A 144,179-nucleotide genomic window follows, 5' to 3' on the forward strand; every position below is an offset into this window, starting at 1 on the left:
TCTCTAAGATCGTAGCACCTTTAATCCAATTAACTCATAAAAATCAACCTTCTATTTGGACTTATCGGTGCGAGATAAGCTTTGAAGAGTTAAAAAGAATTTGAATATTGCACCAATGTTAATTGTTTCCAACACAAATAATCATTTTGAGTTCTTTTTCTGATCCATCTCACCAAGGATTAGATTGTATGTTGATGCAAGAGAAAATACTGGTAGCATATGTTTCAAGGCAACTAGAGGTACACAAGAAGAATTACCCCACTTACGACCTTTAGTTGGTCGGTATGGTATTTGCATTAAAAATATGGAGGCACTAAATTTATAGAGCTCAGATTAAAGCATTCAATGATCATAAGAGTTTGAAGTATTTGTTTGACCAAAAGGAATTGAATTTGAGGTAAAGGAGATGGATGAAGTTATTAAAAGACTACGATTTTAATTTGATGTATCATCCATGAAAGGCCAATGTGGTAGCATATGCACTAAGTAGAAAGAAGGTTCAAATATCTTAAACGATGATTGAGAGTTGGAGTTAGTTGAGAAATTCAGGAACTTAAGTCTAGAAGTTGAGTTAAATGCAAATCATATGAGTTGGGGTCAATTGACTATAACTAAGAGGAAGGACATAAGATTCGTCTCAATATGCGTTCTAACATGACTAAGATGTGCAAAGATTTAAAACAATTATTTTGGCGGATCGGCTCAATTCGTTGTTTCATGTTTCACATGTCAAAAAGCCAAGGTAGAGCATCAAAGACTAAGAGGTATGCTATAATAATTGGATATTCCATAATGGAAGTGGTGGGATAGCATTTCAATGGATTTTATTAATCGCTTGTCAAGGACGGTGCAAGGTCATGATACAATATGGGTTATAGTAGACAGTTTGACTAAGAGTGCTCATTTTCTGCCACTAAATTAGAAGATGTATATATCCAAGTTGGTGCAACTGTATATCAAAGAGGTGGTAATATTGCATAGAGTGCTAAAGAATATTATGTTAGATCAAGATCCAAGGTTTACTTCGAGATTTTTGCAAACATTGCAATAGACTTTGGGAAATAGATTAGGGATGAGTTATGCCTATCATCCTCAAATTAGTGGTCAAAGTGAGTGAGCAAGTCTTTGGAATATTTGTTGAGAACATGTGTGTTTGACCACTTGGCAACGTGGGACGAGGTGTTGCCTCTAGTCGAGTTCACCTATAATAATAAATTTCATGCTAGTATTGGGACGACTCCGTATAAAGCTTTTATATGGTAGTAGATGTAAAACTTCGTTATGTTGGTATCAAGATGGATAGGCAGTGATAGTATAACCGAAATTGCTACAACAAAATAATGATAAAGTCAAGCTAATACAATAAAGGATGAACGCATCATGGAGTATACACAAATCTTATGTAGAATTAGAAAAAAGGACCACTCGAGTTTGAGGTTAGGGGACCATGTTTTTTTATGAGTAACACCTATTACTAGAGTGGGGAGAGTTGTAAGATCAAAGAAGTTATCTTCTAAGTTTATTAGACCTTATCAAATACTACAAAAGATTGGTCCAATGGCTTATCAGGTTGCATTACCACTCAACTAGCTAGCCGCCATAATGTGTTTCATGTATCACAACTAAGGAAGTATATGGTTGATCTAAGCCATGTATAGGAGCTAGACGAGGTGCAAATTCAATAGGATTTTTCAATGGAAGTCAAACTAGTACGAGTGTTGGGCCATCATACCAAATAACTAAGAGGGATGAGTATTCATATGGAGAAGGTGCTTCGGGACGACCGAACAAAGGAGGTTACGTGAGAATTGGAAGAAGACACAAGAAGGACCTATCCTCATCTTTTCACTAGTATGTACATTTTTTTAGAGCGAAAATTTTATTTGTTAAGGGATGTGAGATCCTATAAAATTGTATCAAATTAGTATAGTGGCGCAATTGGTTAAGGTAACTGAAAATGTGATTTTTACAAGATTACGAAAAACAAGATAAAAACCTTTGTGAATGTTTATTCAATTGAAGTGGTTAAAAATCAAATTCCTTAACATTTAGTGAATAAAAATGAGTAGGTAAGTTGGTTTTGGCTCATGAAAATCAAAGTTGTTATGACTTGTGATTTTTGTTGTTAATCTCTCTCAAGCTTCGATATAGAAAAAAGGGTACTCTATAAATAGGATAAGAGGAAATTCGCATTTTACCCTCTAAAAGATGTGTTAGAAGCACAAGAAAGAGTGGCAAAAATGTATAGTGAGACAAAAACTAGGGAAGAAAATGAAGCATTTAAGACGTAAGGGAAGCTAACTGACTTTTTATTTTACATGATTAGTGTAGAAACATGATTTTGGACAAACTTGATGATAGAAATCTAACTTCTTTTTAGGTGATGAAGGTGTGGGATGTAGGTTATGGTTCTAGGACATTAATGGTTGAAAGGTGTTCACTTTATTATCTCATTATGCTTAAAAGAGTTTTATATGAACTAGGTTAAGATTTTTAGGTTTTGATGGTTGAGTTGGAGTATAAGGGTAAACCAAGTATTGCTTTCAAATTTATAAGGATGATGATTTTAAGTGGACATGGATCTTTTAGGGAATTTCATCTTGTTCATTTAAAATTGTGATTAGAAATTGAATATTTTGGGTGATTAGGTTAAAAAGATCAGTTTGTAAAGACATCTATTTTGGAAAAGTTTCTATGTGTTTTCTGAATTTGTTCCATCATTGCTAGAAAGGTTTCTCGGAAGAGCGATTTGTTCCACCATAGCTGGAAGGCTGCTAGAAAGAGCGATATGTTCTATTAGTCGTGGAGGCTACTCAGAAGAGCAATGTATTCCATTCGATTGGGGTGACTACTCAGAAGAGTGATGATTGTGTGAAGTATTTGTTCTATATATTTAATTTACTATCTTTGGTTTTCTATTTTAAAAGTTTAGATTTTGTTAAAAACTGTAATTTTTTCGTATGAGATTCATTCTCTTACTTAGAAATAAGATGTGTGAAAGTGATACGGGGAAACATAAGACAAGGTTTTTAAGTCTACCTATTTTGACTGGCATCTTTTTCCTGCGAGTCTACTTGGTGAACTCTCATATGTTTTACTTTTAATCAGGTGAATTATTCTTGGAAAAGGATATATTTTCAAATGCTTTTGGATTTTAAACAATTTGTGAATTTATTTTAAATATGTTTTGGATTATGTTATTTGAAATATACTTCTAAATTCGGAAACATATTATGGATTACATAATATGAAATACATGTTTAAGTTTAGGAATGTGTAATCTAGAATGTACTTTCAAATCCAAAAACACATTCTGAATTGCATGATCCAGAAAACAAATATGTTTTTTGAATTCTATATTTTGGAATATACTTCTAAAATAGTCATTTCATGAAGTATTTCTAAATTCAGAAATACTTTCTCAAATAATTGTTATGAAATACATTTTTTAAACACATTCTGACATGACTTTTTCAAAAATTCAAAAACACCTTCCAAAATTATCATTCTAGAATGTGTTTAAAAACCGCATTCCACCTTTCCCACACTAAAGCATTCCTTCACGTGCCATAACTTTGGATTTGTGCTATTGTTATTGTTTAGGGGTGGAGGAAAAGAAAAAGGAGTAGATTTAATTTCATTATCCATTTCAATCTTTTAATATTGAGCAAGCATAAAGAATAAAAATGACAACAATAAGAGTTACAATACAAACACAGTTAAAATTAGAGAAACCTATGTTAGGGGGGTTTCACTACAAAACCCATGGGATTAAAATGGGTAAGTCGAAGAAGTAACAAAAGCTCATAGTTTAAGAAGATGAAAAAGTCGTTGAGACAAGATGGATGGAGGGAGGTGTAGAGCAACATTAAGGAAGAAGAAACGAAGAGAAAGTGAGCAAAGCTCTCCATATATGGTTTTTAATATAGGTAAAATGGAAATATTAAAATTTTGTGGGTGCAAGATGGAAAAAAGGATGTGCATGACATATGAAGCCTTTATCAAATTTCAATAATAAAGCCCAAAATTACTTCCTACATCTAAAATTTTCTACTTGCACTCCCTTGCCTCCAAGTAAAATACCTTACTTCCCTGTTATCACTATCAGATTACTTCTTCAACTCTTTGTTTTTAAACTAAACTCAAACCCCAAATCACCAATTCCACAAGTAGTATTTTCTATGTTAGTTTTTGTATATGCATTATGAAATGTCTAGAGTTTTTATTTTTCAATGATTTTTAGAACTAACAACATATAAATATATCAATGAGTGACTTAATGTATTTCATGTGATATATTCAAAAATTATTTTGTTTTACTCATTATTACAATTAGTACAAATATAAAACTCTCTCTTAAGACTTTAAGGGTGTATTTGTAAAACCTGGGAAAATTAAGTAAATAAATATTTATTTAATAAATATGAGGGAAGGAATCTATAAAGTAATTAATGCAGAGAGTTGTGACAAAGAAGCAATGGTAGCTCAAGTGGTTAAACATGCTTGGTGCGGTGTGAGTTTGAACCTTGGCTAGTGTGAAATAGTCATTTTCATGCTTGGATTATTTTTGGCTACTTTGGTAAGTGATCAAGAAACCTTAGTCGTCTTCAGAGAAACTAGAGAGGTAAGAATATAAGTTGAAAGCACCAGCTAATTGCACTTGAATGACACTTTAATCTTTAAATCATTGTTTTGGTTTTTAGAAATTAATGTAGTAATTACTAGGGTGAAAGCTTAATGAGAGAGTAAAGGTTGTGTGTGCGAGAAGGTAATTTCGTGTGGTTGCCTAATAGGGTTTTCCAGAACACCAAAACGGAACCAAAGAGAAGAGTTGGAAGGAAGAAAGTGTACTTAAGTATAGGAGAAAAAAGCTAAGGCAATTTTGGGCTAAGAAGGGATGTTGGGAGCACAAATGGGGTTGCATCTCGTATTTTAATTTTTGGTATATGATTTTGGGATGTATGAAATGCATGTGGACTTTTGGACTCTACTAAATATCTGGATTGTTCGTGTTTCTGGAAATTTTTCAAAAATTGCCTGACAGTCTTGAAGACCCATCAGGTGACGCATGCAACTTAAACGTAGTTTCTGGGTTTTTCCCAGAAACCGATTGGCGGGCCTCCCTTACCGCCAAGCGACACGAGCGTGGTTCAACTTTTTTAGTTTTATGGATTCTGGGGCAATGGTGATGTCTTGGAATTATTATGCGCGGTGATATGGTATAATTGTCATGATCAATTATTGATATTTTGCTAAAGTTGATGCTAATGTGGTGATTGAACAGTTGCACATTCATAAGGGATCCATGAGGGCTTTTGGCAAATGAATTTGGATATGATTAATGTGCAAACAATGATGATTTTATGTTTGCATGCGATTATTGAATAATATATGAATTGTGGAAGCATGATTGAATGCGAATGTGGGGAAATTGCATGATTGGTTTAGGTTTAGAGTTTTTGGGGTCGCGTAGGAGAGGAATTAATGAGTTCTGCACTTGAAACCTAATGCATCGCCTGATGGCAGGTATGCACTGTCAGGAGACGCCTAGTGGGCAATAGAAAATATATGTTTGATTGCATGATTGGTGGGAATTGAATTGCTATGTGAGTCCATCTTTTAGAATGCATGTTATATTGACATAAAATGGACCTAAGGAATTTGTGGTGAGTCTAATGTGCAAGAATATAGGACTATGTAATGATGTTAAACTTGAATTGGCATAAAAAGGTACTATTGCATGGGGCTGGTGAGGTAAGTTATGACTTCCATGAGTCGTATGCAGTATTTGGTAACTAGTTTAGGAGTGATTTATGAGCATGTTTGATTCCTTGTTAAAGTCAAGTGTTGGCATGGTCCTAATTGGTGAATGCATGTGTGTGTGTGTATATATATATATATATATATATGTATATATATATATATACATATATATATATATATATATATATATGTGTGTGTGTGTGTGTGTGTGTGTGTATGATTAATGCACATGAGATGTGGTAGTGAAATTTTCAGTCATGTTGAAATGTATGAACATGTATTCATTATTCTGGATTGTATGGTTTGGGAATTGGGTTCATTGGAACCTAATTTGATGGAGGAAAAATCAGTAGTTGTCATGCTACTAGGGTAGTGCCTGGCGGTGCAGGTTGAACCTCTGGGTGATAGGCAACAAAGAGCACTCTAGGGCAAAACTTGAGAGTTGGCGCTTAGCGACATAAGGGGTTCTGCCAAGCGGTATGTTGAAAAATTGGACATGGTTCAAAATCCAGTGGGTTGGTGCCGCTAGGCGGTCTGGAGCGGTCATGCAATTTTGTGTGTAGAGTGAGGTTGCGTTAGAGGATTTTACACAGCTTTAGATGCATGCCTTAAGGAGATGGCTTGTTGGGGGCCATTTACGAGTTGTAGCTTGTAATTGAGAGTTAAACATGCGACCATTCTAGGTTGGAGCATGTAAGACCAGGGAAAATTAAATAATTATTTAATAAATGCGGGTAATGGAAGCCTTTAAGGCATTTAATGCAGAGGGATATGGCGTGGAAAAGTGCTAGCTCAAATGGTTGAGAGTACTTTATTTGTGTGAGAGGACTTGGGTTCGAATCCTATGTATGCCATATGTGTGTTATTTGATTGATTATTAATTTTAATAATAAATTGCATGGTTATGTTGGGTACTAACATAATTATATAATTAAAGGTTTTAACACAAACATGCCTTGGTTGAATTGGTTGTGTCCTAACTTTGGAAATTCAAGGGTGTGTGTTCAAATCTCATTCATAACAAAATTGCTCTCTTTATTTTTGCTAATGAAATAGTGGTCTGAATGTGAAAGAGTGGGAAAACTCTAGCGGGCAGCCAAGGGAGTTGGGAAAACAACGAAGAACCATCATTTGAATAATTGTATCTTTGCTATAAAAATTTGCGTGCTTTATGTGTTGTTATGGAGTTGTGATTGTGGTATTTGAGTAAACCCCTAAATTTGTATATGAATATGTTAATGGTTTCTGCAATGCGCGAATTGGTAAGGTGTAATCTCATGTTTTGGGGGTTTATTTGTGTACATGACTTGTGCTCGTGAATGGTTGTTAAAATTAGACTCTTGGTATGTTGTAATGAAGATTTAGGGACTTGAAATTGTGGTCTATGTGCGTGAACAGAGGGGAGGTTCTGCTATTCTCGCTCAGGCGAAAATAGCAGTAACACAAAACCTGATAATGTCGAGCAACTCGCTCAGGCGATTAGCCCATGAATTGGGTGGCAAAACACCTCGCTCAGGCGAGAGGTACTCGCCTAAGCGAGAAAGCATGATGGATTGCTTGTGGTTGCAGGACTCGCCGCCTAGGCGAGAGAATTTTGGGGTTTAGGTGAAGTGTGCTCTCGCCTAAGTGAGTAAGGTCTCGCCTAAGCGAGTTCTCGTATCTTGTTTTTGTCACAGGCTCGCCCAGGCGAGAGAGCCTAGCTTAAGCGCGTCAGGCCTGATCGCTTGAGTTAGAGCTTCTTGCCTAAGCGAGATTTGTGGTTTGTGTGTGTGTTGTTTGGATGCAATTGAGGCGAAACTTGGATCAGGGGATGATGTGCCATGAGCGGGTAGGTTCATGGATGGAGGTAACACGTGATGATATGAGCGAGGAGGTTCATATTCAGTTACTCTCGTGTGAGGATACTAGCGAGGTAGGTTCGTATGGTTCGACTCACACTTGAGAGATGCTGCATGCAGAGAGGTACGTAGCTGGTGGATCACGTGTGTTGGACTACGGACGGGCAGGTCCATAGAGTAGGACTACGAGCGGAGAGGCTCGTAGAAGCAGGACCACGAACGGGCAGGTTCGTGCGAGCATCATACACCCTGAGTCCAAGGCTAACAATGTTAAGTGAATTGAAGGTTGTAAAACCTTGAGAAGTTAGGGACTTGGCCAAGAATTAATTGGAATACAATAAATGGGTGTGCTATTGTTATTTCTGTGTTATTATATGTTATTTAATCTTTTATAAGCTCACCCTTTCTGTTTGTGCATGGCGATGATCGTGTAATTTGTTACACAGGAGCTGATGGTGTTTCAGGTGATGCCGAGAACGCTCAGGCGACGGAGTGAGGGCTAGTTGGGATTAAGCTAGGATTTTGTTTATGTTATAACTTAGGTTTTGATTTGTTTTGGAAATTGTAAGGTTTTAAATGCTACGAGCAGGTATCGGATAGTCCCAAGTTTGACCTATAAATATCTTAGTCCAGCCCGTTATTCTGAACTATCTAGATATTCACCTACTTGGTAAAACTTCCTTAGACTCCACCATGGTCCCTGCCTTTCATCTCGTAGTGTACCAAATTATGACTTCCCAAATACAAGCACTCTAACACTGGTTTAGTATCAACTTATTGAAACCAGACTTAACTCTTACTTAACTGACATACTCTTGGATATTTTCAAAGGTCATAAATGTGATGACTATCAAATCATGTCATTGTATAAACTATTCACAAAGAATATAAAACAACGATAAAATGTACATTTAATTTTCTTTAATCCAAGCTTACTGAATAAAATAATATTTACTTTTACTATTTAAATTTTATTTTATAATTATAAAATAATGATAAAATAAGAATCAAAGTAAGAACTTTAAATAAATAACTAGATAAGGATTAGAATGTTATAAATAAATACAATAACAAAAATATAAATTAAACAAGACTCGTGAGTGACTGGAGATATATTAAATGAAATAAATAAACAAGATCAGTGCGTAACTAGAGATAAATTGAATGAAATAAATAAAAATGACCAGTTCATAACTGAAGATAAATTAAATAAAATAAATAAACATGACCAATGTATAAAGGGAGATAAATTAAATAAAATAAATAAACAAGATCAGTGCATAATTGGATATAAATAAAATAAAATAAATAAATAAGACCAGTGCACAACTGGAGATAAGTTAAATAAAATAAATAAGCAGGAACAGTACCTGACTGGAGATTAAATAAAACAGGATTAATGCATAACTAGAGGTAAATTAAATAAATAGAACCAATACGTAACTGGAGATTAAATAAATTAAATAAACAGGAAATAAAATAAAATAAAGTAACATGACCAATACATAATTGAAGATAAATTAAATAAAATTAATAAACAATATCAGTGCGTAACTGAATATCGACTAAATAATATAAATATAAGAGGATAATAAATGAAAATAAGTTAAATGGAAGTAAATAGAATAATATATGATTCAAAATAAACAAAAGATTAATATAGTACCCAAGAGTTTATCAAGATTAATATAAAAATAGTTTAACCTCATTTTCCCTTACCTTATTAGTTCGAGGGACAGACTAGTAATACTTCTAGAAGACCAAGATCTCTTTCAAATCTTTTACTCTAACTTTTTCTCTCTATTTCTTTCTCTCTTTCTCTCTCTTCCCTTCTTTCTTTCTCACCTAACTAACATTTTCTTTCATTTTTTCTACATTTTTCTCTTTCATTCCATCATTTTATAAGCAAACCATGTGCACATTTAATTAATAAAAGATCCTCTTCATTAATGAAGAGATAAACTTCATGCCTTCTCTTTTTTTTTTCTTACATAATCACCCTTCTCTCATTTATTTTGCTTTTTTTTCTATCACATTCACACATACTTAGGTTCAAAGTGATAATTGCATTAAATGCAATCTTATCACTTCTTATTCTTATGTTTCCATATTCTTATCTTCTTCTTTTACTTATTTATTTATTTTATTTATCCTTTTTTTTATCTCTTAGATTTAAGATTAAAAGATTCCTTTATTTTTTTTAACCTATATATCTATATATTAGTAACTTATCTTTTTGATAATACACACACACACACACACACACACACATATATATATATATATATATATTATTGTTGTCATTTATTATTATTTTTATTTATTTATTCTAAATGTTTCTTAAAAACTACTTAATTTCTTTCTCAATGTTCAAACTATATCTAGATAAAATATGAAACATTAAAAATAGAAGATTTTCTAAATCTTATTTTTAAAGACGAGGATAAAATAAATAATATAGTTATTTAAAGGTATGGATGTAACATTATCTACATGTGGTGGCTAGTAGATGGTGGAACCATGAGTTGGAGCTTGTGACAGCAAGAGTCATCTTAAGGATATCATCAACATGTGTAGAATTGGGATGTGCATGGTGGGGGTTGTGATTTCTAGTGCATGAGGATGGAGGTCCTCAAAAGGGGTTTGAGTTAATTTTAAATGCTTTGAATGATGACTTTGGGGGTGGAGACTTGCTGAGGCCATTCCTTGAGTTGTGGCTCGAAATGGAGGGTAAATACGTGGCGATCCCGAGTTGTGGCCTGATGATATTAGAAAAACTAGTGTGAGTATGCGAGTTGTGGCTCGTATAGGTTGGCTCCACTTGATTAGGCAATCATGGGTAGTGACCAGTGATGTTGCGAATCTTATGTTGAGAATACAAATTATGGTTCGTATTGGAAACTCCACCTAGCGTTATGGATGGTGGTTCGTAACATGATAGTCCTGCATGTGTAATATGCGAGTTGTGGCTTGTAGAGATGGAACCACGAGTTGTGGCTTGTGGCGGCAAGGGTAATCTTAAGGTCATCATCTGAGGATGTAGATTGTGGATGGACATGGTGGTGGCCATGTTTTCTAGAGTTAGAGGATGAATGTTCTCCGACAATTGTCTGTGTTCACAATTGTTTAATAATTGTTTATTCTATAAGCTCACCTTATCTACTTATGTTTGGCAATGATCATGTAACTCGTTACACGGAAGCAAATAATGTTTCAGGTGGAGCTGGTGACGCTTAGTGCTGGAGAGGGGCAGCAAGGGAAAATCTTTTTGGATTATATTTACTATTCTTGTAAGCAATATTTATACTCAGATTTTGGACATGTAAACATTGAGTTGAACTTATGTATTTGAATTATGGCGTTTTAATAAAGTTTAAAATTTTCCCACATTTTGGGAAAGAGGTTTGTTACTAAAGGCGATTTTATTATTAATATTACTTTATTTATTTAAACTAATAATATTCGTCAAGATGTTACAATATTTATGTTACATATTCAATTTAAATCATGTAATAATAAATAGTAGATGTTTATATTTAAATTAGGTTTTTAATTTTTATGTCGTTCATTCTCTCAAAGTGTATGAAACTTATGGAGTAGTGGGAGACCATGAGAAATGGTTTCTTGAATACAATTATTGAAAAATACGTGAAATTGAACTAAATTGATATTGAATTGAATTATTGATGTGAATGATGCAAATAAATTTTTAGTGGTGATCTTTGTTAAGATGAAGAGAAAGAAGAAAAGATGTTATACAACATAAAAGAGATTAGATTCAAATTCACTTGATAGCATTGTTGATGAAAAAATTAAATGGCAAGCATATTTGTTTTCTATCTTCAATTTTAATAAAAATTTTATAAAATTTTCAAAAATATGTGTTTTTTGTTTTTAGTTATAAAAATAAAATTGTTAAAATTAAAAAATTGTAAAAGTTGACTTGTACTTAATAAAATTAAAGAAAAATAAATTTGGACATATGATCATAAGCCAAAAGTCACACAAAATTTTCTATCTCATCCCCTAAATAAGTCCTTCAAGGGCAGTTTTTAAAATAAGTGTGAGGAAAAAAAAAATCGTAGTTAGAATTTTTGCTTTCTCTTTTTACTTTTTGTTTTTTTTTTCAATTTTTTTTTCATTAAAAAAAATCACGATTGTTTTGAAAAATTGTGAAAGTATTAATCTTTTATTTAGCGAAACTTGTAAACAATTTGTCTCATAAAAAATCCACTGAAATTATTTCTTTGTTTTCAATAACACATATTGATAATGGATTTTTAGGATTTGACTTGGTAACTAGGATGATCATGGTTCTGGAAAAATAAAAGTTGATTCAACGCATCATCCATTGTGATGGTCATCTTGTCAATAAACAAATCAAATGAATTTGTATTAGTGTACTAGAGATGTCAAAATGAGGTAGAACCTGTGAGCCAACTCGACTCACCATGGGTTCGAGCCAGACCGGATTGAAAAAATAATTTTTTTTTGTAGTTATGGATCAAAACGGATTGTTATTACAATAAAACTATAATTACAAAATATTAAAATATAAAAAAATATAATTAAACAAAACCATCAGTAAGTTCGAAATATAATTAAACCTAAAATATAATTAAAAAATATAAAATTGACAAAATATAAAACTAAATATATAAAAAAATATAAAACAAAAATTTTAAAAATGAAATATAAATAGGTTGCGGAAATTCTTGAATAATATAAAACGAATTTCAAAATCTGTTGGATTTTTAATCTGATTTTGGAAATTCAGTAATTTTCAAAATCAGATTTCGAAAGTCGGTGGAATTCTTGAATTTCTAAAGTTTTTCTAATTCGGATTTCGAAATTCGATGTATTTGTAAAATGAGAGCTGGTATCCGGTGTGTTTAGGAAATGAGATGAAATGAGTACGAGCGTTGCAGGAGATAAATGATGTGAGGGTGTGAAAATGTGTAAATAAATTAGACCGAGAGTGTTGTTACTAATTTTTACCTATGAATTCGAAAGATTGTTGGAAGTGCAGGGAAAAAACTACTCCTCCTCTTCCTCCTATTTGTGAATAAATGTCTCTATCCAAAACTCAAACCATTATACTTTTGATTTTAAATAAAAGCAATTGTTAATTTTACAAAGTTCTTCACTGAAATTACAGATTTGTTGTAGAATTGGCGATTACTAAATTTAAATTTTGCATTAACGAATATAAAATTTTAAAAAAGAAAACTAATAATTTCCTTCAACCTAAGATAATATCGATAGTTAACCAAGCACTTTTTATATTTTATTTTGAACATTGTGTGGCAAGACACAGTTGAATGAATATTGAATAAATATTTATATGATTGATTATTAATACCATATTTAATCAATAGACATTATACATAATGTAAATTTATTATAATTTGACAGTAATACAGTACTCTAAAATTACATTTTAATTGTAATATTTACATTTATTATTTAAATAATTGTAAGTTTTTTTATATTTTAATTTTATTTTACAAAAATTAGAAAAAAAAATTACATCGACATGCCGTTAATATCATTAGTATATTTTTTTTGAAAATGTCCTAATTACACTTATTGAAAAGTTAGAATAAAAGCCAAAACTAAGCTATTACACTTCCACCAAAGTGAATGAGACACTTCTACCGAAATGAAAACCATCCGACTAATAAAAGCTAGAATTAATACATTGCTAGTTTTGAACTTACTCATTCACCAAGAAACGAGTATTCTAATATATCTATTAAAAAAATATTTTTTATATTCTATAACTAAATTGAACAATTTTGATTTCCTATAATGTTAATAAGAGATATACCTTTAAAACAGTACACAATAACCCTTTTCTCTCTTCCCTTCACAAGCATAAAAAAAATTTAAGACTTCTCTATGATATTTTTGTTCCACTTTTCAAAAGAGTTGATATCACAAATTAATCTCGGTATAGATACGCATAAAATCTCCACAAAGTTGAAAACAAAATTAAAGTTTCAAGAAGTTATATCCAGGTACAAAATGCAAGTGTTACAAACATTCCTCTTTTCGGTTCACCCCTTCACTTTGACTAAGGATGGAATTTACAAATGTATAATGTAGCAACTCTGGCTCAGTACGACACTCACTGATGTTTATCACCAAACCATAGGTTTTACTAAAACAAGAATGCCCCAACAGAGGTGATCTAATAAAATTCTAAGTTTTACATATTTCAAAATTTAACTTCGAAGTACTTGATTTAGAAGTATAGATCAACAACAAACGTACATTAAGACACATATTTTGTATGGAAATCCAAAGTTTATTTCTAAATTCTAATACGTCTATACCTTTAGAGGGTCACCCAAATTGACATGGCTACATTTATTGTATGTCCTGGTTTTTCTTTTTTTGGTTGGTACTATACTCATACGTTCATCATAAAAGGAAGCTAATTGCAGTTCACGCCAATTCCTATTCATAACTAGCACTAAATGCAATATGAACCAAAATGCTATCTAGGACAAAATAGTTACCATTTCAAACCTACGGCTAAATCTAGCAGAGCTTCAACTTGGCGTATTGTTTGTTGCTTCTCCTGTTGTTTCAGTCTATTTGCAACAGATTCAAGATCAAACCCTGATTCATTTTGTACTTCACTCTTTTCAGAACGAACCTCTCGCAGCAATTCATCCACCTCCCTTACGAAGTCCACCCTCAAAAGGATTTCATCATCTTCAAGGGATGGTCTCAATGGCCCTTGATGCTAATTCCACATGATTTCAAACAAAAATTTGTCAGGGGATTCAAACAGGTGGTTTTCAACTTATTTTTAGGGATAATCTGGACCTTCTCACTTCTAGTCTTAACCAAACTTATGCATAAAGAAATAAACTTGAATCAATTTAAAACTATCAATGTTTAAACAGATAAGCTTGAATTTAATCAATATATAACAATGGCTAATTTCAATTGTTATTTAGAGTTATTTGTGTTAATAATTTATCAATCAAATAAACTACCTAGTTTAATATGGTGAAGTGGACTAACATTTGGTTGTTCCATTAAAGGTTCAGTAAAGCGCTGAGTGGTATTGATACTTCCAACTACATCTTACAACCCACTCAACCTTATAGTTATATAATTATATTGGAATTGCAGCTTCAGTTATTTTCCCGAGAGGGGGGAGAAAACTTAAACTTCAAGGAGCAACAACGTGACTAAGGTCTAAGGCATGTAATCTAAAGGTAAATCTTACCTTATCTATGTCGAATGACTCCAATCCTGGTGGAACAAGAATACTAAATGGATCCTCCTGAGGAAATGCATCAACCATGACCTTCTTACATTTCTTTAGCCACTGTTCAAAATCATGGCCGTCATACATAATCAAAAGATCATTCAGCAATCTCATCGCAGGGGTAGCCTCTCGTTTCAAGATCTCAGTCTACAATTAAGAACAAAAAATTACAAAAAAGAGAGTAAAAAGTCCGAAACAACTATGAAGTTAAACCGTTGCAGACCCAATATGCTGAAATTGTTCTAATGAAAATGCCAGGAACACAGTATCTAACACTTTCTTTTGGGTTGAAAATTATTAAAAATCACAAAATTCCATGGGTTCTACATCTTAATTAACTTCTAATAATTCTTTAGTTTTCTATAGTTTTCTATAAGTTTTAACAAATTGAAGAGAGTTTTAGAAAGGTGTTCCCAACGCTCCACTTGTCTATAAAAGCGAAAAGAAAAGTTTAGTTGAATCTACTATGGGGAAGGAAAAGGTCTAAAATATCCAAGGTATTTTAAAAAAAGGAATACAAAACCGTAAATATATATACTTTAGCAATAAATTAAAAAAAAGATTCAAATGCTGTGGATGGAAAAAATGTGGTTGGGAAGGTAGACCCTCCTACTAAAGGTTAGCTATGTTCCACAATGGAAATTTGTTTTCGGCATAGGTGGTGAATATTCTGCACCAATAATTAGAAGTATCAAAATAGATTCAAACCTGTGGTCAATCGAACTCACCATGAGTTGGATTGGGTTGGAAAAGATAAGTTTTTAATATAAGCCAAAATGAATATAGCACACTTAACTCACGGGTTAAATAGATTCACATTAAGTTGAAGGTGAGTTGACTTGTAACCCATTTTTATATGAATTATGAATCTTCTAGCTCAACTCAACAATATTTTTGAACTACAATAATAGTAGGGCAACCCAAGCCATGGCAAATTACTTTTGATTGTATTGCAATAAATAGGTGATCAAGCCAATCCACTTTAATTGAACTACAATAAATATATGAAACAAGTTGGGGAACAAGACACGATGTTCAAGCCAGGTTGTAAAACTTTTGGCTTACTACAAAGTAGGTAGGGTTGAGTTAATCCATTTTTAACTCAACCTATACTCGAGTTAACTCAATTTGACATCCTAAGCATACTCATAATTGAACAAAAAATGTACAAGTATGGAGTATTGATATAGCATTAAATTCAACAATGATTGTCCAAGCCTGAATTACCAATACTTTAATTTGTCTCACATATCTATATATTATCTATATTCAATACATATCCAATATTAATAGCCACTTGTATTTGTAAAGCATCTTAGACTTTAAGACAATTTATGAAAAAGAAAAAAGAGAATAAAAGTATGTATGGTATAAAAATGCATTGTTCCTTGATAAACCAAAAGTCAAAATTTGTCTTCTATATGGATGATTTGAGGAATGTGATGAGCGTCATATGGTTCCTATTTGTAGACAAATAAAAAGTGATGTATGATAGCAATGATTTACAATTTTTATTTTATTTTAAGTAAGCCTAATAAGTATGTTCTTAATTTGGATTTACAAAATTACAACTATATATTTATTACGTTCTATGAATTTTGATAAATATCTAGATATGAATCTTATAGGTATAGTATCCCATATTCCTTTAGAAAAATTGCATCAGTGTATTGCGTATGTATTGTATTGGATACTCGGATCATATTTCTGCATCATAGAGAACTACATTAGTTATTAAAATAACTTACACCCTAGGTCTGAAAAAGCTACGAAAACTTTCTACGTGGAGGTGCACATGACAGCAGAATGACTGGAGCGCAATAATTAAGGAAAGAAAATTTGGGAAATCATCCAGTTCTACCACCTATCATGACCACAGGGAAATGGAACCACGAAGGGGGGCTTTGTACTAAAGTAACCATTTGCCCTTACTGTGAATTACTATTATAATTTATTAATTGATCCCTAAAAAACTGAAATGATTCAAACAAGAGCTGGTGCATCTAATTAAAAATGTATCTATACAAGGGCAATTATTAATTGTTTACCTCAGCCCTTCTGTATAACAGATCCAGACTTCTAATGGCATCCTTTTCTTCCTGCAAAAAGTGATAAAATAAGGTATAATAAAACCAGATCATGATAGCCTTAGGATGAAAAATATTATACCACGTTCTTGCAGAAGTGGACACAGAACTAAATCTAACATTCACTTGTGATAATCTCTTTCAAATTATCATGATAATATCCAACACAGAACTAAATCTAATGTTTACTTATGATAATTATCATATGATAATATCCAATACAGAACTATACAGCTTAAGTCTTTGCTTAATATGTGTTAGAATAGGTATTTAATATAGATAGTTAACAATTGTATTAGAAAACTGTTGCATGTTGTACCTATGGGTTGTTTATTTATTAGCATTAATTACTTATATATTCCTGATGTAATTTTCTTCTATAAATAACAAAGATCAGCTGATACATAATCAATCTCTTAAGATCTCATCGCCCACCATTACCCTTTTTCGCTGCCAACCACCGTTTTGTCATTGGAACAACTTCACGTCTTCTCCACAAGGCTCCCGGGCCTCCCTGTCTTTGGTTGAGAAGCTCCTCTCTCCTCTATCATAGTCTTCCTCCACTATTGTTTGCCAATTTTTTATAGTTGGCACTGCTGTGGAGTGTAGATTGTTGTTGTAATTCTAATTGTTGATGAATTCTTCGTTCAATATGTCTTCTTTTTCTTATGGATAGAAGCGTCCTCAATGTTCTTCTATAAGAGATTGGCCACACTCAAAATAGTTTCTTCTCACATGGTTTTCCTAGTAAGACAGCAAACATCTAATAAGGTTGAACTACATGAAGAATATCAAGATTTGGTAATGCTTCCTTATTTTCTTCCATTTCATATCCTAAATTTCCTCATGTTATTACTTTAGCCAATGGATCTGCACTTACTTCTCAAAGAGTTGGTCAAGTCTCCCTTTCTCCATCTTAGAACCTAAAGCATATTCTTTTTGTCCCTAATTGTCCTTTTAACCTAATTTCCTCAAGTCAAATAACTAGATATTTAAATTGGTCTATAACTTATGATGCAAATCTTTAGTTATACAAGTGTGCAATATAGGTCGACCGATTGATGAAGGACATGAATATAGGAGACTCTACTATCTAGGTAGTAGACCATTAATGTCTTGTTTAGCATCCCTATCTCTTACACTTTTACATGATCACTTGGGTCATCCACATTTATAAAAATTAAAAAGGATGATTCCAAACTTAGCAAAAGCCAAGTCTTAAAATGCGAGTCCAGTCAATTAGGAAAACATATTTGGTCTTCTTTTCCAAAAAGAATTGAATCAACATGCAAATCTTTCTTCTTTATAATTCATTATGATATATGGGGTCCAACTCGAGTTTCATCCTTTCAGTTTCCTTATTGTGCTACTCTTATTGATGAATATTCTTGTTGTATTTGGGTTTACTTAATGAAAGATCAATCTAAACTTTTGAATATCTTTGTGTCATTAATCTAATTAAAAACCAATTTGGCCAAGAGATTAAGATCTTAAGGAGTGATAATGCATGCCAAAGAATAGTTTTCTTCTGATTTTTCTACTCTTTTAAAACCACATGGCATTTTACACCGGTTCACGTACACCTAAGCAAAATGGTTTATTAGAGACAAAGAATAGACACTTAATTGAAACTACTCATACTTGTTGCTTGGTGCGAATGTACTTGTCCATCACTAGAGTGATGTCATGTTTACAGTATGTTATCTTACTAATAGAATGCCCTTTTCTTTGGACAGTAAAGTTCCATATTCCCTTGCTGTTTTCAATGAACCTGTGTTTCACATTTCTCTTCAAGTGTTTGTTTGTGTGCTTTGTGCATGATGTATCTTCAAGTTTGAATTAACTTTTACCCCGAGCTATCAAATATGTCTTTTTAGGATATTCTTGTCTTCAAAAAGGGTATTGATATTATTCACCTGACACTAAAAGATATTACATATATCCTACTTCTATCACTATTCCAACATCTTCGAATAATTCAAATTCTTCTCAGCAGATATTACATATATCCTACTTCTATCACTATTCCAACATCTTCGAATAATTCAAATTCTTCTCATCATTCAATTCACCTAGACCATCTCCTCCTCTTATCACCTCCCAACAATTTACTTGAATGACCTGTCCAATGCCGCATGGTGAGTTCTCTTCATCAAGTCCTTCATCACCATCATTCCATATTATGTATCCTGATAATGAAGATTCTAGTTGTCCTCTTGCTATTCGAAAAAATACTTGCTCCACACGCAATCCTCATCCTACTAACAATTTTTTAAACTGTCATCATTTGTCCCCTTCCTATTTTTCTTTTACTTGATCCAATTAGATATAGCATAATTGTAGGAAAACTTATTTATCTCACTATTATTAGACCTGATCTATCTTTTGCAGTGGGTGTTGTTAGTCAGTTCAATGTACAATCCTTGTACTAATCATGGGAATGCTATCATCTGCATCTTAAAATACCTTAAAAAGGCTTCAAGGCAAGGTTTATTGTATGAAGTTAAAGGGAATACCCAAATTTCTGGGTATTGTGATGTTGATTGGGCAAGATCTTTTATGGATACATGTTCTACTACAAGGTAGTGTGTTTTCATTGGAGGAAACATTATTTCTTAGAAAAACAAGAAAAAAATTGTGATAGCTCGCTCAATCTAGTGTTGAAGCTTCATATAGGGCAATGGCATCTCTCACTTGTGAACTTGTATGAGTGAAACAATTTCTTGAAGAATTTATTCGTTCCAAGCTTGGTAATTACAATATATATGCCGCAGCTTGAGGGGAGTGTTATATTAAATATAGATAGTTGTTAGAATAAGTAATTCAAATAGGTAGTTGGCAGTTGTATTGGAAAATTACTATATCTTGTACCTATGAGCTGTTTAATTATAACCATTAATTACATAGATAGTCCTGATGTAATTTTTTTCTATAAATAATAATGATCAACGAAGAGATAATCAATCTCTTAAGCTATTTTTCTCATATTTTCAGTCTTACGTGTGTGTAAATTTATTCGGCTTAATAATGTTTTAAACATAATATTGGGAAAGAATCTGCCAAATGATAAAGGAAGGCAGCTGAAATCAGTTTACAGCTTAAATGAAATTGCAAATTTAATGAAATTAAAAGTTGGACAGAAGAAATCCACTGAGCGAAAAACAGCAATTAGATTATATATATCCACTCTTTCACCTGCCAAACTAAAGGATTACACAATACTTAAAAACCATTTAATTCCACCTTCTGACAGTGAGCTACTAAATTGGTCAGTTTATTTCTAAACCAATATTGAAATTTCATAAGAAAATTATAATTTTGTCAAGTTTCATTTCAAAAAATCGTGGCACGATATAAGTTCGTCAGTCAAGAACAAGGCAGTGGCCATCAGTTGCTGGCCAGCTGCTACCTCCTGTATTACAAACTTCCAGTTTTCAAAAGAGTACCTCACTCTTTGCATATGATCAACTTTCTTTTGTGATATGGAATAAGTAAATATTAGTCAATCTTAATTAAAAAGAAATAGTAATTTTTAGTTATAATTTGAATCTAACAAAATTTGGTAGTGACTACAAAATGTTAGTATTTTATGTACAAACATGGTGCCCACCCACTGAACTTTTAGTCTGTAATTAAATATAATTGCGCTCTAATTCACAACGCACCAATTTGTTGATCATAAGCTGTCAAAATCTGATAACTTGAGTAAGAAATATAAGCTATTTGCTTACTTCTTTTTCTTCACAAAATGAAATTCTTTTCACAAGTTAATTGGCCTAGGACATATTAGATGCTAAAACAGTAACTTACATCGCGCCGAGCAATATCAAGCCGATTCCATATGACCATTAAAACAAGTTCAGTAAGCTCTCCTTTCTCAGCAGCTTCCTCAATTCTCTATCAGAAAACAGACAGTCAGTTCTCTGAATACTCTCACACACCCATGAGAAAAAAATGTAAAACCAATCAAAGGACGAAATTAAAAGACTTGCCTTCTAGTGGTAAATTAGCTTCTTTATAATATTACTATTTTCTTATTTATATGCATAAGTGATGTGCAAACTATCAATAAATAATGAACTTAGACACTTTACACAGAATATTATTGAATGAGAGGAAATTATGCAAAAACATGTTAAAATGCCATAATGACGAAGATCATTTTCCTCTATTTTTCATCTTGTTAGTCCTTAGAGTTTCAATTTTTTAATGTGAACTATATCACAAATTCCTTCATTTAAAAATGAAGATTTTCTATTTTTAATACGTGACAGTTTTACCAGCCCATATGTCAAATTTATAAAGTTAAGAACAATCCCGTGTTCTTCAATTTCAAGTTTATAATGTCACTTCTCCCTTGAATTTCATATTATAGTTAGTGTTGATCCAGTATGTCAATTGCGCTGCAATTGGCTTCTTGAGGCTTACCAGAAGATAAAGAAGATCCTAATATGGCCAAGGGAAAAGCAATCTAAGTTTTAGCTTGGTTACCCAACATTTAATCAAGACAAGCCCTAAACATCCATCAATTGTACAACATGCAGAATCATTTTAATGAGGAATGGAGATATAATTATGACTAAATTTTAAAGTTGAAAATACACATTATCTCATGAGGACATATTTTTACCTGCCAGTCATTCAGTATATTATTGCACTTAGAAATTACCTCTTCCACTTCTTCAGGAACCTTGAGAAAGCTTGCAACTAGTTTCCTTGCTTTAATGACATCTTCTTCTGGGTATTCCTTCAACCGTAAGCCAATTTCACGATACTCTCCCATCTTTCTTTCTTCTTCCTCTTCTTCCTGTCTGCGTCTCCGTTGCAACTCCTTGGTCTTCTTTCGTTGCTGGGCTTGCCATTCCTATCCTAGAGAAGGTTAATGAAACTGCCCAAAAAAAAACATTCCGAGTCCCAGCTATTTTGGTTTTACAATATAGTTATCAAACAGAAAACAAACATGAAAATTGCATCAGGCATTAAAGATGTGATGATATGTTTTCTCTAATCATATGCTATCATTACCAAGGTTATTACTAGAAACGCAGCCTAATTGACAGACAAAACAAAGCAGCAGCATTTTCTATTTTCCTTTCAAAGGTCTACTCAATCAGGGCCATGCATGTAAAATTGAACGAGAAATAGTAACAATTTCACTATAAAATTAATGGTTTGATTCTTCTATTCATTCAATTGGTTCAATTTAAAAGAAAGTTCAATCTGATCCAATAGTTTTCAAAAGTGATGTAATGTTGTCCTTTAGGTCTAATCACGAGAAACAACACCATTTTCTATATGTGACACAGAAAATTTAAGCAACCAAACTTAATAATAAAGGAAACAAAATAGTAATTTACAGTTCTAGAAGAAACTTTTCTATAAACCTTTTTGAAAGAGAAAAATATAAAAAAAAAATAATAATTATTCACAAGCTTATGCAGAAGTTAAAAATAAGATTTTTATGAAGCTAATAAAAAATAACTTATGCAAGAGTTGATTTGAAATTTCGTTTTGTCTCTATTAAAAGTGTTTAAGGAGAAGTTCTCCAAACATACACTTAACCAGAAATGAATAGTATTAAAATTACAAAGTGTTGGTAATGCATACATCGTCATAGTACTCCTTGGGCATCCCTTGTAGAAGCTCCTCTTCCTTTTCCCGTTTCACACATCTCCTTAAAACTGAGGAAAAGCCAGAAACACAGTAAATAAAATAATCAATTTTGAGAGTTAAGAATGTAAAATAGGTGGTGGCAATGATTAACCTGCGCCAGATGTGCATTTGTATGAAGAAGGAAAGGTAGGAAGTGTGGTTAGAGCAGGAAATGAACAATAACAAAGCGAAAGTGACGATGTTAGAGAGAGAAGGTTCATCCCAACGAGAGAGAGAGCAGGATGAAAAGAAAGAGAAGAATGGGTGACTAAACTAAACTAAAGTGTTGGTATATTAGGGCTCAATTAGTAACAGCTACGAACTACCACCACGAAAATGTTGATTAGGAGAAGGTGAAGTGAAGAAGAAGATGAGCGAAGGTTCGCTATTGCTGTCTATGATAGCAGGATTTTGGCCCCGAAAGGGTTTAAACGAGGGTACACGAGAATTTGGAAAAAGACCTTATTATCTCTATTCACAATTTATAACATGGTGTAAAAGAAATTCAACCCAGAAAATGTAAAATACAAAATCTGGAAAATAAAACTATCATTTAGATTTATTCTTACTTTCCATTTAAATTTTCGAAAAAAATAATAATTATAAAAGCCAAATAAATATAACAAATTGTAATTTTGAAAGAGTGAATACAATTTAATTTTGAAGTTACATGATTATGATAAAATTGTAGATTCTATCCGTGCAAGAACCAAAACGTTAAATATGTGAATAAGATGTAATATCATTTTAACGTCGACAAATGACTGGCACCAATTTATAGTGTTTCTTAAGATTACAAATGTAAGTTTTTTAAATAAAAAAAAAATGGCGTCACCTGAACATACTAAATTTTTAACTTAGTTCCTCATTAACATGATTTTCTTGTATCATGTCAGTTCAATAAACAACTTTTTTTTAGATAAACAGCTATCGTTCGGGATATTTTCATCTATACATAATTCATTACCAATTAAGCTATTTCAAATTAATTTGTTATAGATAACCAAAAAAATTAAACTGTTTCAATTTAGTTACCAATTAATAAATATGAATTTACTGAATTTATTTTTTATAAAGTATTGACTTTGTTTAATATAATAAAAAAATACAATTTGTTCATAATAAACGTGTAAAACTTCAAGAAAAAATATTTTTTTGTATACAATTATCTCACTAAACTTCAGCTACTGTCCTTAACAAACTTAAATTTGACAAAATGCCTTTCCCTTAAAAAAACAACTGAAATCTTAATTTTGACATCACACAACTACTCAATGTTAATTCAGTATGCGAATCAGAAAATTATTGGTTAATTGTTTTGTTGAAGGTGTAACTGGCAGGTTTGCTCTACTATATTTTGAAGGTGTAATTTTTAACTTTAAATAGATAAAATTAATCATAGAAATGGTCAGTTTGTGACGGGGTATATCATTAATCTATGGCGTCCCTCAATTTTATCAAACTACAATTCTCATTAAATCGGTTTTACCATTCGCAGATAATATCCATATCCAAGCAAATACCTCCGTTCTCACAGGAATATAGAGAGCAAGAGAGAGAAAAAAAGATACGAAAGTGATGAATACTTTCTTTTAAGACATGTTTTACGAGCAGTGTTATCACAGAACCCTACGCATGACAGAGCTGCAACAGCACCAAACAAACTACATTTACATCTTCTAGACACGAAGAGTAAGCTAAGAAAATTAAAGTGTCACTAATCCTATAAATGCTGATCCTCTCCCTCCATCTGTGGCTCTCACTGCAATTTTTAAATGCGAGGGGTAGAGAATATTTGTCAGTCTTCGCACTATAGCCTTTGCTTCACCCTCCTTCCATTTATGTCGCTGCCATCAAGTATTGCTTCATTCCTATGTTTGCACAAGTAGTCTGAGTGCTCCGTAAATCTAGCCACATACTCTAAAAGTTCAGTTAGAACTGATGGGCAACTTTCTTTCAAGTACTCAAAACCATCGGTTTGCATCACAGCTGAAGAAACAAAAGGGAAGAGAATAAGTTAGCCTATCAATTATAGTTCAGGACGAAGAATTTTTATATCGTTGCTGTTAACGATCCATTCTAAATTTTCCAAAACAAAATATTTGGGTACAAGCCAACTTATAGACCACTTAGTCATGATAGCCTAAGAATTAAGACATATATAACGAATTCTTGATATTACTAAAACTTAGATTGCAAATTATTTTTAAAAGAAATCAAATCCTTCACAGCTTAGGATATTTTTCTTTAATATCAAACTGGAAGGTATGAGGGATAAAATCAAACTATTTAAATAGCCAAACGGATTAAAAAACAAGAAACCAATCAAACAAAAAAATATATTTTTCTATTGATACTTGGGTCAGTTACTACTGTTCCTATTGTTAGTCATACCTTTAATATATATTTTAGAATTATTTAAACTTTTAATAATATTAGTATGTGATTTATGTTGGATATTTTGGTTATGATAAAGTATGAGTTTAGGACATGGAAAGTATACATGGTATGCATGTTCTGTAATGCACTTTTTAATAAAAGGTTTACAATGCAACTATTATGCGTAGCTTTTCATGGCGTTATTGATTTTGTTTATTTTAATGTCACTTTCAAGGAACCATCAGTTATTATTTTTTGCTATATTTTTGTCAGTTGGTATGCTAAGCAAGATTGAAGGTCATATATTTAAATAAATAAAGTCAAACTGAACCCAAAAGATGGCTTGATTAATATTAGATATGGCATTCAAACCAAACAGGGACGGCACCTATATGTCAGAAACAATTTTAATTTTCAATGATAGTTACATACTCTTTTAGACCCTTCAATGTCCCACAATTAACCCCTAAATATTGCACCCTTTTTAGCTGTATGTTCAAGAAAAAAAAAAGTTTAAAGAACAAAAACATACCTCTGAGATTTTCAGGCTGTGCAACGAATTTCAGACAGATAGCTTTCAGTTGGAAACAATGGTGCTGCTCTGCCAAGGCTAGAGTCGTAGCAACAGTGTTTATTGCAACATCTTCACAGAGACTTGTTTCACACATCAGCCTAACTCTCTCTAAGCCATACCGATCAGCAGCTGCAAGCAGATGCTGAGCCATCAAGGTAGTAGCCCCTTTCGAGTTCAACCCAGTAAGCTCTTGCATGTCAGGTAGTGAGTCATAATATATAACATGAAGCAATGCCTGCAAAATATTGAAATATGGAATAGTAAAGCAGACATGTTGCAGTTCTTTTGTAATAGAATAATATTAAGCTTCATTTGTCAAGGAAACAACAACACAATCTCATCACACCCAACCCAAGTTCTGCTTGTAATAATAGTATGAAACTACATGAAGACAATAGGAGTTCAAGAAGCAAAACACAAATATACAAAAGGTGCAAGTGTGTGTAGGTATAAATAAATAGTTACCTGGTTTATCCTCATTGTGCTTCATACCATTTGGACATATTTCAATATGCACTGATAAATATCATAACTAGGACGGTTCTTCTTAAGGTAATAAATATCATAAAGTAGAAAAATAGAAAAGATTTAATTACAAATTTGGTCTCTATAGGCACAATTTAAACGTTATAGTCCCTATACCTAGAAGCTAGACGTTTTAATCCCTACATTGCTCTTTAATTCTTGTTTTCCTCTGTGCATTTCAGTGTGTTTTAACTCTGTCAGGTAAAATCGCCAGAAAATAGAACTAATAGTGTAAAAGCAGCACAAATTTTCTGATGGTTGCTAAACTGTCACAAAATTCATGTCAAAGTCGCACACTTTGGTGTTTTAACACACACCAAAAAAATTTATGGTGCTTTAGACACACTTAATTGAAACCAACACAAATTAGAAGTGCTTGTGTTAGGGACTAAAACATCTAGTTTCTAGATATATGAACTTAAATGTAAAAATTGTTCACAAGTGTATACCAACCAAATGAGTAATTTAACCAATAAAAAAAGTCAACAAAGAAAACCAATACCCACTATTGTTATTTTTTATCAATTTTCTATGCCCAATTAGGAAAAGAAATGAATCATATCATATCAACGTTTCTAAACCTCAAGATGAAAATTGGTAGACAAGATCTAAGCATCCAGAAAAATGAAACTGTTTAGTAAGTTCCCAATTCAAAGCATAAATTATAGAAAGCATGAACTAAACCAAAAACCAGCCATGTCCGCATATAGTATCACAAGTATCATATATCAAACATTATAATATCATACAATGTTAGTAATGTTACAGTACTAACTAATTATATTAACAAACAACCGGAACAACTTGCCAAAGAGGAACCAAGCACTAAGGAACCAGAACCAGAAAACAACGCACAAACTGAGTCAATTTATAAGGAACTAGTCTATCTTTAAAAAGAAAAAGAAAAAAAAAAACTTTTATAGGTTCTTTCAAAAGAAAGATTATATGATCTCAGTCAAAAACTCACATCTGAGTCAATTTATAAAGAAATAGTATGTGTTCAGCTATTCCCGAATGAGAGGACGACAGAGAATTTTTAAACGTGTTCTCTTTAGATCTTTATATAAAATAATAATAACAAAAATAGCAAAATCTGTCATAGAGAAATGTGTTCATTTCTCATTAATGAAATAAAACATAAGATAAGTGGATCATAATTATTAGATGTAACGGTCCTAGACCCCTCTCTTTGTATTTTCTTATTTATAAATGCATAACCCTATATACTTTACACAAACTAAGAATTCGTCTTATGCCTCTCTCTTTTATTTTAAGCTAATATCAGTGTGGTGAGTCAATTTCTTAATTCTCCATATGCATATCATTGGACTGTTGTCATTCATAAATTGAAGTACAGTAGAGGTTTTTCTAAAAAAGGTTTATTATATGGACACAATAATCACACTAAAGTTGTGTTATTCAAATGTTGATTAGTCAATTTTTTAATTCTCCATGTGCAAATCATTGAAATGTTGTCATTCGTAAATTGAAGTACATTATAGGCTTTCCTTAAAAAGGTTTATTATATGGACACAATAATCACACTAAAGTTGTTATTCAAATGTTGATTAAGCAGAAACAAAATGTTGTAGCAAGATCTAGTGTAGAAGCAGAATAGCTATGACCTCAACTACTTGTGAGCTTATTTGGCTTAAACAATTACTAAAGAATTGCAATTTGGATAGGTCACTCAAATGACACACACACACACACACACACACACACACATATATATATATATATATATGTGACAATCAAATTGTTATTCATATTAGCTCAAAGCTCGTCTTTCATGAAAGGACCAAACATATTGAGATTGATTGTTATTTTATTCGAGAACAAAACAAAACGTATTTGAATAAATCAAGACCGAGTTTGTTAATTTTAATGATTAACTGACATGCTTTTACTGCATCATTATGGGAACCTAAAATTGATTATATTTGTAAAACCTTAGAACATTAGTACATATGATTTATATCATCAGCTTGAAGGGAGGGTTAGATGTGACAGGTTTAGGCCCATCTCTTTGTATTTTCTTATTTATAAGTGCATAACCCTATCTGCTTTACACACATTAGGGATTCAACCTTTGTCTCTCTTTTATTTTAAAGATAACAATCATTAGAACCTTTTTGCTAACAAGTTTCAAGATAAAAGACCAACTAAAGCAAGAAAAATACCGTGGGGGCATTAATTCAGTTGCAATGATATGCATAACCAAGGTAATAAGGAAAATAACTTAAAAAATCAAGAAGCACATTGCGTATATCAGGCCATAAACAGAAAGAATAACCAAAATATATTTCCAACCACATCACAAGCATAAATCAAAGAAAGAAAGCACATAAAGAGCATTCATTCAAACCTTGAAAACTGGAGCCTCCATGTCTTCAATTTTTATACAACGGGTATTCTGATCTTTCATAGGACCAAAAAGTTGGGCCCTGAAAACTGGTGAGCGAGCAGCTAGTACCAATTTATGAGCAGCAAAAATTTCTCCATTCACTTCAAAACTCACATCACTGCCTTTCCCACTTTCTAATAGCTTCCCAAGTTGCTGACCAATGTTAGAAGGCATAATTGGAATTTTATAAATTTTAGGGCCCTCCGTGTGTGACTTCACAACACCAACACTACAATTAACGCTAAGGCAATCGTCTTTAAGGTAATCTGATGTCTCTAGTGCTGTTCTCTTAAAAAAACGCTTGTAACCCCTGAAAAACCCAATTTCAAACAATTAGCATCTTGACCAAACTATTCAACTTTCTTATCACAAAAAGTTATGAAGGAGTATTTGGCCAAAGCAAAAGCCATGCATTAAGATCTTCTATATATTAAAAAATACATTTAGAGGTGGAGGAATCACAGTTAAATTCAGTTTACATACACATACTCCCGAAGCGAATAGAACGAGTGAAAAGAGCTAATTCGGATTTTTGACCATCTAACTTTACAAAAATGATCGAGGTTAGTTTCGAGTTTTACCATCCACGTATGGTTGTGTGGTCAAGATTAGCTCTTATCACCTTTCATGCTCTGAGTTGAAGGTATGATGACACTGTGTTGTTTAAGTAAAGGGTCATAAACCAATCCCCACCCACATGCAATCTGAAGAATTAATAACTAAGCTTCAGTTTAGCAAGACAGAAAATTATGAAAAGATATTGAACAACATGAACCCTACCCCCGGCGAAATAACAAAACCCCAACCGTTTGCCTTTATAAAATTACTCCAATCCATCCTCCAACAACATTTAAACCCGCAACATATACCTTCCACGTTTAAGCAAATTCCCACCAACCACTCTCTAATTTTCCTCATGCAAACACAATACCCAACAACATATTACAACCAGAACCAATCCAAGTAAATCAAAAACAATTTTGAATTATAAACAATTAAAAATAATACAAGTCGCATATCCAACTTGCTCACCACATGCTACCACGGTATTTTAACGTGTAAGGTCCACTCTCGAGGGTCCTCTCGAAATGGCTATGCACCTTATGCCTCTCCTTCCCACTCTGATCCAAAAGGGTCAACTCAAAAAGCGCTCTAACATCTGCCCCTTCGCTAGCCAGCGCGATGAAGAGAGAAACGTACGTAGCATTGTCCTCCACGCTCTTCCCATCAGGGTAAAAATAGATCGCCCAATCGTACCCTCCCACCGAAAATATATCCGACGCTATGTACTTCCCAATCCCAATCCCCTTCGACAGAGCATACCCCGTGATCTTAAACCGGTGCGATCCCCTCACGGTGTCGGTCACCGACGTCGACGACGTCGTCGCCGGTGGCGCTGACGACGGTGACGCCGATGAACAATTAAAGGACGGCCTCGCGGTTTCTCTCAGAATCTTACCCATGCGCAAGCCAGGACAGCGGCAATGCCTCGGAATTTTGCGTAATTGAATTTTCTTCTTCAGAATCCAAAACCGATCGGGGACGAAAAAAATATTAAACGGGATCTGCGATCTGGGCGCGGAATCCCAGGAATGGGGAGAAGCTTTGAAAGATTTCAGAGAGGAAATCTAGGGTTTCGTGGGAGGGTCTACTTTTCTAGGGTTTGGATTCTGAGCGAGATGGAAGAGGAAATTATAATGGATGGTGATGAAGAAGATGACTTTAAATGGCTTTTGTGATTAATGTCCCACAATTGAATTGGGAAGTAGTAATGAATAGTGCGGTGCGACGCGCTTGCGCGTGGTTTCACCATTGCCTTAGCCGACTCGCTTTGCTTATGGGACACGTGTGGATTATAACGGTACGCAAAATCTCGGAAACTTACGTGAGTGACACAGTAAAATTTAGTCACGTTTGGCGGCGCCTCAATTTCCTCTTCGCAATTAAACAATAAATAAAAGAAGCAGCAATCACTCTAGCTTAGAGTTTTTTTATTTATTTATTTAACTCTTCACCGGATAAATATGGTCAAGGAATCTAACAAATATAATGACTTTGATTTTCTTTACTTTTTTTCTTTAAAATGGAATTAGAATTAAATATAACTAACAAAATTAATTACAATGTCATTTAACGTAACTTTATTTAATTAATGTCAATTCAAACATATATTTATTTAAATACATATTATCTTATTTTAGTATTAAATTATCTTTCTTATAAGAGTTATTCTATATTATTTTAATTTATTTCTTTTAGTTTACTTCAGTCAAAAAATATATATTTAATTAATATTATGTTAACAATCTCATAACTCTAGGAACGATTAGAAAATCTGGTCGAGTAAATTAGTTATACAATTTAATATGAAAATAATTTTATCGTCCAAAATTTTAAGATACTTTTAAATTGTTTTATATTAAATTGATTAATCAAATTTGGATGCATCTAAACATGATTGGAACCTAAATTGTGATTATTTTCATATCTTCTGATTTTCTTAAATAAATAATATTAAAAATTTAAACTTAATAATATCATAAAGCAAGTTATGCCAATTAATTTCTCCCGCCTAAAATTTTAGTTTAATTTTCTTAAAGTATTTTATATAAACTTAAATCTTAATTAACATGTCTAGTCAACCTTGTAAAGCTAACCTGAACATGTGGAAGCCTAGACTGTGGTTGTCTTTCCATGTTTTTTATTTTCTGAATGATTAATATTATAATTTTAAACTTATTATTTAAATTTTTTAAGAGATAATTACGATTCATTTAAAATTTGTGTCTGAGTCTTTATAAATATTTACCTGTTTTCTAGCCTACTAAAAAAAACGCAGTAAAAGAATAATTTTATACCAAATGACTATAAATGTAAAATCAACTTAATAAGGGAATAGAATAATTGTTTACAACGTTAATTACTGATGCATGTTTGACTTATAGTGTATATGTAATTTATCATTTACCATGTATTTTTAACACTAAAATGCATAAAAAAGTAAGATAGATGTATTAGAATTTTAAACGTATTTGTTCAATTGTTTTTTATAAGAGATAAGTATGAGGATAAAAAATGTTTAATTCAAAATTTATTTATGACCGTTTATTTACCAAAAAAGAAATTTACCAAATGCATATAAATGTAAAATCCGCTTAATAAGGTAATATAACAATTGTTATTACCGTATGTTAGTCGTGTATTCTATAATTTATCATTTACCATATATTTTTAAAACTAATTAAAATGTAATTTTACTTCCACCTTGTAAACAAATGGTAACTAAATATAATATATTGATTTTCAATTAATTATTAGATTCAACTATGAGCATATTGTTAAATTAATTAAAATTTATACCAACTAAAATAAAAACGGAATAATAAATATAATTTTAATGTTGATTGTCGTTTCATATACCGGATGTTTTAACTATGAACGAAAATTTATTTTATTACAGCCAATTTATTAAATATAAGAATTTAACTCTATCTATTAATTATTTATATTATTGGAAACTCCTAAAAAATAACTAAAGTGATTTACAACATAAATAACCACATAAACATAAACGAGATATTTTACTTAATTATATATATATATATATATATACATATATATATATATATATATATGAAAATATATAAAAACTAGTAAAAAATAATAAAATTATTATTACTATAAGAGTTAAATATACTTTTTGTTCCTTAACTTTTAATTTTCGGTGAAAATTAGAAGTAGTATCTCTTCAAAACGTTAAACCAATTTAGTCCTCATCTTTAGAAATACGTGAATACAGTCTTTTTAACCAAATTTTGTTAAGTTTATTTGACGTTCCAAATGTATTTCAAATGTGATTTTCAATTAATAAAAATGTGTCAAACAATATAAACAACTCAAATGCTATCATGAAAAGAGTTGAAATAACAAATAAACTTAACAAAATTTGACTAAAATGATTAAATCTACGCATTTCTAAAATCGGGGATTAAATTGAGTCAAAGTTTTAAAGATGGACTAATTTCAAATTTCAATGAAAGCTACGTGACCAGAAACATATCTAACCCTTATTATAATATAGAAGTTAAGGTAAATAATTTTTAGAATCTTTTTGTAGATGCTTGTTTTAATTAAAAAAAACACAGTTAAATAAAAAAATAATTAAATTTAAAAACAGATCCCAAAAGGTAAAATTGATAAAATAATTATTTTAATTTAAAAAAGTTATTTAAAGAGTTAAAATAGAAAAATGTGTACATAAAAGGGAAAAATCCTCCTTATATAATAGTATAAAATTGTATATATATATATATATATATATATATATATATATATATATATATATATATATATATATATATATATATATATATATATATATATATATATTGTATTGGGGTCTAGGAGGAAAACACCTTGATCAATCGGACGACATGATGTTAGACATTTAATAATGGTCTTCTTCTTTACTTCTCCATAAAAAATTGTGAGGAAGATGACTCCATGGGGGATGGGAGAATGAAAGCTTGGAGAGGATGAAAGTTTAATGGTGTTTGGTTTGGTTGAAGAGAGTTTCCCAGGGAGGGGTGATGTCAACTCCTAAGGAAAGAAGCCTATAGAGTAGTATATAAGAAATGACTAGTCTAGGAAGAGCTTAAACAAGTGAATGACAAACCAAATTGCTGGCCTTTTTCTAATAGACTACAACATTATAATTCTTTGATCATTAGTATAATGCTTCAAAAAATGATGAATAAGTAGAAGCTATCTCTTTTTAATCTTCATCAATAACTTCCTTTTTATCACTCTTGAACAATGAATATATTATTTTATTCTTCCTTAATATACCTATTTTCTTATGAAATAATTTATCATAATCTAATAAAGATTTGAGAGATGTAATTATTAAAAGAAAAAATATGTTGTAGTCAAATCTTAATTAAAAATCGGTTATGAAAAAACAAATAATACAATTTTTTTTCTTCTACATTCATAAAAGAATGCATATACAAAAGGCTCATGGGATACAAAATAATGTTAAATGTTAAACTAATATTTTATTATCAAGTGAGACAAGAGAGAGTTGCCATTTTTCTTCAAGAAATGAATAGGACAACTGAGAAATGAGAGCAAAAATAATAAGTTTGTGTCTAACTTCCATTTTTCTTCAAAAACAAATGAGAGTGAGGGATAAATACAATTTGTGAAAAAACTAAAAAGAGAAAGAGAATAAAAAATATCTTAATAAATAATTGGTTTAATCACTCCTTTGGTTCCTATTTTCATGTAAAAATGTTAAGTTGGTCATCAAGTTGTTTTTAGTTTTAATTTGATCATGATTCTTGAAATTCTGATGCAATTTGGTATTTTTCATTAAATTTAGGATTAAGTATGTTTTTAGTCCCTGAACTTTGACCAAAAATTGGAATTCGTCCCTGGTCGAAACTTTGATAAATTTTGGTTCCTAAACTTTAAAAATGAATGAATATAGTCCTTTTAACTCAATTACAAGAGGCATGACCCTCCCTCCCTTAAGACGATCCACCATTGAGTAGGAAAAAACAAGTTAATGAGAGTTGACATGAACCATTGGAGAAATAAAAGAAGTGACCACTATGATTAATCTTTATTTGAGTTGCTCAAAACTATTCTCACATTTTTCTATCCACACAAAAGTTTCACCTTTTCTTGGTGAGCTGAGTTAAAGACATAATTATTTTAGAAAATCCCTTCATGAATCTTTCATAATACCATGCCAAATTAAGAAAACTACGAATCTCAATCACTATTATCGACTATTATCGGTAGTTCCCATTGCAAAACTGCTTATACTTTGGTTGGATTCACTAGCACTCCTTATTTTGGAAATCACATGTTCTGAGAATTTCACTTCATCTAACTAGAATTCACATTTAGACAACTTATTCTTTAGCATACAATTGTTTGTCTTTCATAATCTATATGACAGTCCTAAAGTGTTTCTCATGCTCTTCAAAAGAGTCCTAGAACAAATAATAATGTCATCTTAAAATAACATTAACTACCAAGGTTTTAGCCACAATTTTTTAATGGACCAAATTTAGAGACCAATTATTTTTAGTAACTAAAACCTTCGTAACTAATGTTAGTGACCAATTTATTACTGTGACCAATTTAAAAATTATTTTAATTACTAATAATTTTTAATTTATAAATTGATTACTATAGTGCCTAATTATTTCACTAAAATCGATAGCTAATAAAATATTTTATTATAGTGTGAAGATAACACCATTTTTAATATTCTAAAAATTTTATTTTCCATACCTTAATCATCAATAAAAAAAAGTCATGGTTCACGTATGATAATATATATATATATATATATATATATATATATATATTATAATATAATATAATATAAAGTTATATTGGTTTATATATTAAGAATTTTATTTTAAAATTTAAATTATGAAACCAAATTGAATTAAGTATTACTTGTTATGGCATAACCTAATATCTTAACATGATTAAACTTTGGAATTTAGTGTATTTATTAAAATATATTTGAACTATATAATATATTTTTATAAAAGTGTTATTAATTAGTTTTATAAAAAATTTATATAATATAGTAGTAATTACATCCAGATCATCCAAATCAATCAATAGTATTTTAATAAAAAATGAAGTGAATGATCATTAACAGGTTATATAGTTGGTTAATGTTGAATGTTAATAATCCATTTATAAAAACACCTAAAAAGTTAGAAAAATATTAAATAATAATCCATTTACCATTCTCATATTAAAAAATCTACCAAAAAAAGAACTAAAAGTCACAAACAAATGTATCTGTAATTTGTTTTATTTCTTGATGATTAGGAGCATCAGTAATTACAATGGAAAAAATGAATTCTGTGCATAAATCAACTTGCAGAATTTTACCCAAAAAAACGTCCAAAAGAGGAAGACGAAACCTGCTAAAGCCGGGCCCCATCGAGCAGAGATTTTTTGAGAAACAAATGGTGTATGATGTGCCGTTAGGAGCTGGTAGGGCATATAAAATTATGACACGTGGACCACGGAAAGTCACAACTCAATTATCATATTAACCGTCCAGATCAAAAGAAGAAAATAATGAGCGGTAGAGATGAATCTCGAGTGGCAGAGTATGTGAGACTTAGGGCACCCAGTAAAAACCCACCCAACATGTCCAAGTCCGAGGGGAAGAAGAGACAACATGTGTGTTTTCTCATCCCACGGAGCGTTGATTCCTCCAATTTCGGAAGTGTTCGGTTTAAACAAATGGATCACATAAAACGACTTTTTATTTTTATATTTTAAATTTCTGGTACCACCCAATGAATTTGTTGCGGAAAATCTTTCGGATTTCTGGCCCTGGTGGGGATAAGTTGATGGGGTCGTAAGTGCAACAGAGCCACGAAAGGAGAGAGTTTTGGTTTCCAAAACCTTGTTTTTCCCAACACAGAAAAAATGTTGCAGAAGCTGTGTTTGATGGCTTCTCATGGATGCCCTGTGGGACTTGCTTTGCAGCAAGATTTGCCCATGGTTGGGAGCACCATTACCAAGGTAAAGAATCTGGTTTATGATTTGGTGGTGGCAACTTTTTGCATACTTATACCCTAATCCTTTTGGTGGGTCTCTGAATGAAAAAGGGTTCTCTTTTTTTTAACGTATGATTCATATTTTAAAATTTTGTTAGTATTAATAAGTTGTTTCTTAAAATTCAAAGAGTGGCCTATTGAGCATAAGTGAAGTCTGGAATTGACTTCGATACCTTTTCTCTTTCACAATTAATGTTTTTGGTGAAATTCTTGTAAAGAAAGATAGTTTAGTGTGCTGAGTGCCCTTACGGTACTCCAGTTTATGAATCAATAAATAATTTTTTGTATTGAAAATCGTGCTAGAGTTTGTTACTGATGGTCCTGCTAATCAGTGCCTTTTCTTCTTTTTTTTCCTTGAATTTTTGTGAGACAGGGTTGTCAACCATTATTGCCTTCTCCTGTACTGAGACCAGAAATGATCAGATATGAGTCTCCACTAAATCCATTTGAGACAACCAAGCCCCAGCAAAAGTGGTTCGATTCTGACCAGATTGTTAACGTGAACTTGTCGACTCAAAGACCCATGCTTATTGATGTTCAAGGTGTGCACGCAGCTCACTAAGTTGTATTGGATCCAGCCATTTGATTGCTGATTCGTTCTTCAATGTTATATGATTGATTGCTCGATTCCAACTTGTGTAGCTCGTAGCCACAAAACTGAAATACTATTTGTTGGTGATGTAATAACTAGTAATTCTGCAAATACTGTTTCAGTTTGTTATAAAAGGTTGTGTGTCTCTGCTATGTGTTGAATGTATCTCATTCTTTCACACGTTCATTTTAGTATTCAAAATGTTAAATCCAATGATAATTTTCCATTCACATGTTAATTTAGTGGTGAAATGTTAAACCTGATGACAAAAAAGATTACATAATACCTAATCACTGAAGGTTGGTTTTCTTTCTCAGATATGATGCATCCTAGGTTCTAGAATGAGATAAGTAATTGCTGAGAGGATGGTAGATTTAATTATTGAGCCTACATTTACTTCTGTTATGAATGTTTATTGACTTATACTATTAAATTTATGTTTTAAGCTGTGTCATACTTAGTAATTTCCTTAACTTCGGTTGCAGGAACTTATCCAAGCCCAGTACACTTTGGCTTTGGCATCGTTGAACAATGCTCTCAGCAGGATAAAATTTTGCAGTGCATCATGTCTGAGAGTGCTGAAGCTGGTATAGGTGGTTTACATATATCTTTGTTGTCTGACTTGGTGGATTTGCAATTGTCAGGCATTGATGAACCTCAAAAGCCATTGACACCTATTATCCCAGAAAGCAAATTCTTCATCCCGAAGCTTTTGCTAGATATTTTTCAAGATTCGGCCTTTAGTTCAAAGGTCACAGTTCATCCAGATGGTCAAGTCACTTTCATGGGTACTGCTCTTGAGATGAAAGATGTTCTTTCTGTAGTTTCTGACTCATACTTATTACGGAAGGGTGAAAAACAATTTATGCTTGTTCCACACTTCAGCAGGTATACATATTATTTGGAGCTGTTTCAGAGTCAAATTGATCACATGACATTCTAAATCTTCTGGTCAACTAGAATTACATTTTCATAGTAAAACAGAATAATCAACATTTATTGTGTCTAAAGACTGTTGATCTATAGATTGAGTCAGATTTAATTAGATTTTCGATTTCTAATTTAAAAGCTTGGAAAAATATATGTTTTTAAATGTGTTTATTCTCTAATGTATAGAAAGATACCGGAATCTTTGCAATTTGCATGATTTAGCCTTAATTTTGTTGACTGTGTTGTTTTGCATTCATGACAACTACATGAAGAATTTTACCCATAAATGTGCTAAATTGACAATGGATTACCTTGTGTATCTGGCATGGTTAATGTATGGTCTAGACTAAGGTGTAGGCTCTAGGTAGTTTTGATGTTCCCTAATTAGAACTAGTTTAACTTTGGTATCCATGTAGTGATGGTTGACATTGGTTATGAAGGTGAAATTCTGTTTTGATTGGAAAACAAAAACAAAAGCCCATAAATTTTGTTCTTTATAAAGTACATATTTATGGTATTGTGAAGAATTACTTATCTTTTTTTCTTTTTAAATTTTATTGGAGGGACGACTATAAGTTTCGGATGCTTTCATATAAGTTAACTGAAATTTGGTCAATATGAAGACGAACTTCCTTCTTCACTTGCTCCCTCCATATGCCTGTGAGCACGTGTGCATGTATACTAATTTAATTAATGCACATCTGCTAACTGTTAATTTTTGAGAAATAGTCCTTTTTATTTTAGATGATGCTTTCAGAAACTAATAAAAGAAAACCAAATAATTTCTCTAAAATACACACTAGTTTTATTTTGTCTTCTAATTCTGCAACAAATGCAAAATCTATAAATACATGATTAATTCTAGTTACTGAAGTTAAATTAGTTGCTTTCTGGTTTCTGCATAGTGATTCCTTGAATCAACTGATTTTTCAAACTTTCGTTGTTGCTATTAAATTACTTTTCTAATGAACTTTTAAATCTCCATATTTAACAATCTATTTTTGTTTGACTTTGTCAATTTCTATGTGCAGGATGAGTATCAAAGAAGTAGAAGTAAAAAGTCTTTCCTCCACGCTGGATATTCATTCTACATTGACTGTTCCTTTGAGGAGGTATGCAAAATATGTTTCCCTGAAAACTTGCATCTTTCCTCCTCACTTTAAATGTGAAAGATATACTTGTCTAGGAGTCACTTTTATTCAAAAAACAGTTAACAATCATCCTGTTCTCTATAAAATAAATGCAACTTTGGTCTGAAGGCTTTTCATTTCATTCATGTTATGCATTTGGTGATAATCCAGTCTACAAACTGTTTTTTGGAATAGGAGTCTGATGAGGGAGAATTATCTTCTTGTAAAGCTTCTTTTAATGCATATAGACTTGTGCAATTTTTCAAGATCATGACATGGAGGAACTGTGTTCTACAGTTGAGCTGCATTATTGCTTTCATTTATGCTGACTTTTCTGTCTCTGGTTGTGGATAGTCTTACTAATAAACGTATTATGCTGTTTTTGTTTTGCCTAACAGTCCCGAGAAAGCCAAAGTGAAGCCTTCACGAAAGAAGAACAAGAAAGTAGCCACGGAGAGGGATCTCTTCAAGAAGAACTACTTACATGCATGTGAGAGCCTTCTGTCCTTATTGGTTGACAAGAGGCAACACCGCAAAACAGCAATTCTCTCTCTCAAGAAATCTGGCCCTGAACTTCCTGAGCTCCTTACACAATTTTCTGCTGGCATTGCCGGTACTGGTCTTGCTGTTCTGCTATCTGTTATCTGTAAGCTTGCTTGTGGAAGAGGGATTCCCTTTTGTTCTTATAAGCTCATCAACACAGGGTTTGGATTTGGGTTGGTTTGGCTTTCTTGGGCAGTTAATAAGCTAAGGGATACAATTGTTGGCATTAACAAGAATGGTGGAAAGCCAAGACTGAAAGATGAGGAGATAATTCAAAAGGTGGACAAGAGCCTAAGAGAAATATACTTCAGATCCGCTGCATTGCTGGCAGTAGCAGTGCTAAGGCTTGCTTGAGCACTGAACAAATTATCTCATTAAAATTGAAGTGCTGCAAGTGTCACAGGTCCACACATTGGAACAATCATTATACCTTATTTGTTGGATGTCATGGCCAACGCTTTTGGGGAAGTGATAGCAAAACGCAATCTTGTTTCAAACCAAATGAACCTTTGCTTGATCTTGGAAGCACATGATTGTGGATTATTGGCTTGAGCAGCACTTGGATTCTGTACTTTGGGTGATGATAGTATCTTGTTTCATTAACCAAAGTATGTAGCATACTTATTTGATTGGTATTAGGGCAGTGAGGTAAATTGTAAAGTGTAATGTGAAATTTTGTAATGAAATACTGTTTTGGTAAAATTGTTCAGGTGGTTATATATCACTGCTACCAAATGATGCATATTTCTTTGTCTCAAATTTAAATGGAAGAATATTTTATTTCTAATAAAGAATAATTAGGTCATTGACCTATATGTACACCAGTCTTTTGACAGGTATGGAAATATTAATCGGTTAATTCTAGAGAGACAAATCTCAATAATTGTGGGATTTATTCTAGAAATACAGTCCTAGCATTAACAACAAATAATCAAGTAGCAGTGATAGAGAATAAAATTTAAACTTTCCTAAAATACATTAAGTAACAATTTTGACACTTCTCCTTAAGTTGGTGAATAAATGTTTTTCATTTCGAGTTTGAATATAATTCTTTCAAAATTGATAAAGTTCAGATCCTTTGTGAGAATATCTGCAAGTTGATTTTGAGTGGACACATATGAAGTGAAAATCAAGCCACTGTCTAGTTTTTCTTTTATGAAATGTCTATCCACCTTGATGTATTTGGTTCTATCATACTGCACCGAATTGTGGACTATACTAATTGTAGATTTATTGTCACAATATAACATCATATGTTCATCCTACCTTATCTTCAAGTATTCTAATATAATCTTTAGCCATAGAAGTTCACATATTCCTTGAGCCATTGTTCTAAATTCTGCTTCAACACTTGATCTAGCCACCACATTTTGTTTTTTGCTCTTCCAAGTCACCAAGTTTCCACAAGGAAGGTGCAATATCCAGTAGTTGATTTCTTATCCACAACTGGCATAACATAATTTGTATCTATATATGCTTCAATACTCATACTATTGTTTTGTCTAAACAAAATTCCTCATCTTGCTGCCCTTTTAGATATTGAACAATTCTAAAGACAACTTGCAAATGTGCTTCTTTTGGTTGGTGCATAAATTGACGAACTAGACTAACAACAACGTAATGTCTGGCCTAGTGTGGGACAAGTAAATAAGCTTGCCCACAAGTCTTTGATACATCTCCTTATCCACTGTAATATCCTCCTCTACACTTCCTAACTTTGTATTTGGATCAACCAGAGTACTTGCTGGTTTGCAAGTTGTCTTACCTGTTTCTTTAAGCAAGTCAATAATATATTTTTGTTGAAATATGAAGATTCCTTTCTTAGAACGGGTCACTTTAATTTCAAAAAAATATTTAAGTCTCCAAAGTGTCTTAATCTCAAATTCTGCAACAAGGCGTTGACTTAACTTTTGTTGCTCCTTTTTATCGTCCCCAATTACTATAATATCATCCATATACACCAGTAACATTGTAACTCCCACTGAAATTGAGTGTTTGATAAATAGAGTGTGATCACCTTGACTTTGTTTATAGCCCAAACTTGTCACGACTCTGGTGAATCTTCCAAACCATTCTCTCGAGGATTGTTTTAGCCCATAAAGATCCTTTTTTAGCTTGCAAACGATTCTAGTAGCAACTTGTTCATCATAACCAGGAGGTAACTCCATGTATATTTCTTCTTCAAGATCTCCATGTAGGAATACATTCTTCACATCAAATTGTTGTAGGTCCCAATCATGATTTACTGCTAGCGACAATATTACTATGACAGTATTCATCTTAGCAAACGGGGCAAAAGTCTCCAAATAATCTACCCCACAAGTTTGAGTGAATCCTTTAGCTACTAATCTTGCCTTGTAACGTTAAATGGTCCCATCTGCTTTATACTTTACTGTATATACCCATTTTCCAAATTTCCTATTATTAGTCTCAGGTTGAGGTGCCAGATTTGCTTCTGAATTTGATTTCCTTTCAGATCAGGTTCAACAATCGTGCTCACAATTTCTAGCCCAATAGTGTAACATCCTGGTCGGATATTACGGATTTAAATAATAAAAACAAGAAATATAAATAAAACTCATTTATTATGTTCTCGTTTCCCAAAAATGCGGGAAAATTTAACATTTATTTCATCGCCAAAAATAAAAAAGAATGCCAAAATATAAAAAGTCGAATACAAAGTCAAAGTCTGATAGCATCAGTTATTACAATTCCTCAAAATCTGTAAAAACAATAAAACTCTGTAGAAAATTCCCAAGATAGCCCACGCTTCGGCTCTATGCCTCACCAGATCCACTTGCAACATCATCTGCTCACGTGTAATGAAATACACGATCATCGCCAAACACAAGCAGATAAGGTGAGCTAACAGTATAAAAATTATATATAAAATTCATATATATAAGCACACACATCAAAGAAACTCTATCATTTGATCTCATACCACATGGCCACCACCATGTAATCCATGTTGTACATCTTTAGATGAATATCTCAATATGCCTTGCTGCCACACCTACAAGCCACAACTTATAGAACACGTGCGGGAAATCTGCTACGAACCACACTCCGTAATGCCAAGTGGAGTTCCCAATACGAACATAGTTTGTAATGTTCCAAGACTACCAAACTCGTTGGCTACATACCGAGGAGGACAATCTTCTGGACCCATCCATCGAGCCACAACTCGCACACTCATACCGGCAACACTCGTCAATCCGAGCTACAACTCATGAATTCCTCGTGTTCATCTGCCATCCCGAGTCATAACTCAAGATATGTCATTCCGAGCCACAACTCAAGTAATGTCATGTGTTTAACCCCTATCTCGAGCCACAACTCAAAGGATACGTTCTGAGCCACAACTCAAGGAACACTCCAGCAAGTTGATCTTTAAGGTATCACCAAAGCTTGGTAGACCACGCACATCAAAAGCAAACAGCCACTCTGCCTCTGCATTATCGCCTCGCGTTGCTCTACAGCCACTAGGTGAAACTCAGTTCCAGATCGCCTGACGGAAGCCTCGTGCCGCCAGGCGCCAAGCACCTCTGAACATATTGTCTTCTAGCTGTCGCTTGGCGGGATCGCCCCCCGTCGCCAGGCGATGCATGCTCCAGTCCTCATTGCGTTAATTATTATCGTCTGGCGGTCCCATTCTTGACTATGTAGTCGAGTACCCTAAGAATACATACTTGATAACCCTAGGATCAAGTTTTCGCTTTTCATTACTATGAGCATGTACAAAGGATACACACCCAAATATTCTAGGTGGGAGTTTATTTGTAGGGTACAAATGTGGGTAGAATGAGGATAGGACTTGCATGGGGTTTTTTTATTCTAGGATTTTTTAAGGTAACCTATTGATTAGGTAGGTAGCAATAAGGAGAGCTTCCCCCTTAAAATTTCTTAGGAACATGATTTTGAAAATCCTAACTCTAGTATGGTTTAATATGTGCCCATTTTTTTTTCTGCAATCCTATTTTGTTGGGGTGCGTTGACACATGAAGATCGTGGATAATCCCTTCCTTTTGGCAAACAGAGTTTAACACAAAATTATAGTCCCTAACATTGTCAGACCTAATTCTCTTAACATTGATTGGTTTTTAATCAATGGGACAAATCGAATAAAAATAGAGCTTACTTCAGATTTTTGTTTCAATAAGAAAACCCAAGTCACCTAGGTACAATCATCTATGAAGGTTAAAAACCATTTTGCACCCGAGATATTAGGAATATTAGGAGGGCCCCATAGATTAGTATGAACAAGACAAAAAGGAAAGGTTAAATTACTCTTTTGGTCCCTCTATTTGTCATGAAAATTCATTTTGGTCCTCAAGTTTTTCGTTGTCCCAATTTGATCCTCATTTTCTTAAAAATGACTCAATTTGGTCCTCACCGTTAACTTTGACCAGACGGTGTTAAGTCAATGCCACATGTCAATTTCTGGTTTTTTTGAATTTTTTTTTTATTTTTGACACGTGTCACTTCACAGTTGTTCCACGTGTCAAAGTGACTCAATTTGGTCCCTATATTTGTTTTTAGTTTCAATTTAGTCCCAATTTTTATAAGAATGAAGCAATATTGTTCTCCTTAGATTGAGACTCAATTTAATCTTTGTATACAACTTATGATGATATTTTTAATAAAATTGATGTTTTTATTAAATATTTGTAGAAATATTTAAATAAGTTTTTTTTATAGTTTTATTATTAAACAAAGTTAAACCCTAAACTTAATTTCAAAAGTTAACAATTTTGTCATCATATATAAAGGCATCAAGTGTATCATATTATACAAACTTAGTAAAAATTAAAAATCAAATGACTTGTCACACATAAGTTTAGGAACTAAATTTCAAGTTCAAAACAAAATCAAAGTCTAATGTTTTGTGTAGAATTTAAAGTTAATTTAAAATATTTATAGAAATATTTAATAAAAACATTAAATTTAGTAAGAATATCACCATAAAATTTATAAAAAGTAAATTTAGTAACAATTTAAGGAAGGACAATATTGCTGCATTTTTACAAAAATTAGGATTAAATTGAAACTAAAAACAAATATAGGGACCAAATTGAGTCACTTTGACACGTGGCACAACTGTGAAGTGACACGTGTCAAAAATAAAAAATTAAAAAAAAAATTAAAAAACATTTTAAAAAAATTTAAAAGAAAAATAAAAAAAAATAAAAAAAATAAAAAAACCAGAAATTGACACGTGGCTTAGTTTAACACTATTTGGTCAAAGTTAACGGTGAGGACCAAATTGATTCATTTTAAGAAAATGAGGACCAAATTGAGACAACAAAAAACTTGAGGACCATAATAAAATTTCATGACAAATAGAGGGACCAAAAGAGTAATTTAACCAAAAGGAAAATGACTCATTTTATAACTAACAAGAAAAGGTACAAGCTTGTGTTTAGCAAACTCACACACGTCACAATGTAGACTCCCTACATCTAAGTTCTTAATCAAGGAAGGAAATAATGCTTTCACAACTTGGAACGAAGGATGTCCCATCCAACAAAGGTGTAATTGGATTTTCTCTTTGCTGGTCACGGTGGATTCAAATATAAGAGAGTGATTTCTAATAGGCATATTATGATCTTCTATGTAATACAAACCATTCCATTCTCTAGCATGTCCAATCATCCTCCCCGAATTCTTGTCCCGTAAAATACAAGCATTGTTATAAAAAATAACATTACATGAGAGATCTTTTGTAAGTTTTTGGATAAAAATTAGGTTTGTGGACAACTTAGGGACATGTAGAACATTTCTTAATGTTATGGATGGATTTATGTGGACCTCTCCTTGTCCTGCTGTTGTTATAAGATTTGTGGCTCAAGAATCTAATATCCAAGAGTGGGTAAATAGTGTATCTGAAACATTAGGTCCATAAGAAAATGGAAAATTATCAGAATATGTTAAGGAGCACGTACCGATGGGCTTATCCAATGACCTTACCTTTTCTATCTCTTCTTGATTCAAGTGACCAACCTATTCACTATGTCTATTAGCAGTGTGTACTTGTCCTTGTCCTCCTCTTTTTTGAGAACATTTTGCAATTCTCCAACACTTTGTGATTTTTCCCCTATTTCAAAAAGGGATTTCTCAGTCTCAGCTATAGATGAAGGCTACAATAAAAGAGGAAGACAACAATGAAAGTTGTGAGACTCAACTTTAAAAGCTACAGCGAAAAACATAGGTAACGATGAAGGCTGTAGTGAAAAAGCATAATGGGTCAAGGTTGCACAACAACAATAACTACGATATAGGATTTTACAATGGTTAAAGATTCCTAGGATCAGAAGCTATGATACCATCTCAAATTTAAAAACAAAAATATTTTATTTTTAATACAAAATAATTAGGTCATTGAATATATATATATTTTGATAGATTTGAAAATATTAATCAGCTAACTCTAGAAAGATAAATCCCAATAATGAAATTTATTCTAGAAACACAATCCCAGAGAATACAATTTAAATTTTCCTAAAATACAATAACTAAGTAACAATTTTGACACTTTGCATGGAATATCTCTGCAAAAGTATTTCAGATCCCACTGTCTTATTCTGCAAAAGTCATTACGTGCACTGTTAGATGGGAGCATATTCGAGAAACTGGAATACATATGGACCAATTTTCAGTACTTTACCCTGAAAGAAGACATCGTAGTGCATTGCCATTTAACTCATGCTATAATGCTGGTGCCACTAACGTTATATATCAGTAGTGTTCGATAAGATGTCTGAAACTAATAACAGAAAGTTCTGATTTTTTTTAATCGCTAAAATGTAGTATTTAAGAGAGTAACATCGATTGTTTTAGATTCTTGTAAGCATTGATGTTAAACAGAAACTAATTTCTGTATTCAAAGCATATCTCATATCTCATATCTGATTGTGTTCGGATAGCGAAAATTTTGTTTCATTTTTTATGTATTGTTATTTTATAATCTCAATTAAATAATGTTTATCTTAATTAGTTATTTAAAATAATTATTATAAATTTAACACATGACGGGCAACAATTTATTCTTAAATGACATTTCAATGTCTTCATTATACAATTTTTGTATTAATATAATAATGTCACTGTAAAGATGCTTATATGACAATTAACGCGTGAGTGAAAATGAAGTTTCTTACAAATTAATTATATCTATATCTTTATCCTATTTTATTGAACATCTTTTTCTTTCACTGACTCTTATTTTTTCTTTTGTGATTTCATTGTGTGTGTGTAAATTAGAAATGAAGTAATTGTTAATGTTATGTTAAAGTTTTAATAAAAAATTAATAATAATAAGAATTTGTTTTGAAAAGGAAAATAAAAAAAGAAAAATGTATACAGCTGTATATGTTGATATGTATGGATATATAAATACATGTTTAGTGAAATATTCTATCCACACATTTAAGTCACTATTGTGGCACTATACTTCTCCATACATTTTCTCCAACAAGGTTATAAAACACCTATCAATGAAATTTCAGGTGGAAAAAAGTTATATGCCTCTTTTACTGTTTATTTTATTTTGTTTATCATTTGTGTGAACTTTATATTATTGTCTCCAATCCTTTCTGTGTGACTGTGTTCATATAAAGAACAAACAGTTAATTCATATGAATAATAAAAACAGCAAACAATGTCACAAGTTTAAATTATGTTTCAAAAATACTTAAAACTAAATTGTCTGAATAATTTTCTCACTAATAAATGTGAAAAGCTAATAATTTTATAAATTTATTCACTTATACAAAAAAGGAAATAGACAATATTTTACTAACTCTATTTAAAAAGAAAACTAATACTCATTAACTCTACAATTTTATTAATACAGAAATAATTATCAATTTTATTAATAATTAGCTTTGTACGAGAATAATTGATTAAATTTAATAGTTTTTGTATAATAATTTGACGCAAGGAATGTCATTGATTTTGTGAGATAGGAAAGGAAGGAGCCCATACCACGCAGGAACAACACTGTCGTCTTTCTTTTGCCCTGTCCTTCACTTTACTCCTTGCATCCAATTCCAATTCTCTAACTTTTCTCCAATTTCATTTTTCTTACGACAAATCAAAAAGAAAGCAACTTTCGCAACCCAACACAATCAAATCACAAATTCATTTCCCAACCCCAATTCCCTTTTCAATTGAAGCAATGGGTTTGGACGCTTAGTGTTGGAAGGACGAAAATGATTCCTTGGGGTGGCCTTAGTTGCTGTTTGAGTGCTGCTGCTCTTTATCTTCTCGGCAGAAGCAGTGGCAGGTATACATCTATTGCTGCCTCTTTAAATTGAATCACGTTTTTCGTTCTGCCGTTCTGGAACAACATACGTAAAAACTCCTTTTTTATGTGACAGGGATGCGGAAATTCTTAAATCGGTTACGAGGGTCAATCAGTTGAAGGAACTGGGTTTGTTTCTTTTTCGCGAACTGAATCCTCAATTGCTCGAAAATTTGGTTTATTCTATACTCGTGCAAGTTTAAATTGTGTTGTTGTCGCTTTGAATAACATGATCTGAGTCACTGATCGTTAAGTTCATGCTACTTGTGGTTTCGTAAAAAACTGGTGAAACAGTATTTAGTTGTAATGTTTTTCTTTGCCAATGACCGTTGGGATTTGTTGGATATCCCACTTTTACCTGTGGCATGACCAAACCAGTGTATACAAGTGTCGGATAACCCTCATTCCATGAATTAGGTTTCGGGGTTGAGTTTGATTTAAACTCAAATTTTGAGATGATTTCAAAGCCGATCTTAGTGTTTGTTATTAGGCCTATCTTAGTGTTTATTGTTAGGTTTATCGGGATATCCATTATGGGGTTGTTATTGAATCATACCCAGATGTCCAGATTTGCAAACTTTTGCTATATTAATTAGTAATGTGGCCAAAATATCGTAAGTGGGAGACAACTTTCTCATGAGTTAGCTTTAGAAGTTCAGTTAGGACAAAACCTAAATTAAGAGGTTGTTTCAAATGTCTTGTGGTGCTATTTGTAAATTGATAGTTAAACTGGTTGAAGAAAGCTATAGATCACACTCTGTACAAGTGTTAGCTGAATTTCATGCAAGTTGAAGGTATGTAGCATAGGACAGTATTATTTGCTTTAGATTGGCCTTATTTGGCTAGCTGATAATCATTTGTCATGATATATATTCATCCTTCTTGCTATGATGTTTGTTGTGAGATACTTTTTAATTATCATTTTGGAAACAATGACTTCCTCATTTTGCATTCATTTTATGCTTGAGACACAATCCATATGATCCTGGCCTCCTTGATATGTATTCCAATTAGTACTTGGTATTAAAAGAAAAAATGTTTTACATTTCTATGGTGCTTAATCAACAAGGTTAGATGTTCTTTCATTGCATTAGTGTTTACTACTTGATAATGTGTGATGTTATGGTTTCTGATCATGCCTGGGTCTCCTCACTTTTCAGCTCAACTGTTAGATGCTGAAATATTACCCTTGATTGTTACAATTTCTGGAAGAGTTGCCTCTGAAACCCCAATTAACTGTGAGTTCAGTGGTTTAAGAGGCGTTATAGTTGAAGAAACAGTACGTATACGTAAACCATGAATATCTCCATTTCATGAGGGCATTGCTTATGTCATCTTACTCCTCTGTATTTAATATTGGAAATGTTTTGCAATTTTTCTTTTAGGCAGAGCAGCATTTTCTCAAGCACAATGATGCTGGTTCCTGGATACAGGATTCTGCTTTGATGCTATCAATGAGTAAAGAGGTTCCTTGGTATCTGGTGAGCATTTTGCCTCTGTTGAGTCTGTTCCTGTAATAAAGTTTCTTTTTAACATTTAATTATTGTTATTATTTCTTATCAGACGGATGGGATATTTGTTTGTTAGAATACTCTTTAAATCTATTAAGTGAACATTCCTCTCCTCCTGCCAATTATTAGAATTGATATATATATATATATATATATATATATATATATATAATATCTGAATGAAAACCAAATGCACTTAAAGTAAACATTTAGGATTACAGTGCCTCTGTCATTGTATATTAGGATGATGGGAGTGATCGTGTGCATGTGGTTGGAGCTCGGGGTGCCACTGGTTTTGCATTACCTGTTGGAAGTGAGGCATTTGAAGAGTCAGGTCGGTCACTTGTACGTGGAACATTGGATTATCTCCAAGGTCTCAAGGTGGGAGTCTTTTCATCCATCCAATCCTTTCCGCTGGTCCCTCCAAAAATAAAAGATAAATTGAAGAATTGAGTTGCTTATTTTGTAAACTGACAAAATTGACATCGTGCTTTTAGATGCTTGGAGTCAAGAGAATTGAAAGGGTACTTCCTATTGGAACTTCCTTGACTGTTGTTGGTGAGGTAATATAATTAATTTCAAGAACATAGCTACTTAATTTCTCAAGAGTCAAGAGTGGCATTTCATTATAATTGGTATTAGCAGTGCAGATTATATGTGTAATGGTAAAAGATATAGCAGGAGTAATACTTGCCCTGCTACTTGCTGAAACAATCATTTCACTAAACACGTGTTTCAGTGATTCCTGAATCCTAGTGACTTGAATGCACAAATTTTAGATTGGAAAAACTTCTAGTTGATTATGTGATACATTTGAAGTCCAATGAACTCTACTTTAAAATTTTTCTAATTCAGATCACAGGCATTGTTGTTTCTCATCAAATCAAACACATTACAGCATATATGAGAGAAAGAAAACCCCTTTCTATTTTCAATGTATCAAGTCTAGTTCATTTTTGTGCCTATCAGATACTAATCCTTTACTGTTTTTTATTTCTTTTAATTTAATTTTTAACTTTATCATCAGGCTGCTAAAGATGATGTTGGGTCCATTCGAATTCAGCGACCTCACAAAGGACCATTTTATGTCTCTCCCAAAACAATTGATCAACTAATTGCAAATCTGGGAAAATGGGCAAGGTTACTTCACAAATGTCTGGATGCCTATTGAGAGTTTTGGTGTACCAGATTTTTTTATTGACTAAATTTTCTTATTAGGTGGTATAAGTATGCCTCTATGGGCTTGACAGTGTTTGGTGCTTATCTGATAGCTAAGCATGCTATTGGGTACATATTGGAAAGACGGCGCCGCAGCGAACTACAAAGAAGGTACACATCACTAGTGATTCTTCTCATTAGTTTTATAAAACCAAATGCCATTGAAAGCGTTTAATTAGGAAAAGAGTTATACAACGTTGTTTTAATTATTAAGAGTTCACCTCTCAGCTTTAATGGGAAGTATTGCCACTGTTCAATGCACATGTCTTATTTTCAATTGGCCTTGACAATTTTAACCAGGGTTCTTGCTGCTGCTGCTGCGAAGAAGTCAGGATCAAATAATGATGGTAAATTTTAAGGCTCAATTATACTCTGTTTGCATCGCCTATTTCAGTATTTACCATAACTTTTTGGTTTTTTCTCAGTTGAAAAAGCGGACAGCTTATCAGATGTTGCTAAAAGGGATCGCTTAATGCCGGATTTGTGTGTAATATGCCTTGAACAGGAATACAATGCTGTTTTTGTTCCGTAAGCTATCAATCTCATCCTCTTTCCTGGTTGACATAAAATATTCTGCAGTCAATTTTAGACGGTTATATGTTTTTCTTCACATGAAAACTGGCTATTATAAAAGCAGTACCACTGAGAATTACAAGCAAACTTCCAGAGTTTCATTTTTTTTTCAATCAATATAAATGATCAAGCCATTTCTTACTTATCTTTATTAAATATGGTAAATATGAAGAAAAAAATCTTATTCATCCTAAATGATTCAAAACAATGTTTAGTGGCCAAAAATATTATTGTTAACTATGAGTATTAAATTTAGTCTAGTTTTTACTGGCAAAATAAAAAATGTAACATTGCAGAAAACGTTTCCCTTGAGTTAACCTCTTCCCAGTCACTACTAAAAAAATTCATATTTCCTGTCAATTTTGTTTTAATTTTTTTTTGTAGGAAATACTTACAAATTTTGTTCTGAAAAAAAATTTGCAAAAAATTGCTATAAATTTTTTTGCAAAATTTTTTGTATAAAACACTTTTCGCAACAAATTTTATAGGAAATACTTGCAAATTTTATAATTTTGTAGGAAATAGTTATCCACAAAGAAATTACCTATGAATTAAAATTCTTAGACAAAATGGTAGAAAAAAGTCTTTTCTTGCAAAATTTTTTAACAAATTTGCAAGAGAAATCCCATGTAATATGAGAATATGAGAATATGAGAATTTTTAGGAGTGAGTGTTCTGTGTGGAAGTTTTGATATTATTTGTATTATATTAACCCACCTCAATCCCAAACTATCCTCTTCTATGCTCAGGTGACTTGATTTTATACACTGTATACACACCATATGTATATGCCTGCTACAATCATTCAAACTGAGATGTTCAAAAGCAGAGTTATTTATTTAATTCCACACACTATTGAAAAGCCCCTAAGTTATATGTTATGTTATCAGGTGTGGCCATATGTGTTGCTGTACAGCTTGTTCATCACACTTAACCAATTGCCCTCTTTGCCGGCGCCAGATAGAGAAGGTTGTCAAGACTTTCCGTCATTGATTATCACTATACATGGAAACCCAACTGAAAAAGTTCACATGGATGATGAGGAATTGTGCCTTAAGAATCCAAGGGCAACAAATTTGGTCACCGTTGATTATAAGTTTTAGCACCATTTCATCGTCTATATTTTTTACAGACTTTTGTCTGTGAGCAATTATGAAACCAACGGCCTTTACGGAAATATCTACATGGATTTAGCATAAAAAACTTGTAAATAGTTATCTGAACAAGTTATGTTACTTCAGTCTGTTGTAGAACTTTATTTTCTCATAGGATGTATTCTAACTTTTGCTGAATGTTTCTCTTCAGAAGTAGAGTGTGAAAACAATTTGTTAATCATACCAGGGGCTCATTGTATACTCGAGTTCTTAACTTGCGTATGAAGTTGGTACTGGATAGTTGTCTTTGTAATCACTATTTCATCATTGGCAATGACATGCATTCTCATCCATTTTTTAATAAATTCTATTACTAGTTGAAATTAGTTGGAAATTACTAATTTTGGTGAGACTAATGAACATCATTTAAGTTTTTTGTAATTTTAAACAAATTTTAATCAATAAACAATGAATGTTAGAGTGTTCCAGAACGGAAACTAATTTTAGTTTCTACATATTTTTCATAACCATTGTTTAACGTAATATGACTTACCTTGATCACTACGTCACTTTAGTGTCGGAATAAAAAAGAGAAAAAAAGGGTTCTTTTGCGTGTTTATTTGAACTAAATTTATCGCAATACTGTGAACAGGGGTCGGAAATTTGGAATATATCCTCAATCTTCGTTCATCAGTGATGAAAAGAAAGAACGGTAAAAAGGGGAATCTTTTTTTTGTGAGTGGAGAACTAGAAAGTTTTTTGCGTTGAGAATAAAGGAGTAAAACTATATTTTAGGTCAATAATTTTTGGTTCTTTGCTTCAGAAACTCTAATAATGAGTGGCTTTCTTTATTTCTTGAATGGCTTGACAAGAAATTCCTTTCCAAACCGTGGGATTGTTACCAGAGCTACCAGGTATGTGTTACAGAATCTGTCTAGAGGCCACAAATCGTGTAAAATTAAAAAAGCAAAATCGGAATCACTTTATTTATTTTTTTCTACAATCATGACAACAAAATTTTAACCTAAAATGTTCTTCTACCCAAACTCTTTATCACAAGTTTTACTATAGTGAGTTTATACAATTCACTGTTTGATTTTGTTTATTTATCCATCTTATATATAAAATTGGAAACAATTTATTGTTTTCATATCCTGATGTATTGATATATTAACATATTTCTCTGATGAGATTGCACTGCTGGAAATGTGATAGTGATCACTGAGGACATGACTAAAATAATGTCTTTTAGTAAATTTTGATCCAAACATGAACTAACTTTAAATGTTGAGTCTGTAAACAAATTTAGCAAACATTAAACAACATAAAAAAAGCTGTTGAAGTTATTTGATTGCCATGTTAAATTTCAATTTTATTAGTTGGTTTGGATGGACATGGACTAGTGTTCATGCAAAGAATTGATCCATTACAGTATGCATGTAAAGTTTGTAGGCGCAGCCTAATCTTTAAGCACTATATTCAGAAAACTTAAAATGATGAACAAGCACCTGAGAGACAAACTATTAAAGAATTTCCACGTGATTTCTTCAGATTCCTTTTATAAATCGGAATAGGATTCTACTTGTTCAAGAAACAATAATTTATATATATTCTAATAGTACCATGTTGTAGATTTTTCTATTTCAATGTCATGCATACTTTTCCTTTCTTTTTTGGTGTTGCGTTACACAAACACTGGGTTTAATCTGATGATTAGACGTCATTTTTCACCAAAAAGCCACTATTGTTAATCTTCACATATCACAGGGACCAGTAGAATCACGTTTTCTGACAAGGAAACTAACATGATTCTTTGTTGCAACTTGGTTTTGATTATTTCTCCATTCTTCTACTTGGAGACAACTGAATCCTATGCTCCTTTGAAAGTCCTTATGTCAGTTATCAAATTTCAATTTTCTCCCTTCTTTTTTCCCTGTACTAAGCTGTCAAATATGCCAATAAGAACATAGCATGGTGTGTTGGTTTTACTAGTTTGTTTCAGCTCAAGGTGGATACATATATAATAAAATAATTGTTAAGGTGAGAAGAAAGTGGTGGGAATTGATCCCTGCCATGGAAACTAAGAAAAAGCAACCTCATTAGCTGTTACGAATCTTATCCTAATGGTTTCTTCAACAACAATTGGTTCTCTCAAAGGATCACATTTCAAAAGAAGATGTTTGTCTTTATTTTTCAAATATCATTGTCTTTTCATTTTTCCTTTCCACACTCAAGATAACCATTAACACAAATATATATCCTCACACAACACCCCACAATATTCTGAGCTTAACCCGATTAAGTAATCACACTATGGACAAAAACAATGGCTCAAACTCTTCTGTGTGCAACAAAATCCGTCAAGCACTTGCAAGCAACCTTGCTGTTCGAACCGTTCAACGCATCACAAGCTTCAATCAAGAACCTAAACCACTCACCAAACATCCAAAAACACCTTCTTCCATCACTAACATTCCTATCCAAAACAAACCACACTCGAATCATAAGGCTCACAGACAAGGACCAGGATCAGGATCAGGAGCAGTTCCAATAAAGCTTGATCACTCAGCAGTCTCAAGTGCAGCAAAAGGTGCAGAAAGAGCAAACAAAGTTGCTATAAAAGGTGAGCCTCATGCACAGCGTGTTCCCATGCAAGGGTATAAACAACAGGGTCATGGGGTGCTCTCAGAATCACCACATGGTAAGAAAATTGACATCAATGACCATTTCAAAGATTTCATTCAACAAACGAGGGAGAAAATGATGAGAAGCATGACGAACATTGGTTGGGGTCAGAACAACCATGCGGCTGCACCAGATCATGAGCCTCAGCATGGTAGCCACAAAAATGAAAGCCATTTTTCTGACTTTATTCAGCGCGCTAGGAAGAAGCTCAGAACTACAACTACTGTTCGAAAGAATAATTACACGAAGAAAGAGTGAGAGTCTGAATATTGAAGAAGCTTGATCAGTAAGTAGTATTGCTGGTGTGGTGTGGTGTGGTAAATTATGAGTTCAGGCCATCCCTTATCGGGATATGCATGCATGATATTTCTTTCTTATATATATGTTGAACTCTTAATACATTGATCTATATTTTGAATTCAGTTAAATATTCTCTATAAAAAGATGTTCTTGAGTGAATTTTCTTCTTCCCCAGTAAATTCAAAAAAAAAAAATTAGGAGGAATTAAAAGTGTCATATATCATATCATATAAAATCCACAGAAGGTAATTAAGCTTGACATACTAATGCAGCCATAGTTTACATGAGACATTTCGCAAATCAGAATATATACGAAATATAGACAAACAGAACAAGATTCCCATCTAGTATACGACAACAAACTTTGAGTGGTTCAATAATTTGATTAGGGAAATTAAGGATGGTCATGGGAATTTTTCAAAATTCAATCTAGATTTAGTTTAAATCCAATAAGATTTAGTATAAATCCAATAAAATAGAATGGATCTATAATTCAAATCCATTTTAATTAGATCAGAATTTGAATTTTTTTTCAATTCAATTTAAATTGGATTAGTTCTAGATTGTATCTACTTTATTAATTAGATTAAATACAATAAAATCGAACTAAAATACCTGGTTATTAAATCAATCAGACATGGGTCGGGCTGACTCGGTTCAACCTAGGTCTAGACAGACTCATGTTGATCAGGGTCTACTTCATTTTGCTTGACTTGGGTTTGATTCACTTTGCCAAATCCAAAGTTTACCAGAGTCAACCTGGACTATAATTGTTGGGCCGATGAAAACATGTCTTGAAAAGTTCCATATTGTTTAGAATAACCTAGGGGGTGGGTATTAGTGATTATATAATGGGCTCTAAGTCTATGATGTTCCTTGTCCCAAGTCAAAGACACTTTGAGCTAGTGTTTGATTTTTCTTATTCTATTGTAATAGAATGTTGTGAGGTGTAGCTAAATTCTTGTTTTGGATGGAGCGGGTGTACTTGGGGTCAAAGGGTTGAGAGTGTTGTCTGTGTGTTGTAAAAAATTGCACATAGTGATTATTCTATGTGGTCGAGATTTTTCTCCATATTTGGAGTTTCTAGTTATATTCTCGTGTTCTCTGTTTAATCTTATTTCTCTGTTAATAGGGTGATTCTTGGGGGAAAAAACGGTAATGTTCTTAATTGATGATTCATTTTTTTCAACAAGTGGTATAGAGCTATGGTTCGGTAGGATTTTTTCTCAGTATGCTATGTGGTTGCAACGTAGTCTGATCTTTCACATTAGAAAAGATTAATTCCTTGTTGTTGGAAAATCATCCTTGGTTGTTGAAGTTGCAATGAGAAATTTGATGGAAGGATCATTGTCAATGTTGTGTTGACGCGGTGAATCTGTAGCTGGGTTCGTGGAGGTGCATGGGCTATGAGTCCTATTGGATCTACCGCGTATGGTGAGATGCTCCTAGATCTGCGGAGGAGGTCGCAGTTGGTGCATGCATGGCCTGGTGATTGATGTACGATGGAGATATGATTTGTGTGAGTTACAGTTTGCGACATGTGCATGAAGGAAGTACTCTGCGATTTACAGATATGCTTCGATGAGAGTCAATGGTGGTGCTATGTCAACAGGTGTTACGTCGACAGGTGTTGTGTCTCCGACAATGGAGTCAAATGGCACGATGGCTGCAAAGTGCGGATGTTCAATCTATGGCTTTGTGCAAGGTTCGGTGGTTTTGTATCATGGGTTGCAATATTGTTCTGAAAAAAGGGTGTATGATGTTTATGCACGGACATTGGCTAATATTTGTGCAAAGTGTGTGGTGATTATACATGAACATTGGTTAGCATTAATGCAGGGTGCATGGAAATTCTTAGGATGACTTAATTCAAAGTGGAAATTTTGGGGATGGTTTGATTCCAAGTGAAAATTCTTGAGATTGTTTGATTTCAAGTGAAAATTATTCAGATTGTTTAAATTCAAGTGGAAATTCTCGGGACGATTTGATTCCAAGTGATACTTTTAATGGTGGAATATGATTGTTGGTATAGGCAATGAAGATGTGTTTATTTTAATCAAGGTGGAGAATGTTGGGTTGATGAAAATAACACATCTCAAAAAGTCTCACATTGTCTAGGATAACCTAGGGAGTGAGTATTGGTGACTATATAATGGGCTCTAAGTCCAAGATTTCTAATTCTTTTGTAATAGAGTGTTGTGAGGTGTAGCTAAATTCTTGCTCTGAAGGGTATGGGTGTACTTGGGGTCAAAGTTTTGAGAGTGTTTTCTATGTGTTGTACAAATTTGAACATAATGATTGTTCTCTATGGTCGTGGTTTTTCTCCGTATTTGGAGTTTCCACGTTATATTCTTGTGTTCTTTGTGTTAATCTTATTTCTTTGTTAATATGGTGATTCTTGGGGGGTAAAGATGGTAATGTTCTTAATAGATGATGTGTTTTTCCCTACAATAATCCATTTGACTTGACCAGGGCCTAAGTCGACCGGGCTCCACTAGGGCTTGGGTTAACTTGGCTCCACATGGGTTATTGCCAACTCAACTTGACTTTAGGCTTGAGAAAACTCTGGCTAAAATCTCGGCCCAGGTCCACTCGTCTCTACCTTCAACCTAGGTCAACTCAACTAGACCTTTAGCTAGGATTGACTCATCTCGAGCTTCGGTCGGGACTGACTTGCCATGACCTTGAGTTCAGACTGCCTTGTTGCGACCGACTAGGCTTAACCTTTGACCGAGGTCCATGCTAGGCTGTTGGAAAGGGTCAACTCAATTCAACATTCATAACCGGTCAACTTTACTCCACATTCTGCTCGGGTCAACTTGGTTTGGACCAACTCGACTCGACTTTGAACCTGGGCCGACTTGTTTCGATTCTTTTTCCTAAGCCAACTCACTTGACCTTTACATTGGGCTAACTCGTCTTGATTTTTTGACAGGGTTGACTCTACTCGACCTTCAACCCATAATGACTTGACCTTTGACCTAGATTTGATGGACTCAACTTGACCTTTATTTTTGGCAAACATGGCTCGATTCTTCGGCCCAAGTCGACTTTGCTCGACCTTCAACTAGGGTAACTTAGCTCAACCTTCGACTAGCGTCGATTTGCCTCGATCTTTGGTTCAGACAGACTTGCTTCGACCTTTGACCGAGGTTGACTTGACTCAACCTTCGACCAAGGCCGACTTGGCTCAAACCTCGGATAGGGCAAACTTGGTCGACTTGACTCGACTTTCGGTCGCAACCAATTATGTTTGACCTTCAACCGAGGTTCATGCAACTAGGCCTGCGACTGAGGTCGACTCGACTTGACCTTTATACCCAGTAAACTCTACTCGACCTTCGACCTAGGTTGATTTGGTCTAGGCCGACTCAACTTCACCTTCATTTTAGGCCGACTCGTCTCAATTCTTATGTGTGGGGGTAACTTATCTTAACCCTCATACTAGGATAACTCATCTCAATTCTTCAACCTGGGTTGACTTAGTGACCTTCGACCCATACTAACTCGACTTGATCTTTGACCCGTGCTGACACGATTTGGGTCATATCGGCTCAACCTTCATACCGGGAGAACTTGGCTCGACCTTTAGTCTAGGGAAACTCGACTTTATCTAGGTTGATTTGACTCTACCTTCGTCTTAGGCTGACTTTGCTCAATCTTCGTCTTAGGCTGACTTGACTCAACTTTCGAATTAGGTTGATTCGGATCAATTAGGGATCACAAATAAACTCATCCTTGTAAGTATTTTCTAAACCCATCACTATTAGAACGAAGAATTTCCACATTAACTAGGTACTATGTGAAGTTGCAACATTTGCATATTGAAATTTTAAACTGGACCACAACTTACATATTGAGAATGGTCTCAAATGGAAGTATTTTAAAAAAGTGTCAGTATAGTGCTATTGATTTAATTATGCTGAAAGATAAAAAGTTTAACGAAAGTTGTTTCTACTAAGGGTCAAATTTAAAAAATATATTTAATAAGTATTTGATTTCATGTAATTCTTCTTTATTTTTGTTTTTGTAAATAATGAAATTTGTTGGATGAAGCGTTGGTTATGCTCTGAAATTAAAACAAGCGTATTAGATATTATACAAATTTAAAAGCATAATATTGAAAAGGAAAATTAAAAAATGTTATATACTATTTTCATAATTCACTCGTACCTGACAACTAACGATCCTATCAATCGCAAGAATCTTACATGTTGTAAGCTTTTTATGTATTAAAAACTTGTTAAAGTAGGTATTAATAACTTGTTTGAATTACACTACATTGTTAAGTATTGATCACATAATTTTGGATACAAATTATATATTTCTTTAGGAAAAACACTTTTCTAAAGCGAGATTAATTTTAATGTAGATTACTTATGGAATTGTTTTGGTGAAAAGTTTTCTAGGACCTTTCATTAGATTGTTTACGTTATTTTAAAGAGAAAAACTTCTCTTATTCATAGAAATGATTCCCCCAGTATGCTTCTTAATAGAGGAATGAAAAACCAACTCCATTCTCCACTCAGAGAGGAAGAAGGAGAGAACTCGTTCCAGAAGCTATAATATACGCTCACAAAAGCTTGTCCCAATAATTCTATTATAGAAAGGTCATTCTGAAACGCCTTTCATGTGTTTTGAAAAGTTCTTTTCCGAAAGTATTACATACGTTCTGGTTCCAAAAATCTCGTTCCAGAAAATATTACACGTGTTCCAGATATCTTATTTTGGAAATCCTGTTTTGAAAATCATGTTTCAGTTGTTTTGAATGATTTCTAAAACACATTATCCGAAAATTACTTTTATGAGGGATAGAATGTTCATTCTAAAAAGTATGAGGGTGGAATTAGGAAATATGAGAGTGCAGGTAGAAAAATCCCATTTTTCTTTAATGACATGGACGACAACTTCTTGCTGCACCTCCATATATTTCAACCTGCATCTCGCTTGTGAGATGATCTATTTATCCTTATCTTCTTTATTTCATTTTCTTCTTCCTTCACAAGTCCCTCACCTCTCTCCCCAACTCCTCCTCTAGTTTTTGGTTTAGACCCACCATCGGAACACTTTTTGCCATTGTTAGGAATTACGTTAGGAACCGTTTTTCTTGTTGTACTAAAGATTGTTTTTTGTTTTCGTTCTTGCAAGTGTATATTCCGGAATATAATTGTACAATTTAAAATATATTTTTTATAATTCAAAATGTACAATCTGAAATATAAAACTTGTATTCTAAATTATACATTTTAGACATGTCGAAATGGTACATTCTGAAATAAAAAATAAAAAATTTAAACTAAAGAATAAAATTAAAATTTTAAAGTATATAGAAGTATAAGTAGGGATGACAACAATAAGATGGGATAAGTTTCATTATTCCATATCCATTTACAAAGTAAAAATTTATTCTCATTCACATACTCAATGTGTATAAAATTTTTGTTTCATTTCCATCTTTATCGGGTAACGGATATACTTTCATACCCGTATCCATACATGTTTTCTTATTGTTTCAATATCAATTAATTATTTTTTCTATACAAAAGTAAAAATCACATAAAAGAAAATATAATATTATCAAATATTCAATATAAAAAAGATATATTCTCATATCTTTAGTGTCAAATATTTTATAAAGAAATTATAATTGGTTAAATTTCAAATCAGAATAACAAATAACAATTAGATAAAGGGGAAAATCATGTAAAATATTTCACAATTAACATAAATAACATTTCACAATCAAAACATCTATAAATTTTGCAAACATTAAGGAAAACAAAAGACATCCCTTTATAGAGAACATTGTTTTAGATGTTTAAATTTGAAAGATGAAAAAAGATGTACAAGTCCTAAACAACAAAAAGCTACAAAATACATATGAAAGACCCAAACACAAAGGGTGTAACTTCAAAAAAATCATAATTAAAGTCATGGCTTCTAAACACGTCATCTTCTGTGTTGAAGTTCATGCCTTCTGTTGGATTTGTGTCGTGCTGGATGAGGAAGGGAATTTGGGTGTGTTGCCTAGGATGCTTCAGTTGCTTGAGTTGTCTGTGTTGGTGCCTCGTATGATTCTTCAAGTGGCTAACTTGTTTGTGGTGGTTGTTGGTAAAATGCTCCATGTGGGTGACTTGTTTGTGGCGTTGCTTGGTTTGTTGCTTGACCTATCTGAGGTAATTTTGTTGGTATCCCGCTTGAGCTGACTCACTTGTAGTGCTGGTTTTGATTGAGGCAGTTGGGGGCAAGTCTTTCTATTGTGCACAAGTTCTTTACATATTCCACATTTTTTTCGTAAACCACATTTTATTAACTATTTTTCATTCTTATTCAACTCTCAAGCTTCAAGTCTTCTTTTCTTTTTTGGTTTTCTAGGTAGAAGTCTTTTAGGTAGAGGCAAAACATCAGGAAATTATATAACATCCTATAGTTGGTCACAATTGGTATGGTATATGATTGATTATTATGTTTGTTCATATGTTGAAATTTTAAACCAGTGAGGGATGAAGTCTTCTGCATTAAAATGGAGAAATTTCATTGCAGCCAATGAGTGACAACAAGGGATCCTAATGATACTCAATTTCCTTCAATTGCATTCTCTGTTATCTATGTTCATAACAAAGTTCTTTCCATTGAATGTGTGCGTAACCTAAAAAAATTTATTTGTTGACGACCTGCCACAATAAATAGAAAGTTGATGACAACAAAACCTTTGTAGTACACTTACAAAGAATCAGAAATGCTGATAATGAGAATTAAACTACCTTGGTATCCAATTTTTCGTTTCTTCCGAAATCTAAGACATATTGACCCTTCTTATGAGGTCACCTTCCCTCATGTAAAGTCATATTTCTTCCATCATGGTGATTCTAGGCTTAGCCCTTGCACATAGGTCTTAGTGATGTTATTCACCAATTTGTTTGACATAGGTTTTGGGTTGAACCTTGATCTTAACCAATACCTATCTAAGGAACATTGACGAAGAACAATATTTAAGGCTTCAACAAGAGAAATAACCCTTTATGGGAATTTCACGAATTTCAAAACAATTTGATTATCACAATTTATTACCATACATGGATTCAAGGGGTCCATTATATTTGACGACTACTAGCAAAACCAAAGAAATAAATTATCCAAAATTATGATATTCATATAATTTCTTCTACCATACTTGTATTATCATTTAACAATGACATATACTAGTCAAAATTAATGATAAGAAAACATAATTTTTTTGGAAACAACAAGGCTAGCAGTGACCAAGGTCTGAGTGACATGAGTTATTAACAAATTTGAAATACAATCAACTAATATTGATAGCAAAACAAACTCTCACCTTGGCAGACTCAAATTACCATGGCTAGCTTGCTTTGCTTAGCCAACCATTGATGAGGTAAATCCATATACAATTTAGTGAGCAATACAATTTAATGTAATTATGTTGAGGGTGTTGCCATTAGATGTTTGAATGCGTCAACATTAACTTTTTTAATCATCCTCATATCTCTCTCCCATTGTTGTGGACAAGTGCTTGTAGTTGCCTTCCAAATCAAACGTTTCAAATTTTTTCTAGGGAATTTCTTCCTAAAGTTTGCATATAAGTGGCGCATACAAAATCTCTGGTTAGCTTAGGCAAGAGTAATTGTATAGCATGCAACAAAGCCTATTAAAAATTAAATTATAAGTACATGTTCACTAAGGTTAAAACAAAAACATAAATTGTAATACATACATTTTGTTGGTCTAACATGAAAGTGATTGAGGACCACACATCGGGACTATGAAGATCCTCAATTAACAAGTCTAAAAATCAGGTCCATGTATCTTTATTTTCTACTTCAAAAACAACTCATGCTACTGGCAACATCTGATCATTATCATCCCTTCCAATAGTTGTCAATAGTTCACCTCCATATTTCCCTTTCAAAAGACACCCATCCAAACCAATTATAGGACAAAAAGAGATGAAACTATCTTTGCATGCTTTTAAATACATATAAAATATCAAGAAATATATTTCCCCTTCATTTGTTTCAAATTTTACATTTGTAGTAGGTCTCGAATTTGATCTAATAATCTCATGGGTGTAATCATATATTCTTTTAAATTAATCTTTTAAACAAAGCTTCAACTTGTTTAGTGGCCAATATCTTTGCTCTATACACCATTGACTTAGTGATATTATTTCGTTATGAATGTTCACTATTCTCATACTTGGATTATCTCTTATTGTGTTCTTTAATTGTCCACTTAACCACTTAGCATTTAATAAATTAACATTGAATTCTCTGGTTCATGAATGATTGTCATATATTGTCCTTAATTACCATATCTTTGTTGCATGGACATACCCACAATATGAAAACTAATTACAATTTCCTTTTGGCACAAAACATATCATTCTTTTGTAATTTTAATTTTCTTCCAGAATGCACTTCCTGTGTCTTTAAGGCTTCTACAAACTTTTTCTTATATGTGAAATATGTTCCAAATTCCCACTTGTATTCAACCATGTTTTTGGGCATTGAAAATGTCATAAACCTTGAGTTATTGTTGCTTTCTAAACCCTATGATTGATCATTGTCTTCACCACTGCTCAAGTGGTCACTTGTTATCAAATAATCCTATATCATATATCTTCATGTTACCACTTTCATGACATATTAAACCTTCAACCTCATCATCCCCGTATTTCGTATTTCGACTTGTACTTCCCTCACTAGATTGAAGTTGTACTTCAACATTGCCCTCTCACAACTTATGGTTAACTATATTATCTTGATCATAATCAACATTGACATGAACTAGTTCCTCTACATCCTCAACACCTTCATGTACATTCTCAACAATGTTGCATCATCATTATCACTTAAATCATGACCTTCAGACTTAATCCAACTCTCAACCTTAACGTTATCATCTCCCTTGTCATTAGCCCCAATCTCACACTCAACCTCTATCCTAAAATCAACCTCGATCTCAAACTCGACCTTCATCCCATCCTTATGATGATTATCAACATCATCCTTCATGTCAAAGTTAACCTTATTTTCTCCCTCCACCCCTTACTTACACTAAAGATCAACATCCTTCTGCATGTCAGCCTCACAAGCCCTAACATCCTCATCCACAACATCAGCCTCAACATCCACGTGATCCCTATCTCCACAACCACTATGACTATCCACCTCACCCTCCACTTCAAAGTCCCACTGTGTATAGGTTCATCACCTACAATGTAATATTCCAATAAATTATCTACTACTTCAGCTTCAAACACTATATGTACTACAAACAAGTGCCCCTCACCATTTTTTCTCGCAATAGTGACCATGTGCATTGCATCGTTGTCATCACACAAGAGCTACAACTTTTTCTCCAACACAGAACCAACACCAAAATTATACCATAACTCATTCACGACATTATAACCCATCTCTTTAAGTTTTCCCAATATCCCAAAATATTTGAGGGTCCTCATTACTATATTTGAGGGTCCTGTTGTCTAGAAAGTGTCCACCATGGTGGTACACAACTTCAAAAAAATCATCAGACATCCCAACCTATATAATATAACCACTTACCCTATCAAATAGCAATGCCCACGAAAAACACATAAATTACACCACACACCCCAAAACAAGTACTACAACTTAAAACTTAGTCTCTTTTAAAGAGGACCACAACCCACCCACCACATATACAATCGACACAATACCTTTGCAGTACCGACACAGTACAAATTCAAACTTATCCACTGACAAATGGAATAAAATACATGTCTTCGCAACAAATGCAAAAGCAATAACACCAATTTATTTTCCCACACAATTAAATAGTATTAAACACTAAAATGATACTCACAAACGCATAATTGGAAACCGACAAAGGAATTAACCGTGAAAACTCACCTTCGACGAAGAAGACTCTAAAGAATGAACGCGATAACTTCTTCTCCAAACAATGAACGAAGGAATCTCCAATTGTTGCCCCAAATTTAGTTTTCGAATTTCAACCTACTCGAGCCCTTTTTATTCATTTTCAACCTAAATAAAAAAAAAACTGCACCAAAATCCACATCAACAAACATATTACAAAGCCACGTTTCACACAGATGCCACCTAATCGCTCCAGCTCACCTCGCCATTAATAATTTTAACGTCCTCAGCATTGAGGACCAAATTGAACCTTTTGAAAAAATACAAGGACCAAATTGAGCAAAAAAAAAGGGACCAAATTGAAAAAAAAAAGGAGACCAAATTGAACCAACTTAATAAATTAGAGGACCAAATCAATAATCAAGCCTATTTGAAATAATAAAAATAAACAACAAATAAAAATATAAAGAGTAAGTAAAAAAAATAAACAATTTGATACACCATTGAATAAAATCGAACAAAGAAAAAAATGTATAATTAAGTGTATGATAAGATGAAAAATATCTTGAAGATCTGAGAAAGCTTTCCAAATATTATAATAGCCGAAATGTTGATAGATAATGAAAGTTGTTTTAGCAAAACAACATATTTTCAAATAAAACAAGAATTAAGGATCAAAGAGGTAAAAAAAATTATATTACCTAGTAAATAAATTACTTATGCAATTGAACACTTGAAGAGTCAAAAATTTTATTGAAAAAAATATTAAATAAAAGGTAAAGTTAATCAAATGTGAGAATTTCATAAATAATTTTATCTAATTAAGAATTTCTTAATTTTTACACTGCATTTAAAACTTATCAAACCGCATAATTGGTAATGCTTACTCGTGTTCTTTTTCTATCTGCTTTTAGATGTTAGATTTCTGTTTTATTTTTTAGGTTTAAATACTTATTTGGTCCTCATTTTTGCAGTAATTGTTGCCGACAATCCTCATTTTTTCTAAATGTTTAAAATGGTCATCATTTTTGCAATTTTTGTTTAATTTGGTCTAAAAAATGAGGACAATTTTAAACACAAATTGTAAAAATGATGACCATTTTGAACATTTGAAAAAAATGAGAACCATCAGCAACAAACATTGCAAAAATAAGGACCAAATATGTATTTAAGCCTATTTTTTAATTTTTTTTTTTAAATTTAAAGTTAATCAACTATAAAACTAATCTTACAAATTTGTATGCCAAATTGTGTATTTTTATATAGTTTTGGGATCACTTAATTTTAAATTTTGTAGTAATGAGTTACATTTATGTCCTAGTTAGATAATTGATGCTAGAAATAAATTTCATTATTATTCATCAACATTAGTCACACACTTGTAATAATAAATATTTCAGGTAAAAGAAACAATTAAATGAATACAACCAACTTAAAAATAATTTAAAGGTAAAATAAATTTTTGGTCCCAATTTTCGTCAAATTTTGTCAAATAAGTCCTAATTTTGGTTGTGTTCGAATAGGTCCCAATTTTCGTCAATTTTGTTCAATTAGATCCTTTTTTGCTAACACCGTTTAAATCATTAATGGCCATAAACAGTGACTGCCACGTGTCACTTCGTGATTTTTTAAAATTTTTTTAATTTTTTTTTAAATGTCCATGTGTCAACCCAATAGCGTGTCACATGTCAAAGTCAATGTTCTATATTCCATTTGGTCCCTATATTTGTTATTTTTGTTCAATTTAGTCCCAATTTTGTTTAAAATTGACCAAATTTAATTTCTATATCAAAGTTATAATGATGTGAATTTTAATATATTATATAAAAATATTTAATAAAAAATGTGATTTTTAATATAAAAATTAAATTTGATTTCAATTTGGAGAGGGATCAAATTGGTTCATATTAAAAAAAATTGGAACTAAATTGAACAAAAATAACAAATATAGGGACCAAATTAAATATTAAACATTGACTTTGACATGTGACACGCGGCTGGGTTGACACAAACATTTAAAAAAATTATTTTTTTTTAAAAAATTAAAAAAATTCAAAAAAATCATGAAATGACACGTGATAGTCACTGTTAATGATCGTTGATGATTTAAACGGTGTTAGCAAAAAAGGACTCAATTAAACAAAATTGACGAAAATTGGGTCCTATTTGAATATAAAACCAAAATTAGGACTTATTTAACAAAACTTAACGAAAATTGAGACAAAAATGTATTTTAACCTAATTTAATCAATGTTAAGACATTTTAACAACAAACCTTTTCTAAATATAATTCAATTACTCTAAAGTGTATCCGTCAAACAAGGATTCATGTAACAACAAATTTCAATCATAAAATCATCATTGTATTTCTCGCTTTAACTTAGAGTTTCATACATCATATACATTGCTCACATTTTTAACAAAATTTATTAAGTTCTTATTTCTTATTTTAGTTTATATACACAAAAGTATCTTTCATTAACCCTTACCGATTAATATCAACCCAATTAGCAAAGTCTTCTATTAATATGAAAGCAATAAAAGTTATTCTCACATCATGTCTAAAATTCAATAATATAGAATATAACAATTGTAATTAAGTCAAAACCAAATTAAAATACTACATTAATTCAAACGTAAAAATAAAACCTCAATTTAAATGCATTAATTCAAACGTAAAATTAAAATCGTAATTAAAATGCTTAAAATTACATGTAGTTGTGAGCAGCGACGGTTAGGAATGGAGTTTAAGCATGGTTCTAACATCATGTTAGAAGTGGAGTTTAAGCCTAACTCAATCTTATAAAATCGGCTTTTAAGGTGAGGTTTACACCTCATTTATTATAAAATTACTTTATCTCTCATCGATGTGGGACTTTTAATAGTGACAAATTTAAAATCCTAGGAGGATATATAAAACTAGGGGGACAAAATAATTTTTTTTCAAATATCTGGTAATAGTTTTAAAAAATTCAGGAGGTGCACTTGCACATCCTCGTATACATGTATGTTCGTCGTGGTGTAGAGGATGATTTTCTTTTTGTTCAATCAGATTTAGTGGATTAATTATATGAAACAAAGACTAAACAGTTATATATACTCATTTATAAATATCACCATAACAAGTGGAATCTACCAACACTTTGAAAAATTATAAAAACGGTACTTAAAGTATTATTAGTGAGTACTTTATAATAATAGTACTTAAGAGAGTTTTTTTTTTTCTTAATAATATGTGGAAGTGGACTTTTTGCAAGTTTTAGTTTTTTTTATCAGATGCTCTTCTCCAATAAACAAATCAACAAGGCCCATGACAAAATAATTTTGAAGCCGCGTTGGGTCAACTTTATAAGTTATGTTCTTTTCTTCTTATTTTTTTCATGTTTACGATGCCATAAATAATTGAAAACACATATTACGTACTAATAGTGAAAAATAGTATATATCATTGTCTAATCATAAATCGTCATTATGAAAAAAATTATAATTTTTAAGTAATTAAATTAAAAGTTATACTAACAATAATATTTAATTAGTTAATAATGTAATATATTCTATGTGATTATGGATGACCATTGATAGTAAAAATAATTAATACAAACTCACTCGACAAACCTGAGAATAGTTATTTTTAATTTGAAAAACATAAATAATACAAATGAGTAGGATATATATATATATATATATATATATATATATATATATATATATATATATATATATATATATATATATAAAGAGAGAAAGAGAGAGAGAGATTGATTTAGAGAACTTAATTTTTTATAATAATATTTTGGCATGCAAGTTGTTTTTACACATAAATGGAGAACAAAGTTTTTTTTTAATTGGAACAAAGTTGCTTAAGGTTATAAAAGTGCAAATATTGAATTCTATATCTTACGTAAAGTACAATTCATGAAAATGACGTTAATCTACTTTGAGGAAGAAGAAGAGAAAAAATTAAATTTACGATAAGATATTTAATGTGGTTGAAAAGGAATAGTATTATGAATATAATGTTACTAAAATAAATGATGTGAGTGCAGTTTTATTTTCAAAGGTGGAAAGTGTATGCAAAATAAGCAATGTTTCACTTTTCTTTTATAATTTTTTTTATCCAAAATGTGACGTAGTACCTCATGCCTGGTGATATTTTAAAATAAGCTATAATCATTCAACTGAGAAATAATATAGTGATATGTATGGTCTAAGATACTAATAATTTTTTGCTGTATTATTTATCACAACCGTTACTTAAGTCAACGATTATAATGAAATGTTATAATTAAAATTAACTTTTAATTAATTAAATGTTATATTAAAGTTAAAGACTTTAAGTGATACTGTGATACAGTAATACCGATTAAACTGCCACATCAGAATTTGTCGTCTCATTTTTAAATCATAATTGAGTTATATATTTATTTGTTGACATCTCTTGATTTTTGTAATGATAACGTAAATAATTTCAAAGTATTCAGAAGTTAAAATTAAATTCAAGAATAAATCTATTTATAGACAAAACCATCATTTCAAGATGTAATGTATTATAAATTTCAACTGCATTTATATTATATATTCCTATTTGCACCTACAAATATTATAATAAAAATTAAATCTTTTCTTTTGTCCATAATATATCGTTTGTTTGATTCAATGGTATAAAAAAATTAATTGAAAATGTTTTTATAAGAAAAGAATAATACCAAACGATTATTAAAAATAAGTTTACAGACGAATATCTTTACATTGTAACTTGTCTATGGAGCGACTATTAAATTTAAATACATCTTAATAGTATTAATATCACAGATCAATTAACTATATTATTGATTTTATTTCAACATTTCGTCTTTATCAAAACTCAACATCTAATTAATTTATTAATTTATTTTAACAGCGTTGAACTTATATAGCGATTCACACACATTGAATTAGATTTCAGGAGGATTTTTCTTCGTGCAATCCAAAGGTTGATAAATGAACCAATTTAACTTGTCCTGATTGTTTTTGCAGTAGTTTAGTAAATTAACATTTTTCATTCTAGATCGGAATGCTTTAGAGTTTATGAATCCACTATGAGCACGTATTTAATTAACAATTCAAAGATTAATGTTATAAATATTTTCAAATAACTAAATTCTATGTTAATATATATTTCAATCAAGAATTCGTCTATTTCTTTCTAACAATCATATTTTTTAGAATTTAAAGACGAAATGATGAGCAAAGGTTAGAAAAAGATAAAATTAAAGAAGAAAACAAATGAAGAATGTAATGGAGATGAAGCTTTCGTAAGAATATAAATTGTAGTAAAATAAATTATTAATACTAAAATAATAATTTAGAGAGGAAATCAATAAAAGTGATAACCCAAATTGCTACAATCAACACTAAATTTGTCATTTCTTCATGTTTGCGACGTTCTCAAGTGGCGGAACTATTGAATGACATAGGAGAGTCATGGCTCCCTCAATTTTTTTTTCAAATTTATTATATAATATATATATATATATATATATATATATATATATATATATATTTAAATTATATTTATATATTATTTATATTAAGTTTATATTATGGAAATTATAATAAAAGATAAAATAAAAAATTTAATGGAGATATTGATTTATAAAAGAGATTAGAATTTTTTTTGGCTATAGGATTTTTTCATCGTGTAAATTATCATGAAAGTGTGTGAGGAGAAATAAATACAAAGAGATAGATCGGGAAATAAAAGTTAGGAAACACATAGATTGAGATTGAAGTATACATTCTCGCATGATCTCTTAGTATCTTATTATGATCTATGTATGTTAGATTTTTAGATTTATGATTCTTTTAGTATGTTTCTTCAAATTAAGTTTATCCCAAATTAGTATAAACCTAATTATGATTTTAGGGATTCTTTTATGAAATTGGTATGAACCCTAATTATACTTTTTCCCAAATTATTATAACCCTTAATTATGAAATTTAGGAATTTTGTGTTTTCTACTTACTATGGTAATTTTTTTTTAAGTTTTGAATTTATACTTATTTAATTAAAGTGATATGAGTTTTGTTATTTTTGCATTGTGGTAATTGTGATTTGTGAATATAAATTTTATCTTTTTCTAAATAGGTGATATGTGATAAATTTATATTAGAAAGATTATGATAAAGATTAAAAAAATTGATTATTTTTTTAAAGAAGAAGGTTTGTGATAAAGATGAAAAAAATGCATATACATTTAACTTTTCATGAGAACCAAGAATTCAACACAAAGAAAAACAAATCTCTAAAGTTCCTAGAGTTATATATAATGAATTTAAAAATTTATTAGAACACGATCCAGGAAAAATATCGTCAAATTTGACAATACCCACTAAATTAAATTGATGAGGTACGAAGAGCTTATCTAAAATGATATTCATGGTTTGGTATCATGATATAATAGCATGATATAATAGCGAATAATAGTCATATTTTTTTGAATTCTACTATTATGTGTGCTTTGTTTTAAGAAGAGGAAATGAAGAGAAAAAATGAAAAACTTTTTTTTCTAACTAAAAAAAATTATATATAACAAATCTAATTTGACACCCCTAAATATTTTGTCCAAGTTTCGCCACTGGTTCTCATAATGTTTTAAATTATATCCATAATTTGTGCTACTTTTTTACATTTTAATTCTCTATCCATAATTTGTCACCACTTTTTTACATTTTAATTCTCTATTTACATTTTAATTTGTCCCTATTTTTTCTAAGAGTTACACTACAAATAAAAATTACATAAATGAAACAATTGTCTTAAAACTACTCACATTGTGCCATGTGCTCCCATTCTTTCCATGTTACTGGAGCAATTACTATGAATAACTTTTCTCTCGATTTAACTTTAGTCTTTGTCTCGATTGCACTTTTCTCAATGTTTTTTTATTTTATTTCAATCACATTTCTCTCAATCTCTTGATAGCATATTCTTTCGATTCACTCCTCGATCTTGCACGTTTAAATACACCTCTTTTTTTACTTCGTCATTTCACTTCTTTCAAACTCTTTGTGTCAATTCAATTTATTTTTTGATACCCTCGACACTTGACGTTTAACTTATGAATTAACCTTGTTTTAAGTTTTTTTTTTTTACATTTCATATGAACTCTCAAATAAATTTTGTATCTGCAATTACAATTACGGGCTATTTTGTTAATTAAAGTGGTATTTCCCTAGGGAGTACAATCACAATTCATTCTCACTTCTATACTCATATAGATCATAAAGCTCGCTTACTAACTTGAGTGTCGACGAGTCTTTTGCAAGTGAATCTTCTTCCTCTATACATCAACCCATTCGATTCTAGCCAGCAAGAGCATTCAAGCTACAACTTGGATCTTATCACATGTCCAAAGGCAAAGGTCCGTACTCTGAATCTTAGTAAGAACATTTGGTGTCCACCATCAGACCCAATAAAAATTTATCCTTCCTCCATAGTTTATACTATCATTACCTTGCGTAAAGATAATTCATTACTACTAACAATCATCTTACTCGTGCTACCATGAATATTTATGATCAAAATTTAGCAATGCCTTTGAGGAGTGCTATCGTGACACTCCATCTCTTTGAAAAAGATTATTTTAATAATTTTGCTTCGAATCAAAGATGTTATGTCATAACAATGTCTACTTTCTTGGAGGGGTGGCTTAAAGCTACAAGAGATTCTGAAGTGCTTTACACCAACGCCCACATGGATGCACCAAAGAAAGGAATGCCAGAATTTGAACCACATTGGATCATGCTTCCAGCCACAATATTATCCCACCAACAGTATGTGTTGCCTTACGTTTCGCAACAGCAACATCAGGACATATCTAGTAGCAATAACAAAATCATTTGGATTGGTGAACATCCCAAAGCTCAAAGCTCCACCTAAATCATCCTCACCCTTCTTCACAAGAAAAAGGGAGTCACCTGTTACTAGAACAACGCAAGGCAACACTTTGACGAAGAACAAAACAAGGAGGATAACTAACTTGATTTGAACTTCATACATGAAATATGTGAATAAAGTTGAATATGAGAAGAAACAAGCAAACAAGGAGTTGCACGATGGCACAATACACAAATAAAGCACAATCATTTCAAAAAGGAGATCTCGCATGGAGTAGCTCAGGGTTCCAATACCCGAGTACAAGAGCAACTCAGCGTGACAATGCACAGTTTCTTAGAAAGAAAGTTCCAAAAGTTCAAATTCAGAGAAAGTCCGACGATGCCCGCCTAGTTAAAGCATATTACTAAGGCGGTGATACTAGTAAAATCACACACCTCTCTTTGGACTCACCTCTCTATTTTCTTCCAAAAGACAAAGCAAACACTCTAAGACGACAATACAAAGCTTGCCTAAGACGACAACACGTACAAAGTCTGCCTAAGACGATAACATATACAATGTTTGCCTAAGACGGTAGCACATACACATCTGCCTAACACGACAACACATGCAAAGCTTGCCTAAAATGACAACACATACAAAGACTACTTCATAGCAGCACAAAGCCTACTTAAACAACACCACAAAACCTGCCAAAGACGACAATTCAAAATGCCTAAGACGACACTTGCATCAATAAGCCAACTAAATAACGGTCAAAGACAACCACCTATAGTTGATTAAATAATATATTATTGTTATTATCATGCTGATTTATTATAAATGTGAAAAGTTTTTATTGTCTTTTATTTTATAATAGATTTCATGGGCCTAGAATATAAATACATGTGTTATTTCTCCCAAGAGTACAATCACAATTCATATTCATTTTTCTATTCATATAGACCTTAAAGCTCTCTTATTGACTTGAGCATCACAAAGTCTTTTACAAGTGGATCTTCCCTTCCTAAACAATGAGAGATTCAATTTCAGCCATCAAAAAATCCAAGCCACCACTTGGATTTTGCCATTTTTCCAAAGGTCCACGCTTCGAATCCCAATAAAAACATGTCTATAGAGAACCATTGTTAAATTATGACAACAATTACAATTAAACTATCGTTAAATTGTTTAGTTTTAACAACAACTTTTTTAATAATTAAAATATGGTTTTTTAATCTATGTTTTTTTATAAGATTAAAATTAATTAAGTATAAATATTTTACAAAATTAAGTACTGATATTTATATTAAAATTTAGTGGTAAAAATAATGATTAACAAAATATGGGTTAATAATATACAACAATGTAATATGTTAAAAAGTCAATTTTAATAAAGAACATGAGTATAACATTTATACAAATAATAAATTTGGTCTTAGAGGAGAGAGACAATATTGCTCTATTTTAAAAAAAATTATTAACAAAACATGAGTTAATAATATACACAATATAATATGTTAAAATTTATTTTTAATAAAAAATATCAGTATAATATTTATACAAATAATAAATCTGGTTTCAAATTAGAGAGAGATAATATTGCATTATTTTAAAGAAAAAAAATGGGACAAAATTGAATCAAATAGACATAAATAGAGTAAATTGAATAATATTATATATATATATATATATATATATATATATATAAAAGAATTAAATTGAAATCAAGACGCTTAACCATGACACTGGCACGTGATATTGTCCTTTCACGTGACAATGACAGAGCCACATGTCACACCACGAACTTGATACGTAACAACACAAAATTTTTGCAACAAAAAGAATTAAAATTTAAAAAATCTACATATTGATAGATGACATGCTTTTAACGCGATTATTAATTTTATAAGAGACCTGATTAAGACATTTTTTCAAAAGTTAAAATATAATTAAAACTTAAAAAAAAATGAAGACTAAGTTGACGTGCTCCCACTCAAGTGGAAACAATCCGAAACGACTATTCAAAAAACATTTTGAAAATCTTTAATAATAATTGTTAAAAAGGCTTATGCACAATAACGAGACGTCGTTCGATTAAAAACGTTAGAGAAATGTGTTTCTATTTCAAAACTAAATATGGTGCCAAATTCATTTAACATTACTTTTCTATTGTCATTGTAATTTTTCTCAAATTAATTATTATATTAGTTTTAGTAGTTAAACTAGATGACAGCTCTCAAATTAAGACAAATTATGAACTAATTTTTTGATAAACATTTTCTATTTCATGCTTAGAAAAATTGATCTAGAATTACTTTTATGAAGAGAAAATAATAATAATAATAATAATAATAATATCAAACAATAATAATAATAATAAGGTTAAATATATTTTTGGTCCCTCAAGTTTCAGTGAATTTTGGAATTAGTCCCTCTTCGAAACTTTATACCAATTTAGTCATTCATCTTTAAAAATGTTTAGTCCTTCTTACGAATTTTTGTTAAGTATATTTGACATTTTAAACGCATTTTATGATAATAATTGAGTTATATTGAAGCGAAAAATATGTCAAATGGCCTAAAAGTAGCTAAATAATATTAACAGAGATATTTGTTGGTTCAATTATTGTGTATTAGCAAAATATATGATCAAATCTCGGTAGTTTGATTAAATAATATATTATTGTTATTATCATGCTGATTTATTATAAACGTGAAAGGTTTTTATTGTCTTTTATTTTATAAAAGATTTCATGGGCCTAGAATATAAATACATGTTATTTCTTCCAAGAGTATGTAAGGCCCAATTTTCTTCCTTAGTGTTTTAAGGGCTGCCCTTAACCTAATGGGCCTAAAGGCTGGCCCAAGCAGTGAAAACATACCCTAATCTGCCTTAACAGTCCTAGTTTTCCTTCACTTTCAGAAACAATACACTTCTTGCCTCCGTGAGCAGCCTCAACGTTCTGCTAGGGTTTTGCCGTCAACCCATTCCAAGCTAGTTAATCGATCTCTTCTATTCCTCTATTCCACGTAAGTACTCTTAGCTCATCTTCGCCTTTTCCAAGCTGGTTTTTTTCTGAGCCAACAAAGATTCGTAGTGACAACTTTATGTTTTGTAGTTTCCCATTTTCAGCTCCTGAATCTACTCTTAGATCTGCTGTGCTCGGCTGTTGAGTGTCGCAAGTCCCCTTTTTAGCTATATCCAGGTAAGGGAAGCTAGACCTTACCATATTTTCGGTAGAATCTGCTTGTTTGATGAGTATATGATGATTGAACGGCTTGTGTGTGGTCTTCTCTATTGCGATGATCATCAACCTTGTTGATGTGAGCAGATGTGAGAACCCCTGGCAGTGGTAATGATGGTAGGGATGCTGCAGCTTGATGGATTTAATGGGTGTTGGGCCATTGTGGGGCCCAACAATGAAGGATTTTATTAGTCATGCTTCTCGTTTTCGAACAAGACCTAGTTTAATTACTTGTTTCTTTTAGTGTATTTCTGTTTGGGCCGTGTGGAGCCCTATCTTTGTAATCTGGGTATATCTGACGTATGGAATACTCTTATACCATAACCCCCGTACTCTCTGAATATTCATGTATGTGATGTTTTATTTAATTTGAGGTTATCCAGTTTTTGGGACGTTACATTTATGGTATCAGAGCGGTCGACCCTTAGGATCTATGGTCTAGTGTGCCTGCTTAACTATCGTTGTAACTTTTGTGTTGCTAGCTAAGCTCTCAGCTAATCAAGTCTAACTCTTGTTTTTCCTGTGTGCCAGTGACATGGCACCTCAGCGTAGGAACTCTCAGCCTTCTCAGGGTGATGCACCAGACATCGCCAGGGCTATAAAGCGATGGTGAATGCTATGGCACAACAGAGTATTGCAATGATGCAACAACATGAAGCATCAATGCAGCGACAGGCAGCCTCAATTGAGCAGCAGCAACTGGTTATGCAGCAGATGGAAGCTGCTAGGGTGGCTGCTAAGGACGCTCATCGTCAACACATGGAGGCCCTCCGTTAGTTGGAGGAAAACAGGACCACTGCCCCTGTCCACGGTCTTGAACCGAGACCTCTCCATCGAGAATGGAGTTTGGAAGACTTTCTGAAGCATCATCCGACTAAGTTTAATGGGAAGACCAGTCCAGATGTCGCAGATCAGTGGTTGAAGGACATTGAGAGGATTTTTGATGCTAAGATGTGCCCCGAGGAGAGTAGGTTGGCCTTCGCGGTATACATGCTCATAGGGGAGGCTGAGCACTGGTGGATCAATATGAAGTCCATCATGGAAGAGAGGCAGGAACCAGTTACTTGGGAGGTCTTTAGGAGAATGTTTCTCTCTGAGTACTTCCCCGACAACGTCAAATATGCTAAAGAGGTAGAGTTTTTGCAGTTGACTCAAGGAAGCAAATATGTGGTTGAGTATGCGGAAAAGTTTAAGCATCTTAGTCGTTTCTACACCATGCCACTAGATGAAGAGTGGCGATGCAGGAAATTTGAGAACGGTCTCCATGGAGATCTTCGGCTGATGGTGGCCCCACTATCCATCAAGGACTTTGCAGCCTTGGTGGAGAAGGCTAGGGTTATGGAGAAGATGAAAGTGGAAGTGGAAACTCAACACTCACACCAGCAGAGAGTGGAAGGACCATCTGGGTCCAGGCATAGGCACGAGGAGAGGAGGAAACCCTATACTAGGCCTCATTCCGAGTCTTAGGGGTCTAGGGAATCCTCTTCTCAACAGGGTAGGATTCAATGCTATCAGTGTGGGAGACCGCACAAGAGGAATGTTTGCCCTCAACTCGCAGGCTTCAAGAGGCGCAACAATTGTGGCAAGGAAGGTCACTTCGGCAGAGATTGCCCCACCCTCGTGAGGACAACGACGCGTACTCCAGTTCCAGCCCTAGTCCAGAATCAGCAAAGGAGGGGAGGCAACAGGCCTCAAGCATCGGGCATAGTGTACGCTATGATTGGAGCGGAGGCAACAGGCTTAGGTAGCCTTGTCATGGGTAGTTGTGTGATTGTTGGTAAACCTGCATGCTTTTTGACTCTAGAGCGACACACTTTTTTGTGTCTGAAACTTGTGTGCAAAGGTTGGGTCTGTCGATTTGTGAATTGCAATGTGACCTTGTGGTATCTACTTCGGCATCGGGTTTGGTCAGGACATTGTCCTTGTGTGCTAGGTGTCCAGTGGAGGTAGAAGGACGCAGGTACAAAGTGAATCTGATCTGCCTACCTCTACAGGAGTTGAAAGTGATCCTAGGAATGGATTGGCTCTCTGCCAATCGTATCCTTATAGACTGCCGAGAGAAGAGGCTGTTATTTCTCAACTCAGAGGAGCCTGAGTTGTTATCGTCTCACGGGGTTATGAAGGAGCTACATGGCGGTGCTCAGTGTTTCCTGATCTTTACACACCTGGAGGTGGAGGGTGAGGAGGTGAAGTCGGTTATACCGGTAGTACAAAAATTTGAAGACGTGTTCCCAGAGGAAGTACCGGGATTACCCCCTAGTAGAGAAGTGGAGTTCTCGATTGATTTAGTGCTTGGAACCGGGCCAATGTCGATGGCTCCATATCGCATGGCTCCGGCAGAGTTGGTGGAACTCAAGAAACAGATAGAGGATTTACTAGGGAAACAGTTTATTCGACTCAGTACCTTACCTTGGGGAGCACTAGTACTGCTGGTGAAGAAGAAGGATGGGAGTTCACGGCTATGTGTAGACTACAGGCAGTTGAACAAGATGACCATCAAGAACAAGTATCCTCTCCCAAGAATAGATGACTTGATGGATCAGTTGCATGGATCCTTGGTGTTTATTAAAGATTGACTTGCGGTCGGGATATCATCAGATTCTGGTGAAGGCGGATGATGTGCAGAAGACGGCCTTCAGGTCCCGGTATGGACACTACGAGTATGTGGTTATGCCTTTTGGTGTGACCAATGCTCCGGCGGTGTTCATGGACTATATGAACATAATTTTCAGGCCATTCTTGGATAAGTTTGTCGTAGTCTTCATAGACGACATCCTTATCTATTCCAGGACTCAGGAAGAGCATGTCGAGCACCTGAGGCTAGTGCTTGGTATCCTGAGGGAGAAGCGACTATATGCTAAACTGTCCAAGTGTGAATTCTGGATAGATGAGGTACAATTCTTAGGCCATGTGATATCTGCACACGGCATTGCAGTAGACCCGGCAAAAGTCGACGCGGTGGTTAAGTGGGGAAGTCCCAAGTCAACAACTAAAATCATGAGTTTTGTGGGTTTAGCCGGCTACTATAGGAGGTTCATAGAGGGATTCTCCAAGATAGTGGCGTCCCTAACCCAGCTTACTCGAAAAGACCAACCCTTCACTTGGACGGATAAGTGTGAGGAAAGTTTCCAAGAGCTGAAGCGACGTTTGACGAACGCCCCGATATTGGTTATCCCAAATGTTGGAAAACCCTTTGAAGTTTTCTGTGATGCCTCTCATCTAGGGTTAGGCTGTGTGTTGATGCAGGAGAAGAAGGTAGTGACCTACGCTTCGAGACAACTTAAGGTGCATGAGAAAAACTATCCCACTCATGACTTGGAGTTGGCGGCTATTGTGTTTGCCTTGAAGATCTGGAGGCACTACCTCTACGGTGCCCAGTTCTGTGTATTCAGTGATCACAAGAGCCTCAAGTATCTATTTAACCAGAAGGAGTTAAATATGAGGCAAAGGAGATAGATGGAATTCTTAAAGGATTATGATTTTGAACTTTTGTATCATCCGGGGAAGGCAAATGTGGTAACAGACGCCTTGAGTAGGAAGACAGTGCACGCCACTCATCTTATGATAATGGAGGTGGAACTACTAGAGCAGTTCAGAGATATGAAACTACATGTGGAACTGGAATCAGAGTTCATTAGATGTAGTACCTTGACTATATCTAATGACTTTCTAGATTCAGTCCGAGAGAGACAGTTGGTGGACGCCAGCCTGAACAGGATGAGGGAACAACTTGGGTCAGATGAAGCGAAGGATTATGCTCTGGGTAGTGATGGAATACTCAGGTTCCAGGGCAGAGTGTGTATGCCTGATGACGTCGAGGTGAAAAAGGTAATCCTTGAGGAAGGACACAAGAGTCGTCTTAGCTTGCATCCGGGCATGACTAAGATGTATCAAGACCTCAAGGAAGTTTTTTGGTGGCAAGGGATGAAGAAGGATGTGGCAAATTTCGTGTCTGCCTGTCTGACCTGTCAAAAGGCAAAGGTGGAGCATCAGAGACCCGGTGGGATTATGCAGCCCTTGGAGATACCAGTGTGGAAATGGGATAGCATCTCGATGGATTTTGTTACCCATTTGCCACGAACTTTTAGAGGGCATGACACCATATGGGTCATAGTGGACCGACTGACCAAGAGTGCACATTTCTTGGCGATGAACTTGAGGATGTCTGTAGCTAAGCTGGCTCAGTTGTACATCAAGGAGATTGTGAGGTTACATGGGGTGCCTTCGAGCATTGTATCAGACAGAGATCCACGGTTCACATCACGGTTTTGGCAAACCTTGCAGGGTGCTCTGGGAAGCAAGCTTACGATGAGTTCCGCCTATCATCCGCAGACAGATGGTCAGTCTAAGAGGACGATCCAATCACTGGAGGATTTACTATGGACATGCATACTGGATCACTTGGGTGTTTGGGATGAAATGTTACCATTGGTTGAGTTCACCTATAATAATAGTTTCCATGCAAGCATTGGGATGGCACCATATGAGGCTCTTTATGGTCGGAGGTGCAAGACTCCCTTGTGTTGGTATCAGGATGGGGAGGCAGCGTTAGTTGGGCCAGAATTGTTGGAATAGACCACCGAGAAGGTGAGGTTGGTGAGGAATAGGATGCAGGCTTCACAGAGCAGACAAAAGGCTTATGTAGACCGTAGGAGGAGGCCCTTGGAATTCGAGGTTGGAGATCACGTGTTCTTGAGGGTGACCTGAACTACTGGTGTGGAAAGGGCTCTCCGTTCAAGAAAGCTTTCTCCTAAGTTCCTTGGCCCCTATCAGATCTCGAGGAGGATTGGGCCGATGGCTTATGAGATAGCCTTGCCCCCTCAGTTGGCAAATCTTCACCCGCTGTTCCACGTGTCACAGTTGAGAAAATATGTCTTTGATCCCTCTCATGTGCTAGAAGTAGAGGATGTACAGATCCGGGAGGGTCTCACAGTGGAAGTACCACCAGTGGCTTTAGAGGGTAGCAAAGTTGAGGAACGTAGAGGAAAAACAGTCAGCCTGGTCAAAGTCATCTGGGATCGGAGAACAGGCGACTCGACTTGGGAATTGGAGAAGGATATGAGAAAGTCACATCCGCATCTGTTTCCCTGGTAAGTCTGTATTTTCGAGGACGAAATTTTTTTTGTTGTTGGGGAGAATGTAAGGCCCAGTTTTCTGCCTTAGTATTTTAAAGGCTACCCTTAACCTAATGGGCCTAAAGGCTGGCCTAAAGAGTGAAAACATACCCTAATCTGCCCTAACAGTCCCAATTTTCCTTCACTTTCAGAAACAATACACTTCTTGCCTCCGTGAGCAGCCTCAACATTCTGCTAGGGTTTTGCCGTCAACCCATTCCAAGCTAGTTAATCGATCTCTTCTATTCCTCTATTCCACGTAAGTACTCTTAGCTCATCTTCGCCTTTTCCAAGCTGGTTTTTTTCTGAGCCAACGAAGATTCGTAGTGACAACTTTATGTTCTGCAGTTTCCCATTTTCAGCTCCTGAATCTACTCTTAGTTCTGTTGTGCTCGGCTGTTGAGTGTCGGAAGTCCCCTTTTTAGCTATATCCAGGTAAGGGAAGCTAGACCTTACCATATTTTCGGTAGAATCTGCTTGTTTGATGAGTATATGATGATTGAACGGCTTGTGTGTGAATATAATCGGTTGAAAATGCCTGTTGGATTGTGTGGGTGACTATCACTCAAAAGAATAGTGGCAGGCACTGGTTTTCTCGCCCAAGCGAGCATGCCTCGCCTAGGCGAGACTGACAGAGGCTCGCCCAAGTTTCCTGCACGAACGGTCGTCCAGGCGACCTTGCTTCATTTTTGAGCGAGGTGCAATCTCGCTTAGGCAAGAAGGGGCTCGCCTGAGCGAGACCCCGCAGAGGTCATTGTTCCCTAGTCGCGCCCTCGCCTAGGTGAGATGGGACTCGCCTGAGCGAGAGGATCCCACTCGGCTGAGCGAGCCCTGCTTGCTTGAGAAAGGCAGCAGGTAAGTTTGGATGTTATTGTGGAATGGCTCACTGATGTGTGACTTGTTTGTCTAACCCAGATGCTTTACTAGAAGGGGTCACGTGATGATGTCATGATTTATATAGGAGTTTGAGATGGAAATGGCATGTTATTTTGCTGGGTATGAATTGGAAAGCATGAATTGTATGATTGGTTGTTTATACATGATGTTAGTATTTGAGAGAACTTTCTGATTGGTTGGCGAAACATGAACTAAGTGTGGTAGGGCATAATCCCATGACTCTTGTAGTGAGAGATCTTGGCGGCACCTCATCTGTTGGACGTAATTCCATGGACCCTCTTAATGGGAGCTCCTGGTGGTGCCTCGACAAAAGGATGTAATTCCACGGGAGGTCGTGGTGGTGCCTCAAGGCCAGGGCGTAATTCCATGAAGGCCACGTGGTGGTACCTCCTGTAAGGGTATAATTCCGTGATGGCCTCGCGGTGACGCCTCATTGCCAGGACATAACTTCACTGCCACGTGGTGGTGCCTCAGCCACGTATTCGGATAGTCAAGTCTTGGAGTCTCTATATTTTTGATAGCTCTGGTGTGATGCTTGTTATTTATGCTTGGCTTGAAACTATCTGTGAATTGTTATAATATGATATTCCTTTATACTAGCTTACCCTTTTACTTGCTTGTTGTGTGGTCTTCTCTATTGCGATGATCATCAACGATGTTGATGTGAGCAGATGTGAGTAGGGATGTCAAAAAAATCCGTACCCGCGGGTATCCGCGGATAAAATCTGCAACGGGTAGGAAATGGATATTAAAAATGGATACCCGCTACCCGCGGGTATGGGTATTTTTGATACCCGCATGTTAACGGGGCGGGTACGGGTATCATAGTATCCGTACCCGTGGATACCCGTACCCGCTAAACTTTACCTTATATATATATATATATATATATATATATATATATATATGTATGTATATTAGTAAACAACATTATGAGTCTTCATCCAATAATGGTGGTCAGATTCTTACCCCACAAATGAGTAAATTACTTCCATATACTGTTGAGGTATTGATGTGTCTCTAAGACTGGTTATGGACCAACATGGAAGTTAATGAAATTAACAATTTTACTTAGATATTTTAATTAAGTGATTGTTAGAAATTTTGACTGAACTTCTTATGTTTTAAGGCTCTTCTAGATTAAAATTGAACAACATGAAACTTATACAATGTTGCAAGAGGTGGACATTGATGAAGTTAGTAATTTCTTTAATATTTTATTCAAAAATAAACTACAATATAAATTGGTAGTGATTTTTCATTTGTTTGTTTTTCAAGAATCAATCGGAGAAAGGGGGACTTGTTGATTTAAGCACTAATTATGGTTAAATATTTATTTTTTAAAATATTTTTGTAAATACCCGCGGATACCCGTGGATACCCGCGGATATGAAAAAAATAGATGGGTACCCGCATAACGGATACCCAACGGATATGGGTACGGGTACAGGGCAAATATTTATCCAGCGGATAGGATACGGGGGAGCTACTACCCGTACCCTACCCGCCCCGTTGACATCCCTAGATGTGAGAACCCTTAATAGTGGTAATGATGGTAGGGATGCAGCAGCTTGATGGATTTGATGGGTGTTGGGCCATTGTGGGGCCCAACAATGAAGGATTTTATTAGTCATGCTTCTCGTTTCCGAACAAGACCTAGTTTAATTACTTGTTTCTTTTAGTGTATTTCTGTTTGGGCCGTGTGGAGCCCTTTCTTTGTAATCTGGGTATATCCGACGTATGGAATACTCTTATACCCTAACCACGTACTCTCTGAATATTCATGTATGTGATGTTTTATTTAATTTGAGGTTATCCAGTTTTTGGGACATTACAGAGTACAATCACAATTCATATTCATTTTTCTATTCATATAGACCTTAAAGCTCTCTTATTGACTTGAGTGTAACAAAGTCTTTTGCAAGTGGATCTTCCCTTTCTAAACACCAAGAGATTCAATTCCAACCATCACAAAATTCAAGCCATCACTTGGATCTTGCCATTTGTCCAAAGGTCCATGCTTCGAATCCCACTAAAAACATGGCTATAGAGAACCATTGTTAAATTATGACAACAATTACAATTAAACTATCGTTAAATTTTTTAGTTTTAACAACAATTTTTTAATAATTAAAATATGATTTTTTTAATCTATGTTTTTTGATAAGATTAAAACAAAATAATATAAATATTTTTACAAAATTAAGTACTGATATTTATATTAAAATTTAGTAGTAAAAGTAATGATTAACAAAACATGGGTTAATAATATACAACAACGTAATATGTTAAAAAGTCAATTTTAATAAAAAACATGAGTATAACATTTATACAAATAATAAATTTCGTCTCAGAGGAGATAAACAATATTGTTTTATTTTGAAAAAAAATAATTAACAAAACATGAATTAATAATATGCAATAATATAATATGTTAAAAATTGATTTTTAATAAAAAATATCAGTATAGTATTTATACAAATAATAAATCTGGTCTCAAATTGGAGAGAGATAATATTGTTTTATTTTGGAAAAAAAAGGACAAAATTGAATCAAAGAGACATAAGTAGAGAGTAAATAGAATAAAAAATACATATATAGGAATTAAATTGAAATCAAGACGCTTAATAGTGACACTAACACCTGACATTGTCCTTTCACGTGACAATGACAAAGCCATGTGTCACACCACGAACTTGATACGTAACAACACAAAATTTTTGCAACACAAAAAATTAAAAAAACTACATATTGACATATGACATGCTATTTATGCCGATATTAATTTTAAAAGAGATCTAATTAAGACATTTTTTCAAAAGTTAAAATTTAATTAAAACTTTAAAAAAAATGAGGACTAAGTTGAAGTTTTCCCACTCAAGTGGAGACCATTTGAAACAACAATTAAAAAACATTTCGAAAATCTTTAATAATAATTGTTAAAAAGGCTTATATAGAATAACGAGACGTCGTTCTATTAAAAACTTAAGAGAAATGTGTTTCTTTTTCAAAACTGAATATGGTGCCAAATTCATTTAATATTGCTTTTCTATTGTCATTGTAATTTTTCTCAAATTAATTATAATATTGATAAATAATATTAGTTTTAGTAGTTAAAATAGATGATAGTTCTCAAAATTAAGACAAATTATGAACTAATTTTTCGATAAACATTTACTATTTCATGCTTAGAAAAAATTATCTAGAATTACTTTTATGAAGAGAAAATAATAATAATATTAATAATAATAATAAACAACAATATAATAATAATTGTTGGGTATTGGGCTCCCTTCCTATGTGGAGAAAAGGTCCAAAACTTGAGAAGTCCGTGTCTCATTTAACCTAGAGAAGAGGGGGCTATAAAATAAAGAGAGAGGCAGAACAATAGAGTCAGAACACACTGAAAGCCCTAACACATAGAGGGAGAGGTAGAGGGAAAATTTTGTTCACGTTTTTCATAGAGTTGTCGCCGTAAATTCGGCACTGCGGGTTCGTTCACCGTTGGATCGTGCTGAAATTTTTACAGCAAGTTCGGGACTCATTGCTCTTCATTATGAGTTGGGAGATATTAATTTGGCACTGCAGCAGTGATTTTTAGAGGTTTTCCTCTCTTGTTCTTCTCTATTTGAAAGCTTTGTTGCTTTGTTATTTGGTTGGGTGTTGGCACTAATATGTGCTATTGATTGAGACTCTTTTGTACTCTTGTTGATCAAAGTGGAGCTATTTCTTTGGTCTGGACGACTCGTGGTTTTTACCCTTGATTTGAGGGGTTTTTCACGTTAAAAATCTTGGTGCATATTTGTGCTTTTGGTGATTTATTATTGCTGCTCTTTGATTATTGTTCCTCATAGATTCTTGCAAGTTAGGGGAAATTATATCCACTGCATTCTTTGGTATATTGTTTGTGTTATTGTTTTCCCCATCAGAGTGGTATTAGAGCTCTTGGTTGGGCTATATTTACTTGCTTGAATGATGGAGGCAAATGTAAAGATGGTTGCTTTGAATGGTACAAATTATCATTTGTGGAAGGGAAAGATGAAAGATTTATTATTTGTCAAGAAATTGCATCTTTCGGTCTTTACTACACAGAAGCCAGATTCTATGTCTGAAGAAGAATGGGACTTTGAGCACCAACAAGTATGTGGTTTTATTCGGCAATATGTTGAAGATAATGTTTATAATCATATTGCTAATGAGACACATGCCAGAGCTTTGTGGGAGAAGATTGAGTCTTTGTATGCTTCTAAGTCGGGCAATAATAATGTATTTGTTAAATTGCTTGATGAATTTGAGGTACAGGGAGAATTCTTCTATTTTTGATCACTTAAATGAGTTTCAAGGGCTCCTAGATCAATTGTCAGGAATGGGCATAAAGTTTGATGACGAAGTTATGGGATTATGGTTGCTTAATACTCTACCAGAGTCTTGGGAGGTATTTCGGGTTTCAATTACGAACTCTGCCTCGAATGGTGTTGTTTCTTTTCAGATGGCAAAAAACGGTGCTCTTAATGAAGAGATGAGAAGGAAGCTACATGGTTCTTCATCTCAGTCTGATATGCTTGTTACAGAAGCTAGGGGGAGAAGTTAGAAAAAGGAACATAAAGGTGGTAGAGAGAAGAGTAGGAGCAAGTCTAAGTCAAGATACAAGAATTTAGAGTGCCATTTTTGTCATAAAACTGGGCACATTCAGAAATACTGTTTTAAGTGGAAAAAGGACAACAAAGACAAGAAGGGCAAACAGAGAGAGAATGACCATGATGATGATGATCGTGTCACTACTGCTACAGATGGTGATCTTGTTCTTCTTCGTGACTTTGAGTCCGTTAATCTTGTATCTGATGAGAGCATGTGGATTATTGATAGTGGTGCTACACTGCATGTTACACCTAGGAAGGAGTTCTTCACATCTTACACTTCTGGTGATTTTGGAGTGTTGAAGATGGATAATGATGGTGAGTCTAAAGTGATTGGTGTTGGTGATGTTTGCCTGCAAACCAACATGGGAGTGCAGTTGTTGCTTAAAGGAGTCAAACATGCTCCGGATGTCCGTTTTAATTTAATCTCTATGCAGTTGCTTGATGATTGTGGTTATGGCAATCACTTTGGTTCTAGTAAATGGAAGCTCACTAAAGGTAACTTGGTTATGGACAGAGGGGAGAAACAATTTAAATTGTACTGGACTAAAGCTTTGGTTGCTAAAGACAGTGTGAATGCTATGTATATGGAGGCATCTTTGTGGCACCGGAGGCTTGGTCATATAAGTGAGAAAGGGCTTAACTGCTTAGCTAAAAAGGATGTGCTTATGGGATTGAGAAATGCAGAATTGGAGAAATGTTTTCATTGCATGGCTGGTAAACAAACCAGAGTATCTTTTAAGAAGCATCCACCCTCAAGGAAGTCAGAATTGCTTGAATTGGTGCATTCTGACGTTTGTGGCCCATTAAAGGTAAATTCATTTAGTGGTGCACTTTACTTTGTTACTTTTATTGATGATTGTTCCAGGAAGCTATGGGTCTATGTTCTTCAGCGGAAAGATTAAGTACTTGAAAAGTTCAAGGAATTTCATGCTATGGTTGAGAGGCAATCAGGTAAGAAGCTGAAATGCATCCGTAGTGATAATGGTGGTGAGTACCGTGGACCTTTTGATGTTTATTGCAGGCAGCATGGTATTAGACACGAGAAGACTCCTCCTAAAACTCCTTAGTTGAATGGTCTAGCGGAGAGGATGAATAGGACCTTGGTTGAAAGGGTTACATGTATGCTTTCGGAAGCAAAGTTGCCTAAGCACTTTTGGGGAGAGGCATTGCTTGCAGCTGTGCATGTTATTAATCTCAGTCCCGTAGTTGCTTTAAATACTGAGGTGCCAAACAAAATTTGGTTTGGTAAGAATGTTAGCTATGATCATTTGCGTGTCTTTGGTTGCAGGGCATTTGTTCATGTTCCTAAGGATGAAAGATCCAAGCTAGATAAAAAGACAAGGCAATGTATCTTTATTGGCTATGGTAAGGATGAATTTGGCTACAGGTTTTATGATCCTGTTGAGAAGAAGCTTGTTAGAAGCCGTGATGTACAATTCATGGAAGACCAGACCATTGAAGACATTGATAAGGTGGAGAAGACCACACCCGAGAAAGATAGTAATCTCACTAATGGTAATCCGATGAGGTTGCCCGCTCACAATTTGGAGAATGTTGAAATGGAAGCTCAAGACAATGAGCAACATGGTGATGTTGATGATCAACAGTTTGGAAGTGGAGTAGAGGTTCCAATTGATGATGCTCCAGAGGAACATGATGATGATGATCTTGGTGATGTACTTGAATCACCTCAAGTCCAACTCAGGAGGTCTAATAGACAGAAACAACCTTCTACAAGGTATTCTTGTGATGAGTACATAACCTTGACTAACGGTGGAGAACTTGAGTGTTTTGAAGAGGCAAAGTTCATTGCAAGTTAGGGGAAATTATATCTGCTGCATTCTCTGGTATATCCTGTTGAGAATTATTAGGAATCTAAGTGTGAGTCTAAGTCTCACATTGGCTAGAAATGAGAAAGTGGAGCACTATATAAGAATAAAGACCCATAAACCCATTGTCTTAAGGTTTTGGGTTGAGAGTGGTGTCAATGCCTTATATGGTTGGGCTCATGTCTCATTGGTTTGTTATATCTCCCAGTGATACCCCCTCCTTATAAACCCTAACAAGTGGTATCAGAGCCGATGGTTAATACTGTCTCAGACGAGTGCAGTACCAATATGGTCCTAGTATCGAAAGTCTTCCTGAGAGTGTGGGTCAAGTACCCGTTAAGAAGAACAGCGGTACAAAAAAGGGTACTCGTGGTTGGGAATGCTTCCGCTGGAGGGGGAGTGTACCAATGTAATTAAAGGGACTCACCCTTGAGGGGGAGATTATTAGGAATCCAAGTGTGAGTCTAAATCCCACATTGGCTAGGAATGAGAAAGTGGAGCACTATATAAGAATAAAGATCCATAAACTCATTGCCTTAAGGTTTTGGGTTGAGAGTGGTGTCAATGCTTTATGTGATTGGGCTCAGGTCTCATTAGTGTTGTTCTCCCCAATGATACCCCTCTTTATAAACCTAACAATAATAATAATATATCTGCTTCTTCATTAACTAAACCATCGTATGCATAAGCTATATGTTTAAGTTTTCTTCGATAGTTTTTCTCCATTCTTAATCGCATAAGTTTCCTTGATAAACATGTGGGCAAATTATTTTTATTTTATAGAAAAACTCATTTTATTTATTTTTATCTCCTAAAAATATTTATGAACAATTGTCCAAACCGATTTTAAATTAAAATCCAATCGAGTTAACAATAAAGATTTTCAAGAAGTTACTTCAATAGATATTTTTTTATAATAATTCGATTGATAATGTTGTATAAATTAATCATGTAAAATAATTGTAAAAATCTCCATCTAATAACAAATTATTATATAGAATAAAAACATTAACTTGTATAACAAATACCAAAAAGAAATCGCATGGGAAGACTACATACACAAAACTAAGAATATTATTGTCCATTTGATTGTTAACCTTATACTTTACAAATTAAATACCTGAAATGGTTAATTTTTATTTTCTATTAGTTAAAAGTGTATTTGTTGTTTGATATTAAAATGTAGCATGCAAAGAAGAAAAAATGAAAATGAGATTTCCATAGAAGATTAATAACCAAGACCGAAACTTATCCTTCACAAAAGTATTGAGTGGCTTTTATCGGTCACAGTATAGGAATGATCCTCCTCAAAATCAGTTCTTACTTTTGGTTGCACAATCTTTTTCGTTTTTGTTTCTTTCCCTCTGTTTTGTTGGCAACCATGCAGTTAAGGGAAAATTCTCTGCAAATAAGTATCTTTCCAAAGTTTCCCACTTAGTAAATGAATGGCTGTGATTAATGATTCAGTCATCTTCTATCTTTTTCTTTCATTGGGACTACAAACTATAGCTACTTATTTCATATGGTCCTTGTAGAATTTTCATCCATAACTAAGTTCCCACAAAAGTTGCCACAAGCATATTAAAAGTGCTTGCATGCGTGGATGTGAGTGATTCGTGCATGCACATTTTTTTTTATCTTATGATTTTTCTTAGTAAAGTTCCCATTGGGAATTTATACTCTGGTTGGTATTCATGAAAAAAGAGTAAAGCAAAGTTAGGATGAAAAGAGAGAGATTCTTATTAGATTAATACTAAAAAACATTGCCTTTATTTCATTTCAAAATTATCCTTATCAAAATAATTAAAAGTTTACTATGATGAGATTCATTATGGCATCTTCCACCACATACTTTGATTTCTACATTCAATATACATTTATTGTTTTATTTTCTCTTTTTCTATACAAATAAAAAAGTTATATTTTTAATGACCACATTACTTTTAAAAGTGAATTATGAAGTGATTAATAAAGTATTAAAATATTATTTCTCATATGGTATCATTAAATTAAGATATGAGTTTTATAAATTAAAGATAAGTTTTATCATAAAAATAGATATATTATAGGTAATTTTATCAAGAATTTTTAAATAAAACGTATATAGACAAATATAAAACAAATAAGAATTGCATATTTTCTCATTAGAAATTGGTATATAGTTCATTCTATTTTTTTTATAAATGTAAATTCATTCACTAGTGATTTTGAACACCTGTGAATCAAAGCATATTTTCTTCTATCTAGAAGGTTGCCTATAGCTAATAATTTTAAATATTATCGTTGATTTCATGGCACTTTTGTAGAAAAGTTACACATTTTAAGTATTCATATAACTAATTTGATTTTAAACTATACTTATAATCTCCATTTCATCTTTTAAATTAAAGGTAAAAAATGTTAGTACGGGGTCAAAACTAATTATGGATAATGCTAAAAGTTAACAAAAGAGAAAAAATATATCCTAATATATATTCACACACATTATACTTTAATATAATAAATGTTTAATTTTATTTAATTTTATATTATTTGTATGGTTATTCATTAATCAACAAATATAATATATATATATATATATATATATATATATATACAAATATTTTAACATAGATATATTATTTCCTTAATCAACAAAGTTAGCCGAGACCTCCTATTAATAACATGATTAAAAAAATATTTGTATGGTTATTCATTAGAAGTTTCACATTTTATCATAAAAGAAAAATAATGTATGAGAATATATATATATATATATATATATATATATATATATATATATATATATATATATATAAAATGTTTATTTTTTAAAAAACTTACTTTAGTTCAGGAATGACAATTAGATAAAGTATTTCACAAAAATTGCAATTGAATTGAAAATAATATTAATCGATTTCTCTCAAGATCTAAACAAATTTCTATTATATCATCTTTGAATAACATATCCAAAGCTTATAATTACATGATTCAAAATGTTTTTATTTAATGTGTGATCTTAATTATTTATTTAATTGTAAGCAATGCATACAAGACAAACTTTATTTGTTGTGTTGTCTCTTTTTAATTTTTATTTGGGTTTATGAGATTAAATTAATTTAATTTAGGTTAAATTATTTTTTGTCTCTATTTTCGTATTAAAATATTGATTTGGTCCCTCTATTTTTTATCTCAATTTAGTCTCTATTTTGGAAAATTTGATACAATCAATTCTTTTTCGTTAGTGGTGTAGTAACAGTGATAAAGGATGTCACGTATCAGCTCATGAATTTTTTGAATTTTTTTAAAAAAATTTTAAAATATTAAAAATTTACCACATGTCAAGCTGATGTCATATCATGTGGCAGTGATATTGTGATGTGACAGTAACAATGTCACGTATCACTATTATGCCAAGTGTCATTTTCTCATTCTCAATCTAGTTCTTGCATTTTAATTTTTGTCTCAATTTAGTCTCAATTTTTGTAAAAATTGAGTAATTTTGTTCCTCTCCAAACTTGAAACCAAATTTAATTTCTGTATAAATGTACACAAATATTTCTATCAAGATTGATATTTAAAGTAAATATTTTTAACAAGATTAAGTTTATTTAAATTTATATTTTACATTGAATTTTATTTAAAATTGTTTTAAAGTTGTTAATAGAAAATAATGCTAATAGAAAAAAAATTCAAAAATTATATTGATATTTTATTACATCATACATTAATATTGTTTTTTATTTGAATTTATATTTCAAATAATTGTGTATTTTTAAAATGTGTAAAACTCAATAATTTCTATACAAATGTTTGAGTTGATGTAAAAATAACAATTATATAAATTTTAAAAATAACTTTTACTAGTTTATGTAACAATCGAAAAAAAAAATTAAATTTTGAAAATAATTTTAAGTAAAGTTGAATGTGAAACACAAATTTAAATAAACTTAGTTTTGTTAAAAATATAATAAAAATATCAAATTTAATAAAAATATTTGTATAACATTTATATAAAAATTAATTTTTGTTTCAATTTGGAAATGGACGAAATTGCATAATATTTACAAGCATTGGGACTAAATTGAAACAAAAATTAAAATACAAGGACCAAATTGAGAATGAGGAAATGACACCTGACATAATAGTGACACGTGACACTATCATTGCCATATCACACTGTCATTGCCAGGTGGCACAACGTTAGCTTGACGCATGGCAAATTTTTATTTTTTAAAAAAAATAAAAGAAAATAAAAGAAATCAAGAAAGGACTTGATTACCCCGAATTTTCCAACACAGGAACCAAATTGAGATAAAAAAATAATAAAGGGACCAAATTGATATTTTACTATAAAAATGGGAATCAAAGACATAATTTAACCTTTAATTTATTATTCCCTTGTGGTTTATGATGAGTATTTGTATCATTTAAATTTAGTTTACAAATTGGAATACCTTGATTAGTATAATTAACTTTGTCGAGTAATTTAATTGCATAGAATATTTGAATACTTTTTGTTAAGAACTTTAAACGTTAAAAAGCATGTAAGGATAAGTAATAAAGCGTAAAATGTATTTAACATATTTTTAAGCCATTTGTTTTACTGAATATATATATATATATATATATATATATATATATATATATATATATATATATATATATATATATATATTTATATATTGAAAAAAAAGAAGAAAAAAAAGCTCATAGGAATTCGTTCAATGAGTGAGTACCTCCAGAAATGATGTTGAATCTTTCTCTGATTTGTTCTTTCATTGTTCTATTGTTAAACGATTACGAGAATGGTTGAAAGAAGTTTTTCAGGATTTGCAATATTCTTCTTTGGATTTGGTTGTTCAATTTATGAAGTCTCCTTGTAACCCTTCGTTTATGGTGATTAAAGTGACTACATTGCTACAATTATTTAGATGACGTGGAGGGTGAGAAATCATAATAGATTTCAGGATCCAATTGCATTTTCTTATACTATTTTTCAACTTAAGGAGTTAATGCATATGACTCAGAATAAATCTAAGAAGCATATGAGTAATATTATATCTCTGATTTTTTGGTACTGAAATTTTACAATATTCAAACTAGGAAATGTATGGTGACTTCATTTTTTGATGTAATATGGCAAGTTCCATCTACCAATTGACTTAAGGTGAATATTGATAGGCAGCTAGGGATTGTCCTGGTTTGCCTTCATGTGCTCGTATTTTTAGAGGAAGTCAGGGTGAAATGGGTAGTTTTTTTGTTTTTTTAGGGGTACAAGATTTTATTTATGTTGAGTTTATGGGGGCATTTATACTTTAGAGCATGCTTGAAGGGAGGTCTTCTTTAGTCAAACATGGGTTTTTGGATCAATGAGTGGTTCCTTAGAGTCTTAGAGGGGGATGATATTGGTGCTTGCATTTTTGTAAGCATATGCAGTTCAAAGTTATTCATGTTTTTTAGGAAAGAAATCATTGTGTTGATAAGTTAACTAATTTAGCCTTGATTTATATAGAACAATACAAGTGGTTTAATGCTTTACCTCTATGTATTTCTTTAGATTTTTTCCATAATAGGTATAGTTTGTTTATGTTTTGTGAAGTGTAAGTTTTATCATGGGTTTGATGCGATCCCCATGTTTTTGTATTCTTTTATTTTATTTTTTCTTTTTAATAAATTCTATGTGATGACAAATGATTAATGGACTTTAGAGTGTCAGCATAACTGAGATGTCATGGTGATGCCTAATATAACCTTATTTGAAAACCATAAAGTATAAAATATATTAAGGTTTGATTGATTGTCAAGTCATATAAAGGAGATTATTAAGGATGAGAAGCTTATGAAAATGTATATGCAATAACAATTAGTGCATACTATCATTTCATTACTAGAAAAATACAATTTAGCCACAAATATTACCCACCAAAATAATTTAGTCGCAAATTTTGATTGAAATAGCCAGCGAATAATAGTACTCGCAAATTTGCTACCAATTTAGCAACTAAATCAATGTACAATAATATTTATTGTTATAGCAACTTAAATAACATCTTAAAATTTCTAATATCTAAATATTATGTTTTAGCCACCAATTTAGTGACCAAAATAAATTTTATTATGTAAAATATACTTAATATTGTAATTAGCCACCAAATATTTTCGGTCGCTAAAATATTATTTAATATGTAATGTTTTAGCCACCGATTTAATAACCAAAATAAATTTTATTTTGTAAAATATATTAAATTTGTAATTAGCCATTGAATATTTTTTATCACTAAAACGTTATTTAATATGTAATATTTTAGCCACCAATTTAGCGACCAAAATAAATGTTATTCCGTAAAATATATTTAGTATGGTAATTAGCCACCGAATATTTTCGGGCACTAAAACATTATTTAATATGTAATATTTTAGCCACTAATTTAGCAATCAAAATAAGTATTATTTTATAAAATATATTTAATATGTTAATTAATCACTACATATTTTTTACGTAAAACATTATTTATTTAATATAAATTTTATTTAACTAATTTTTTTACTTTTGCATCTTGGGGCAATTAATTTTAGTGTTTCACAAACATAAATATTTGTCTTTCTGAAGTCACTGAGTTATATATCAATACAAGAAAATAGTGCCGAATCTTTGGCCAATATTTTGGGGTGGCAAAATTTTGGTTGATTTACTTTTTTGATCCATTTTTTCTTCCAAAAATGTCAAGTTGGTCTTGATTTTTCAAAAATTAATGCAATTTGATATTTTTTGTTAAATTTCTTGAAGCGGAGCAAGAAATTTTCATCAAAATGAACCTGAGGATTATGTCAATTGCACCAATAAAACAAACCATCCTTATTCTAAACTTCAATTTTTATGAAAAAACCTTGACCGGATTCAAGAAATTAACGAAAAATGGACAAAAATGCATCATTTTTTAAAAAATCGAGACCAAATTGATACTAGAAAAACTGGAAGACCAACTTAATATTTTTGAACGAAAACATGAATCAAAAGAGTAATTTCAAAATCTTTAAATCTTTATATAAACTAGTTAAATAAAAAGATAATATTAATAAAAAGTAAACAAATAATCAAATAACTATTTTTATTGAAAAAATATTTAAAAAGATAATACAATAATCAAATAAAAAGTAGTTAAATTAAACAAATAATCATTTAAAAGAAAATATTAATAAAATAACTATTTTTATTGAAAAAATATTTAAAAGGTAAAATTAAAAAATAAATAAGTACAAAAAGAAATTTGTTTCCTTATATATACATAAATAGATAAAAATGTATAAAAATTAATTAAAAAAATATATTAAAAATATTAAATTTTTAAAAGATGTATAAAAATTTATATATTAAATATACAAATGTAAAAAAAAAATAGGGGGCCATGACCCCTTAGTCTCTCTTAAGGTCTGTCAATACAAAAAAAAAAAGTATCTTATGAATAACAAATTATAGTGAAAAAAGGTTATTACTATTACTACGTTTATTATAATACTTTTATAATACTTTTTGGGTCTTGCTAATTAGTGCCCTAAGGGCATTGGTTAAGGATAATTAATATACATGGGATCCTACAAAAATACATAGATAAGTGTAATATTAAATAAAATCTGACCTAATAACGATTAATACAACTTTATTTTCTTTAAAAGACAAAAATGCCCATAAATATTGTACATGTATATTTAATATTTTATTTAATGTTCACAAATAAAATTTAAAAACTAATTAAATAATAAAATAACTATATTTTAATGTTGCTAAAAATTAAATATAAGAAAATTTAAATTAACAAAAAACCAACAAAAAAATAGTGTTAAACATCTAAAACTTAAAAAAAATAACATAAGAAAGTATAAATTAACAGAAAAACCAACAAAAAAAAAATAGAGTTAAACATCTAAAAATGTTACAAAAAAAAAAAGAATAATTAAAGTGTCAATTTAAGACTTAATTGATTTTTTTTTTCTTTTTAGTTGTGATCTTAAAAATTTCAAAAACTTATTTTGTAACAGTAAGTTATTGTCTACACATTTAAAAGGGTATTTTTGTCTTTATAAAATTTATTATGTGTGTTTATACCATTTTAATTACTGTATTTAATTATTTCAGCTTTCAAGGTAAAAATGATAATATCAAAGCACATTATTATTTCTTAACCAGTGCTCTTAGGGCACTGGTTAGCATTCTCCATACTTTTTTAAGAGGTTACACGTTCTATTAAGCGGTTAGTATGTGGGAATCGAAAGAAAGGAAGATAGCTACTCTTTTTTTTTTTTTTTGCATCATTCAATAATTTATTTTACTATTTTATTTCAAAGTCTATTGTTAATGGAAAGTTAATACGATATACACTAATATGAATTTCTATACTAATATAACATCATTTAGTATTCAATTGATATAAAGAAATAATAGGCGTAATTGTATATTATTAAATAAGCTTAAATATATATTTGGTCTCTATTTTTGTTATTTTTATTCAATTTGGTTCTAATTTTCATTTTGTGTTTAATTAAGTTCTTATTTTTGTCAAATTTTGGTCAATTTGGTCCTTTTAACTAACGGTGACTAAATAATTAACAGTGTTTAACCGTACATGTCACATGTCAGCTCCTATTTTTTTTATTTTTTAAAATTTTTAAAATTTTTTAAAATTTTTTAAAATTTTTTTTAATTTCAAAATAATCTTCCACGTGTCAATGTTAATGTCATGTGTCAGTTTGTGATTGTGTTATTTTTTTTGTTCAATTTAGTCTCTATATTCGTTATTTTTGTTCAATTTAGTCCCAATTTTTGTTAAAATAAATTAATTTTGTCCATTTCAAATTGACACCAAATTTAATATCTTTTATACAAACTATATTAATATTTTTTCTAAAATTGACATTTTTATTAATTATTTTTTAAATTCAATTATAAATTATTAAATTTAATTATAAATTCAATAAAATTCTTATATTTAATTACTAAATAGAATATATTTATTTAAAATAATATAAGAATATAATTATTAAATGTCTTTTGTAATATTTATATTCTAAAATACTTTTAAAATTGATATTTAAAAATATTTTAAATATTCAAAATATTTTAGAAAAATAAACTAATATTTGTAAAATTAACATTTAAAAATAAAATATTTTAGATTTTTATATCCAAAATGTAATAAAAATATTAAATATTTTAGATTTAAATATCAATTTTATAAATGTTAATATATATTTTTAAAATTTTAATAATTACATTTTAATAATATTTAAATAATTATATTCTATTTAACAATTGAATCTAAGAATTATGTTCAATTTATAATTAAATATATTAATTTATAATTTAATTTAAAAAATAACTAATAATAATGTTAATTTTAAAAATTAAATTGTTCTATTTTAACAAAAATTGGGACTAAATTAAATAAAAATAACGAATATAGGGAATGAATTGAACAAAAATAACGAATATCGAGACTAAATTGAATCTAAAGAAATAATACAACCACAAAGTGACACATGGCACTAGCATTGACACGTGGCACAATTGTGACTTAACACGTGGACAATTTTGTTGAAATTAAAAGAAAATTTAAAAAATTTTTAAAAATTAAAAAAATTAAAAAAGAAATTAAAAAAAAAAAAAAACAGGAGCTGACACGTGATATGTACTGTTAAAAAACGTCAACTATTTAAGCACCGTTAGTCAAAAGGACTAAATTGACCAAAATTTGACGAAAATGAGGACCTAATTGAACACAAAAGAAAAATGAGGACCAAATTAAATAAAATCAACAAAAATAAGGACCAAATGTATATTTAAGCCTATTAAATAAGAACATTTTAACATTATGTTTATAATTACTAATTTTGAGAAAATAATCAATGAATATATTTATACTTTAATAGTTCCATCAATAAAATTCCTGTCAACTGCAAAAAAGAATATATTGTATCAAAATGATCGATAATGTAGAAATTGTAATTGTTCCTGTAGAGAACAAACAAGATAAGTTAGGCACAAGCGTCACCTTACCCATGTAGTCAACTATCTCCTCAGTTGGCCTTTTCCCAGTTGGTACATGTCGGCTTGGACCCATGAGGGGTTACCTGCAGAAGGGACTCCGAAGCTCAAGTAAGTCAAAGCTCTCAGAAGGTCAAATCAGTGATTAATGGAGTAATGAATGCGTACCTTTAATTAATGGGGTCCACGTGTATTTATCGAGTATTAATTATGTCTGATTATGGCATGGGTCGGGCCCTAGTTTGGGCCTTAGTTTGGGCTATAAGTGGGCCTGGGCCTTGGCCCAGGCCCTTAGTTCGACTATCGTGGGCTCATTGGATGGCATGAGGGATTTCATTTTGCTAAGTCTTTAGGAGCGGTTTGATCCGGTTACTTCTCCAGTTGACGGATGTCGTCCTTGCCCGTGCACTGTCCTAGGTTGGCCGTTCTGTTGTTAGTTTAGACTTCGTTCAGTTATGAGTTTAAGTCTATGTCGGCCTAAGTCGTGTACTTGGGTTGTTTCCGGCATATACGTAAGGGTTGTCATTATATGGTTAAGTTGACCAGGTCCAGTACACCAGTCCCCCAGCCTTTGCTGATACGATGTGTCTGTGAAGGATGATATGTGTTGATGTGCTAGTCGGGATCGGCTAGGTGTGATACACTAGTCCCCCAGCCTTTAAGTGTGATGAACAGTGTTAAGGCTAGAAGATGTGAAGGGGTATGGAGTAGGCCAAAAGGTTTGTGGCAGGTGAAAAGGTTTGTGACAGGTGAAAGGGTTTTTGGCAGGTGAAAGGGTGTCAGAAGGCTGATTTAGGGAGGTTTGGCGCCGCCATTTTGGTACTTTGTGATGATTGTAAAGAGTTATGTTTTTGGCGGGAAAGGGTTATGATGCTTGAAATTCGTATGTATAAATGAAGATGATGTTGGCAGTTCATTCACTCTGTCTCATTTGCAAAAAAAATTCGTTCGCGTGCGTTTTAGAGCTGTTCGATATCTTCTCTTCCTCCTCCGTCATCTTTTCTAAAGAAATCAAGTAGTAGCGATAGGGTTTCGTTGTCAGATTCGGGTAGTGAGCGGTCTAGGGATAGTGGGAGTAGTCGAGATGATACCAGCGATAGGGAAGAAGTGGGTAGTGTAGGGAGAATCCCAATGGAGAGGGTGGTTGAAATTCGGGAAGATCCGCCCGAGGAGCTGGCGGAGGGCAATTGGCCGGCAAAGGCCGGATACGAATGGGTGGTGGCAGACGTGCGGACTCAATGATCGTTGTTCCGATGGTCGCATTTGTTAAGATCGTGGTTGAATTGTACACCTATTTTCGAGAAGGGGGCGCAAAGGGACATAATTGCTCCAGAGCGGGTTACCACTGTTGAATGTGTGTGCCATGGCCGAGAAGGAGCTGCCAAAGAATTCTTCTATATGTATATGTGCCACTTCTCACAGCTGCACATCCGACTACCGTTCGACGAATTCACCATGGGAGTGCTGCGATTGTTGAACGTTTCCCCTACTCAGCTTCATCCGAACAGCTAGGTGTACTTGCAAGCTTTCAGATTATTGTGCATGGCGTTGTACTTGGAACCGTCTCCTCGAGCTTTCCTATACTTTTTTGTCACGAGGCCGAAGAGTCCGATAACATGGTTGTCGCTAATCAACCGGCCTGGTCTCAACAAATTGGAGGCCTTAACTCAGTCATTCAAGCATTTTAAAGATGGGTTCTTCAAGGTTGTAGTAAAACCAGCTGGTCGGTCACACTTCTATACTGCTGATGGTAATACTAAATTCTCGTTCTTCTGGACCAGCAACCCTTGGAGATATAAGGTGATTTCGAGGGAGGATCTGTCGGTGGTTGAGAAGGATGTGGTGGATACTTTGATGCAATTTAGCGATAAGATGCCCACTAAGGGCTTAGTTAGGGTGTATAATTCAGTTCACCCCATTATAGATATTGAAGGTATTTTTTTGTAACTTTGAGCATTGTTATACGTTCGAGTATTTTGACGATTTGTGTGTTGTGTACTTCAGGACATATGGCGCAGCTTGGCAAGAAAAACTTGACACTTTTCCAAACCTTGCGTAAGGAAAAGGCAGTGAAGGCTAAAGCTGTCGGGAACACTATGGTCCCCAATCTACAAGATTCGCTAGTAGACGTCCACGTGCATGGTGGTACTAAGAGGAAAGCGGAGTTGCCGATTAGGCCAGGCAAGGGTAAAGACATGAAGAGAGTTCGAGCTGTTGTGATGGGAGCAGACTCGGCGAGTGGGGTGAAGGGGCCAAAAGTTGGGTTGATTGAGCTTCCGGAGACTACAGTTCGAAAGGATATCGAGATTAACGTGCCGGAGTTGCTGATAGACTCCATTGATAACATGGAGTCGAATGCTTTGGTGAAGGCTATGGTGGAGTTTAGCAGTAAGACATTGTTACTTAGTCGACGTGTGGGATCTTTGTATGAAAGGGAGTTGAAGGAAGGTAGCCGGACTAAGATGGAAGAGTTGCAGGACAAGGTGGATAAGCACATGGAAGAGAAAGAAGCGTGGAAGAAGGAAAAGGAAGAGTGGGAAGTAGAGAGGAAGAGGCTTACTACTTGGAAGGTGCGTTGCCTTGACTTTGAGGAAAAGCTAAAGGGTCGAATTGCAGATCTCGAAGCCGACTACGATGATATCAAGGAGAAACATGACGGGCTGGAGGGTGAACTAGAGGACTTGAAGAGATGCATAATTCAAGAACATATCAATGGCTTTCAGAAGGGGGTTCGTCAAGCGTCATTTTTTTATGAGAATGTTGACGGTAATGACGTTAGGTTTGATGTCAATAAAGATGTTGTTGATGGTGTGCTTATAGACGAGGCGAAATCTAGCCCAGAAGGGGATGGGGAGAAGGAGGCGATCGACGCCGATGCTGGTGGTAACGAGGTGGTGACGGAAGAGGCCGAGCAGAAGGCGGCTTAGGATTTTTAATTTGATATTTCCAATCTGGTTTACTGATTCTAAGTCTGTAATAACTCGTACATTACTTTATTTTGATGTTTGCTATGAATGTCGGTTACTTCCGGGTTAATTGTTCGTTATATTTGTGTATGCATGGGATGTTTGTTTGCGTCCACTATTGTGTGTGAAGGGTGTTCGACCCATGCCTCTCACTTATGGTAAGGGTGGGGAACTTAAAACGATTAAAATCAAGTTAGGGGTGTTCGACCCAGGCCTCTTACTTGTGGTAAGGGTGGGGAACTTAAAATGATTAAAATCAAGTTAGGGGTGTTCGACCCAGGCTGCTTATTTTTGGTAAGGGTGGGGAACTTAAAACGATTAACATCAAGTTAGGGGTGTTCGACCCAGGCCGCTTACTTGTGGTAAGGGTGGGGAACTTAAAACAATTAAAATCAAGTTAAGGGTATTCGACCTAAGCCGCTTACTTGCGGTAAGGGTGGGGAACTTAAAACGATTAACATCAAGTTAAGGGTGTTCGATCCAGGCCGCTTACTTGTGGTAAGGGTGGGGAACTTAAAACGATTAAAATCAAGTTAGGGGTGTTCGACCCAAGCCGCTTACTTGTGGTAAGGGTGGGGAACTTAAAACGATTAACATCAAGTTAGAGGTGTTCGACCCCGGCCGCTTACTTGTGGTAAGGGTGAGAAACTTAAAACGAATGTGAAAGTGAAACAGAGAAAAGATGTATAGTTGAGAACTCTTCATTTTATTCATTGAATCTAGGGTGCCTCATTAAAACCTCCCTGGCCAAAACCCTCCCTGGCAGTCTGCTTCTATAGTCGGTCAGAAGTAGCCGGCTCTAAAGACTCTAGTAGCCATGGTACGTGCGCCGGAATGGTAGCCGCAAATGCCTTCGTGTAGCTCTTTAATAATATATTGTACTTGCTCTGCCGTGACACATTTGAGGAGAGGTTGGTCGTATCCGCATTTGTAAAGGTCATCGCCTATCATGGTATACCTGGCGGCCTTAGCCAGCCAAGTTTTGTCCGCATCTTGTGGGGGGTTGCCAGTTTTTAGGTATTGGATATAGGGGGTGGTCCAGTTATGGCTTTGGGGAGGGGTGGTGTTGTCAGTTGGGCGTGGGTTAGGTTTTGACAGGTATGTGTGATGGAGGGTGTAGATAATGTTTGCTGTAATAGGGATCGGTGGCAGCTTTTTAATTTGGTGCTGGCCAATTTGGAGAGGATGTCGACTCTGATGTTGTTGGTCCTTGGGATGTGTTCGATGCGGACTCGTTCAAAGGTGGATTGAATGACTGCACGGACCAGATGGTAATATTGTAGAAGGATGGGGTCTTTAATCTGGAACTCGTCATTTAGGTGCCCTACAGTAAGCTTAGAGTCGGTTTTGCACGTTAACGTCTTGACACCAACTTCGCGAGCAAGGGAAAGGTCAGCGAGGATGACTTCGTATTCGGCTTGGTTGTTTGATGTTTTGAAGACAAAGTGAAGGGATTTTTCAATGAGGATGTCATTAGGCCCTTCTAACACGATGTCGCCACCGACGCCTTTTGGATTCGAGGAACCATCTACATGAAGTGTCCACTGGTCCTCTGTGGGTATGTGCTGGAGGTCATTGACAAAATCCAGGAGGCATTGGGCTTTAATGGGGCCATGAGGTTCGTAGCGAATGTTGAATTCCGATAGCTCAACGACCCAGGATGACATCCGTCCGGCTAGATCTGGTTTTTGCAATATTTTTTGGATTGGATATTCGGTTTTGACGGTGATGCTGTGGTTTTGGAAGTATGGGCGTAAGCGGCGAGTTGCGTGTATTAAGGACAGGGCCAACTTCTCCACCATTTGATATATGGTTTCAGGATCTTGCAGTGTTCTGCTAACAAAGTAGACAAGATGCTGTGTGCCCTCTATATCTTGGACTAGCGCGGCGCTGATGGTGTGGTCGGTGGCTGTGATGTATACCAGGAGGGGTTGGTGAGTATCCGTCTTGTGGAGGATAGGTGGTGACGTTAGGGTGGTTTTTAGTTTTTGAAAGATTTGTTCACAGTCGTTAGTCCACGTGAACCGGGTGGATTTCTTGAGGAGTTGGACTATGGGTTGGGTCTGTTCAGCCAGTTTGGGTAGGAAGCGGGAATTGGCTGTAAGGCAGCCTATGAGGCGTTGGACCTCTTTGATGGTAGTGGGACTGCGCATCTCAATAATTGCCTTGCATTTTTCGGGATTGGCCTCTATGCCGCGCTGGGTCAACATAAATCTGAGAAATTTGCCACGGTCGACTCCGAATACACACTTGTCAGGGTTGAGGCGAAGGTTGTACTGGCGTAGCGCGGAGAAGACTGCGGAGAGGTCTTGGGCATGTTGGTGGTGGCTTAGAGACTTGACAACCATGTCGTCAACATACACTTCGACACATTGTCCCATTAGATGGTTGAAAACCTTGTCCATTAGCCGCTGGTAGGTTGCTCCAGCGTTCTTAAGACCAAAAGGCATAACTCTATAGAAGTAGTTGGCATCATCCGTGATGAAAGCGGTCTTATTCATGTCAGATGCGGCCATGGGGATTTGGTTGTACCTAGAATATGCATCCAAAAAGCTAAGCACTTTATTCCCTGCAGCACCGTCAACAAGTCGGTCGATATTGGGTAGGGGGTAGGCATCGCGAGGGCAAACCTTGTTTAGATCCATGTAGTCTACACACATCCGCCATTTGCCATTGGCTTTCTTCACCAAGACTACGTTAGAAAGCCAAGTGGTGTATTGAGCTTCTTCTATGAATCCTGCATTCAGTAACTTGTCGGCCTCAACCTTAGCCGCTAGTCGGTATTCTTCGCCAAGTTTGCGTTTTTTCTGGGAGATGTAGCAGGCTTCTTTGTAGATGGATAGTTTGTGGGATGCTACTAGAGGGTCCACTCTGGGTAGGTCAGCGGCTGACCAGGTGAAAAGGTATGTGTTGCTGATAAGGATGGGTGTGATGATGGCACGCTCGTCAGAGTTCAAATTGGTGCCTAAGTTGATGGAGTGGCCATTGGGTAGCTCTAGAGGGGAGGTCTCCTCAACTGGTTCGACACGAACATCTCAGCCTACTCTGAGGTCTAGATCTTTGCCTGATAGGGCGATGCCGGAGTTAGATGGTCGCTCAATGTGGTTGGTTTGTTGAATTGGGAGTTGTGGGCGTAAGCTGGCCATGTAGCATTCGCGTGCCAGGTGTTGGTCGTAGTGGACGGTGAGGATGTCACCGGAAGGAGAAGGGAACTTCATGGCCAAGTGAGGGGTAGAGACAACAGCGCCAAGGGTGTTGAGAGAAGGACGGCCCAGGAGGACATTGTAGGATGTTGGCGCGTCGACGATAAGGAAGCAGATTGGAATGGTTTTGGTTTGGGTTCCCTCACGAAACACGGTGTGAAGGTCGATGTAGCCGCGGGTGGATACTTGTTTGTCAGAAAAGCCATAGATTGGTTCGTCATACGGGACCATAACAGTGTCCGGGAGTTGGAGTTTTTGGTAGGTGGTCCAGTAAAGAATGTCAACGGAGCTGCCCTAGTCGACAAGGACTTTCTTAACGGCGTAGTTTTCAATTTCAACGGTGATGACCATGGGGTCATCTTGTTGATGGTCGAGACCATGAAAGTCGTCGTCTGTGAAGATGATGGGAGGCATGCGGCGTCTGTGGTGGGAATGGGTGATATGATTGATGGATTGGATATGGCGGAGGTGTTTCTTTCTGGCAGAAGAGGTGGATCCTCCACTAACGAAGCCACCAGAGATGGTGTTGATAGTGCCACGTAGGGGAGGATCGGTGGGGTGATGTCGGTACGGGCCGGTTGGGGTTCCTGGTTAGCGGGTTGGGTCGGGCGTTTGTCGTGGCGAGGGTCGTGTGTAGGGCGTCTGTGGTTAGATCGAGGGGGGTGGCTGGATCGAGAGGGATGGTCATCCCTGCGGATGAAACGGCGAAAGTGGCCAGCACAGACCAGTTCTTCTATTTTGTCCTAGAGTGCTTTGCAGTCTTCTTATGTGTGGCCATGATTGTGGTGGTAACAACAATAAAACATCAATTTACATAAGAGAATGATATCACTCTTAACTCAATTTTAAGATAATGAACTTATAGATCTTCTTTACTGAACTTTCTTATTTATAAATAATCTTATATTTAGACTCAAACTTAAATTTTCTACACGCTATTTTCTATGTAAAATGGTGTAAGAGATAACTATTTAAACTTTGTTGTTGATCTATACAAGTTAAGAATATATTCATTTAAATATTGAATATAGTTCTTTGTTTAATTGTGAAATTGTGTTGCAATTTTGTTGTGTCCTCTCAGTCGTAAGGGTTACTTTTGCAAAGGGTACTTTTAACATGAGCCTCTCGTGTCGTGTGTGTGTGTGCTACAACTCTTCACACTTTTGACTTCAAAAAGGGTCATGTCATGGCCATGGGATGATACATGAGATGAGACATTGGTTTGGTGTCTTTTCTTTTATGGCCATCTTCATCTCTCAAGAGTCACAAGAGACCAAGAAGAAGCAACTATTTTCTTATCTTAGTTTTTTTTTGCCAACTTTCATTTTTTTTAAATACCAATTTCAGTTCTGGTTCTCACCTAAGAATAAAGAATATAGTAAAAACACATATCTTTAAAGTATCCCTAGAAAAAGAATATAATAAAGCGTATAAAGTCAGCGACGGACAAATATAAAAAGATAAGCAACTCTACTTCGCGTATTTCAAGACCAAGCATAAAAAATATTTTCATTTTTTCCTAGGTTAAAGTATGAATTCCTTTTTCATTTTGTGAATAACCTCATAAAATTATTTACCTTAATACAATAAGTTTTCAATATATGTAAAATGTCAAATTGAGTTGATAAATGAACACGAAATAGAAAAAAAAATAAAGAGTTAATTGTTGTGCATGTAATATAATTTTGAAGAAGTTGATTGTGACTAGAACTCTCTTGGTTGGTGCAATGGTCACGAGAATAAAGAAAGCACTTGAAGTTTGTCTTTCGTGATAAATTGCTTTCTTTCAATTTAACCTCAGCACAATGCAATGTTCGGTTCTTGCCTATAAGCATGCCTTGTCAATTTTCGTTTCGACATTTGAAAAGACTGCTCATAAATTAATCCAGATGGTAATTTAAAAATTAAATCAAATACACAAAGAGTAGAACGTGGTAACATTTTGATAATGAAAAAACCATCATTTAATAATTATATAATAATATAATAATATAAATAATGAGTCAAATTAAGTTTTCATCAGATTCCTTTTTATATAATTGTTTCAACCACATGAAGATACAAATATTTCGTTTTAAAAGGGTCCAAGTGCCAATAATGTATACTGCACCGACGGCGTGGCTGCCAAAGGGAATGTCGAATAAATAATAATTCATTTCTACGAACACATTATTATAATCTAAAATTTGAAGTTAATAAGTTTATGAGTGATTTTATTTATCTCAAAATTAAATTATTTTAAGAATAAAAAACATTTATTTAAGTTTGTCAAACTATTTAAGTATAATATATATTAGTTACACGAAAGGGAAAGAATCTTCTATCTTTCCGCAACAAATATTTGTTTTATTATTAAACTTCTTTTCTTAAACATGGACCATAAAAAAAAAAAGCTTCTTGTTTGGTTCCATAATTTTATACAGGTATTACTGTGAAATGTGAGTTAGAGAATAGCATAGTGGGAAAGATCGTTTCAGAACACTTTAGTTTCATGAACCTTTGCCTTTGGAGAAAGCTTAAATCTTGAAAATTCCCAAACTTTATGACCCAAAAACATAACCAAGGGAATAAGAGACAGCAAATCTCTTTACAAGAAAGAATCCACTTTTAATTAGGATAAAAGGATAGAAAAGTAATTTGGTATTTGCATAATCCAACCTAGCTATTATTTTTGAGATTTGATCGTAACTTTTTGCTTTTTTTTTAATATAAATTTTTTATTATATAATTCTTTTTTTAAAGGAAAACAAGTGTAGAAGTATGAATGTCATGCTTTTATGGTTATTTGGCAAAACTAAATGAATTTAGTATTAATAGAATTTCTGTTAGGAATATAAAAGGTGGCTTTACCTTAAAACCTGTGACCCTACCTTATCTGGGCCCCACCACTAGCCTCTAAGCTTACATGGTGGACCCAAACAAATGGTTCTGTGGCCAAAGGGTCCCACACACATGGGACATACCTTTCACTTATTCCACCATGTCATTTATTTTCTCTTTCAAATTTTGCCTTCACTCAACTCTTTGGATCCTTTTTCATCATCACTTTTTATTGTTTAATAATGCCCAACAACAACACCTTGGTCCTAAAGTTCACTATTATTCGACTTCAACTTCTTGTTTTCTTAAAATCAATAAATGTGAAACCACGTGTTTCTAATGGTTAGTTTAGTGGAAAAAACAGAGAAAATAAATTGTGTATTTTTACAACCAAGAGGAACATTTTCTTTCTTCAAGAAGTGGAATGTGTTGTACCATCTTTAGGAATGCAACGTGGATATCAATTTGGGAAGCATGCATTCATAAATGTCTAACAAAATAATTAAAGACAGTATTATATATATCATATCCCAAAATCATGATGTCTTAGCAAAAACTATAGTATCATAATGTTTGTACTGTTTTTGTTTGGGATTATGACACTGATTAGCACAAACAAAATTTTACATACATCACCATAATCGCGTCAGATTTTGATACGAAGCCATTTTACAGGGTTTTTCTTGTTACGAATTTGGCGTATTTTTTGCAAAATTACTCAAATGGTAGGTTTAATAATATTACGTACTTGAATAAATCGAACAATTAATAACACGATTTCAAAAGAAGAAGTATGGTACTGCACAATATTATATTGGAAAAATTTATTTGAATTGAAATTTTTTGTGAACTTAAAGTTTGTTGATGAAATTAGAAAGTCGTGCTGTTAGAGCACGACTTTAGCCGAAGTAGAGCACCGATTCAGCATGTCATTTTTCCATGCTCGTATGGGTTACGTTCTACACAAAATTAAATTGAAAGTCATCTTTTTTATGATTCAGTTACATTTTTTTTTTCGCAGTGAAATCATGTACAGGTCTCACGATTTATGCTGAAGTTGCGTTCTCAACATACGACTTACGCAAAGTCTGTAATATTTTTAAAACCCGTCTATTTGAGTAATTCTTGTCTAAAAATACATCAAATTCGTAAAAAACAAAAAAAATTTAGGAATTAATCGGCAAAAGTAAAAGAAAATAAGTTAGAAGTAGATAAAAGGATAATCAAGATTGTTAGTGGATCAAATGTTTATGTGTGTTTCTTAACCTTTAAAAAAATTACTTCAATTTTATTTTTTCTTCAGAATTAATTATGGAGAACTTTATCCAAACATGCTTTTAAAAAAATTCAAAACTGTGCGAATGGTTTGTTCTACAAGTGTTCAAAGCATCCACACTTTTCGTTCTTTTTGATTGAAATAGACTTTTTGAATACCTATATATTCTGAAACGAATGAGATAATAGTCAATAAATACACGAAATACAAGGAGAAATACCAGTAAAATGCATTTCAAAATGAATTTATTTTACATTTTGAAATTTATTTTTAATCTACAAAAAAAAAAAAGTTGATTTTAGAAAGAACTTGACCTAAGAAACGTATTAGGTTGAAAAAGTTGAAGTCCTAAGGGGTTTATTTATTTACTTACAGCCCAATCAGCTTTTCATCTAACAGAGAAATTTGACACTTTACATCACAAAATTACAAAACTGAACCATTAAAACAAAAAGTTTTGGTTATATTTATGGTTATTTAGGTTCAGAACATATTCAGTGAGATCACAAAGAGGAAATGCTAAATTTACCAATCTCTTTTCTTGAGAATGACATCAAACAAGAACAAATGGTAAAAATGGAATCATTTCTCTTGAGCTTTGTCAAATAATGGAGTTGTGTTTGTGCAAACCAATTAACCAATTTGTTTTTTGTTATATAAGGAGCATGACCATGACCAACTACATTTTTTTAATCTCTTAGCCTTTTAGCATGCTTCCTACAAACTTTTAAAAAAAAAATGATTTCACTAATAGATTAATTTTCATAAGTTCATACTTAAATCAAAATTCAACCATTCCAATCGTTCAAACCAAAAAAAACTTTACCTTTTGTTATTATCAAATTAGCCATAGTTGCTAGGTCAACATTTATGGAACACTTAACACTTATGTTTAAAAGTACTCACTTTACACCAATTTTTTTTTATATAGCGCTTACTATAAAGAGTTAATTTAACGCGCATTAAATACATTTCAAGTTATTTAATAATTATAAATACGTATTTGATATTGACCCATGTTATAAATGCAGAAAGCATTTATCTGAAACAGGTTAGTACTATCACATGTAGCTGTATTTGATATTAATGGTTAAAGTGTCTGTTTGATAATTTAGTAATCAAAGGATGTGATTTTTTTTTTTGAAAGAATATATAATTAATAATGAATACCATTTCTTTTTTGAAGTTTGAATGTAATATAAAATTTATTTCAACCGTAAAAACAGAATTTAAATGTATATAATTCAATTATGGAGTATTCCGTTAGGCAGGCACGTGAAATGGTGGGTGTGAGAGGGTGCCACGTTAAGTGCAGAAGGGAGCTGTGGGAGGAGCTTGGTTTGGGTTGAGAGATTCATATCATGACTACACATACATGCATTACATACATAGGAAGTGAGTATATAATAAGGTCACTCACATTCACATTCACATAACAATACATATTCATAAACCCCTTTCTTCATCATTCCTTCTTCTTCTTCTTCTTCCTTCGTCGTTCTCTTCCTTTTTCCTTCCATTTGGGCCCAAAACAACACCATTGGCTCCGATAATTGCCCAACCCAATTCCATGGTGGCAGGCCCAACCTCACCCTCCGATCGACCCACCATGGCCCCTCCCCCAATGCTCCTCTCCGACTCGGTCGCCAAGGATGCCATACTGGCTTGGTTTCGCGGCGAGTTCGCTGCAGCCAACGCCATCATCGACGCCCTCTGCGCTCACCTCGCCACCTCTACCCACGACTATGATGCTGCCTTCACCGCCATCCACCGCCGTAGGCTCAACTGGATCCCCGTCCTCCAGATGCAGAAGTACCACTCCATTGCCGACATCACCCTTGAGCTCCGCAGGGTCTCCGACAGAAACCACAACGCTGACGATCAACCCAAATCCGACGACAAAACGACGTCGCCAGAGAGTGTCGTCGAAAATGGTGCGGCTGATGAACACGAGGAGTATGAATCGCCTGAGAGCGAGATTACTGATTCAGGTGAATAAATTAAATAATAATTTTTTGTTTTACTTTTTTTTTTCAATTCCTCCAAATTGATAGGAATTTAATTCTAAGAATTTATTTATGTTATTTGCTTTGATTTAAAATCAAAGTCCTGGAACTTTCAAGGAAGAAAATTGAAGGAATCTGATGAGCGATTATTTATTAAGCACTGATTGAAAATTTAAAAGTTTTGGGGATCACATGTTAATTCTTAAGTCCTGCCTGTAAATTCAAAAGTTTTGGGGATCATTTGTTAATTACTGATAAAAATTGCAAAGTTTTCTCCAGGGGTCTCTTTGACTGCAATAAAGCATGAAACTTTATCTGTTTTTCTTGAAAAAGAGTGATTTTCTTTTGTTTTCATTCTTTTTTATGATTTCAGTTTCAGAGGAGGAAATTGTATCCTTGTGGCTAGATGATAGCATGGGTCAAAAAATGGGACGTGGGAATTTGTTTTACTGTTTCATTTTGTGATAGTTAAAATTCTGATGCACAAAAGTTTAATTACCTGCTTAATTTTGAAGCAAGGAAAACCATAGGTTAAGACTTTATTTTGTACTATTAAATATTTTTTGGGTAAAAAGGAACAGGGACGGTAGTATTATAGTAAAGGAAAGTAGTTAGACACGCAGGGCATGTGGGTGATAATTTCTGCATTACTTAAATGGGGTTAAGAGTTTTCAGAGCCACGAGTCATGAGGAAGCTTTGGGTGTAACTGTTTAGGGAGTGACAAATACTACTAAATGACACACTAGGTTTAAGGTTGGAATTGGAAACACAGATCTAGAACTGTGTGCGATGATTTTTATTACAGAGAGTGGGACCATAATGATGGTTTCGTTGACGTCACTCTTGTGTGTCGGGTCGGGTTTGGGCATGGCTTGACATACCAGGTCATTCCTATCATCATTTCGAGCAGTGACATGTCCTAGTTTGCGGGTCAACTTTGTCTTGCGTGTTCCTTGGCTCGGGATCCAAATCCGATGAATGATTTCTGATTAAGTTGCATGATTTATAATGTTACCAAACATGCTATAGCCATCGGGTCTGGAAACTTTGCATGGGGATGTATATGTCTGACCATAATTCTAAACAATGAGTGATGTACATTATTTGAAATATCAGTAAAAAAATAAATATACACATTGGTAAAAACATCCTACTATAAAAAGTTTGGTTGAAGAAAAGAAAAACAGCTTCAATTGCTTGAGGTGATGAAAGAGAATATGTTGAGTTGGCTGATTGTATTTATTTGAAAAATAGATATATATGTTATTAATGCTTGCAGTGGCCTCCTTTTTTTGGCACTATATATGTAATGTGATAGTGGACTCACATTGGTGGTGGATGCCAACGAATAGCGAATGTGATAGAAGACGACAAATGTTTCTTGATAGGTGTTGGTTTGTGAAATTTCAGTGAACACATCTGTCCAATTGTTACGTCACATACTCGTGATGAGAGAGTTGACTAAATCATAATAATAAAAAGACAATAAAGTAGAAGGGCAAGTAGAGGAATAGTATGCCAAACCTATGAGATTTGATCATTCATTTAAGTTATCTGGGAAAATGTGACGGGCGGGTGTATTTATGTTTAGGATGAAAAGAATTTTGTCCTATTTTGGAGTATTGAAATTTACATGGAATTTTATTTTTGGTCCCATATGCAGGATCTCAAGAAATGCAGGCTAGTTCCATGAACGTTAATTTATGTTCCAATCATGAACTTTGTGAAGGACGTCCTTCACAGTTTAAGTTGACTAAAGGTTTTACTGCAAAAGAGTCTGTCAAGGGACATATGGTAAGTTCTTTATCTCATACACTAAAAGCACATTTGTTTTAATTACAAAGAGGCTGATTAAGAGCTGATTGAAATTGACAGGTGAATGTAGTAAAAGGATTGAAGTTATATGAAGACATTTTCACTGATTTAGAACTATGCAAGTTGACAGACTTTGTGAATGAGATTCATGCTGCTGGTCAGAATGGAGAACTGTGTGGTAATGCCATTGATCTGAGTGTCTCTGTATTTTTGTTTATTATCTTTTGTCATAAATTTTGACAATTGTTGAGGTTAACTTTTTTTTTTACAATCACAATGTGTGTCTAATTGTTGTGACTATATATATATATATATATATATATATATATATATATATATATATATATATATATATATATATAACTTTTTTTTGTCCTCAATCATGACGTGATCAAACATGTCTAATACAAATTGTTCTTGTTGTCTCCATTCTTAAAAATACTAACCGAATCTTCATGTATTGATGTAGGTGAAACTTTTATATTATTCAACAAGCAGATGAAGGGAAACAAGAGAGAACTGATTCAGCTGGGTGTTCCAATATTTGGACAGATAAAGGAGGACGTAAAAAGTAAGATCATTAAAGAAATAGTCATTACATATAACTGTCTACTTTACAATATCAGATTTGGTTCTCCTGATTTGTGATTTTTTATAAATGACTTTAGTGATCCTCTTATAATTATGTTTTACATTTTAAACTTTTTTTCAAAGGCAATATAGAGCCAATTCCTGCACTTCTCCAAGGTGTCATTGATCACATGATTCAGTGGCAATTACTTCCCGAGTACAAAAGACCAAATGGTTGTATTATCAACTTTTTTGAAGAGGTAGACATTGCATACTTTTCTTCTTACTACTCTTAAGTTCTACCCGGTATTAGTAAGATAAGTAATATAATAATTTACAGTGAGCATTGGAATAACCGTTTTAGAAATATGTATGTAATTGCATAATTTTTAGGGGGAGTTTTCTCAACCATTCCTCAAACCACCGCATCTGGATCAACCTGTGTCCACTCTTCTTCTCTCTGAATCAACAATGGCTTTCGGACGTGTACTTATGAGTGAAAATGATGGAAACTACAAAGGACCTCTCATGCTCTCATTGAAGCAGGGGTACATATTAAAGAACTTATACTCTTTGCTGTCCTATCTTCCATTTATTAATTAAGATTCTAGTCACAATGCTGGATACAATGGAAGAAGTACCTTCAACATTTATAGGACAGAATGTAAGTGAAAAAGGTGAAGTGCCAATTTTTAGAGGATGCAATTATATATGCATATCATACTCATAATTGGGTTAGATTACATCTCTGTTTTTCTTTTTGTCGACAAGACAAAAAATAAATTATATATATATATATATATATATATATATATATATATATATATATATATATATATATATATATATATAATAAGAAGGTATAATAAAAACAGAAGCATCTAAAGTAATCTTATTAGGTGCACATCTATGCACATAACAAACACATTATCAGCTTTTTATTTCTTTCCGAGTATCAAACAAACATGCAGACAATTAAGGGGAAAGACAAAAATAGAAGGGTCCAATCTAACCCTGGAATTATATATAGTGTATTAAAGTGGAAATTTGCATTATGCATTAGATTGTAAATTCAATAACAAAATAGTCTCATTTCTAAGTTTAAGCATCAAGTTCTAATTGCAAAGCTTCTAATTAGAAGCTGAAATTTCTTTTTGGAAATATCTAAGTATGATGGTAACATTTGACAGCTAGTCCATGGATTCATGTCCTTTTAGTTGTTAGAATTCGGTTTCATGCCTCACTGACAAATAAGAGTTTTGTTATTGTTTTAGTATTTGGTTTCATTATTCAAGTATGGCCTGCATCCAGATTTACTGATAGGATTGGCACAGAGGGGAGACTTCAAATTTTTTTTTTTGTTATTATTATAAGTATCACCAGAAAATGTACAAAAATCTCTCTGTTTTATGTACAAAAAATTGCAGGATGTTGTCTTGTGCAAGGACATTGACCTTATCATACACAATAATGTCTTTTAAAATGAGTAACAACATTCAGTAACTTGGACTAACCACCTTTAATTTTGGCAGGTCTCTTTTAGTGATGAGAGGAAACAGTGCTGACATGGCAAGGCACGTAATGTGTCCATCTCCTAACAGAAGGGTCAGCATCACCTTCTTCAGAGTGAGGCCAGATTCCAATCAATACCAGTCACCAACTCCTGCTATGACAAGTGCGATGACTCTGTGGCAACCTGGCATTGCTAGTCCATATGCTTTGCCAAATGGTGCTCTAAGTAGCTATGAGGGTATGGACATGATGCCAAAATGGGGAGTGCTTCGTGGTCCAATGGTGATGCTAACTCCTGTGCGTCCTGTAGCATTGACTCCTCGCAAACTTGCTGGTGGTGGAACTGGGGTGTTTTTGCCATGGAATGTTCCATCTAGAAAACCTGCCAGGCATCTTCCCCCACGTGCCCAAAAAGGGAGGCTTCTCACATTACCTTCACCCGTTGTTGAACCCCAAATGGGAGAATCCACTTCTGAACCAAGCAGCATTTGTGTTGAAGGATAAAGACAAGTTTAGTTCTGAAGCAGTCTTGGGTTTGAAGAAATGTGAATCAAGAAAGGTGGCTTCCACGGTTCAGCTATTTGCTCTACAATATGGAGAGCATTTTATCTTGTTGTACAAACACAGCCCCACCCCAGGTGCTGCAAGAGCAATTTGGTTCTTTTTTTTAACTCTTTTTCCTTTGGATAGATTAGAATCTAGTGATGTTGAAATCGGTTTTCCATGTTAGCCAATCATGGCAAGAGTTTTAGTGGAGTACTTAAGCCTTTCAAATTTGAAGAGTGTGAATTATATCTGACGGTAGCATTTTGTAAGAATGATATTCTACGTTAATTATATTTTGAGAAAAATATCAATTTGCCTCCAGCATGTTTACTTAAGGATCATCTACTTGCTGTTATCTATGGTTTGTAAATTTCTTTTATCGACTAGACAATCTGGATTAGACAATCTGGTCTTATAAGTGGATGATGCTTAACACATTTTCCATGATTTATATTATTCATACAACACTCTTTATAACATTAGCATCTTTTATACAGAAGTTGACTAAGATGCTATGAAGCTCCATTCTCACTAATAGACTAAGGTTCCATTTCTTATTTTTTCAGGATATCCATGTTCTTGGTGCTTAACAGTTCATGCCTTAGTCTCTTTTCCTGTAATATAATTCACAATTCATACTAATGTACATTCTTGACTTCAAATTATGTCTGTTTCTAAATTTGCTACAATTTATAAATTCGTGAACAACATTTTGAATGCTCATGCTCGGCACGCCTTATAGCAGTCCAATTTTAAACATATTCAAGACTGGCAGAACTTTTGGTTTATGAGGGCTGTGAGATATACTCTATGTCCAACTTTTTCTAATTTGATTTTCAGTCCTTTCTTAATTTTTAAAGACCTGCAGGAAAATCTTTGTTTGTTCTGTTTTGATTTGATTGTTGACTATTACTCAGGTTTCCAGATAGAGTGAGCGTAACTGAATTTCATAAATGAATATGTAACTCAATTCCATAAAGGAGTATATTACACTATAATAGGTAGTGATCCATAAGTTGTTAAATAAAAGGCAGAGGGAGACTTAAACATGAGATAGTAAATGTGTCTTGCTGACAATGGTCACCATATATTGATGAATAACCAAAATAAGAAACAAACAAAGAAACAGTTACATTTCATGCGTTTCAGGGACAGAACAGATAACATTACAACCTCCATCCCAGTTTCTAAAACGTATAATAGTAACACTGACAAATTTCTTTATGTGAAAATGACACTTACACCAAACATTTCAAACCTTGGGAGGCTCATCATCATCATCTTCTTCAATGTCCCAACTCAAGTCTTCATCTACTTCCGCAGCAGTAAATCGCTTCCGCAAATCAACTTTGCTTGTGCCACCACTGTGCGATGTTTCCTTCACATCAATACTGCTAAGATCCTCAATATCATCCCACCCAAGGTCCTCCTCATCCCCCTCCTCATTTGCCGAGTGCTTATTTTCAACCACTGAGGAGTCATTACTTTTACTGGAAGATTTCTCATGACCACCATCTCTTTCCTTAACCTTCTCACCAGTTTCAGCTGCAGGATCATTCTTGCTCACACCAACATCCACTTTTGATGCCTCATCAACACCAGCCATCTCACCAACAATTTCAGATTTCTCAATATGTGGTTCCTCAACAGACTTATCTATCTTGTTGCCAACTTCCTCACTTTGCAATAAATTGTCTCTCTTCTCCACTTTAGACTCTTTTTCCACGTCCAATTTCTTCGTTCCCCCTTCATCACCGGCAACAAGCAACTGGGTATCCACACTGTCCCCACCAACCTCTTTATTCAAAACCAGAGGTTTAGCATCACCTCCATCGTCATCTTCATTATCATCTTCAACTTCCCAACTCAAATCCTCATCCACCCCAGAAATTCCACTCACAAGCCTAGCCATAAGGTCTTCAGCTTTCTTGAGCTTATAAACCTTATAGAAATACCTATACCAGAAAGTGTCGTGATCCACACTGCTCGGAACAACTCTTTTGTAAACACTCTCCATATTATCATTCTCTCTGAAAAGCCCCTCCATTTCATCACTTTTCCCCTCCAACGAAAACCCTAATTTCCATTCATTGAACTCACTCAAATCCTCGGGCTCCTCGGAGTAAGTGCTAACATCACCCTGAATCGCACGAACCTGAGCGTCGAACCTACTATACCGCGCCAAATCAAGGCTCCTCCTATTGACGCTATTATTATCCGAATCAGAATCGAGATCCACAGCGAGGATACCTTGAGATATGATCTGAGCCGTTCCTTTGACGACGGTGTTTCCGAACTCGTCAATGGCGTGACCCACGTTCCCGAGAGAGCCCTGCGCCACCTCAATTTCCTTCTTCAAACCGGTGCTGAATTCCTGCAGATCGCGACGGTAGGTCTCGATTATGGATTCCGATTTGGATGTTAGGGTTTGCATGAAGCCGCCGAAATTCCAACCGTCGCCGACACCACCACCGGAATCGGTGGTGCTGGATCGGGGCGGGGAGTCGGGATCCGGGTCCTGGACTCGCGGCTCATTGCTCGATCCGGATTCGGGTCGCGGAGGATCCGGGTCATCAAGGAAAACGGATTTGAAGAAATTCATGCGGAAGTGGAGAGAGAGCGATGATGGAGTGATCAGTAAGTAAGAAATTCAGGCATAACTAATTTATCATTCTAGTTTGAGAAAAGTGCGTTTGAAGTTTATGTATTCTTCTACACTTCTAAGATCTAGAAGGCGAAGAAAAAAATACATTCTAATATATATATATATGATGGGGAAAACAATAATAAACAATATACCAGAGAATGCAGCGGATATAATTTCTCCTAACTTGCAAGAATTTATGAGGAGCAATAATTAAAGAGCAGCAATAATAAATCAACAAAAGCACAAATAAAGGGACCAAGATTTTTAACGTGGAAAACCCCTCAAATCAAGGGTAAAAACCACGAGTCGTCCAGACCAAAGAAATAGCTTCACTATGATCAACAAGAGTACAAAAGAGTCTTAATCAATAGCACAAATTAGTGCCAACACCCAACCAAATAACAAAGCTTTCAAATAGAGAAGAACAAGAGAGGAAAACCTCTACAAATCACTGCTGCAGTGCGAAATTAATATCTCCCAACTCAGACCTCGTATCAAAGATCCGACCGGTCAGAATGAAGAGCAATGAGTTCCGAACCTGCTGTAAAAATTTCAGCCCGATCCAATGGTGAACGAATCCGCAGCGCCGAATTTACTGCGACAGCTCTATGAAAAACGTGAACAGAATTTTCCCTCTACCTCTCCCTCTATGTGTTAGGGCTTTCAGTGTATTCTGACTCTATTGTTCTGCCTCTCTCTTTATTTTATAGCCTCCTCTCCACTAGGTTTAAGTGAGACATGGACTTCTCAAATTTTGGGCCTTTTCTCCACATAGGAAGGGAGCCCAATACCCAACAAATCTCCCCCTCACAACTATGTGGAGATAACCGCCAAACCGGCGATCTCACAACAAACTTCAAACTTTCCTCTTGGCAATGCTTTAGTCATCATATCAGCACCATTATCATCTGTATGAACTTTTTCCAACTCCAACAACTTAGCATCCAAAGCATCACGTATCCAATGATACCTCACATCAATATGTTTGGATCTAGAATGAAAAGTTGGATTCTTACCAAGATGGATAGCACTTTGGCTATCAACAAACAATGAATAGTTATCTTGCCTAAAACCAAGCTCCTGCAAGAATTTCTTCAACCATAACACCTCTTTGCATGCTTCAGTAATAGCAATGAACTCTGCCTCTGTAGTAGACAACGCTACACACCTTTGTAGTCTTGATTGCCAAGCCACAGCTCCTCCTGCAAACTTTATCAAATAGCCCGAAGTGGACTTTCTGGAATCAATATCCCCAGCCATATCTGAGTCTGAGTAGCCCATCAAAGTAGGTTTATCACCTCCAAAACAAAGCTTCATATCAACTGTACCATGAAGATACCTCAAAATCCATTTCACAGCATTCCAATGCTCTCTACCTGGGTTTGACAAAAATCGACTAACTGTACCAACAGCATGTGCAATATCTGGTCTTGTACACACCATCGCATACATCAAACTGCCTACCGCAGATGCATAAGGAACTCTACTCATATTGGTCTTCTCAACTTCATTTGAAGGACTCTGTTTAACACTCAGTTTAAAATGAGTAGCAAGAGGAGTACTCACAGCTTTAGCATTTTCCATCTAGAATCTCTGCAACACCTTCCTAATGTATTGCTCTTGTGATAGATAAATCTTCTTTTCTCTCCTATCACGTGAGATATGTATGCCAAGAATCCTTTTAGCAGCTCCCAAGTCTTTCATGGCAAAAGACTCGCCAAGTGTCTTCTTTAACCTGTCAATTCTGGAAATATCTTTCCCAACAATAAGCATGTCATCAACATATAATAACAAGATAATAAAGTCATCATTAGAAAACCTTTTAACAAAGACACAATGATCAGAAGTAGTCTTCATGTAACCCTGCTCACACATAAAAGACTCAAACTTCTTATACCACTGCCTTGGAGCCTGCTTCAAACCGTATAAACTCTTCCTTAGTCTACACACATAATCTTCCTTGCCTTTAACAAGAAAACCATCAGGTTGCTTCATGTATATCTCTTCCTCCAAATTACCATGAAGGAAAGCTGTCTTCACATCCATCTGCTCAACCTCCAAATCAAGAGTAGCAGCTAAACTTAGCACAGTTCTGATGGATGACATTTTCACCACAGGTGAGAAAATCTCATTGAAATCAACACCCTTTTTCTGTCTGAAACCTTTCACCACTAATCTGGCCTTGTACCTTGGAAGCGTAGAATTTGAATCTTGTTTCACCCTGAAAATCCACCTAGTTTCCAATGCCCTTTTGCCCTTAGGCAATTTCACCAAGTCGTAAGTGTGATTATCATGCAAAGATTTCATCTCATCTTGCATTGCATCCAGCCACTGTTTCTTCTATTCACTATCCAAAGCCTCTTCAAAACACTCAGGTTCTCCACCGTCAGTCAAGGTTATGTACTCATCACAGGAATACCTTGTAGAAGGTTGTTTTTGTCTATTAGACCTCCTGAGTTGGACTTGAGGTGATTCAGGTATATCACCAAGATCGTCATCATCATCATGTTCCTCTTGAGCATCATCAATTGGAACCTCTACTCCACTTCCAAACTGTTGATCATCAACATCACCATGTTGCTCATTGTCTTGAGCTTCCGTTTCAACATTCTCCAAATTGTGAGCGGGCAACCTCATCGGATTACCATCAGTGAGATTACTGTCTTTCTCGGGTGTGGTTTTCTTCACCTTATCAATGTCTTCAATGGTCTGATCTTCCATGAATTGTACATCACGGCTTCTAACAAGCTTCTTCTCAACAGGATCATAAAACCTGTAACCAAATTCATCCTCACCATAGCCAATAAAGATACATTGCCTTGTCTTTTTATCTAACTTGGATCTTTCATCCTTAGGAACATGAACAAATGCCCTGCAACCAAAGACACGCAAATGATCATATCTAACATTCTTACCAAACCAAATTGTGTCTGGCACCTCAGTATTCAAAGCAACTGCGGGACTGAGATTAATAACATGCACAGCTGCAAGCAATGCCTCTCCCCAAAAGTGTTTAGGCAACTTTGCTTCTGAAAGCATACATGTAACCCTTTCAACCAAGGTCATGTTCATCCTCTCCGTTAGACCATTCAACTGAGGAGTTTTAGGAGGAGTCTTCTCGTGTCTAATACCATGCTGCCTGCAATAAACATCAAAAGGTCCACGGTACTCACCACCATTATCACTACGGATGCATTTCAGCTTCTTGCCTGATTGCCTCTCAACCATAGCATGAAATTCCTTGAACTTTTCAAGTACTTGACCTTTCCGCTGAAGAGCATAGACCCATAGCTTCCTGGAACAATCATCAATAAAAGTAACAAAGTAAAGTGCACCACTAAATGACTTTACCTTTAATGGGCCACAAACGTCAGAATGCACCAATTCAAGCAATTCTGACTTCCTTGAGGGTGGATGCTTCTTAAAAGATACTCTGGTTTGTTTACCAGCCATGCAATGAGAACATTTCTCCAATTCTGCATTTCTCAATCCCATAAGCACATCCTTTTTAGCTAAGCAGTTAAGCCCTTTCTCACTTATATGACCAAGCCTCCGGTGCCACAAAGATGCCTCCATATACATAGCATTCACACTGTCTTTAGCAACCAAAGCTTTAGTCCAATACAATTTAGATTGTTTCTCCCCTCTGGCCATAACCAAGTTACCTTTAGTGAGCTTCCATTTACTAGAACCAAAGTGATTGTCATAACCACAATCATCAAGCAACTGCACAGAGATTAAATTAAAACGGACATCCGGAGCATGTTTGACTCCTTTAAGCAACAACTGCACTCCCATGTTGGTTTGCAGGCAAACATCACCAACACCAATCACTTTAGACTCACCATCATTACCCATCTTCAACACTCCAAAATCACCAGAAGTGTAAGATGTGAAGAACTCCTTCCTAGGTGTAACATGCAGTGTAGCACCACTATCAATAATCCACATGCTCTCATCAGATACAAGATTAACAGACTCAAAGTCACGAAGAGGAACAAGATCACCATCTGTAGCAGTAGTGACACGATCATCATCATCATGATCATTCTCTCTCTGTTTACCCTTCTTGTCTTTGTTCTCCTTTTTCCACTTAAAACAGTATTTCTGAATGTGCCCAGTTTTATGACAAAAATGACACTCTAAATTCTTGTATCTTGACTTGGACTTGCTCCTACTCTTCTCTCTACCACCTTTATGTTCCTTTTTCTGACTTCTCCCCCTAGCTTCTGTAACAAGCATCTCAGACTGAGATGAAGAACCATGTGCCTTTCTTCTCATCTCTTCATTAAGAGCACCGCTCTTTGCCATCTGAAAAGAAACAACACCATTCGAGGCAGAGTTTGTAATTGAAACCCGAAATACCTCCCAAGACTCTGGTAGAGTATTAAGCAACCATAATCCCATAACTTCGTCATCAAACTTTATGCACATTCCTGACAATTGATCTAGGAGCCCTTGAAACTCATTTAAGTGATCAGAAATAGAAGAATTCTCCCTGTACCTCAAATTCATCAAGCAATTTAACAAATACAATTTATTATTGCCCGACTTAGAAGCATACAAAGACTCAATCTTCTCCCACAAAGCTCTGGCATGTGTCTCATTAGCAATATGATTATAAACATTATCTTCAACATATTGCCGAATAAAACCACATACCTGTTGGTGCTCAAAGTCCCATTCTTCTTCAGACATAGAATCTGGCTTCTGTGTAGCAAAGACCGGAATATGCAATTTCTTGACAAATAATAAATCTTTCATCTTGCCCTTCCACAAATGATAATTTGTACCATTCAAAGCAACCATCTTTGCATTTGCCTCCATCATTCAAGCAAGTAAATATAGCCCAACCAAGAGTTCTGATACCACTCTGATGGGGAAAACAATAATAAACAATATACCAGAGAATGCAGCGGATATAATTTCCCCTAACTTGCAAGAATCTATGAGGAGCAATAATCAAAGAGCAGCAATAATAAATCAACAAAAGCACAAATAAAGGCACCAAGATTTTTAACGTGGAAAACCCCTCAAATCAAGGGTAAAAACCACGAGTCGTCCAGACCAAAGAAATAGCTTCACTATGATCAACAAGAGTACAAAAGAGTCTTAATCAATAGCACAAATTAGTGCCAACACCCAACCAAATAACAAAGCAACAAAGCTTTCAAATAGAGAAGAACAAGAGAGGAAAACCTCTACAAATCACTGCTGCAGTGCGAAATTAATATCTCCCAACTCAGACCTCGTATCAAAGATCCGACCGGTCAGAATGAAGAGCAATGAGTTCCGAACCTGCTGTAAAAATTTCAGCCCGATCCAATGGTGAACGAATCCGCAGCGCCGAATTTACTGCGACAGTTCTATGAAAAACGTGAACAGAATTTTCCCTCTACCTCTCCCTCTATGTGTTAGGGCTTTCAGTGTATTCTGACTCTATTGTTCTGCCTCTCTCTTTATTTTATAGCCTCCTCTCCACTAGTATTGGTGTAAAGTGTCCATCACCACATCTAATAATTAATACAATTCTTCCTTCGTACATGATCTCTGGGAACCAAAGAAAAATAGTGCTTTTAAAATTTTATTTTTCCTTTACCCTATTTATTAAAAAAACAATTAAAAGTAATTTTTTATTAATATTATCTTGATAGGTTCTGTTTTATCAGCTTAAATTTTAAATATAGATATTAAGACATAAAATGAATCATATTAAATTATTATTTTAAGAAGCTTAGTTTACAGTATTCTTTTAGTGCAAATTTAGGTTTACAAACTTTAATGGGAAGTTCGGTGCAGATTTTTATTGATTTATTTTAATTTCTATATTCTATAAATTTTAAACATAAATTCTGTTTGTGGAAGTGCTTTTGTATGTAATGGATGATGATGAGAGGAGAAGTAACCGAGTGAAAGTGAGCATTTTAACTCTCAGTTATTTTCAAACTAGAACATTTGGAATTGTTCCTACTTTCAAAATTCCAAAGAATGAAAAATTAAATAGATACCAATTAATTGGAGCATGATGGCCAGGTACCAAAGTCATGTTTGCTATGAATCAAATAAGTAAAACAGAGTGATTCTTTTCAAGGAAGAAAGGAATCTAGTTTCGGTTATTTATTTCTGCACCCTTTTTATTTCCTGCAAACGGGATTCTTCCTGAACCCAAGATTTATTCTGCACCTCCAAACAAAAAATTAGAAGATCAATTTGATTCTATTCAACGAATACAAGAATTAAAAGAGTAATTTAACCTTTTTGTAATTAAGCACAAGTGATTTGGAAAATGAAAGATATGGAAAACGGATCACAAATATGGAAACAAGGACTGCATGTGGACTTCCTGCAGAAAACATCAATCGGATGTCGACTTCCAGCAAAGAACATTCAAGATATCGACTTCCGGTTAACAACTCGACTTTCGGAGAATTAAGACTTTAGGTTAATCTTCCTTCGACACCTCGACTTCCAGTATAGGTTTGTTGTTTCCGGAAGTCGACTTCCAAAGTAAGCTTCTTTCGAATGTGAGTCGCTTCTGGATGTTGATTTCCGATTAGGAACAATTCTGGATGTTGACTTCCCATTAAGAATGGCTTCGAATGTCGATTTTCGGTTAAGGACACTTCCGGATATTGACTTTTGGTTCTGTGATTTATTTTTGGTTTTTTATTTTAAATTTAATTATTTTTAAGATTTCTGAAATATTTGTTTATATTTTTAATGTACTTGTTATGTTATTTATTTTTTAATGTTTTTATGTTATGTTGTAATTTTTAATTGTAATTTTTTAATTTATTTTTTATAGATATGGTTAGAACAAGAAGAGCATTCACATCTCATGGCAAGAGTTCTACGTAAGCTGGGGCTAGACATAAACCTACAACATCTACTTGTAGAAGAGGTCAGGGTTGTCATGGAGAAGTCGGTCCATTATCAGTAGCTCCTGTTGATATTCATGAGGACTAGGAGAGTGTTATTGAGCCACGAGAGATAGTTCCAGAGCAGGACAACCATGATTCAAGAGGATTTTCCGAAGAACCCTAAAGATACTTCTCTGTTGATTGGCTATGCTGATCATGTCACATATGTTATTTGGGAGGGTTAGGTTAGTATAGTACTTTAATAATATTTTTGCTAAAATTGGTTGATGAATTTAAATATTTATGTAATTTTTTTTACTAGGACTGAGTGGACATGAAGTTGGTGTCTGATAAATGTCAATTATTAGTTAAATTGTGTATCATTTAGACCCTTATTTTGCACTAAATAGATGTAAAAATCATTAGAATTGTCTTAATTTTACATAATTACAGAATGAGGTGATGAGAAAATATAAAAAGTGGAATTTAATGTATTTTGTGCTATCTTGTAGGTAAAATGAAGTAAATATAAAGTTAGTGCTGAATCTCAAAAGTTGCAGCTCAAGCCAGACAGATGAACTGAAAAGTTAAATTTTAAGCCTGTAGCTGAGGAGCAGAATTTGGCGCTTAAGCCACATTTTAAGAAAACTTCACTGCAAAGAAACGTGAAGCTCCAGATTTGAAGCTAAGCACGAATAGGAAACCTCCATGGCAGGAAACCTCCAATGCTGAACGGCAAAAGATGAACGCCCAAGCTTGAGAAGAAAATCCACTTTGGAAAGAAACCTCCATGGTTAAACTTCAAGATTTGGAAGCTAGTGCAACACGTAAAATTCTATAAATATAGGGTATGACCCCTGTTATATTCATGTTGATTGGGTTATTTTATATATACTGATTTTGTATATTATTCTAGAGATAGATACTCTTAGTTGGTTAGGACCTATATAGTATAGTATTATATAGCTATGGAAGGAAGGATGCTACTGCAAGTTCATCTTGTATTCATCATCGTGAGCCGCTAATTCCTCTGTTGTTGGGATTAAACATAATTTCTAAACTCTCTTTGTATTGCACTTGATTATATATTTATTGTGTTCTTGTTTTACATGTTAGTTACTTGGTTTGTATTTCAATCTGTGATGACTTAGCCAATCATCGCACTCATCAGCACTAGATGTAGAGACATTTGGTCTAGTATGTAGAGTAGATCCAATCAAGTATCTTGTCCATTGGCATATACCAGACATGGATAAGTGGGTTCAGTTGGTGTAAAGAGTTTTATCCTCAAAACAAGGGTTCCTCCACCTGGATTGGGAAATTTTGCCTCTAACGCCCTTAGGTTCTAATGCACAAACATGTGGTTATTTCTACAAGTAAGTACACTTCCATGAACACTAAGATAGAGAACATAATATATAGATAATTATAAGGCAATACAGTTGAAGTTAAGAGGAAAAATTTAATCCCAACATCCTAATCGACATCACCTCTATTATATATATATATATATATATATATATATATATATATATATATATATATATATATATAGTTTATCCTTAACAATATAAAAAATTAAAACTCATCTACTGTTGCATTACTAAATTTTGAGTCAAAATATAAACTATTGATCTAGTTATCACTTCCTCCCTACGGATACAACCTTGTTGCACTACAACTGACCCAGTATTCTTGCTGGAAAAGTTTGTCCCTTCATCTAGACCACTAACAGTGTCCCACACTAAGAAATTAAAAAGATTTGGAGCATGCCATGAGGTTGTTGAACCATATGTCCAAAATTCAGGTTTGATGCCTCTATGTGATCTTTGTTATGAATACCCCGATAAAGGCCTTGTATTGGCTTTTGTTGAGAGGTGGCACAAAGAGACCAACACCTTTCATCTTCCTTTTGGAGAGATGACCGTGACACTAGATGATGTGTTCGTCCTCCTCCATTTGCCTATAGTGGGACAATTTTGTCCAAATGAAGTACTAAACTTCAATGCCGCTTTGAAGAGTGTGAAGGATCTTTTAGGTGTTGAACGAACGAGGGCGTCATCTAAGCTCAAGCAATGTCGTGGACTCCATGTAAGACTGAGTTGGTTGAGAGACATGTACACTAAGTGTTGTGAGAACCAACAATGAGAGTTTGTGACACAGGTGTATCTACTGCATCTTGTTGGATGCATTACTTTTGTGCATAAGAGTGCTACCTACATCAATATCTCATAATTGCAGATGCTTGCAAATAGACAATCATATGGGAGATTTTCGTGGGGAGTTGCATATGTCTCATTCTTGCATATGTTTTGATCAAGTCGGATTAAGGGCCATAAGTCTTCACTCATCCCTAACAAAGCAACAATGCATATGTACCCACAATAGCCATCAACAGCGACGTCAACTACATTGACAATGTAAGGGTGACAGATAGGATGAAACTGATCTAACATGGGAAATCCATTTTGTTGTGTAGATCCAAAAATTGCATTAGATTTTGTAAGACCCGGGAAAATTAATTAATTAATTAATTAATTAATTAATTAATAAATGCGGGAGGAAGGCGTCTTTATGACATTAATTGCTGTATAATGTGGCGTGTAAAAGTACTAGCTCAAGTGGTTGAGAGTACTTTGATTGTGTGAGAGGACTTGGGTTCGAGTCCTATGTATGCCTATTATGTGTCGTTGTTTTATGATTTGTTTTTAATAATATGTAAGAGTGTGGAATTTGAAATGTAAACTTGTGATGATTGTTTATGTCACCAAATGTGAATTGGCATAGTGGTTGTGCTTTGGCCTTATGAGTGGAAGGTCATGGGTTCAAACCTTGGTGGGCAAAGAATAAGCTTTATTTTTGCTAACTAATAGTTGTGGTATGAATGTGAAGGGGGTAAAGAAAAGCCTAGCAGAACGTTTTATTTTTAAAGCAAGAGGGAGGTTGGAAATCAAGGTGGTTGTCTTCTCAATTTTGAGCACCAATTCCAGGTTAGGGGAGCTTTCCTTATGCGATTAAGTTGCTTCACATGTGTTATGGTTTTTGGGTCTGTGTTGTTCAATATATTACTGGTTGGCACGAGATTCGTGTATGATATTGGGAATTGGATGTGTAATTGATTGATGTTGTGCCAATAATTTTGTAAAGCATGATATGGTCGGTAATGAGGGTTTTGGTAATGAATGGAGGTGAATAATTAGGTTTTGTATTTTGTGTGGATTGAATGAGTATAAAACATGTTTCTGGAGTTGTTGTGCCATTTGATTGTATCGATCGTGTATTTGAAGTGTTTTGGTATTGGTTTTGGTGAATTGAGAGCGTGTACAGAGGCAAAACCCTGCAAGTCTCGCCCAAGCGAGTCAATCTAAGCCTTAGATGTCATGAATAATCCTTTAAGCCTTTTTAAAGCCCAAGTGAAACTAGATTGTCGTTCATTAGATAAGATTGCAAACCCAGCAGAGAAAGTTAACCTTGTAGATGTCACCCCAACTATCTCAAGTAATGACAATTGATATTTTGTTGGTTTTGTATGTGGTATCCATAAAAAAAAAACAATATTAAATGCATTCAACAATTTAACAGAATCGGGATGTGTCCAAAACAGGTCACTAACCACCTCAGATTTGTCTTGACATCTACTCTCGTGGATGTAATTATCACATTCTAACAACATCATCAAGTGTTGTATTTCAGTTCTCGAATCTCTCAACGATCGTTTATAAGTGTATCTTGTATTATATACTTGCTTTATCGTTGTGAAATTACATTCACTATTTTCTTCGAGAGTGAAGAAAATATTTACAAGCATGACTTGACTCTTAGTCATACCAACAAGCCATGAATGTTTAGAAGAGTTTTACCTCCTAGCAAATGGGTGTCCAACTAAAGTCTGTGACAAATTATGGTTATGATATCTGCACATTACCTTCAACACCCAACCATCTCCATTAGAAATGGGTTTGCCTATCAATTTAAATGGACAATCGCATTTTCTTGTGCCGCTAACACTAGGTTGAACATTTTAAACTTTCACTAAGAGGTAAAGAGAGGTAAATAGGCAAAGTCATTTGGGTGTGCACGATGACTAATATAACCACCAACCAACAGTAGTAAATATGTTTGCTCAGCCACCAACGCTCATAACTCTTATAATTACTTATTTACCCAAATTCAATTTTTAATTCTAATTTACTTTCTTAAGGGCATAATTGGAGGAACTGAAACATTTGAGGGTGCAGAAGAAATCTTAGGGTGTAGGAAGAAACCTCCCCAGCACAATTACTTTAAAAAAATAAATAAAAAAGGCCTTTCTTGAAAAGCCAATCTGGGATATATTACTAGACTCGGGATTGGATTCCAAAATGGCTAATCAGGTATCTTTAACTCCACTTTCTTACCACTCGTTCCTCCAACACTCCATTTTCTTCTCATTCACTAATTCCAATATGAACCACCTTCTTCTTTAAACTTCCTCAATTTTCTTCTTCGCTCCCAGACCTAAAAGGCTTTTTTCTTCATTGACACAAACTCATCAATTTCTCCTTCATCTTTACCAACTCAATTCACTATCACGCTTCAACCTCCTACACAAACACATAGAAAAAGGGAGCGAACAACATTGTCGACATCGGTGCAATGGCGATGCTCCCGAAAAGATAGTTGGTGACGACTTTGTCGATGACTAAACAAATGTCAATAGCAAGACCCAATCGGAAAATATTATCTCCCTCTTTGTGGTGGCGATCGTGTTCTTTGTGGTGGGGATTGTTAGTGGGTTATATGGTTCCTTATTTTTAGGTGCAATTATAAATTGAATAAGTCTATCATATTATTAGGAAGTGGTGGGCCACAGACAATTTTTATTTTTTAGTTTATTTATCTTGTGTAAGGTTATATATTTGTCACGTTTGTTCATTCCATATAAAAAAATATAGAATTCTTTCTTTCATATTTTATCTTTTAAGAATAGTCTGAGGGAGTCCAACATTGTGTTGCCAAAGCCCCATCACAGGGCCTGATCCAAAGTAGAAACAACAGTCTTCTAAATGTGTCACATTATGACATCAGAAAATTTGATTGTGTAGTCCGCTATACTGAAGTTTGATGGATATTATAATCATTAGGCGATGCTCATAGAAAATATCTTGCATTCAAAGGAGTAATGGAATCTAGTTGAAAATGGCTCTCGTAAACCCATAGAAGAAATAACTCTTATTGAAGCAAAGAGAAATCATATTGATGATCAGAAATTAAAAGATTTGAAGGCAAAGAACTACCTATTCCAAGCATTTAGGGATGGCAACGGGGCGGGTACGGGTATCATGATCCCATCCCCAAACCCAAACCCAACGGGTATACAACTTTTGACCCATCCCCACCGGGTAACGGGTATTTTCTTATACCCATACCCATTTTTTTATTGTTCCATATATCAATTAAATATTTTTTATAAAAAAAATTTAAAAATCACACCAACGGAATCATGATACTATCAAAATATTCAATATTAAAATAACATACTCTTTTTGATTTTCATGATGTCAAATATTAAGAAAAATATTATAATAGTATAAATCTCAAATTAAAGTATCAAATAACAACTAAATAAAATTCAAATAATTATATAAAAGCTAAAAAATTACACATTACTAAAATTTTATAATAACCAAAATATTTATTAATTTTACAAATGATCAGTGGTTTCATTTGCATTCGATCCACCTACACATAGAAAAAAAAATGAAAAATTAGATATGATATAATAATTGAAATTGAAAATTTTAATTACTAGAATATAATGTACCTTCTTCATCAGATTCATTTTCACTCATGAGAACATCTTTTCCTTTTAATTTTTTAACACCTACAAACACCAAATGTAGAATATTAGATGAGAATTCACAAAAAATACTAACAAAAAATATTAATAAATTTGAGTAACTTACCTATATGGTTTGAGTTCCATATCCAACTTCTTGTACACATCAAAGCCTCTATAGTAAATAATTAAACATTATCATGAAACAAAAAATAAATAATAAATAAAATTATCATAAAGGAGTAAAGATAATTAAATGTGTGACCCAAATTTGAGAATATCCATTTGAACATAACATAACGGAAAAAAAAATGTATAATTAAGATTATGATAAAAGGAAAAGTACCTTGAAGATCTGCTTAAACCTTAAAGAACAAGCCAAACAATTAAAAGAGAGTAAAAAAGTGTATAACCAAAGTAACAAAAAGAAGAGCTACAAAATAAGAGTCAAACATTTTCATGAAAATAAATAAATAAATAAAGATAATCAAATGTGTAACCTAAAAATTATTTCATAGAATGAAATTGAGGAACACCTATTTGAACATAACCATGTACAGAGAGTAAAAATTATGTAATAAGAAGAAGAAAAATTACCTTCAAAATTAAATCTTGAAAAACAAACCAGACAATTGAGAGAGTAAACAAAGTGTATAACAAAAAACAAAGAGAATGAGAAATATGTTATATATATATATATATATATATATATATATATATATATATATATATATATATATTATATTATATTATATTATATATTATATTATTATGTATATATATATTATATGTGTGGATATCTTATGTTTATATATATATATATAATTATTTATATATATTATATTATATTATATATTATATTATTATTACTATGTATATATATTATATGTGTGGATATCTTATGTTTATATATATATATATATATATATATATATATATATTTTTTATAGATATATATTTATTTTAAGTATATATTATATTATATTATATAATAATATAAATATAATAATATATATTATATTATTATGTATATATATTATATGTATATGCGTAGATATTTTATGCTTTTATATATATATATATATATATATATATATATATATATATATATATATATATATATATATTTCTTTTAAATTTTTATAAATTTGTCATGTTATAAATTTGTTTATAAAAGATCTCACTAGTTAAATGATTAATTTGTTTTATACGTATATATTATATATATTATATTATATTATTATGTATATATATTATATGTATATTATATGTATATTATATTATATTATATTATATTATATTACATGTATATGTGTAAATATATATATATATATATATATATATATATATATAAAAGTATATTTTATTTATATGTATATATACTATATTATATTATATTATATTATATTATATTATATTATATTATATTATATGTGTAAATATATTATTTATTTATATATATTTTTTAGATTATTTAATAAATTATAAATAGTTTAGTAATTTAAGCGGGGACGGGTATTTGGGCGGGTATATATATATCCCCATCCCCATCCCCATCCCCAGTTGAAAATTTCGGGTATTACCCATACCCATACCCATACCCAGTCAAAGCGGGGATTCCCCGTCAAAACGGGGACGGGTTCGGGTGATACCCACGGGTACGGGTTTATTTGCCATCTCTACAAGCATTACATCATTCAGTTTTGGAATAGGGATACATCAAAGGATATATGAGATTCCTTAAAGAAAAAAGTATTAAGGTACTTCATGAGTCAAGCATGTATAGTTGTAAGCTCTAAGAAAAAAGTTTGAAATTCTTCACATGAAGGAGGGAGAATTTGTAAATGATTATTTTTCTCGAACTATTACCATAGCCAACAAGATGAAAGTTAATGGTGAAAACAAAGGAGATGTTGCACTAGTTGAGAAAATTCTAAGATCCATGACTCCTAAGTTTGATTATGTGGTGTGCTCCATTGAGAAGTGTAAAGATACAAACACGTTAGCCATTGATGAAATGCAAAGTATCCTACTTGTCCATGAACTATGCATGACTTCTCATGTTGAATAAAGCCCTGTAGATAAATTTCCACAATAGGGACGAGGTCGTGGAGGCTTTGGACGTCGTGGAGGCTTTGGACGACGAGGAAGAGGACAATATTGTGGACACGATAGATAAGGATTTGACAAATCCACTATCAAGCTCTATTCTTGTAATTAACTTGGACATTTTAGTTAGAAATGGTCAAACCAGAGAAAAAAAGCCAACTATGTGGAACCCGACGATGGAATGTTATTGATAGCCCACACATATATGAATAAGCCAAATGAAGGAACTGCATGGTTTCTTGACTCTAAATGTACCAATCATACATGTGGGAAGAAGGAATATTTTTCAGATCTTGATGAAAGTTATTAGGATTCCATCAAATTGGGCAATAATTCTAGCATGGTTGTAACTAGCAAAGGTAACATTCGATTAAATATGAATGACAAAACTTATATTGTTACTGGAGTCTTTTTTGTGCTAGATTATGAGGAATAACTTACTAAGTATTGGCCAATTACAAGAAAAAATGATTTATTATCTTGTTACAACATGTAAAGTTTAAAGTGTTTCATCCTGAAAGCATTTTAATCATGGAAATTAGAATATCTTCCAATCGAATGTTTATGTTGCATGCCACATCTCAACCTATTAAATCCACTTGCTTTCACATGGTGACAGAGGAAGAATGCATCTTTGGCATTAATGATATCAACATTTGAGTTTTGGGGTTTAAATACGCTTTCCCAACATAGTATAGTACATGGTTTGCCCACAATAAAGTCACTAACAAAATTGTACAAGGATTGCTTGGTAAGGAAGAAATCACGAGATTCATTCTCAAAGAAGAGTACTCGAAGGGCCACACATGTTCTACAACTAACGCATGTGGATATTTGTAGACCAATCACACCTATCTCCAAAAGAAAAAAAAAGTATTTACTCACCTTTACAAATGATTTTAGTAGAAAAAATTGGATTTATTTCTTGACAAAAAAATAAGAAGCCTTTTTTGCATTTAAGAATTTTAAGATTCATGTTGAGAAAGAAGCTAACTCATTAATCACAGGCTTCCACATTGATTATGTGGGAGAGTTTATTTCACAAGCATTCATTGATTTTTGCCTTTGAAAATTGCATATACACCACAACATAGTGGGATTCCATAACGAAAGAATAGAACCATTATGAACATCGTTCGAAGCGTGCTTTAAGAAAAGAAAAGGCCAAAAAGACTTCTGAGTTGAAGCTGCCACTTGGTTCGTGCATATTTTGAATTAGAGTTCCACGCTACTAGTGAAAAATAAGATGTCAGAAGTAGCTTGGAGTGGGATCAAGCCTTCGGTTAAGTATTTTAGATTTTTTTAGATGTATTTCTCATGTTCATGTGCCTGATGCTAAGAGAACCAAACTCAATGGTAAAAACCTATGTTGTGCCTTGTTGGGAGTTAGTGAAGTATCGAAAGGATGCCAACTTTATCATCTAATCGCACAAAGGATCATAATAAGTAGGGATGTTGTGTTTGATGAAGATAAAAGTTGGGATTAGGATAAGAGGTATGAAGAAGACATCTTATGTGATCTAGATTGAGGTGATAATGATGTGGAAAGTGTAAAACACGTGAAATTTAATTAATGAAATAATTAATTAATTAATAATGCGGGTAGTGGGAACCTTGATGACATTAAATGTTAATTGTTATGACGAGGAAAAGTACTAGCTCAAGTGGTTGAGAGTACTTGATTGTGTGAGAGGACTTGGATTCGAGTCCTAAGTATGATATTTATGTGTTTTTATTTATATTGTTTTAATATTGTGATGGATCATGATGAATGATCACTTAAGCTTAGGATTGAATGAATTAGTAAGAAATATGAATTTGGCATAATGGTGGCACATTGGCTTGATGATTGGATGGTTGTGTGTTCAAACCTTGATAGACATGAATTAAACTTTATTTTTGCCAAAATTAACTTTAGGCATGAATGTTAAAAGGCAAGGAAAAACCTAGATGGTCAAGGGTTGGTTGAGGGTTGCTCTGTACTTTGGAGAGGAAATTCATAAGGAAATTGGAGAGTGTGTGGTGAGATTTGAGTGCAACAAGAGGCTGAATTGGAAGAAAGCTTGAGGCAAGTCATTGGTGATTAAAGGAACACTCAATTTCGCAAACTTTAAGCAAGGATTCTAGGTTAGGGGAAGTTGAATTCGTCTTTGTACTTTTTGTGGGCTGATATATGATTGGTGTAATGATTCTTTGTATGATCATATTCAAAAATGTATAAATACCTTGTGCTCTATTGTATGATTGTGTTCCTAAGCTGTTGGGTGTGTGAACCAATACGGGAAGGCTAGGGATTCTAGTTTTCTATGATTTTTGCGTACTTTTTGAGTTTAAATCGTGCCTAAGAGGTTTGGTTGCCATTATGGACTGCTTGGTAATCATTGAGTTGTGTTTTGGTATGGTTTTGGTTATTTTCGTGTGTGAACAAGGAAGAAACTCTGCTATTTTTTGCCAAGCAAGTCACTCTCGCCTAAGTGAAAATCGCAGAAACTCGTCCCTGGTTTTAGTTTGAGCATCTCGCTCAGGCGACTAACTTTGGTGTTGAGCGACATGTTATCTCGCCTAGGCGAACCCGTGAGGAAACCTGGCACGTCTTCTGTTTGAATCCTCGTCCAGGTGAGGGATTGGTTGTCTGGGTAAAAGAGGGCCTCGCTTAGGCGAGAAGGTCTTGCGTAAGCGAGAGCTCGCGGAGAACCATTGTAACTCACTCGCTCAGGCGAGGGAACCTAGCTTGAGCGAGATGGACATACTCGGTTGGGCGAAGGCTTCTAACCTAAGCGAGAACAATGAAGATCCGTGCTCACAATGCCTGATTAAGCTGTGGCTTGCTATGTTATCCAGAAATTTCATGAATAATGTGCATATGATTGTGATGTTGGGCTTGAAGGACTAAGTCCATATGATCTGGGATGTGCTTGGTTTGAGTTGTGAACGAGGAGTTCGTGATGGGTTGACCGTATGCGAAACGTGAACGATTTAGTTCACCGAAGGTACTCTTGTTTAAGATGAGTGAGCGAAGGAGTTCATTTCATGCTCAAACTTGAGAATGCTATGAGTGATGGAGTTCATAGTAGGAAAGGCGGGTATGCGTGTCCGGGTCTGAGCGAGGAGTTCGGATGATGGGCGAGGGAGTCCGTGAAGCAGGATTACGAGCAGGATAGGCTCGTAGGTTGGACCACGAGCGAAAAGGGTCGTGGAAGCACATGAAAGTCCCATGATCAAGAGTACATTTATAAACTCATAATGGTTATGAGTGCAAAAAAGTGGGTGGTTATTATAAAAAGATAAATAATTATAAATGCTTGGGTGGGTTTATTTCATATTTATTTTATCTGTGTGCATAGCTCACCCTATCTGTTTGTGTGTGGCGATGATCGGGTAACTTGTTATCCGGGAACAGATGATGTTATAGGTGAGCCAAGAGATGCTTAATGGCGGAGAGTGGGAGCAGATTACATAGGGATTTATAAAGACTTATTTTATTAGATTTTCATGTAATCTAATTATTAGTTTTTACTACTTTTGGCTTTTGAATTGTAAAGACTACTTATGCAAGTTTTGACCTTACATCTCGATTCTTATGTTTTAAAGTTTAAAAATTTCCCGCATTTTTGGGAAATGGTTGGATAATGAATGAGGTATTTATTTCAAATAAACTGTTTATTTTTTTTATTATTTTATTTAAGTAATATCCTACCAGAATGTTATAGAAACCAATGAAGAACATAAGACACGACATAATACTGATTTTCCAAAGGAGGATAATGTGTCCTTTGATTTTATGCTAGAAGAAAGCACTTCCAGTCTCGTTCAATAAAGGAATAGAAGATCACTACTTTGGATGGAAGGTTATGAAACTGGAGAAGGGCTTTCTGAAGGCAATACAAACGCTAATCTAGTTATGTTTGTAATGGGTGAATGTGATCCTACTCATTTTGATATTGCAGTTAAAATTGAGAAATGGCGAAAAGCCATGGACGAGGAGATGGAAGCAATAAAAAAAATAAGACCTGGGAATTGATGGAATTACCTAACGAAGCAAAGAAATTTGGCATGAAGTGGATTTATAAGACTAAATTCACAAAGAATTGAGAGGTAGACAAGTACAAAGCAAGGCTTATATTGAAGGGGTATGCACAAGAGTATAGGGTAGACTACATTGAAGTATATGTACCAGTGGGCCGCATGGAGACAATCCGGTTGGTGGTAGCACTTGTAGCTCAAAAGGGATAGACTATTTATCAACTTGATGTAAAGTCAATGTTCTTACATGGAGAAGAACATAAATTAAATAAGTTGAAGAAGGCTCATTCCAGACTTAAGCAAGCACCACATGCTTGGTATAGTCAGATAGAAGCATATTTTCTGAAGGAAGGTTTTGAGAAGTGTGACTACAGACTTACTTTGTTTGTGAAAAGAGAAAAGGGAGAGTTAATATTAATTGATCTGACAAATCTTAGAAAAATGAGATATTTTTTGGATCTTGTAGTTCTACAAAAACTAGATGACATTTCTTATGTCAAAAGAAATATGATATATAAAGATGTTGCAAAGGTTCAGAATGGATAAAAGCAATTCTATGCAAACTCCAATTGTTCTCGGTGTTTAACTTACAAAGGATGAAACTGGTATAAAGATAGATAAGACTTACTATAAACAAATTGTGGGAAGTCTTATGTTTAAGTATTTTACATATAGTGAAATATAAGTAAAAAAAACACAAAATGAAATTGCAACTATTTTATTAAGATCACACTTTCGTTTATTTCCAATGAAATATTATCAATGGATTATAATCTGACAATAAACTCTATTTTATTGAAGAATGTTACAAATAAGAACACCTTATTAATTTTTTTACCATTTTTTATAAGTTACTATTTTTATTATTATTTACTACTTATAATTATATATGTTCACAATTTGATATTTTTGTATACTAGAATATTGTTCAATAATGTTTCAATAATTTGAATATTTAGTTTATTTGTTTGTCAAATTATATATGTTGATACTTTCATTTTCAACTACTATCTTTATAATAATATTTAGATAATTAGGTTAACACTTTGATTCCACTACCATAAAAGAGTAAATCTAGTCAATCAATTTTCAATGTACTTCAATAAATATATAAAATAAATTGAAAAAATTAAACACTCGTAAGTGAGTCAACTCACTAACCCACCAACCTATGGTGGGTAAAGTTGGGTTACAAAAATTTTGGCTCATCACGAGGTTGAGTTAACTCTTCTTTAGCTCAACCTCTGGTGAACCAACCCATGTGAACTGGTTTGACTCTCTTTGACCACCCTTTAGTTAGTGGTACTTATTGATAAAAAATAAACGGAACAGAAAAGGAATAAAGGAGGAAGAAGGAGACCTTATCATGCATTTTACTAATGAATTTGAGATTATCGATAATTATTGACATATGTCTATATTTGTTGATAAACTTTACTGACAACCTCTTTACTGATGAATTTTTGCCTATTAATAGTTCATTAATAAATACGATTTTTTGATGAATAATGATCATCAATAATATACAATTTTCTTGTAGTCAGTGGCATATGATTTTGGGGGCAGGGAAGGGCCCTCGCCCCCCAAATTTTGAATTTTTTTTTAATTATATATATATATATATAAATTTTTTTGGAAATTTATTAAAAAAATTAATTGTTAAGTATTATATTTTAAGAATTGATCAAAATTAAATTGTGTATTTTTTTTTTTATTTTATAAAGCACAACATTTAATGTTAATAGATAATAAAGAATAAAAATATTTAGGTTTAATTTCTCTTTTAGTCCTTGTTTTTTTCAAAAAAAAAATGAGACTAAGATTATATTAATTACATCAACAAAGCAAATCATCCATATTAAAAGTTTCAATTTTAATGAAAGAATCATTAATCCGTTTTAAGAAATTTAAAGAAATTGATAAAAGACCAAATTGCATTAGTTTTTTAAAAAATCTAGATAAAATTGAGATTAAAAAAAATTGGAGGATCAACTTAACATTTTTAAACAAAATCATGAATCAAAAGAGTAATTAAACCAAATATTTATTAAGATAATTTTTATTTTCATTCTTATTGTGTTTTTTAATTTTTTCACAAATTGTAATCATCTCTCACTCTCATATGTTTTCTTCTTCTTTTTTTCTTGAAAAATTAAGACACAAACTTTTTCTTTTTGCTTTCATTTCTCATTTATGCTCTTCCTTCCTTGTCTCTTGTCTTACTTGATAATGAAAACATTATTTTTTTATCTCATCAGTTTTTTGTTCACTCTTATATGAATATAGAAAAAAAAATGTATCACATGTTTTTTCATAACCGATTTTTAATTGTGACTTAATCATAATATATTTTTCTTTTAATAATTACGTGTCTCAATTGTTTACTAGATTATGATAAATTATTTTTTAATATTATTTACAAAAAAAAGTATATTGATAAAGAATAAAAGAATAAATTCATCGTTTAAAAGTGATAAAAAAGAAACTATTAATGAAAACAATATAGATTCTACTTTTTCACATATTTTGAAGCATTATACTAATGATTAAATTGTTTAGTAGAGAAGTCATTTTTTGAAATATTATACTAATGGTCAAATTTAATGATCTTAAAATTATATTATTTTGGCCCTCCAATATTTTTTGTCGCTTGTAGTGTCAAACAAAATTATGATTATGTATTGTTGCATAAAAGCAGTAAAAATAAGAAGGTAAAAAGGAATTAAAAAATAAATAAAAGAATGAGAAAATAATATAAACATATTGATTACGTGATCCCGTTTTTATTTTTCTTGAGGTTTCAAACAAATATAACACTTTACAACATTAACAACATAACTGGAATAGATTTTTTTTTTTTGGTTAAATATGTTTTTGGTCCCTGAATTTTCAATAAATTTTGGAATTAGTCCATTTCGAAACTTTAGACTAATTTAGTCCTTCATCTTTTAACATACGGGAATTTAGTCCTTTTAATCAAATTTTGTTAAGTTTATTTGATGTTTCGTACACATTTTAAGATTGTATTTGAGTTGTTTATATTGTTTGACACATTTTTGCTTTAATGTTAAGTCAAATATTATTGTGAAACGTGCTTGAAATGTCAAAAAAACTTAACAAAATTTGATTAAAAGAACTAAATCCATGCATTTCGAAAAATGAATGATCAAATTGATCAAAAATTTCGAAATGAACTAATTTTAAAATTCACTACAAGTTAAAGGATAAAAACATATTTAATCATTTTTTTATATGGAAAAGCACGGTTTGACACTTCCAAAACAAGTACACCCACTTGCCCAATAATAACATATATGACATTCAAAATTAAAACATTTAAAAAATAAAAATATTAACATTTTAAGTTATGAAGTGAACGTATTTAACTTTTAACGTCACACTAAATAATTTACGAATATTATTTTTGAGTAGCGTCACGCGTAAATAACAACGTAATGTAATATATAAAAATAAATGTTACAACTATACAATTTTTTTTAGTGATTAAAATGTTAGACTGCAATATACACCATTTTCTTAAACTCTCATTTCACAATTATACATATTATTATTTTATTTTGAACTTTTGTTTATATTTTATTATATTTATTAAATATAATATTTTATTATTAAAGTGGAAATAAAAGAAAAAAATAAGAATAATTTTTTAAAAAAATTTAATGAACAATTATTTTACTCCAAATTCAAAACTTGTCAAAGTATATATCAAGAACTATGGATCCGTGTTAGCATCGAACAAGTGAATGATCATAATATAGCTTTGCGTGGATATTTTATGAGATCACTCATAAACAAAAACACTAACTACATGCACATCTAGTCAAAAATGTGGATGAAACGGTAAATGTTTTCTAGCAGCAGTTGAGCTGGGGTGAAAATGTAGAAATTCTACCAAGATATTAAAAGGATAATTAAAATTAATAAATATCTTAGTCATGGACACATGTATAATCTCCAGCTCCAACTAGTATATATATCTATACTCATTGTTCTTGCTTTTCTGGATCATATCCCTTGCATTCATAGCACTGTCTTTCGCTTTTCTTCCACACCAAACTGCAAAAAACACATTCTATTTATCAGTCTCTCTTCACCCATATGTTTGCTTAATCAAACAAGATTTTGCAAATGATAATTGCCACTTTACCTGTTGTTTGAATTTCTTCCTTTCTTCATTCCTTCTCATTAACCTCCCTCACTGGGATTTTTCATTTTCCCAGACTTCCAATACATGTAATATTTCTTATATCTTCATGTGATGAAAACTCATCCTCCAACAAGTATGTGCTGATTTTTTTTATACCGTTTCTCTGTTATAATTTCAAAATATCTTGATGATTATTAATTTTAATGTTTAAAGTACCAATATATGAGTTTGTTTTGAATGTTCAAAGGAATGCAAGTGTAATTTTAATGTTCACCGGAGCACAGCAAGAAAAATATGATGAGTAAAGAATGTGAGGTGGAAGTTTATGATAATTTTCATTCCTCGAAAGCATGAGTATTGGGACGATAGAGATCATAGGGAGCCCAGAGATGATCAACAGAGCAAGGCCTTCTGGAGTCCAACCTCAACCATGGCTTCCCCTTGCCACTCCAATGCAGCAAACTGATAGGCCCAGGATGAAGACTCCTGCACCTGCCTTCAAGGTTATCACCTCCCAACCCATGCTGGTTCCACCTGTGATCCACACTCTTCAAATCCCCAGCCAGAACCAGAAGAAAAGGAGGCAAAGAACCCAAGTGGTAGATCCTCTTCTGCTTCTGCACCGCCATCCATGCCTCCACCTTCGCCCTGTACTTCCCCTCCCTCCATTTCTCCACGTCCATCACCATCACCCCCGTGTTGAAATAGCACGGTTTCCTTCCCTCGAACGTCTTATTCAACTCCTTGTCCTTCCAGAACAAATCCGTGAAATACAGCATGAAATTCGCTTGGCAATACTCCGGCGCCGCCAGCACCTTCCCCTGCAAGTCAACCTCCCACAGCTTCACAATGTCATCCACAACCACGATATCAGAGTCCAGGTATATCACGCGTTTCACGTGACCTGCATGTAATAAGGCTCCTCATAATATTATATCAACTTTGATTACAATCTGATGAGTTTTCACGTAAAAATCGAAGACGGATCTATTAGGTTATGCGAAGAAGAAGAAGCGTACCTGGGAGAATGTCGGAGAGGTAGATTCGTGCGTAGTTGAGAGGCTGGTCGAGGGCTTGGCGAATGGATTTGGAGATTTTGCCACGAACCCTATCGGATTCGAAGCGATAAATTTTGAACCTGAGGTAAGGAAAGGTGGACTTGATGGTGGTGAAAACCTGGGGCTCGAACCTTGCCCAGAGGAAATGGAACTCGACGTTTTCCGGACACGTGGAGTGCTGGAGAATGGAGAGGACCGCGGCCATGGTTCCTCTGAGGTAGTTTGAGTCCAAGGTCATGGAGATGTGGATTCTGTCATTGTTGCATGTGTTTCCGTTGCGGAATGCAGGGGCTTCTCGGAAGATGGGGAAGTCGGGGACGGGTTTTCGCACGACTCCGTGTTGAATGTTGGCGGCGAGAGAGGTGGTGGCGGCGGCGGTGAGGAGGAGGAGGAGATAAGACAGGAGGCGTAATGGGGAGGGAAAATGTAAAGGGTTCCCTGGGGCCATATCCTCCTGTCTTTTAATGTTGTGGTGTGGAAGTCAAGGTGGCAAAGGAGGTGAAAGTGTTGGAGCCGTGATGTTTATGAAACTTTTTTTCCTTCCAAGGAAGGTGGGATTGTAGGGAAGAGAACCATCTTCGGAGGATGAGGCAATATAAAGCCCATGGTTCTGATATTTTGTTGCATTTTGGTGCTGTCCCTATATCTTTTCTACCCAAAATATTCTCTGCTTTACCTTTGTTTTTTTGGGTTTATTTAAGACTTCTCTATGATGCCATAATGGTGTGTAAAATGCTTTTTCTTTAAGATCTTATAATTACATGTTTCACTCTTTATTTTCAAGGAACCATATATGTTTTTGTTCACTTTCATTTTGACCGATAAGTGCTCATGGTTCGTGATGCAAGCCACTTTTCTTACTTAACAACAAACTTGTAAAATAGGTATGCTAATTGATTTTATGATCTTTTTAAATTTAATGTTAATGGATCAATTGTTTTATTAGTTTATGGTAAGAAAGCACTGTATATCCTATTATTAATAAAATTTATGGTACTCATTAAATTATAATTAAAATGAATTTCTTACTAATCATTAACTATAGATGTATGTCACTCTTCAAAATGTGAGAGAAAATTTAAAATTTGTAAGTAAATTACTTTTTATTTCTTCTCGCAGTACAAAACGGGTTGAAAAAAATAGTATTTACCAAAAAAATTGTTGTAGGAGACCAATTTAGTTGATTTGCATGAAATTTTCCTATACGTCAAAGTATAGGTTTTTTTAATAAAAATTAGGTTTAATTATGTTTTTCGTCTACCAACTAATGTTTACTCTAATTTGGTCCCTCATGTTTTGAAAGGATTGAAATTGGTCCTTATTTTTGAACGTCGTTAGTTGTGTTTGACACCTGGCAAACAGACTGTCACGTCTGGATCCCATTTACAGTTGTCTTAAGTTACACTGAACACGTGATTTTATTATTTTGAGTGACTTAAAAGAGGGGTTTGGGTAAATTTTGAAACCCTAAAATTAAAATTTGAGAATTGGGGATTGTTGTGGTGAGGAAGTGGTGCATAACGTCTTGGTGCGGGCAAAGTTTGGCAACAACATTGACGTTTTTACTATGTTGTTCACTAATGAAGAGTGGTAGCAAAGGCTTTTCATGTACGCAGAGGAATAGTGTTCGAAAATGTCGCAAAGTTGTACGTCATCTTCAGAAATGTCATCCAAAGTTTGTGGCTGTGGGAAAAGATTGTTGCTCCTAAAGGCAACTATTATGAAAAACAAAGGCATATTATTTTGGAGATGTAGAAATTGGGTTGTAAGTGAGAAATTCCGTCACTTTTATTGGATGTCGATTTTGTTTGTGTGGGAATGGTTTCATTTTGTTTTGCAGACCAATTCACATTGTAATTACTTTGAAAGGGTTGATGACGAGGAATTTGATTTTCAAGGGGAAGAATCTGAATTTGAAGTCAGTGGTGGAAAAAGAGTTGAAGGTGGAAAAAGAGGTGAAAAAGATGAAGTTTGTTTGGAAAGGGAAAAAGTTACACTAGACTTGATTAAGAAAAATGAGAAGTTGAAGAGGAAATTGCAACAAGAGAAAAAAAATTGCGATATTCCTGCTATTTTTATTTGTTATATCGTGGGCCTCAACAATTGTAATGGTGTTCATGTTGTTGTTCAAAGTTAATTGTAATTAGTTTGAGGTTTGAGGTTTGAGGTTAAGGATGTTTACCAACCCCAACACTCGCAACCAGTCAAACAGAACTCACGACCATACCACATATAAAATAACTGCAACATAATATTTTGACACAACAAAGTCTAGTTTTTTCACATTCATAA

General features: G+C 33.6%; 9 protein-coding genes across 9 annotated transcripts; 5 read left to right on the top strand and 4 right to left on the bottom strand.

Moving 5' to 3' along the window:
- Positions 1-13,890: 13,890 nt before the first annotated feature.
- Positions 13,891-23,086, bottom strand: LOC114189698 (protein PALE CRESS, chloroplastic). Its single transcript, XM_028078345.1, has 7 exons — positions 22,741-23,086; positions 22,584-22,657; positions 21,646-21,840; positions 20,787-20,873; positions 16,938-16,988; positions 14,848-15,036; positions 13,891-14,355 (listed from the first exon to the last, which is right to left on the bottom strand). The coding sequence occupies exons 1-7, from the start codon at positions 22,847-22,849 to the stop codon at positions 14,122-14,124; spliced, it is 939 nt and encodes a 312-aa protein (XP_027934146.1). The 5' UTR covers positions 22,850-23,086; the 3' UTR covers positions 13,891-14,121.
- Positions 23,087-24,182: 1,096 nt separating this feature from the next.
- Positions 24,183-30,250, bottom strand: LOC114192178 (BTB/POZ and MATH domain-containing protein 2-like). Its single transcript, XM_028081810.1, has 4 exons — positions 29,546-30,250; positions 28,475-28,823; positions 25,540-25,816; positions 24,183-24,617 (listed from the first exon to the last, which is right to left on the bottom strand). Exons 1-4 carry the CDS (start codon positions 29,974-29,976, stop codon positions 24,439-24,441), a joined length of 1,236 nt encoding a protein of 411 aa, XP_027937611.1. The 5' UTR covers positions 29,977-30,250; the 3' UTR covers positions 24,183-24,438.
- Positions 30,251-35,736: 5,486 nt separating this feature from the next.
- Positions 35,737-40,057, top strand: LOC114192247. The gene is made up of 5 exons (XM_028081905.1): positions 35,737-36,085; positions 36,494-36,662; positions 37,198-37,600; positions 38,674-38,754; positions 39,171-40,057. Exons 1-5 carry the CDS (start codon positions 35,990-35,992, stop codon positions 39,667-39,669), a joined length of 1,248 nt encoding a protein of 415 aa, XP_027937706.1. The 5' UTR covers positions 35,737-35,989; the 3' UTR covers positions 39,670-40,057.
- Positions 40,058-47,270: 7,213 nt separating this feature from the next.
- On the top strand, positions 47,271-52,381 carry LOC114192498 (E3 ubiquitin-protein ligase SP1). Its single transcript, XM_028082238.1, has 11 exons — positions 47,271-47,602; positions 47,697-47,749; positions 48,781-48,899; positions 49,006-49,101; positions 49,375-49,512; positions 49,629-49,694; positions 50,159-50,271; positions 50,350-50,460; positions 50,650-50,696; positions 50,775-50,877; positions 51,813-52,381. Exons 1-11 carry the CDS (start codon positions 47,529-47,531, stop codon positions 51,913-51,915), a joined length of 1,023 nt encoding a protein of 340 aa, XP_027938039.1. The 5' UTR covers positions 47,271-47,528; the 3' UTR covers positions 51,916-52,381.
- Positions 52,382-54,216: 1,835 nt separating this feature from the next.
- Positions 54,217-55,144, top strand: LOC114189829. Its single transcript, XM_028078529.1, has one exon. The coding sequence runs from the start codon at positions 54,330-54,332 to the stop codon at positions 54,957-54,959; it is 630 nt and encodes a 209-aa protein (XP_027934330.1). The 5' UTR covers positions 54,217-54,329; the 3' UTR covers positions 54,960-55,144.
- A 21,450-nt stretch (positions 55,145-76,594) lies between these two features.
- LOC114191282 lies at positions 76,595-77,455 on the top strand. The gene is made up of 2 exons (XM_028080453.1): positions 76,595-76,760; positions 76,842-77,455. The coding sequence occupies exons 1-2, from the start codon at positions 76,595-76,597 to the stop codon at positions 77,453-77,455; spliced, it is 780 nt and encodes a 259-aa protein (XP_027936254.1).
- Positions 77,456-110,059: 32,604 nt separating this feature from the next.
- On the top strand, positions 110,060-115,539 carry LOC114191696 (RNA demethylase ALKBH10B-like). Its single transcript, XM_028081043.1, has 7 exons — positions 110,060-110,745; positions 112,425-112,555; positions 112,637-112,754; positions 113,046-113,147; positions 113,291-113,406; positions 113,540-113,694; positions 114,679-115,539. The coding sequence occupies exons 1-7, from the start codon at positions 110,325-110,327 to the stop codon at positions 115,160-115,162; spliced, it is 1,527 nt and encodes a 508-aa protein (XP_027936844.1). The 5' UTR covers positions 110,060-110,324; the 3' UTR covers positions 115,163-115,539.
- Positions 115,540-116,253: 714 nt separating this feature from the next.
- On the bottom strand, positions 116,254-117,935 carry LOC114192005 (BSD domain-containing protein 1-like). Its single transcript, XM_028081509.1, has one exon. It carries the CDS (start codon positions 117,804-117,806, stop codon positions 116,457-116,459), a length of 1,350 nt encoding a protein of 449 aa, XP_027937310.1. The 5' UTR covers positions 117,807-117,935; the 3' UTR covers positions 116,254-116,456.
- A 22,646-nt stretch (positions 117,936-140,581) lies between these two features.
- LOC114192632 (probable galacturonosyltransferase-like 4) lies at positions 140,582-142,368 on the bottom strand. The gene is made up of 3 exons (XM_028082411.1): positions 141,849-142,368; positions 140,830-141,733; positions 140,582-140,738 (listed from the first exon to the last, which is right to left on the bottom strand). Exons 1-2 carry the CDS (start codon positions 142,333-142,335, stop codon positions 141,165-141,167), a joined length of 1,056 nt encoding a protein of 351 aa, XP_027938212.1. The 5' UTR covers positions 142,336-142,368; the 3' UTR covers positions 140,582-140,738; positions 140,830-141,164.
- Between the last annotated feature and the right edge of the window lie 1,811 nt (positions 142,369-144,179).

The sequence above is a fragment of the Vigna unguiculata genome, chromosome 7 (genome assembly GCF_004118075.2).
Source record: "Vigna unguiculata cultivar IT97K-499-35 chromosome 7, ASM411807v1, whole genome shotgun sequence".
NCBI classification, from domain to species: Eukaryota; Viridiplantae; Streptophyta; class Magnoliopsida; order Fabales; family Fabaceae; genus Vigna; species Vigna unguiculata.

Bases quoted from the DNA above. Each gene is read 5' to 3' on its own strand.
- LOC114189698 (XM_028078345.1), bottom strand. From the start codon at position 22,849: ATGAACCTTCTCTCTCTAACATCGTCACTTTCGCTTTGTTATTGTTCA. The intron at 21,841-22,583 runs GTATGCATTACC...TCTCTAGGATAG, and splicing joins CCAAGGAGTACTATGACGAT to GAATGGCAAGCCCAGCAACG. The intron at 16,989-20,786 runs GTAAGTTACTGT...CACTTTTTGCAG, and splicing joins TTGATATTGCTCGGCGCGAT to GAAGAAAAGGATGCCATTAG.
- LOC114192178 (XM_028081810.1), bottom strand. From the start codon at position 29,976: ATGGGTAAGATTCTGAGAGAAACCGCGAGGCCGTCCTTTAATTGTTCA. The intron at 25,817-28,474 runs GTTTGAATGAAT...AATATTTTGCAG, and splicing joins TGGAGGCTCCAGTTTTCAAG to GCATTGCTTCATGTTATATA. The intron at 24,618-25,539 runs GTATGTTTTTGT...TTGTTTCTTCAG, and splicing joins ACAGCCTGAAAATCTCAGAG to CTGTGATGCAAACCGATGGT.
- LOC114192247 (XM_028081905.1), top strand. From the start codon at position 35,990: ATGTTGCAGAAGCTGTGTTTGATGGCTTCTCATGGATGCCCTGTGGGA. The intron at 36,086-36,493 runs GTAAAGAATCTG...TTTGTGAGACAG, and splicing joins TTGGGAGCACCATTACCAAG to GGTTGTCAACCATTATTGCC. The intron at 38,755-39,170 runs GTATGCAAAATA...TTTGCCTAACAG, and splicing joins TTGACTGTTCCTTTGAGGAG to TCCCGAGAAAGCCAAAGTGA.
- LOC114192498 (XM_028082238.1), top strand. From the start codon at position 47,529: ATGATTCCTTGGGGTGGCCTTAGTTGCTGTTTGAGTGCTGCTGCTCTT. The intron at 49,695-50,158 runs GTAATATAATTA...CTTTATCATCAG, and splicing joins CCTTGACTGTTGTTGGTGAG to GCTGCTAAAGATGATGTTGG. The intron at 50,697-50,774 runs GTAAATTTTAAG...GTTTTTTCTCAG, and splicing joins GTCAGGATCAAATAATGATG to TTGAAAAAGCGGACAGCTTA.
- LOC114189829 (XM_028078529.1), top strand. From the start codon at position 54,330: ATGGACAAAAACAATGGCTCAAACTCTTCTGTGTGCAACAAAATCCGT.
- LOC114191282 (XM_028080453.1), top strand. From the start codon at position 76,595: ATGGTGAATGCTATGGCACAACAGAGTATTGCAATGATGCAACAACAT. The intron at 76,761-76,841 runs GTTAGTTGGAGG...GGAGTTTGGAAG, and splicing joins TCAACACATGGAGGCCCTCC to ACTTTCTGAAGCATCATCCG.
- LOC114191696 (XM_028081043.1), top strand. From the start codon at position 110,325: ATGGTGGCAGGCCCAACCTCACCCTCCGATCGACCCACCATGGCCCCT. The intron at 112,755-113,045 runs GTAATGCCATTG...GTATTGATGTAG, and splicing joins TCAGAATGGAGAACTGTGTG to GTGAAACTTTTATATTATTC. The intron at 113,148-113,290 runs GTAAGATCATTA...TTTTTTTCAAAG, and splicing joins GATAAAGGAGGACGTAAAAA to GCAATATAGAGCCAATTCCT.
- LOC114192005 (XM_028081509.1), bottom strand. From the start codon at position 117,806: ATGAATTTCTTCAAATCCGTTTTCCTTGATGACCCGGATCCTCCGCGA.
- LOC114192632 (XM_028082411.1), bottom strand. From the start codon at position 142,335: ATGGCCCCAGGGAACCCTTTACATTTTCCCTCCCCATTACGCCTCCTG. The intron at 141,734-141,848 runs GTACGCTTCTTC...TATTACATGCAG, and splicing joins CCTCTCCGACATTCTCCCAG to GTCACGTGAAACGCGTGATA.